The 144,179-nt window shown below is 46.1% G+C and overlaps 1 protein-coding gene across 2 annotated transcripts; it reads right to left on the reverse strand.

The window, feature by feature from the left end:
- Positions 1–40,955: 40,955 nt before the first annotated feature.
- On the reverse strand, positions 40,956–104,557 carry LOC138662870 (zinc finger protein 182-like). Of its 2 annotated transcripts, none has more exons than XM_069748857.1 (11): positions 104,520–104,557; positions 92,921–93,070; positions 92,612–92,791; positions 92,423–92,528; positions 90,696–90,808; positions 90,080–90,229; positions 89,771–89,950; positions 89,565–89,688; positions 89,384–89,481; positions 89,095–89,185; positions 40,956–42,645 (listed from the first exon to the last, which is right to left on the reverse strand). In XM_069748857.1, the coding sequence occupies exons 1-11, from the start codon at positions 104,544–104,546 to the stop codon at positions 41,201–41,203; spliced, it is 2,664 nt and encodes an 887-aa protein (XP_069604958.1). In that variant the 5' UTR covers positions 104,547–104,557; the 3' UTR covers positions 40,956–41,200. The 2 variants fall into 2 exon arrangements, with proteins under 2 accessions (XP_069604958.1, XP_069604959.1); XM_069748858.1 differs by having other exon boundaries at positions 40,957–42,642; positions 104,520–104,555.
- Between the last annotated feature and the right edge of the window lie 39,622 nt (positions 104,558–144,179).

Below are 144,179 nucleotides of genomic sequence, written 5' to 3' on the forward strand. Positions count from 1 at the left end.
TCAGATGATGTCAGAGCCAACCAGAAAGACTGAATACTAGATACATTGCTTAAACCCTGCCTATCCCGCCCTCTGCACACCTTCCCCCAATAGATCATATAATGTTGTGTATTAGAAAATAAAGTTAGTTGCTGTGACGTTGCTACACTATGTAGACACACGAGCATGCAATGAGTTTGAACCAGCATTTTGTCTGACTCATTCTTATCCGGTACCAATGCTTTTATTCTGATTTGGAATGACTGGTGAAGGAAGGATATTGTCGTGACGACCCCGACACTTCGACATTCATCTTAGACTGAACAATTGACTGCCTTCATCCTGAACAGAAAACCAAATCCCGGGTAAGTGAGTAGATTTATTACTCACACAGTTTTCTCTCCGAGAAAGGAGGCTTTCTAGAGTCAGTCTTTGGGGATTTCTAACGGGAAAGCCCTCAGGTAAAAGAAAGTATCTGTTATTTGTTTTTGTTGTCTCCTGCTTGTTTTTGTCTGTTTTGTTTGTTGTTTGTTTAAGTGCTGTTAACAATTGTTTTTGTTTCATTATGAAGTACAATGATTTTCCATCATTTGTTTTGTCTCTAGCTATAATAAGGGTTCCTGTCTGTCTGTTTGTAACGATGTTAATGTATGTTAATACTGTAAATATTGTAATAGAAGTGTCTTGATTCTGCTCTGCTATACTTGTACTATGATTGTTCTATATTTCTTTCCTTCTTTATCACTCTTATTCTGCTTTTGGTTAGTTAATTATATTAGTTGAGTTTAGTGGTGCCTTGTCAGTTGATAATTGATAAGTAGTACTGATAGCTGTGCTCAGGGCTGCCACTAGAAATTTTGGGGCCCCATACTGGCAAAATTTTCGGGGCCCCCTTGAGACTCCGCCCAGGCTCCACCCCAGCCCCGCCTCCAGGCTCCACCCCTCGAACTGTCCACAGTCCCACCGCTCTCTCTTGGAAAATCTCCACTTCTCACCTATCACACATTAACAGTTCCCATCACCAGATCACACATATAGCCGGCAGCTTTTGTTTTGGCCAAAAGATTTTTTAAGCCGCCACCAGAACACGGTTGACACTTTTGGCCGGGCCCTACTGTACTGTAACCTACTAAATATTTGTTAAAATATGCAATACAATTTAGGTATATATTTATTTATTTTTCAATTTTTAAAATGACCTATAATACTACATACAAGGAACAAATACCACCGCACTATGACCAGATGACATATTACCACCACAGTGATCGAATAATATAAAATACAAGGAACAAATACCACAACACCATGACCAGACCGCATATTACCACCACATAGTGACTGAATACTACAATACTGATCAGTAATAAAAAAAAAACAACCACAATACTATCACCATCAGTGCCATTATACACAGGAGATCTGTAATTAGTAAGCAGTGTCTGTGTACAGGTAATACAGTGATCACCGTTGACATTATACACAGGAGCTCTGTATATAGTATACAGTGTATAGTGTCAGTGTATAGTTAACACTGACTCACCAGTGACGTCTCTAGGTGAAGTCCTTCATCTTTCATCCAGCACAGACCGCCATCATTTCTTCAAGCCAGGACTCGTCTCTGCAGGAAATAACACAGTTATCTCGAGTTCCACTTGCAGAATACATTACTTAATTTTCACAGCCTCTACATTACACCACATAAAGAAGGTGACATAGTATCACTCTGCACAGTAACAGGACCTCCCCCCATTTAAAACAGTATACTCAAAAAATAAAATAAATACATCACTGCAATAATAATATCCCTTAATTAGCCCCTATGATAATATTCGCCATCCTAGCCCCCGTGTGTCTCATTGCAGGCTCCAGCCATATGTTCTCCCATCCTGCCCTCATGAGTATCCATTCTGCCCCATATGATCTCCCCATCCTGCCCCATCTGTCTCCATCGTATCCATCCTGCCCCATCTGTCTCCAATCCTGCCCCATCTGTCTCCATTCTGCCCCATCTGTTTCCAATCCTGCCCCATCTGTGTCCAGCACTCTGCCCCATCTGTTTCCAATCCTGCCCCATCTGTGTCCAGCACTCTGCCCCATCTGTGTTCAGCACTCTGCCCCATCTGTGTTCAGCACTCTGCCCCATCTGTGTCCAATCCTGCCCCATCTCTGTCCAGCGCTCTGCCCCATCTCTGTCCAGCGCTCTGCCCCATCTCTGTCCAGCGCTCTGCCCCATCTCTGTCCAGCGCTCTGCCCCATCTCTGTCCAGCGCTCTGCCCCATCTCTGTCCAGCGCTCTGCCCCATCTCTGTCCAGCGCTCTGCCCCATCTCTGTCCAGCGCTCTGCCCCATCTCTTCCCAGCACTCTGCCCAGCACTCTGCCCCATCTCTGCCCAGCACTCTGCCCCATCTCTGCCCAGCACTCTGCCCCATCTCTGCCCAGCACTCTGCCCCATCTCTGCCCAGCACTCTGCCCCATCTCTGTCCAGCACTCTGCCCCATCTCTGTCCAGCACTCTGCCCCATCTCTGTCCAGCACTCTGCCCCATCTCTGTCCAGCACTCTGCCCCATCTCTGTCCAGCACTCTGCCCAGCACTCTGCCCCATCTCTGCCCAGCACTCTGCCCCATCTCTTCCCAGCACTCTGCCCCATCTCTTCCCAGCACTCTGCCCCATCTCTGCCCAGCACTCTGCCCCATCTCTGCCCAGCACTCTGCCCCATCTCTGTGCAGCGCTCTGCCCCATCTCTGTGCAGCGCTCTGCCCCATCTCTGTCCAGCGCTCTGCCCCATCTCTGTCCAGCGCTCTGCCCCATCTCTGTCCAGCGCTCTGCCCCATCTCTGTCCAGCGCTCTGCCCCATCTCTGTCCAGCGCTCTGCCCCATCTCTGTCCAGCGCTCTGCCCCATCTCTGTCCAGCGCTCTGCCCCATCTCTGTCCAGCCCTCTGCCCCATCTCTGTCCAGCACTCTGCCCCATCTCTGTCCAGCACTCTGCCCCATCTCTTCCCAGCACTCTGCCCAGCACTCTGCCCCATCTCTGCCCAGCACTCTGCCCCATCTCTTCCCAGCACTCTGCCCAGCACTCTGCCCCATCTCTGTCCAGCACTCTGCCCCATCTCTGTCCAGCACTCTGCCCCATCTCTGTCCAGCACTCTGCCCCATCTCTGTCCAGCACTCTGCCCCATCTCTGTCCAGCACTCTGCCCCATCTCTGTCCAGCACTCTGCCCAGCACTCTGCCCCATCTCTTCCCAGCACTCTGCCCCATCTCTGTCTAGCACTCTGCCCCATCTCTGTCCAGCACTCTGCCCCATCTCTGTCCAGCACTCTGCCCAGCACTCTGCCCCATCTCTTCCCAGCACTCTGCCCCATCTCTTCCCAGCACTCTGCCCCATCTCTGTCCAGCACTCTGCCCCATCTCTGTCCAGCACTCTGCCCCATCTCTGTCCAGCACTCTGCCCAGCACTGTGCCCCATCTCTTCCCAGCACTCTGCCCCATCTCTTCCCTGCACTCTGCCCCATCTCTGTCTAGCACTCTGCCCCATCTCTGTCCAGCACTCTGCCCCATCTCTGCCCAGCACTCTGCCCCATCTCTGCCCAGCACTCTGCCCCATCTCTTCCCAGCACTCTGCCCCATCTCTGCCCAGCACTCTGCCCCATCTCTTCCCAGCACTCTGCCCCATCTCTTCCCAGCACTCTGCCCCATCTCTGTCCAGCGTTCTTCCTTGGGCCCCCGGATCGCCGCTCTAAAAAAAAAAAAAAGAAGTTCTTCTTACCTGCCGCGCTCCTGCGGCGGGCGAAGTCTCCACGCAGCTGCAGCGTGCATGTACTCGCCGGCGACTGACAATGATGTCAGACGCCGGCGACATGCACGCACGCTGCGGCTGACGTCAGCGCCTGCCAGCCTCAGATTGGCTGGCGGCGCCGCGGCTGTTAACTATTGACGTGCGGGCCCGCGCCCGCACGTCAATAGCTTTAAACAGCTGCAGCGTCGGCGCTAAGGGCCCGGTTAGCCTGCGGCTGCCGGTAGGGGCCCGGTGAGCAGATAAGAGGGGGCCCGATGCGGGCCCCCTCTGCTCACCGGGCCCCATACGCCAGTCACGGCCGTCATGCCCTGATGGCGGCCCTGGCTGTGCTGAACTGTTCTGATTATACTGTGTTTCTTTCTGATATATTGCTGAATCTATGTTGTGGGGTACGGAGCAGCGTTCATGATGTATGGAGACTAAATGATGTGTGCTTAGTGTATAAATAGCCTTCTTATTAAAAGCAGTGAGTAAGATAAAACTCTCCGGTTAGTTGTTACTTGAAAAAAAACTTACAGGAAGGTCCCAGGTGGGAGTTTGTAGTGAAGTGGGAAAGAGCACGTGAAGACAATCTATGTGAACATGAATGCTCATTTTTGTATGCAATCCCGTACTCAGATAGGAAATGAATTAGAGGATATAGTGAACCAAGTAAGAGATTCCATAAATAGATGTGATTTATGTTTTTGTGCATTGGCTCTAGATCATTTTGATAAAATGTGAGGAGCGAGAAAATACAGACGTAATGTGTGTATGGATGTAATAAAAAAATCAGACAAATGCTTCCCATGGGTGCAGCACATGCTGTGTGAAAAGTGTCAAATTGAGTTCACCAGAGTAGGCGCAGAGAATACTCTTGTCATAAAGTAACTGATCCTCATGGATTGATGAGAAGCTGGGTAGATATATTAGACTCTAGATGGTATATGCCAAGGTGGAAAGATAATGTCACGGACAAATATTATCTTATTGAACCCGGAGTGGATTCAGGAATAGACCTTGCATATTCAGAGTCTAGTGAGGACTCAGATCCAGATGTATGAGGAGTATACAGCGCTTGTGGTTGGAACTGTGTTGTGAATTCCGTGGCTGAATTCACTCCTGTGGTCACAAGTGGTACTGCAGCTTCTGAGCTTCCTCCCTCAGGTGTTCTGGTGAGCTCGTTAACTGCTTCATTACTTAACTCCACCTGATGCTGCTATCCTTGCTCCTTGTCAATGTTTCAGTGTTGGATCTGAGCTTCTCCTGATTGTTCCTGTGACCTGCTGCTCTGTATAGCTAAGTGCTTTTTGCTATTTTGTTGCTTTTTTTCTGTCCAGCTTGTCTTTTGTTTTGCTGGAAGCTCTGAGACGCAAAGGGTGTACCGCCGTGCCGTTAGTTCGGCACGGTGGTTTTTTTTTGCCCCCTTTGCGTGGTTTTTGCTTTAGGGTTTTTTGTAGACTGCAAAGTTCGCTTTACTGTCCTCGCTCTGTCCTAGAATATCGGGCCCCACTTTGCTGAATCTATTTCATCCCTACGTTTTGTCTTTTCATCTTACTCACAGTCATTATATGTGGGGGGCTGCCTTTTCCTTTGGGGAATTTCTCTGGGGCAAGTCAGGCCTATTTTTCTATCTTCAGGCTAGCTAGTTTCTTAGGCTGTGCCGAGTTGCCTAGGTAGTTGTTAGGTGCAATCCACAGCCGCTTTTAGTTGTGTTTAGGATAGGATCAGGTGTGCAGTCTACAGAGTTTCAACGTCTCAGAGCTCGTTCTTGTATTTTTGGGTATTTGTCAGATCACTGTGTGCGCTCTGATCGCTAAGCACACTGTGTCTCTGGATTGCCTTCATAACACCTGTCATTAGCAAACATAACAGTACAAGGAGCCCTAACTAATGATTCTCAATAGAGGGAAAGAAAAAGTTCTGACATCATTTTTTTTTTTCTCTGCTCTGTGTTCAATTTTTTTTCCCCTAGACATTTGGGTGATTCTGGACACAGGTGTGGACATGGATATTCAGGGTCTGTGCTCTTCAATGGATAATCTCATTATAAATGTACAAAAAATTCAAGATACTATTGATCAGAAATCTATGTTAGAACCAAGAATTCCTATTCCTGATTTGTTTTTTGGAGATAGAACTAAGTTTCTAAGTTTCAAAAATAATTGTAAGCTATTTCTGGCCTTGAAACCTCATTCTTCTGGTAATCCTATTCAACAGGTTTTGATTATTTCTTTTTTGCGCGGCGACCCTCAAGACTGGGCATTTTCTCTTGCGCCAGGAGACCCTGCATTGAGTAGTGTCGATGCGTTTTTCCTGGCGCTCGGATTGCTGTACGATGAGCCTAATTCAGTGGATCAGGCTGAGAAAAATTTGCTGGCTTTGTGCCAGGGTCAGGATGATATAGAAGTATATTGTCAGAAATTTAGGAAATGGTCAGTACTCACTCAGTGGAATGAATCTGCGCTGGCAGCTTTGTTCAGAAAGGGTCTCTCTGAGGCTCTTAAGGATGTCATGGTGGGATTTCCTATGCCTGCTGGTTTGAATGAGTCTTTGTCTTTGGCCATTCAGATCGGTCGACGCTTGCGCGAGCGTAAATCTGTGCACCATTTGGCGGTATTGCCTGAGGCTAAACCTGAGCCTATGCAGTGCGATAGGACTATGACTAGAGTTGAACGGCAGGAATACAGACGTCTGAATGGTCTGTGTTTCTACTGTGGTGATTCCACTCATGCTATTTCTGATTGTCCTAAGCGCACTAAGCGGTCCGCTAGGTCTGCCACCATTGGTACTGTACAGTCCAAATTCCTTCTGTCCATTACCTTGATATGCTCTTTGTCATCGTATTCTGTCATGGCGTTTGTGGATTCAGGCGCTGCCCTGAATCTGATGGATTTGGATTATGCTAAACGTTGTGGGTTTTTCTTGGAGCCTTTGCGGTGTCCTATTCCATTGAGAGGAATTGATGCTACACCTTTGGCCAAGAATAAACCTCAGTACTGGGCCCAGCTGACCATGTGCATGGCTCCTGCACATCAGGAAGTTATTCACTTTCTGGTGTTGCATAATCTGCATGATGTGGTCGTGTTGGGGTTGCCATGGCTACAAACCCATAATCCAGTATTGGATTGGAATTCCATGTCGGTATCCAGCTGGGGTTGTCAGGGGGTACATGGTGATGTTCCATTTTTGTCGATTTCGTCATCCACCCCTTCTGAGGTCCCAGAGTTCTTGTCTGATTATCAGGATGTATTTGAAGAGCCCAAGTCCGATGCCCTACCTCCGCATAGGGATTGTGATTGTGCTATCAATTTGATTCCTGGTAGTAAATTCCCTAAAGGTCGATTATTTAATTTATCCGTGCCCGAACACGCCGCTATGCGCAGTTATGTGAAGGAATCCCTGGAGAAGGGACATATTCGCCCATCGTCATCACCACTGGGAGCAGGGTTCTTCTTTGTAGCCAAGAAGGATGGTTTGCTGAGACCGTGTATTGATTACCGCCTTCTTAATAAGATCACTGTTAAATTTCAGTATCCCTTGCCATTGTTATCTGACTTGTTTGCTCGGATTAAGGGGGCTAGTTGGTTCACTAAGATAGATCTTCGTGGTGCGTATAATCTGGTGAGAATCAGGCAAGGAGATGAATGGAAAACTGCATTCAATACGCCCGAGGGTCATTTTGAGTATCTAGTGATGCCGTTCGGACTTGCCAATGCTCCATCTGTGTTTCAGTCTTTTATGCATGACATCTTCCGTGAGTATCTGGATAAATTCCTGATTGTTTACTTGGATGACATTTTGATCTTCTCAGATGATTGGGAGTCTCATGTGAAGCAGGTCAGAATGGTTTTTCAGGTCCTGCGTGCTAACTCTTTGTTTGTGAAGGGATCAAAGTGTCTCTTCGGTGTGCAGAAAGTTTCATTTTTGGGGTTCATCTTTACCCCTTCTACTATCGAGATGGATCCAGTTAAGGTCCAAGCCATCCAGGATTGGATTCAGCCAACATCTCTGAAAAGTCTGCAAAAGTTCCTGGGCTTTGCTAATTTTTATCGTCGCTTCATCTGTAATTTTTCTAGCATTGCCAAACCATTGACCGATTTGACCAAGAAGGGTGCTGATTTGGTTAATTGGTCTTCTGCTGCTGTGGAAGCTTTTCAGGAGTTGAAGCGTTGTTTTTGTTCTGCCCCTGTGTTGTGTCAGCCAGATGTTTCTCTTCCGTTCCAGGTCGAGGTTGATGCTTCTGAGATTGGAGCAGGGGCGGTTTTGTCACAGAGAGGTTCTGATTGCTCAGTGATGAAACCATGTGCTTTCTTTTCCAGGAAGTTTTCGCCCGCTGAGCGTAATTATGATGTGGGCAATCGAGAGTTGCTGGCCATGAAGTGGGCATTCGAGGAGTGGCGTCATTGGCTTGAAGGAGCTAAGCATCGCGTGGTGGTATTGACTGATCATAAGAACTTGACTTATCTCGAGTCTGCCAAGCGCTTGAATCCTAGACAGGCCCGTTGGTCGTTATTTTTTGCCCGCTTCGACTTTGTGATTTCGTACCTTCCGGGCTCTAAAAATGTGAAGGCGGATGCTCTGTCTAGGAGTTTTGTGCCCGACTCTCCGGGTTTATCTGAGCCAGCGGGTATCCTCAAGGAAGGAGTCATTGTGTCTGCCATCTCCCCTGATTTGCGGCGGGTGCTGCAAAAATTTCAGGCGAATAAACCTGATCGTTGTCCAGCGGAGAAACTGTTCGTCCCTGATAAGTGGACTAATAAACTTATCTCTGAACTTCATTGTTCGGTGTTGGCTGGTCATCCTGGAATCTTTGGTACCAGAGAGTTAGTGGCTAGATCCTTCTGGTGGCCATCTCTGTCACGGGATGTACGTACTTTTGTGCAGTCCTGTGGGATTTGTGCTAGGGCTAAGCCCTGCTGTTCTCGTGCCAGTGGGTTGCTTTTGCCCTTGCCGGTCCCAAAGAGGCCTTGGACACATATTTCGATTGATTTCATTTCTGACCTTCCCGTTTCTCAAAAGATGTCAGTCATTTGGGTGGTCTGTGATCGCTTTTCTAAAATGGTCCATCTGGTGCCCTTGGCTAAATTGCCTTCCTCCTCTGATTTGGTACCTTTGTTCTTTCAGCATGTGGTTCGGTTGCATGGCATTCCTGAGAATATTGTTTCTGACAGAGGTTCCCAGTTTGTTTCAAGGTTTTGGCGAGCCTTTTGTGGTAGGATGGGCATTGACCTATCCTTTTCCTCGGCTTTCCATCCTCAGACTAATGGCCAGACCGAACGAACCAATCAGACCTTGGAAACATATCTGAGATGTTTTGTTTCTGCAGACCAGGATGATTGGGTGTCCTTTTTGCCGTTGGCTGAGTTCGCCCTTAATAATCGGGCCAGCTCGGCTACCTTGGTTTCTCCTTTTTTTTGCAATTCTGGGTTCCATCCTCGTTTCTCTTCAGGACAGGTTGAGTCTTCGGACTGTCCTGGTGTGGATTCTGTGGTGGACAGGTTGCAGCAGATCTGGACTCAGGTAGTGGACAATTTGACCTTGTCCCAGGAGAAAGCTCAACTTTTCGCTAATCGCAGACGCCGTGTGGGTCCCCGACTTCGTGTTGGGGATCTGGTTTGGTTATCTTCTCGTCATATTCCTATGAAGGTTTCCTCTCCTAAATTTAAACCTCGTTTTATTGGTCCGTATAGGATTTCTGAGGTTCTCAATCCTGTGTCTTTTCGTTTGACCCTCCCAGACTCCTTTTCCATACATAATGTATTCCATAGGTCGTTGTTGCGGAGATACGTGGCACCTATGGTTCCATCTGTTGAGCCTCCTGCCCCGGTTTTGGTGGAGGGGGAATTGGAGTATATTGTGGAGAAGATTTTGGATTCTCGTGTTTCTAGACGGAAACTCCAGTATCTGGTTAAATGGAAGGGTTATGCTCAGGAAGATAATTCCTGGGTTTTTGCCTCTGATGTTCATGCTTCCGATCTTGTTCGTGCCTTTCATGCGGCTCATCCTGGTCGGCCTGGGGGCTCTGGTGAGGGTTCGGTGACCCCTCCTCAAGGGGGGGGGTACTGTTGTGAATTCCGTGGCTGAATTCACTCCTGTGGTCACAAGTGGTACTGCAGCTTCTGAGCTTCCTCCCTCAGGTGTTCTGGTGAGCTCGTTAACTGCTTCATTACTTAACTCCACCTGATGCTGCTATCCTTGCTCCTTGTCAATGTTTCAGTGTTGGATCTGAGCTTCTCCTGATTGTTCCTGTGACCTGCTGCTCTGTATAGCTAAGTGCTTTTTGCTATTTTGTTGCTTTTTTTCTGTCCAGCTTGTCTTTTGTTTTGCTGGAAGCTCTGAGACGCAAAGGGTGTACCGCCGTGCCGTTAGTTCGGCACGGTGGGGGTTTTTTTGCCACCTTTGCGTGGTTTTTGCTTTAGGGTTTTTTGTAGACTGCAAAGTTCGCTTTACTGTCCTCGCTCTGTCCTAGAATATCGGGCCCCACTTTGCTGAATCTATTTCATCCCTACGTTTTGTCTTTTCATCTTACTCACAGTCATTATATGTGGGGGGCTGCCTTTTCCTTTGGGGAATTTCTCTGGGGCAAGTCAGGCCTATTTTTCTATCTTCAGGCTAGCTAGTTTCTTAGGCTGTGCCGAGTTGCCTAGGTAGTTGTTAGGTGCAATCCACAGCCGCTTTTAGTTGTGTTTAGGATAGGATCAGGTGTGCAGTCTACAGAGTTTCCTCGTCTCAGAGCTCGTTCTTGTATTTTTGGGTATTTGTCAGATCACTGTGTGCGCTCTGATCGCTAAGCACACTGTGTCTCTGGATTGCCTTCATAACACCTGTCATTAGCAAACATAACAGAACTGCGTTGTTCATAGTGATCTACTTTTACAGGACAGTGTGCATCCGCATCAGGACAGAACAGTGAGTTGCGGTTCAGCTTATTGCTTTGGAAGAAGGATTGCTGGCTATCATAGTAGACCAGTGGGATCCAGCTTATACATAACAGGGCTGAAGATAGGGGTCGCTACCTTTGACAGCTGTTATGGGTGATACATTAACCAGGTCAGGATAGATTACGGATCCGAGATATAAGATAAAGGACCTGGTGGGAAATAAAGCAGATAAGGATACCGCTAATAGTTCTGGAAAAGGCAGGAATGCCAAAGGAATGGATGTTTGGATGCTGAGAGATGGAAGCATTTATGTAAGAAGCATGCCATATGGACTGATAAATATGACTATGGGATGCAAGTTGCAGTATGGATCAGAACCTCTGAACGACATGATCTGTATTTTAATACTGAGAAGGATGATGAGGATGATAGTGATGAAGCACACTTGAGAAGCAGGATGTATGTAAAGAAATCTGCAGCTTCGCCCTCCTCGGAACAGGCAGCCCCTCCTTCACAAATTCAGCAAGCGCAGACACAACCCGCCCCTGCAGCAGGAGGGAGGGAGAGCCCTGTCCCCTCTAACATCAGCCCAGGGAAGAATGAGTCTATGTGTGAAAAAGGAATGATCCCTAGCTTGGGCTTCTCTGAGTCCCCAGCCTCAACCTCTGTGGCTAGTACAATACCTTATTTACCTAGTTTCAGATCCACCCCTTCATTCCCATCTCTCATTGGGGTGCAAGCCCCAGTGATCTGCCAGCAGCCCCTTCTCCAGCAAGGGGCACCATGGATGTCTGTGATGGGAGGAGGGTGGATGCCAGTGCCAGGGCAGGTACAGTTAGCATATCCAGCTTGTGAGGCTTCCCCTCCGGGGTATTTAACTACAAACCAATACCCTAGGCTGCCAAAAGGATCCCCGGATAGTTTTTCCACTCCAGTAAATAGTCCCAGACAGCAGCAGGAAGCCCTTACCTAAGGAAGTGAGGACAGGTTTCACTTACAGATTACCCCTACACCTCCTCCGGGTGACAATAAAGCAGAGTAGGCAGAGAATGGAGGTGTATAGGAGATGACCAGTCCAGTGAAGGGTTGATGGGGGCTACAGAAAACCATTATGCTGCATCTCTGATGGGGTGTCGCTAGCTGAGAAAATAAAAGCAGTTCAGATGAATGCCATAAATGCCATAATACAGGAGATACCAGCAGACAAGAAAACTAGGGAGTCGGGACAGTAATTTCTAGCCAGGTTACTTGTGGCTGCCAGAAAGCGGACAGAGGACTTAGCTTCAGGATTACCAGAAGTATTTCAGGGTTCAGAGGAGCCTATTGACAGATTTTATGCTAGATGTACAGCAGCGTTCACAGTCTCACAGATCATGATTATGACCTGAAGAATCTAGGGAAGCTAGGTTTCTTAAAAATATGTTCCTGACAGAATTAAGAGAAGAGTGAGGCCAGAATGTATCTATGCTACACTCAATCAGTCCCTTCCTATGTTATGGTGAATATACCTCCGGATGTATTTAATAATGCTGTGAAAACTGCGGTGCAGGGGACAGGTATATATCACAGGGGAACAGGGGGAGAGAAGAAAAGGAAAGATGGTTGGAGTTCGCCAAGAGAAGAGCAAACAAAAATAGTGGTCCCCACAGGATGGCTATCACTTTCACACAATTATAATGCCTGATTGATACATGGGCGAGTCGTACTGATATAAGAAAATGGATATGCCACAACGATTCATGACAGGGAAAACAGTCAAGGGTGTAGGGACAGAATGTGTGAATAGCACGGACCACAGACTTGTGTGCCCAATTGCCAGTCTCAGATAAATGTCCTAAGCTTGATAGGTGCTGATATCCTGAGTGCAATGAATGCAGTTATTAATTGTTTGGAAGAAAAATATTACTGTTACATGGCCATTGTCTGGAGCATCCCTTTCCACTATGATGTTGCTAATTTAGCTCCATGATGAAAAACTGCAAATTGACAAAGATGAGGACATTCAGCAAATGATTGAGGAAATATCAGCTGCAGTATGGGTAAAGGATAAGAGAGATGCTGGTTTGTTAAGGATAACACAAGTATCCATCAAATTCAAGCCAGGTACTGTACCGGTGTGTATTAGACAATATCCCCTGAGCAGAGAGCAACCAGGTATGTTTAATTGAAACAGATTCTTTGCTAATCTTTTTGTACCACAAAGGATGTAAGGTTTCAAGGAAAAAAAAAAGAAGGAAAAAGTAGTTTTCTTAGGTCTCTGAATGGGTAAAAGTCCGTAAGCTAAGCAATTGTGCCCACTTCAGTAAGTACACTGGACCATCCCTAGGGCTGATCGGCTACTGTAGAGAATGGATTCCCTCTGCATCACAAATCATGCCCCCTCTATTTGATGTGTTGTCAATATGAAACAAGGGTCAGCCATACCAACTGACCACAGAAGCAAAAGAGGGGTTTGGGGACCAGAAGGAAGCCATTCTCTCAGCCCCAGCACTAGGAATCCCAAGCTTTGACCTCCCTTTCCGTTTGTACTGTCATAAATCCGGGGGACATGTTATGGGTGTACTGTTTTAACACAAATACTTGCCAATATGAAAGAGCCACCAATCCCTAATGTAAATCTAGAGCTTTATGTAAATGGGTCACAGGTTTTTGTTGTTTTTTTTTTTCAAAAAGACATAGTACCTCATGGAGGTTGTGCAATAGTTGATCAACATGAAGTGGTAAAAAGTGAAGCTATACGTTCTAGGATGTCTGCTCGGGAAGCTGAATCGAAAGCACTCGCTGAGGCATGTATAATGGCAGAGCATTTACTGATAGTGCCACGCATTCGGCATTTTCCATGATTGCGGTCCCATGTCGAAGAGCAGAAAGTTTATTGGTTCTTCTGGTAAACCCGTTAAAAAAAGCAGAGTTGGTAGCTCAGCTTCTGAGAGCACTGGAACTGCCCAAGAGAGTTGCAATAATTAAAGTGCTGGCGGCTCATACTAAGGAGCGCACTAGAGAAGCTGAAGGTAATAATAGAGCTGACATTGTCGCAAAGGCTACTGCACTGCTACCTCTCCCCACAGAAATATACACTGTGCAGGTGTCCGGGGGGATATGGACCTACAACTACTCCAGAGCCTGTAGATCAGGCCTCTGCAGCAGAAAAAGAAGGATGGCAAAGGCACTCAGGTGCGAAGGAAGAAGATGGACTGAGGAGAGCGGACAGTAAGTACTGCCTTCCTAGGGCACTGTTCCCCATGATGTGCGCTCTCTCTCATGGACTGGTGCATCAGTCTAAAGACGCAATGGTAAGTCAGGTAAAAGCTAATTGGGTGACCCCAGAATTCCATTGTGCTGCTGCTAGATTCGTATAGGGATGCGTAGTCTGTGTATGCCTAAATATGGGAAAAGTGCACCGCCTGACCATTGTACCTGCTCCAGCTACCTCAAATTAATTTCATACAGCTTCTAGAGGTAGGCATCTATGAATATGTGTTGGTATGTATCGACTGGGTGACATTTTTTTTATAGTATAACTGATTATTTATTTGATGCTCTAAATGTTGAATCAGCCTACATGAAACAGCTTCTAGTTATTATTAATCATCATTCTATAGTACATAATTATCTCACGGCCTCTCAAGGAGGATTCTGTCAGGTGGTAGGACCTGCCTGATGCCGCTATATAGATCCTTCTGGACAAATGAGAGTTACTCCGGATACAGAATAACTTGAAATGATAAAGGGAAGGGGTGAGAAAACCTAATTCACTGGATGATTTACCCCTCCCTGAATGGCTCTTATGGATAAACCCCGTGAACCTGTTCAAAGGAATAGGTGGATGGATATCCGATGTAATTCATGTCCTAATACAAGCAGTTTTAGTGATACTAATCATTGCAGTGATGATAAAGTTATTTGTTATGCAATAAAGAAAATTCTCAGTTCTAATTGCAAATGTTTTCCAGGTAAACATAAAGCTAAAATCGATACTGACTCTGAGATAAGGCAAACTCAAGCGATGACTACCATGATAATAAAGTAAACCCAAGTGATGACTACCTCAATAACTGCACTCCAACCTGAATGCATATTCTGCAACAAGCAAACTTCAGTAGACTTGGCGGATTGTATTTCAGAAGACCAAAGGTCTGATAAAAGACAAAGAGCCCACAGAGAACTTACAAAGACACATTGATAATATGGACTCTATGAATTATACTAACAACCAAAAAACTATATTCTATTTTCTAACACATATTTTAATATATTAATATAAATGTCTATATTTCTCTGTCATAAAAATTGATCTATATCATCCCCTTATAATAATCCCTCAATAGAAATAGGGTTAGAAGGAACAGAAGGTCTGACCCACAAGTATAATTTGAATGGATACACAGCATGTCAGTATCCCATGATATACGCTGGATAAGCCATGTATTTCGTGAAGTAGGGTTATCTTGCAGACCTGAGTAACAGGAAGGGATCAGCTAGGGTAAGGTAGATCAGATGATAAAAAGAGGGGAATTGTTAAAGAAATTATAGCAGTTTTGTTAAAGAAATGGTTAATTTCCATTTTCTTTATATCTAAAAAATAGCTAAAAAAAACAAACAAGTATTGCACAAGATTATCATCTGAGTCGAATTTAGTACCATTTCCCGGATATCTACATAACTCTGGTCAATATTTCCCAGAATATGTCAAAAACATCTGTATTTGTCCGAAAACACCCAGAAATGTGTAGTTCTAGCCAACATCCCATAAAACCGCAGTTATGAACAATAACTCCCCGCATTCTTTAACCACATCCATCTTGTATCCCAGGATGTTATTTTCTGACAATGTATTGTGTAAGACCTTTATTTGTGCCAATTTATTATGTAACTCTACATTTCCTTTTGATCTTGGGCCTTTATAAGCCCAGCCCTAAAAATAAAAGACCAGAGACTATTTGGACAGACAACGAGCGTGTGTCTCTCTGATTATTGCTTCATTGCGTAGGTACCTAAAAGACAGAACACCTGAGTAGGTTGGAAATCCCTTCTCTAACAACTTGGAACGTATTAAACTTATATGTCGGACTAAAAGATAATTCCTTTTGTAATAGACGTAACTGCGAAGTACCTAGTGATTTTGACGAGATATTCATTACCAAATTTGAGTTATTACCTGTGACCTGGTGTTCATTGTATCTCGATTGGCTTCTAAACCATTGGCCCTGCCCTTCTCATCCTTTTCTTTGGTTGTATCTCCTGCTGGAGCCTAAAAAAGAAGATCTACCTGGACCAGCGCGTTCATTGCCTGAACTAGAAGCTGATGAGCCATCAGTGGACCTATAATTTCGATAACTGGAGTTGGAAGAGAAAGTGGGGTTTTGCCATCTATAAACTCTTTTTTGCAAATAGCCTTGTGTGTCACAATTCTCTTCAGTGCGGGATTTCATGGAGTCAAATTCGTCCTTAAAGTGTCTTTCAATTGTGCTTCAATATTGGAGATCTTTTCTTGACCATTTTTTATTTCCTTATTGAGATATTCCAGAGTTAATGTCATTATGTCTAGTGAATATTTAACACCTAAATCAGTGTTATCCTGAAACAAGGTAGGACGTAGTGATACTCGGTGGCCTCTTGGAATCCGTTGTGTTCTAATATATTCAGCAATCTTTACACTGTGAAGCTCCAGGCCTATAAGATGACGAGATTCTCTTTCCAGATCACGTGATTTAAATTCACTGCTGGAAATTTGTAAAAATTAGCTAGATTCGGTAACTTCTGAGACAATATTGGCCACATCTGTCTCATTATAAGAAAAGCTGATTGCAGACATCTCTTGGTGCGTTAATCAGTGAAAAACTGGTGCTCGTGTATATGGTGAAAATATATTCAATCACAAAACATGTCACAACGTTCTAAAATTTGGGTTCACAGAAAAAGGAAAAAGGATACCAATCCTAGTAATAAATATGAAGAAAAATCTGCCACTCCTTAATGCATCAAAATGAAAGATATTTATTGAAAATATGATCGTCCCAATAATACAATAATGTACAACTTTGGCAATTTAGTTATTGTATAGCATTGTGAGCTGTCCAGTGTCATCAGGTCTTGATTCATCATGGTATACAATTAACATTGGCGCTCACCACTAGTACCCACTAGATGAGTGAGAATAAAAACAACCCCCAGCTGCTGGTATCCCCAGAAATTGTGCCACTTCTGTCAAAACCGAATGAGATTACTACTAAATGATACCGCGCTTGGGTGATTGGATAGCTACTACCTCTGGCTGCAGGGATACGACCTAAGAACCATGCATGAATACAGCACTAAAATGAAATACCGCACAAAAAGTGCGAATGAACATATGCTAGCTAATGTGCACACTGCTAAATACAAATTGCCACCTTGCGGTGTGTGTCGGCCTCCAAGTCCAGATATACACCAGCAACACTAGACACACAAGGTACAATGCCCACAATAATAAAGGTGCCGCGTTTACGTACTAGAATACGCTAGTCTGTAAGACTCCTTACCGTTATGGAGGTGTAGTGGGCAGGATGTCATGTGCCATGCTGGGTTTCTACAAGTCGGCTGGTGGAAGGTACCAGGATAATTTCGCCGTGAACCGCTATCGGTGGCAAGTATAGGGGCGAGGTGGTCCTCCAGATGGTGGCGGTCGGGTGAGCACACCTGCGTTAGTGCTGACCGCAACTTGCGGGAGGTACCGCCGCTCAAGTGTAGAGCCAGGGAACATCCCGGCCGGAGGCGTCCCTGGTTACACTAGAAAAAAATGGCCGCCGCTGACAAGCAGCGTGTGACGTCACCGGCCTACGGAGCCTTGCTTAGGGCAAAACAACTACCGACGCGTTTCGAAGGGATGCGCCCTTCTTCATCAGGGCCGACACACACCGCAAGGTGGCAATTTGTTTTTAGCAGTGTGCACATTAGCTAGCATATGTTCATTAGCACTTTTTGTGCGGAATTTCATTTTAGTGCTGTATTCATGCATGGTTCTTAGGTCGTGTCCCTGGGGCCAGAGGTAGTAGCTATCCAATCACCCAAGCGCGGTATCATTTGGTAGTAATCTTGATTCATCATATTTAGCCTCGATGTTCTATTTCCGTATTAACTGTTACCAAATATCAGTGACATGTTATAACTGCTTGTATGTGTGTGTGTATATATATATATATTTTTTCCATTATATGTATCCCAAAGTGAAGAAGGTCCAATTTTGGACCGAAACTTTACATAATTTTGGGACTCTCATATTTTCAATAAATATTTCCAGGACGTCCCTCCTGACAGCACCCTGGAGGACGTCCTCCTCCCCTTGCTGGGACAGGAAACACACGAGAGTTCAAAAGGTCATGTCCCACCCCCAATCCTCCGTGTTTTTCCTGTCCCTGCAAGGGACGCACGAGAGAAGCTGCGCAGCTTACCGGAGCTCAGGGGGATCGTGCGGCTTGCCAATACCCTTCCCCCTGTCAAGAGGTTCAGGGCAGAAACCCTCCAGAGGGGGGTCCCTCTGCTCCAAAGACCAGGAGTGGCGAAGCTCCTGGTGGCAGCCGCTCCTCCCGGTGGGAGGCTCTCGGCTGCGGACGCGGTTCCAGGCGGCAGGATTTTGCGGCGTCCAGTGCGGTACTGCATCCTGCACGGCATCTTCAGGCGGGAAGTCCCAGGGAACCGCGTCACTTCCGGTTTCACGGCATCCGCTACCGTCACTTCCAGTGATGCTGTAAGAGCGGGGGAAGTGTGTGCCCTCCAAGCGTGGAACGCACAGCAGCTGAAGCTCTCCTGTCCAGCGTGGAGAGCTGCGGGGACCTGCTACAAAGGACCATGGAAGGAAACATGCCATCCAAGGAAGGGGTGAGTGCGCATAGCGCAGACCTCCCTATCTGCACACAGGTGCATACCCCATTACTTACTCCCTACCTTATGTCATTTAAGGATAAGGGAACCCCCGCTGCCCCCTCTGGTCAAGCTAAGAAGTCCGGCAAGGCCTCTGGGAAATCCAGTAGATGCCCTATATGTATTGTGAAACTTCCGGACACTCATATCAAAACCTTGTGTGCAGATTGCACATCTAAGGTTATGAGGGACGAACAGCCGGCACTCTTGTCAGAAATGAGGTCCCTAATACGTGAAGAGGTTCAGGCTTCTTTGTCCAGTATTGTGGAGAAATCCAGCCCCGTTCCCAGCCGCAAGAGAGCCAAACGGGAGCGAGACCTAAGAGAGCCGGTGTATAGTTCTGAGGATAATTCTGACTCCGAGGACTTTGTCTCAGAAGAAGAGGGTGAACTCCCTTCAGGGAGTCAGGACCACCAGAGGAAATACCTCTTCCAGGCGGAGGAGATGAATGATCTTGTGCAGGCTGTGCGGAGCACAATGCAGATAGAAGAGACATCTAAACCTCAATCCAGGCAGGACCCGATGTTTGGAGGTCTCATGTCACGTAGGCAGATGGTATTCCCAGTTAGTGAGCATATCAAGGCCATGATACTGGAGGAGTGGAAGTAAGCAGAACGTCGGCTGGTATTGTCTAAAGACTTCAAAGCTCGTCTACCTTTCAAGCCGGAAGTAGTCAAACTATGGGAAGAGATACCCAAAATAGATGTTCCGGTGGCAAAGGTTGTCAAAAAGACAGCCATACCATTCGAGGACTCATCAAACCTGCGTGATCCCATGGATCGGAAAGCTGACATACTGCTAAAGAGGGCCTGGGAATCATCCGCAGCCCTAATTAAGACTAACATAGCAGCTACCTCGGTAGCTCGGTCCATGTATCTATGGATGGGTCAATTGGAAGAGCATCTATCCAATAAAACCCCAAGGTCTGATATTCTAAGCTCTCTCCCTATCATGAGATCTGCCACGGTCTTTCTGTCTGACATGACAGCTGAATCTGTCAGGTTTTCAGCTAGAAGTGGTTCATTATCCAACGCAGCTAGAAGGGTGGTCTGGCTAAGATCCTGGTCAGGTGATAATGCCTCTAAGACCAAGTTATGTTCAATTCCCTTCTCAGGAGCAAGGGTATTTGGTCCTTCCCTAGACACCATTCTAGAGTCGGCCTCTGATAAGAAGAAGGGTTTTCCTTAGGACAAGCCTAAGAGGTCTCAGACCTTTCGGAGAGGTTTTCCCTTCAGGAGACAGCCCGATTACAGAGGGGGTAGATCCAGTAGAGGATTCAATAGAGGTTCCCGTAGCCAGGGCTATAAGAACAGGAGTTTCTTCTTCAGCCCCTCCTCTAAATCTAAGACTCAATGACGCCACTCTTATCGGGGGAAGGCTTCGCCACTTTGCGGAAAATTGGGCACGGGTCACTCGGAATCAGTGGGTCCTTCGGACTGTGTCAGAAGGCTACAGGATCGAACTTTACTCCCCTCCACCAGACAGATTCATCGCGCCCACGATGGTTATGCGAGATTCTCCCATGATTATAGACTTACAGGATATGCTTTCCTCAGAAGTCATAATTCCAGTGCCACCACTAGAAGTAGGCCAGGGTCACTACTCCTCTCTTTTTTCCACAACAAAGCCATCCAGCGACTCTCGCACAATAATAAATCTGAAACCTCTAAATGCCTGGGTCAGGTACAAGAGGTTCCGTATGGAGTCCATACGTTCAGCAATTCTCCTTATAGATCGGGATGCTGTGATGTGCACTCTCGACCTGAAGAGTGCCTATTATCAGGTCCCTGTTCACCCCTCATCTCAGTGGTTTCTGAGGTTTGCGGTGGTGCTGCCGTCCGGGACCTGTTACTACCAATTCCAATGCCTTCTGTTCGGGCTTGCCTCAGCACTGTTGTGAATTCTGTGGCTGAATTCACTCCTGTGGTCACAAGTGGTACTGCAGCTTCTGAGCTTCCTTCCTCAGGTGTTCTGGTGAGCTCGTTAACTGCTTCGTTACTTAACTCCGCCTGATGCTGCTATCCCTGCTCCTTGTCAATGTTCCAGTGTTGGATCTGAGCTTCTCCTGATTGTTCCTGTGACCTGCTGCTCTGTATAGCTAAGTGCTTTTTTGCTATTTTGTTGCTTTTTTTCTGTCCAGCTTGTCTTTTGTTTTGCTGGTAGCTCTGAGAAGCAAAGGGTGTACCGCCGTGCCGTTAGTTCGGCACGGTGGGTCTTTTTTGCCCCCTTTGCGTGGTTTTTGCTTTAGGGTTTTTTGTAGACTGCAAAGTTCGCTTTACTATCCTCGCTCTGTCTAAGATTATCGGGCCCCACTTTGCTGAATCTATTTCATCCCTACGTTTTGTCTTTTCATCTTACTCACAGTCATTATATGTGGGGGGCTGCCTTTTCCTTTGGGGTATTTCTCTGGGGGCAAGTCAGGCCTATTTTTCTATCTTCAGGCTAGCTAGTTTCTTAGACTGTGCCGAGTTGCATAGGTAGTTGCTAGGCGCAATCCACAGCCGCTTTTAGTGTTGTTTAGGATAGGATCAGGTGTGCAGTCTACAGAGTTTCCACGTCTCAGAGCTCGTTCTTTTGTTTTTGGGTATTTGTCAGATCACTGTGTGCGCTCTGATCGCTAGGCACACTGTGTCTCTGGATTGCCTTTATTTCACCTTTCATTAGCAGACATAACACAGCACCTCGTGTATTTACAAAGCTGGTGTCAGAAATTGTCGCTTTCCTGAGAGATCATAATAGTCCCATATCTCGACGATTTTCTCCTGGTCGCAAGAACACCAGAGATTCTGTAAGACCACAGGAACCGAACTGTATCGCTGATGGAACAGTTAGGATGGGTCATAAACTGGCAGAAATCCGACCTGACTCCGGAACGCAAAACGATCTTCCTGGGAGTATGTCTGGATTCAAGAAACAGGATATCCCTGTTACCCGAGACCAAGCTGGAGGCAATCCAGATCCAGATCAGGCTCCTATTAGAACGCAAAGCATCAATAAGGACGGCCATAAGAGTACTAGGCCTGATGACGGCTTGCATACCGTGTGTAAGATGGGCACAGTTCCATTCGAGACCTCTGCAAAGATTAATCCTCTCCAAATGGGACTGTCGTCCGTCATCTCTGGACAGTACTTTAAGGCTGACGTATCCAGTACGAAGATCTCTCCTCTGGTGGAAACAACCAGAGAAGCTAAGAATTGGGGTGTTATGGTCTACCGATCCCTATGTAGTAGTAACTACAGACGCCAGCGCCTGGGGAGCCCATCTAAAAGGCAGGATCCTACAAGGGAGGTGGCTAGCAGATGTCGTTCACAGCTCCTCCAACTTCAAAAAGCTGTATGCTGTCTGGGAGGCGTTAGGAAGGAACCGACACACCCTCGGAAATTGCCATGTCAGGATACTGTTTGACAACGTTACAACTGTGTCTTTCCTGAAGCATCAGGGAGGCTCAAGACACCATCCGCTTCAGGAGCTGGCGGGAAGAATATTTCGTTGGGCAGAAAATTCGGTCCTATCCATTTCGGCAATTCACTTAGAAGGCTCCCAGAATGTCATAGCAGACTATCTGAGCAGGAGACGGGTGTTTGCAACAGAGTGGGAACTCAATCAGGAAATCTTCCAGGATCTATGTCTTCGCTGGGGAACTCCCAGTATAGACCTATTTGCAAACAGGAGAAATTCAAAGGTCTCAAGATTCTTCTCGCTGAACCCTAAAGATCTCCCGGAAGGGATAGATGGGCTGAGCCAGGAATGGACGGAACCCCTCTCGTATGCATTCCCGCCTCTAGCACTGATTCCAGCTGTTCTCAGGAAAATCAAAGAGGATCAAGCTCGAGTCATATTGATTGTCCCATTTTGGCCGAGAAGGAGCTGGTTCTCTCTCCTAGTAGACCTGGCAATCCCAGTAGAGCTTCCTCTCAGGGAAGATGTAATCCACCAGGGTCCGGTGTACCACCCGAACCCAGAGAATCTCCATCTCTCAGCATGGATCCTGAAGGGAACATCCTGAAGGCAAGAGGGCTATCAGATCAAGTGATAGCTACTATTAAAACCAGCAGAAAGCCAGTCACATCGGCAATTTATTTGAAAATCTGGAAACGTTTCTGTCTGGAGGGTGGCAGGTCTGAGGTTCCGGCAGGCACTCCCGACTTACCCAGAATTCTAGATTTCCTGCAGGCTAGGTTTGACAAAGGTCTCAAACCAAGCACCTTGAAAGTGCAGATCTCGGCACATAGCTCTTTTTTTCACTATCCCCTAGCATCCCACCCGTGGATAGTTAGATTTATCAGAGCCACCCAGAGGTTGCGCCCCACCATTAGACAATTGTCGCCGTCCTGGGACCTTAATCTGGTCCTCAAATTCCTTTGTAAAAAAGTCTACGCCTCGGCTGATAATATGCCCATTCCAGTCCTCACTCGTAAAACAGCATTCTTAGTGGCGATTACTACGGCTAAGAGGGTGGGGAAGTTCAAGCCCTGTGCACTAGGGACCCGTACCTTCAGATTAGAGAAGATAGTCTAATCCTTAGATTGGATCCCTCTGTTATTCCAAAGGTGGGAACGGTTAAAAATAGAAATCAGGAAGTCGTGTTACCGTCCTTTTGTAATAACCCGGCTAATGAAAAAGAAAAAGCTCTCCATTCTCTCGATGTCAGACAGGCAGTCTTAGACTACCTGGCAGCCACCAACTCGTGGCGCATTGATCCAAATTTGTTCATTTTGTTTGGAGGAAAGAATAAGGGAAAGAAGGCCTCTAAGGCCTCTATCGCTCGTTGGATCACTTCCGTGATCTCTGACCAGTCAGAAGGGCTCCCTCCTCCAAAGGGTCTCCTTGCACATTCTACTCGAGGGATAGCTACTTCCTGGGCTGAGAGGGCAGGCGCCTCTCTTGAGCAGATCTGTAAGGCGGCAACATGGGCTAGCGCCAACACCTACTGTAAACATTATAAGCTTGATGTTTTGTCTGGTCAACATACTGCATTTGGGAGAAAGGTTCTCCAAGCGGTAATCCCACCCTGTGGAGGTGCTTTGGTACTCTCCAGGGTGCTGACAGGAGGGACGTCCTGGAAAATAGGTATTAGGCTTACCATTAATTATGTTTCCAGGAGTCCATACTGACAGCACTGGTAGTTCCCTCCCTGGTAATATTTATATCATGTTGCAATGTAACCCTGGCATATGATGTATGATGTTTCTGGCATATGATGTAATATGTTTTTTGTCATATGATATAAGACATTCCTGACATATGATGTAATATGTTCTATTTATCATTAAAGAAATTTTTTTCTGCATTCCATGTGGCGGTTCTTGTTACAACACTGAGGATTGAGGGTGGGACATGACCTTTTGAACTCTCGTGTTTCCTGTCCCAGCAAGGGGAGGAGGACGTTCTCCAGGGTGCTGTCAGTATGGACTCCTGGAAACATAATTAACGGTAAGCTTAATACCTATTTTTTCATTTTGATGCATTAAGGAGTGCCAGATTTTTCTTCTAATTTAGAGCAGCATTAGTTGTAGCTGTATAAATAGGTAGACAGTGAACCCGGCATTGTCAGGGTGACGCTGTTACATAGTTATTAAGGTTGAAGGAAGACTTTAAGTCCATCTAGTTCAACCCATAGCCTAAACTAACATGCCCTTTACACCGAGTAAAATGATTCCTGGGTTGGAGAAATCCGTCTTGTGTTTCTTTCTTTAATCTGTGGTTGAAGTTAATGAGATGCTTCATGCCAGACAAAGAGAAGTTCCTGATTCTGGGCCCCCTGCAGTCTGTGGCAGAGGGTGGTCTGTGTCGGCACGGTAATAAATTGTGTTATTTCCAGCTTCACAGAAGGACGATAACACTATAGAAATGATAATAATAATAGGCCTCAGTTACCACAACGGTCTACAAGGAAAACTGTTGCTCACAGCAGCCAATCACAGCTCAGCTTTCATTTTCTAAACAGCTCTGGTGAAATGAAAGATGCTTAGTGATTGGTTGCTATGGGCAACACAGGCAGTGTAATCTGTTGTAGTCAAGATGTCCCTATGAATATATACATTAGATATTATATACACTGCTCAAAAAACAAATGGAACACTTAAACAACAGAATGTAACTCCAAGTAAATCAAACTTCTGTGAAATCAAACTGTCCACTTAAGAAGCAACACTGATTGACAATCAATTTCACATGCTGTTGTGCAAATGGAATAGACAATAGATGGAAATTATTGGCAATTATCAAGACACACTCAATAAAGGAGTGGTTCTGCAGGTGGGGACCACACATCTGGCTGATGTTTTGGTCACTTTTGAATGTTGGTTGTGCTTTCACACTCATGGTAGCATGAGACAGACTCTACAACCCACACAAGTGTCTCAGATAGTGCAGCTCATCCAGGATGGCACATCAATGCGAGCTGTGGAAAGAAGGTTTGCGGTGTCTGTCAGCGTAGTGCCCAGAGGCTGGAGGCACTACCAGGAGACATGCCAGTACACCAGGAGATGTGGAGGGGGCCCGTAGGAGGGCAACAACCCAGAAGCAGGACTGCTACCTCAGCCTTTGTGCAAGGAAGAACAGGAGGAGCACTGCCAAAGCCCTGCAAAATGACCTCCAGCAGGCCACAAATGTGCATGTGTCTGCACAAACGGTTAGAAACCGACTCCATGAGGATGGTATGAGTGCCCAACGTCCACAGATGGGCGTTGTGCTCACAGCCCAACACCGTGCAGGACGCTTGTCATTTGCCACAGAACACCAGGATTGGCAAATTTGCAACTTCACAGATGAAAGCAGGTTCACACAATGTGACAGACGTGACAGTCTGGAGACACCATGGACAGAGATCTGCCTGCAATATCTTTCAGCATGACCGGTTTGGCAGTGGGTCGGTAATAGTGTGGGGTGGCATTTCTTTGGAGGGCCACACAGCCCTCAATTTGCTCGCCAGAGGTAGCCTGACCGCCATTAGGTACCAAGATTAGATCCTCAGACCCCTTGTGAGACCATATGCTGGTGCGGTTGGCCTTGGGTTCCGCCTAATGCAGGACAATGCCAGACCTCTTGTGGCTGGAGTGTGTGAGCAGTTCTGCAAGATGAAGGCATTGAAGCTATGGACTGGCCTGCCCCTTCCCCAGACCTGAATCTGATTGAACACATCTGGGACATCATGTCTTGCTCCATCCACCAACGTCACGTTGCACCACAGGCTGGCCAGGAGTTGGCGATTGCTTTAGTCCAGGTCTGGGAGGAGATCCCTCAGGAGACCATTCTCCACCTCATCAGGAGCATGCCTAGGCATTGTAGGGAGGTCATACAGGCACGTGGAGGCAACACACACTACTGAGCATCATTTCCTTGTCTTGAGGCATTTCCACTGAAGTTGGATCAGCCTGCAATTTGATTTTCCATTTTGATTTTGAGCGTCATTCCAACTCCAGACCTCCATGGGATATTAGTTGTGATTTAAATTGATCATTTTTAGGTTTTACTGTTCTCAACGTATTTCACTATATAATGAATAAAGATTTACAACTGGAATATTTCATTCATTGATATCTATAATGTGGGATTTTAGTGTTCCCTTTATTTTTTTGAGCAGTGTATATCTATATATATAATTGTCTAAGGGTTTTTCCGTCTGTCTGTCTGTCCTGGAAATCCCGCGTCTCTGATTGGTCGAGGCCATCAGGCCTCGACCAATCAGCGACGGGCACAGTATCGACGTAGAAATCCCGCGTCTCTGATTGGTTGAGGCCGCCAGGCCTCGACCAATCAGCGACGGGCACAGCGACGATGATGTCATAAAGGACGTAGAAATCCCACGTTTCTGATTCAGCGACGGGCACAGTATCGACGTAGATGTCATAATGGTTGCCATGGCGACGATGATGTCATAAAGGTTGCCTCGACCAATCAGCGACGGGCACAGTCTGCCGCGAATTCTGGAATCATCATTGTCCATATACTACGGGGACATGCATATTCTAGAATACCCGATGCGTTAGAATCGGGCCACAATCTAGTGTATGTACAGTGGGGCAAAAAAGTATTTAGTCAGTCAGCAATAGTGCAAGTTCCACCACTTAAAAAGATGAGAGGCGTCTGTAATTTACATCATAGGTAGACCTCAACTATGGGAGACAAACTGAGAAAAAAAATTCCAGAAAATCACATTGTCTGTTTTTTTAACATTTTATTTGCATATTATGGTGGAAAATAAGTATTTGGTCAGAAACAAAATTTCATCTCAATACTTTGTAATATATCCTTTGTTGGCAATGACAGAGGTCAAACGTTTTCTGTAAGTCTTCACAAGGTTGCCACACACTGTTGTTGGTATGTTGGCCCATTCCTCCATGCAGATCTCCTCTAGAGCAGTGATGTTTTTGGCTTTTCGCTTGGCATCACGGACTTTCAACTCCCTCCAAAGGTTTTCTATAGGGTTGAGATCTGGAGACTGGCTAGGCCACTCCAGGACCTTGAAATGCTTCTTACGAAGCCACTCCTTCGTTGTCCTGGCGGTGTGCTTTGGATCATTGTCATGTTGAAAGACCCAGCCACGTTTCATCTTCAATGCCCTTGCTGATGGAAGGAGGTTTGCACTCAAAATCTCACGATACATGGCCCCATTCATTCTTTCATGTACCCGGATCAGTTGTCCTGGCCCCTTTGCAGAGAAACAACCCCAAAGCATGATGTTTCCACCACCATGCTTTACAGTAGGTATGGTGCTTGATGGATGCAACTCAGTATTCGTTTTCCTCCAAACACGAAAAGTTGTGTTTCTACCAAACAGTTCCAGTTTGGTTTCATCAGACCATAGGACATTCTCCAAAAACTCCTCTGGATCATCCAAATGCTCTCTAGCAAACTTCAGATGGGCCCGGACATGTACTGGCTTAAGCAGTAGGACACGTCTGGCACTGCAGGATCTGAGTCCATGGTGGCGTAGTGTGTTACTTATGGTAGGCCTTGTTACATTGGTCCCAGCTCTCTGCAGTTCATTCACTAGGTCCCCCCGCGTGGTTCTGGGATTTTTGCTCACCGTTCTTGTGATCATTCTGACCCCACGGGGTGGGATTTTGCGTGGAGCCCCAGATCGAGGGAGATTATCAGTGGCCTTGTATGTCTTCCATTTTCTAATTATTGCTCCCACTGTTGATTTCTTCACTCCAAGCTGGTTGGCTATTGCAGATTCAGTCTTCCCAGCCTGGTGCAGGGCAACAATTTTATTTCTGGTGTCCTCTGACAGCTCTTTGGTCTTCACCATAGTGGAGTTTGGAGTCAGACTGTTTGAGGGTGTGCACAGGTGTCTTTTTATACTGATAACAAGTTTAAACAGGTGCCATTACTACAGGTAATGAGTGGAGGAAAGAGGAGACTCTTAAAGAAGAAGTTACAGGTCTGTGAGAGCCAGAAATCTTGATTGTTTGTTTCTGACCAAATACTTATTTTCCACCATAATATGCAAATAAAATGTTAAAAAAAAAAAACAATGTGATTTTCTGGATTTTTTTTTCTCAGTTTGTCTCCCATAGTTGAGGTCTACCTATGATGTAAATTACAGACGCCTCTCATCTTTTTAAGTGGTGGAACTTGCACTATTGCTGACTGACTAAATACTTTTTTGCCCCACTGTATATATATATATATATATATTTATATATATATATACCGTGTATACTCGAGTATAAGCCGACCCGAGTATAAGCCGAACCCCCTAATTTTGCCACAAAAAACTGGGAAAACTTATTGACTCGAGTATAAGCCTAGGGTGGAAAATGCAGCAGCTACCGGTGAATTTCAAAAATTAAAATAGATGCTCCATACCATTCATTATTGCCCATAGATGCTCCGTATAAAGCTGTGCCATATAGAATGCTCTGCACCGTTCATTATGGCCCCATAGATGCTCCATATAAAGCTGTGCCCCATATACAATGCTCTGCACCGTTCATTATGGCCCTATAGATGCTCCTTATAAAGCTGTGCCATATAATACTCTGCACCGTTCAGTTTGGCCCCATAGATGCTCCACATAAATCTGTGCCCTATATGCTCTGCACCGTTCAGTTTGGCCCCATAGATGCTCCACATAAATCTGTGCCATATATGCTCTGCACCGTTCAGTTTGGCCCCATAGATGCTCATGAAGCTGTGCCCTATATGCTCTGCACCGTTCAGTATGGCCCCATAGATGCTCATTATAAATCTGTGCCATATATGCTCTGCACCGTTCAGTTTGGCCCCATAGATGCTCATAAAGCTGTGCCCTATATGCTCTGCACCGTTCAGTTTGGCCCCATAGATGCTCCACATAAATCTGTGCCATATATGCTCTGCACCGTTCAGTTTGGCCCCATAGATGCTCATTATAAAGCTGTGCCCTATATGCTCTGCATCGTTCAGTTTGGCCCCATAGATGCTCATAAAGCTGTGCCCTATATGCTCTGCACCGTTCATTATGGCCCCATAGATGCTCCTTATAAAGCTGTGCCCTATATGCTCTGCACCGTTCAGTTTGGCCCCATAGATGCTCCTTATAAAGCTGTGCCCTATATGCTCTGCACCGTTCAGTTTGGCCCCATAGATGCTCATTATAAAGCTGTGCCCTATATGCTCTGCACCATTCAGTTTGGCCCCGTAGATCCTCATTATAAAGCTGTGCCCTATATGCTATGCACCTTTCAGTTTGGCCCCATAGATGCTCATTATAAAGCTGTGCCCTATATGCTCTGCACCGTTCAGTTTGGCCCCATAGATGGTCCACATAAATCTGTGCCATATATAATGCTCTGCACCGTTCAGTTTGGCCCCATAGATGCTCATAAAGCTGTTCCATATATAATGCTCTGCACCGTTCAGTTTGGCCCCATAGATGCTCATTATAAAGCTGTGCCCTATATGCTCTGCACCGTTCAGTTTGGCCCCATAGATGCTCATAAAGCTGTGCCCTATATGCTCTGCACCGTTCAGTTTGGCCCCATAGATGCTCCACATAAATCTGTGCCCTATATGCTCTGCACCGTTCAGTTTGGCCCCATAGATGCTCATAAAGCCGTGCCCTATATGCTCTGCACCGTTCAGTTTGGCCCCATAGATGCTCCACATAAATCTGTGCCATATATAACCCTGCTGCTGCTGCAATAAAAAAAAAACCAACATACTCACCTTTCTTGCTTGCAGCTCCCCAGAGTCCGGTCCCGGCGTCTCTCCGCACTGACTGATCAGGCAGAGGGCGGCGCGTACACTATATGCGTCATCGCGCCCTCTGACCTGCACAGTCAGAGCGGAGAGACACCGGGAAGATGGAGCAGCGCCGGGAAGATGGAGCGACGCCCAGCGTGTGGATCGTGGACAGGTAAATATGACATACTTACCTAGTCCCCGCGGTCCTGAAGCTCTCCCTGCCTGTCACAATGTGTTCGGGTGCCGCAGCTTCTTCCTCTATCAGCGGCGACCGTTACCGCTAATTAGAGAAATGAATATGCGGCTCCACCCCTATGGGAGTGGAGTCCATATTCATAAGTTTAATGAGCGGTCCCACGTGACCGCTGTACAGGGGAAGAGCTGTGGCACCCGAAGACAGTGTGACAGGCAGGGGGAGCGTCAGGACCGCCGGGGCTAGGTAAGTGTCACGATATGGTATGAAATATCATATAAGTAGTTTCTCTTGCTAGCATGCTGCGGGCTATAAAGCCCCCCTTCCCTTTCACTCAGCCAAGAGCTGCCTTGCCAGTGTACTGGGGGGAGTTTTATTGAAGAAAGGAATTCACGATCGCTTTGGAAGGCTCCAACTCTTCTCCAGCCTAAACTGGATTAGAAATCTCTAAAATCCATGGAAGTTCTTTGTTCTGTTTTTGTGAGATATTAGGAAAACCATTTAAGATAGGAACAGGAAAATATATATTCTTAATCTCCCTCGGTGGATCTATCCACCACGGTAAACCTGAGCTTCTAACTCCATCTGGTAAAGAAGTAGAGATTTCTCTGTAAATATGTATCCCAGATAGGACATATTTGATCTCATTAGAATGCCCACGTTAATCCGAGATGAATGCTGGGTTTGTTATGACTATGACATGTTTTGTAGCGAAGTTATAGAAAGTAGATAAATTTAAGGTTGAAGTACTCAGAAGGTAGAGAGAGGAGGGTCTGGATAAGCCAGCCTTTCTGTGATGTCACTAGCTGCAGGTTTTAACCCCTTCATGACCCAGCCTATTTTGACCTTAAAGACCTTGCCGTTTTTTGCAATTCTGACCAGTGTCCCTTTATGAGGTAATAACTCAGGAACGCTTCAATGGATCCTAGCGGTTCTGAGATTGTTTTTTCGTGACATATTGGGCTTCATGTTAGTGGTAAATTTAGGTCAATATATTCTGTGTTTATTTGTGATAAAAACGGAAATTTGGCGAAAATTTTGAAAATTTCGCAATTTTCACATTTTGAATTTTTATTCTGTTAAACCAGAGAGGTATGTGACACAAAATAGTTAATAAATAACATTTCCCACACGTCTACTTTACATCAGCACAATTTTGGAAACAAAATTTTTTTTTGCTAGGAAGTTATAAGGGTTAAAATTTGACCAGCGATTTCTCATTTTTACAACGAAATTTACAAAACCATTTTTTTTAGGGACCACCTCACATTTGAAGTCAGTTTAAGGGGACTATATGGCTGAAAATACCCAAAAGTGACACCATTCTAAAAACTGCACTCCTCAAGGTGCACAAAACCACATTCCAGAAGTTTATTAACCCTTCAGGTGCTTCACAGCAGCAGAAGCAACATGGAAGGAAAAAATGAACATTTAACTTTTTAGTCACAAAAATGATTTTTCAGCAACAATTTTTGTATTTTCCCAATGGTAAAAGGAGAAACTGAACCACGAAAGTTGTTGTCCAATTTGTCCTGAGTACGCTGATACCTCATATGTGGGGGTAAACCACTGTTTGGGCGCACGGCAGGGCTTGGAAGGGAAGGAGCGCCATTTGACTTTTTGAATGAAAAATTGGCTGCACTCTTTAGCGGACACCATGTCAAGTTTGGAGAGCCCCCGTGTGCCTAAAAATTGGAGCTCCCCCACAAGTGACCCCATTTTGGAAACTAGACGCCCCAAGGAACTTATCTAGATGCATAGTGAGCCCTTTAAACCCCCAGCTGCTTCACAAATTGATCCGTAAAAATGAAAGAAGTACTATTTTTTCACAAAAAAAATTCTTTTAGCCTCAATTTTTTCATTTTCACATGGACAACAGGATAAAATGGATCCTAAAATTTGTTTGGCAATTTCTCCTGAGCACACCGATACCTCACATGTGGGGGTAAACCACCGTTTGGGCACATGGTAAGGCTCGGAAGGGAAGGAGCGCCATTTGACTTTTTGAATGAAAAATTATCTCCATCGTTAGCGGACACCATGTCGCGTTTGGAGAGACCCTGTGTGCTTAAACATTGGAGCTCCCCCACAAGTGACCCCATTTTGGAAACTGGACCCCCCAAGGAACTTATCTAGATGCCTAGTGAGCACTTTAAACCCTCAGGTGCTTCACAAATTGATCCGTAAAAATGAAAAAGTACTTTTTTTTCACAAAAAATTTATTTTCGCCTCAATTTTTTCATTTTCACATGGGCAATAGGATAAAATGGATCCTAAAATTTGTTGAGCAATTTCTCCTGAGTATGCCGATACCTCATATGTGGGGGTAAACCACTGTTTGGGCACACGGCAGGGCTCGGAAGGGAAGGCGCGCCTTTTGACTTTTTGAATGGAAAATTAGCTCCATTTGTTAGCAGACACCATGTCGCATTTGGAGAGCCCCTGTGTGCCTATGCAATGGAGCTCCCCCACAAGTGACCCCATTTTGGAAACTAGACCCCCCAAGGAACTTATCTAGATGCATACTGAGCACTTTAAACCCCCAGGTGCTTCACAGAAGTTTATAATGCAGGGCCATGAAAATAAAAAATAATTTTTCTTTTCTCAAAAATGATTTTTTAGCCTGGAATTTCCTATTTTGCCAATGGTAATAGGAGAAATTGGACCACAAATGTTGTTGTCCAGTATGTCCTGAGTACGCTGATACCCCGTATGTGGGGGTAAACCACTGTTTGGGCGCACAGCAGGGCTCAGAAGGGAAGGCATGCCATTTGGCTTTTTAAATGGAAAATTAGCTCCAATCATTAGCAGACACCATGTCGCGTTTGGAGAGCCCCTGTGTGCCTAAACATTAGAGATCCCCCACAAATGACCCCATTTTGGAAACTAGACCCCCAAAGGAACTAATCTAGATGTGTGGTGAGCACTTTGAACCCTCAAGTGCTTCACAGAAGTTTATAACGCAGAGCCATGAAAAAAAAAAAAAATTCTTTTCTCAAAAATGATTTTTTAGCCCGCAATTTTTTATTTTCCCAAGGGTAACAGGAGAAATTTGACCCCAAAAGTTGTTGTCCAGTTTCTCCTGAGTACGCTGATACCCAATATGTGGGGGTAAACCACTGTTTAGGCACATGCTGGGGCTCGGAAGTGAAGTAGTGACGTTTTGAAATGCAGACTTTGATAGAATGCTCTTCGGGCGTCACGTTGCGTTTGCAGAGCCCCTGATGTGGCTAAACAGTAGAAACCCCCCACAAGTGACCCCATTTTGGAAACTAGACCCCGAAAGGAACTAATCTAGATGTGAGGTGAGCACTTTGAACCCCCAAGTGCTTCACAGAAGTTCATAACACAGAGCAGTGAAAATAATAAATACGTTTTCTTTCCTCAAAAATAATTTTTTAGCCCAGAATTTTTTATTTTCCCAAGAGTTACAGGAGAAATTGGACCCCAAAAGTTGTTGTCCAGTTTCTCCTGAGTACGCAGATACCCCATGTGTGGGGGTAAACCACTGTTTGGGCACACGTCGGGGCTCAGAAGGGAAGTAGTGACTTTTGAAATGCAGACTTTGATGGAATGGTCTGCGGACGTCATGTTGCGTTTGCAGAGCCCCTGGTGTGCCTAAACAGTAGAAACCCCCCACAAGTGACCCCATTTTGGAAACTAGACCCCCCAAGGAACTTATCTAGATATGTGGTGAGCACTTTGAACCCCCAAGTGCTTCACAGACGTTTACAACGCAGAGCCGTGAAAATAAAAAATCATTTTTCTTTCCTCAAAAATGATGTTTTAGCAAGCAATTTTTTATTTTCTCAAGGGTAACAGGAGAAATTGGACCCCAGTAATTGTTGCGCAGTTTGTCCTGAGTATGCTGGTACCCCATATGTGGGGGTAAACCACTGTTTGGGCACACGTCGGGGCTCGGAAGTGAGGGAGCACCATTTGACTTTTTGAATACAAGATTGGCTGGAATCAATGGTGGCGCCATGTTGCGTTTGGAGACCCCCTGATGTGCCTAAACAGTGGAAACCCCTCAATTCTAACTCCAACACACCCCTAAACCTTATCCCAACTGTAGCCGTAACCCTAATCACAACCCTAACCCCAACACACCCATAACCCCAACACACCCCTAACCCTAACCACAACCCTAATTCCAACCCAACCCTAGCCCTAAGGCTATGTGCCAACATTGCGGATTCGTATGAGATTTTTCAGCACCATTTTTGAAAAATCCGCAGGTAAAAGGCACTGTGTTTTACCTGCGGATTTACCGCGGATTTCCAGTGTTTTTTTGTCCGGATTTCACCTGCGGATTCCTATTGAGGAACAGGTGTAAAACGCTGCGGAATCCGCACAAAGAATTGACATGCTGCGGAAAATACAACGCAGCGTTCCCGCGCGGTATTTTCCGCACCATGGGCACAGCGGATTTGGCTTTCCATATGTTTACATGGTACTGTAAACCTGATGGAACTCTGCTGCGGATCCGCAGCGGCCAATCCGCACCGTGTGCACATAGCCTAATTCTAAAGGTATGTGCACACGCTGCGGAAAACGCTGCGGATCCGCAGTTCAATGCAAACCTATGGGAAACAAAAATCGCTGTACACATGCTGCAGAAAAACTGCACGGAAACGCAGCGGTTTACATTCCGCAGCATGTCACTTCTTTCTGCGGATTCCGCAGCGGTTTTACAACTGCTCAAATAGAAAATCGCTGTTGTAAAACCGCATTGAAATGCGCAGAAAAAACATGGTAAATCCGCCATAAATCCGCAGCGGTTTAGCACTGCGGATTTATCAAATCCGCAGCGGAAAAATCCGCAGAGGACCAGAATACGTGTGCACATACCGAAACCCTAACCCTAACCCTACCCCTAACCCTACCCCTAACCCTAGTTCTTACCCCAACCTTGGTGGAAAAAAAATATATATATTTTTTTCATTGTCCCTACCTATGGGGGTGACAAAGGGGGGGGGGGTCATTTACTTTTTTTTTTATTTTGATCACTGAGATATAACCTATCTCAGTGAGCAAAATTCACTCTGGAACGAATCTGCTGGCCGGCAGATTCGGCGGGCGCACTGCACATGCGCCCGCCATTTTGGAAGATGGCGGCGCCCAGGAAAGAAGACGGACGGTCCCCGGGAGGCCAGATAAGTATAAGGGGGGGGTGGATCGGAACACGGGGGGGGTGGATTGGAGCACGGAGTGGGGGATCGCTGTGCGGGCTGGTGGATAAGAGCACGGGGGGGATCGCTGTGCGGGGGGGGGATCGGAGTGCGGGGGGGTTTGATTGGAGCATGGGGGGAGCGGGCAGGAGGACGGGGGAGCGGAGCACAGGACCAAGGGGAGCGGACCACAGATCGGGGGGCTGGGGGGGCGATCGGAAGGGTGGGGTGGGTGCACATTAGTGTGTCCAGCCATGGCCGATGATATTGCAGCATCGGCCATGGCTGGATTGTAATATTTCACCATTTTTTTAGGTGAAATATTACAAATCGCTCTGATTGTCAGTTTCACTTTCAACAGCCAATCAGAGCGATCGTAGCCACGAGGGGGTGAAGCCACCCCCCCTGGGCTAAACTACCACTCCCCCTGTCCCTGCAGATTGGGTGAAATGGGAGTTAACCCTTTCACCCGATCTGCAGGGACGCGATCATTCCATGACGCATATGCTGCGTCATGGGTCGGAATGGCACCGACTTTCATGACGCAGCGTATGCGTCAAAGGTCGGGAAGGGGTTACGTTTGTGGCAGGCTCCCCAGCAGCTTCTTCTTGTCTTTTTCCTGGAGAGCCCTGACCCAGTCCTCATGCACTGGGACAGATGGAAACCCCCCCACTAGCCTGGTTGCCTGCAATGCTCTGAGAACATGTGAGTGTTATCTTTAATCCTGTAATCCCTTTATGTTATAATTACCTTGTACATATTTGCAATTGTCTAATTTGTAACTCATTTGTAAAATATTTTGATAAAACACTGCCTGAAACTTTTGATGGGGTATATTAGTTAATACTAGTTTGTTCTCCTGTTCTAAGCCGTACCCTAAGTCTCCTGAAGGGAATTACGCTACTGTTGTGTTGGGTTAGCTCCGGACCCATTTAATCGAAGCTGGTAGCAGCGATACCGTGTGCAGACTTTTGGGTGATGTTGCAGCGACTGCGGCGTTGATAATTATTGTTCCTGCCTGAGTGGGAGTAGTTTATCGTGTCGCTGCAGCGTGCCCAATAGCCAGTACATAGCAGGCAGCCTGTCTGGCGACTAATTACCCCAGGTGCAGTAGCTAATCTGACCTGAGAGTAAGGGGGGCGCCAGAGAGCTGCAAGTTTTAAGTGGAACTGTAAGCGGGATATACATAAATCCCTGCAGTTCGTGGTATATTGAAGAGCAGTGGGATACCTAGAATAAGCCCCTGCTGTAAACTAAGAGGTCAATAGCCTTGTGTGTGTTTTTTCATCACATTGTGAAGTGGAGGGATGACTAAGATAAGCCCTCCTGCACATGTGATAGCCGTCTGTTGGCCTAAAGTCACCCCGACCCGTGACATAGGGGTGACGGTCACGGTGTGAATCGGGACAGTAAGTATGTCTCAGCTCTCTGTCCCCCTCACCCGCCGACCCTGCCACACACCGTGACTCAAGTATAAGCCGAGAGGGGCACTTTCAGCCCAAAAATTTGGGCTGAAAATCTCAGCTTATACTCGAGTATATACGGTATATAAAAATATATATATATTTACGTGTGGAGTGAGTGTGACTATGTGGAGTGGGTGGGGCTATGTGGAGTGGGCGTGGCTTCACACACACACACACATATATACATATATGTATGTATACATGATTGATTACCACTTCTGTCTCTGTTAAAACAATCCACTTTAACCCCTTTCCAACATCAGGCGTAAATGTACGCCGATGTCGGACTTCTTCCTTTTGATGTGGGCTCCAGCGCTGAGCCACATCTTTTCTGGCACATGTCAGCAAGCGCGTCAGAAATCCCGCCCATCAGTGACCCCGTTGGGTTGGCAGGACAACCAGAGGTCTCCAGCAGAAGTCTATGGTTGCCACTGCCGGATTGCTATGAGCGCCACCCACTAGCCAAAAACGCATGGACCAGGGATCGTCTCGCCGAACTCCCACTCTCCTTTTAACATGGGCAAAACACTAATCAGGCAACACAGGGTGAGGGTAAAACAGTGTGGCAAAGCTTTATTGAACCACAAAACAGGCAGATAACATATAGAACAGTTCCAGCACAGTACCCAAGATGGTGCACATTACAGAGTCTCACCCTTCCGCTGACTCGCCGGGATAGTAGCCGTGACTACAGATCTTCCAGGGTCATTACATCACCTGTGGCACACACACAGAGAGGAGGTAATGACAAGTGTAGGAAGATGCCAGTCCATAGAAGGCCAGTTGATCCGAGGATCACAACCTGGCTTCATATTCCAGGGTTGTTTACTCCACCTGTGGCATGCACACAGAGAGGAGGCAACAACAAGTGTAGGAAGATGACATCACCCTCTTTCACCCCATTTAAAATAAAACAATAAAAAAAAATCAAACATCCATATATTTGGTATCGCCACGTTCAGAATTGCTTGATGTATGAATATAAAAAAAGAATTAACTCAATCGCGTAGCGCGAAAAAAAAGTCAAAACGCCAATTACTTTTTTTGGTCACTGCAACATTGCATTAAAATGCAATAACGGGCGATCAAAAGAATATATCTGCACCAAAAGGTTAGCATTAAAAAGTCAGCTCGGCACGGAAAAAATAAGCCCTCACCCAAACCCAAGATCGTGAAAAATGGAGATGCGACAGGTATCGGAAAATGGCGCAATTCTTTTATGCTTTACCTATTAAAGAGGAGTTATTTTTACTGATGTTTGTTTTGGGTCATTTATTTTTTGGTGGTATTTGGTTTATCGTATAAAACTCCCATATAATATTCTCACCTTGAACACACGCCGCGTGCATCATGTTTTTGTACAATTTGTCAATAATATATATAGGTTCTCCCCGTCTGAGTTATTTTTGAAGGTTAACAAAATACGATTTTCCTGTAATTAATTTCTCACACTCTAGGTATAGTACTGACTTTTTCCTGTGTGGGATTTTTCATATTTAAAAAGGTTGTCCTCTAGTTGGACAAGCTCTTCTCATTCCTCATGTTTGGTCCTGTTAAAATAAAAATCCTCCGTCAAACCTCCCATGGTGGCATCGTTTTAGTGGTGCTGGCGTTCTTGGGGCTCTTTTGAGGTTGTTACGTCATGTGATCCCTGTGCCCAATCAGTGCTGGCGTCACTGTCCCCACCTTCGGACAAATCAAGCATCATGAGGCAGAGAGCAGCCGCGGCCCTGGCTTCCTGTTCATGTTCAATACGTCCGAAGGAGGGATCAGTGAAGCTGCCGCTGATAGGGTGCAGGGCTCGTGTGATGTAACAACCTCACATAAGCCCCGGGACAGGGAGTCTCGTCACCGCTGGAGTGGAGCCGGCATGCCAGCGGTGTATGAATGTTTTTATTTTAATGAAGCCAAACAGGAGAAATGAGTTCACTGAGAAAAAAAAAAAAAAGATATATATATATACCATATTTTTTGGACTATAAGATGCACCTAGGTTTTAGAGGAGGAAATTAGGCAAAAAAATAGAAGCAAAAAATGTGGTCAATTCTGTACTTAATATCACCTATCCTAGTAAAGATGGCCCCCTCATCCGAACCCTGATACACATGGCCCCCTAATCCCTATCCTGGTATGCACGGCCCCCTCATCCCTAGCCTGGTATGCATGGATCCCTCATCCATATCCTAGTATGCAGGGCCCCATCTCTATTCTGGTGTGATGGCCCCCCATCCCAATCCTGGTATGCAGGGCCCAATCATTATAATTGGTCCCCACCACCATTCTGGTATACATGGCCCCATTAGAAAACAAAAAAAAACACAAAAAACCAACCATTACACTTACCTACCCTGAGCGGGGTCTAGGACAATTTGTCTGCACTACTAATTAACAGCTGTTACAATACCACACTAGGGCAGTCCCTATAGGAGAAAAAGCACAAGAATTATACTGTATTTTCACATACTATCTATTCCTGACACTGGAGTGGCTTATAAACTTACAAAGTATATAGTTTAAGGTCTGGGTCTGCCAATATGTGGCTGTTTTTCTGACTTTTGGATAACATGACACATGATTTTAGTTTTTTTTTTTTGTCTAGTCTCGCTTGAATATAGTTCAATATTAAATAGTCTCCTGATGAGTCGCCTTTGGTGAGGGCGATGAAACCCGAAGAAATGAGAGGCTTGGAGAGTGAGTGTGTATACGTCACCTCACCCTATATACTGAGATGTGGGGTACATGTTTTTTCTATTAGTCACCTACTGACTAACCTTCAGGGGGTAAATGATAGGTATAGTTTTACACTTGGAATTAATTAAGTTTAGTTTTATCCTTTTGTCAGCAAACATGAGGAATGACAAGAGACAACCCATTTAAGATTCAATTTTGGTTAAAACTATTCCAACATTCCCTTCAAGATCTGAATTAGTAGCAGAGTTGAACCATCTCCTTCGTATGGAACAATTGGTTGGCCAGGATACGGGAACTTCAGATAAAGTCTTAAACACATGGACTCCTTGGATCGTGTTTAGAGAGACTGAGGAACTGGTTGCTTGGCTGGGTTAACTTACTGAATATACTATTGATACCCTCATGCATTTATATTCAAGGAGGTGGAACAATTATACTCTAATAATAATTAACAGCTGAGTTGGACGAGATACCGGAAACCATACCCTTCTTCCCCATCCTATCTCATTTCCCCTTTCTCTTTTCTTTCTATTTTTCTTTGTTAAGGTACCGTTACATTAAACGACTTACCAACGATCACGACCAGCGATACGACCTGGCCGTGATCGTTGGTAAGTCGTTGTGTGGTTGCTGGGGAGCTGTCACACAGACAGCTCTCTCCAGCGACCAACGATCAGGGGAACGACTTCGGCATTGTTGAAACTGTCTTCAACGATGCCGAAGTCCCCCTGCAGCTCCCGGGTAACCAGGGTAAACATCGGGTTACTAAGTGCAGGGCAGCGCTTAGTAACCCGATATTTACCCTGGTTACCATCGTAAAAGTAGAAAAAAAAAAACCACTACATACTCACATTCTGATGTCTGTCACGTCCCCCGCCGGCGTCCACAGGGTTAAAACTGCTTTCAGCAGGAGCGCTTGCTAATGCACGCGCTGCTGCTGAGAGCTTCCCTGCACTGAATGTGTCTCAGCGCCGGCAGTAACAGCGGAGACGTCACCGCTGTGCTCTGCTTTATGACCGGCGCTGACACAGTCAGTGCAGAGAAGCTCTCGGCAGCAGCCAGCGCGTGCATTAGCAAGCGCTCCTGTCGAAAGCAGTTTTAACCCTGTGGACACCGGCGGGGGACCTGACAGACATCAGAATGTATGTACTGTTTTTTTTTTACTTTTACACGGCCTTGCGCTTAGTAACCCGATATTTACCCTGGTTACAAGTGTAAAACATTGCTGACATCGTTGCTTTTGCTGTCAAACACGACGATACACGCCGATCTGACGACCAAATGACGTTCTGGACTTCTAGCTCCGACCAGCGATATCACAGCAGGATCCAGATCGCTGCTGCGTGTCAAACACAACAAGATCGCTATCCAGGATGCTGCAACGTCACGGATCGTTGTCGTTCTCGTTGTAAAGTTGCTGAGTGTGAAGGTACCTTTAATCATAAAGCTGGTTTAAATCACATTAAAGTTTTGCATAATGAAACAATCTAGATACTCTTACTCCAGTATTGTTTATCTTTAGTTAACAGAATGGGTCTTGGAGAATCGGACTTGCAATAACCATGAATCCCACTGCTAATAGTAATAATCTGTTTTATAGTCAACGGGAGAGTGTCCATAGGTCCGATCTCTGGAACTTAGTTAATGTTTCCAGACTCTTTTGAAAAGTTACTAGAATAGCATTCCTCATATTTAAAGGAGACAAAGAAATCATTTTACAGGTTGATACTGAAAACTTTATTTTATTTTTCTTGAATAACAGTGCTTGAAAGTGTCAAAAGGTACTTGATTTATTTCTGTTCGTTATTATACTAATTTGCAATGTACTTTTATATGCAACTTTTTTTAATAAACTTGATTTACACAAAAACTATTCCAACATTATGAACATAAAGACTTCTCCCCTATGTGACGTCTCTGATGTCTATTAACAGTTGATTTCCAAGTAAAATATTTCCCAAATTAAGAAAATGTAAAAGGCTTCTCCTCTGTGTGGCTGCTCTGATGTCTAACAAGAAGCGTTTTCCGGTTAAAACATTTCCCACATTCTGAACATGAAAAAGGCTTCTCCCCTGTGTGAGTTCTCATGTGACTAACAAGATTCCAATTTCGGTTAAAACATTTCCCACATTCTGAACATGAAAAAGGTTTCTCTTCTGTGTGAGTTCTTTGGTGTCTAATACATCGTGATTTGTAAGTAAAACATTTCCCACATTCTGAACATGAAAAAGGCTTCTCTTCTGTGTGAGTTCTTTGGTGTCTAATACATTGTGATTTGTCGTTAAAACATTTCCCACATTCTGAACATGAAAAAGGCTTCTCTTCTGTGTGAGTTCTTTGGTGTCGAATACATTGTGATTTGTTGGTAAAACATTTCCCACATTCTGAACATGAAAAAGGCTTCTCTCCTGTGTGAGTTCTTTGGTGTTCAACAAGATTCCCTTTGTAGGTAAAACATTTCCCACATTCTGAACATGAAAAAGGCTTCTCTCCTGTGTGAGTTCTTTGGTGTTCACCAAGATTCCCTTTCTGGTTAAAACATTTCCCACATTCTGAACAGGAAAAAGGCTTCTTCCCTGTGTGAGTTCTATGGTGATCAACCAAATCTGATTTCCATGTAAAACATTTCCCACATTCTGAACATAAAAAAGGCTTCTCCCCTGTGTGAGTTCTATGGTGATCAACCAAATCTGATTTATGGTTAAAACATTTCCCACATTCTGAACATGAAAAAGGCTTCTCTCCTGTGTGAGTTATTTGGTGTCTAACAAGACTCTCTCTGTTGGTATAACATTTCCCACATTCTGAACAGGAAAAAGGCTTCTCCCCTGTGTGAGTTCTATGGTGCTTAACCAAAACTGATTTCCATTTAAAACATTTCCCACATTCTGAACATGAAAAAGGCTTCTCTCCTGTGTGAGTTCTTTGGTGTTCACCAAGATTCCCTTTCTGTTTAAAACATTTCCCACATTCTGAACAGGAAAACGGCTTCTCTCCTGTGTGAGTTCTATGGTGTTCATCAAGATTCCTTTTGTAAGTAAAACATTTCCCACATTCTGAACATGAAAAAGGCTTCTCCCCTGTGTGAGTTTTTTGATGTGTAACAAGACGCCATTTCTTGTTAAAGCATTTCCCACATTCTGAACATGAAAATGACTTATTTGCTTTAGCAGCAGTTTGTTTTTTAACGCCTCTTTTGTGACTTTGATTTTCCTTAGTAGTCAGTAATGAATCAGAAAATGGGACCTGTTTCATAGGATCAGATGACAGATCTTTGCTGTGAATGGATGATGATATATCTGGAGTAACAGCAATCACTTCAGTTGTATCTTGTAGGATCTCAAGATCATCAGATTTAAAAATTGAAGATGTCAGCTGTCCCTCTGATCTCCTGGTACAGTCATCTGCTAAGATAAAAAAAATGTAATAAAATATCCTTGAGCTTTATATTTTTGAACATTTCTACTTAAACTGTCCATAAAAATGGAAAGCTATGTAAAAAAGCTTTATTTACCAAGACAATGACAGTTCAAAGTCTAATAGAAGACCTTGTTGGATGAGCCAGTAGTGCGTGGTGTTCAACTGTTTGTTCATTCTGCCTCCCAAATATCGAATAAAAAGACACCAATCAATGTTATGTAGGCGAAAATAATACTAATTATCTCACAAAAAACAAGTCCTCACTTAGGTCCATCATCTGTGAATGGAAAAACAGAGGTTCCCACACTATTAGTGGCTCAAAGGCTGTTGAAAAGCAACAGTTTATATAAACCAATCCAGCAAAATCTGCTCTCACTTCTCAGTCTTGCAGTGTGCTCAAACATATAGGATCCCTTTTTGGAAGTGCATTTGAATAGCAAGGTGGATTGCTGTTAAGGAAACTAGAGAAAGAAAAAAAATCTATAAATCTTCAGCATAGCGAGTGTGAGCGAGCTGAGTGTGGCCTGAGCGTAAGTGTGGACGGCGGTAAGTGTGACTTGTGATTCAGTGACTTTGGATTCAGGGAGTTTCCAGGGGAGGAATTACTGAATTGCTGTCTGTTTCTTATTAATACTTTGTATTTATTTTTTATTTTTTTTTATTTAACTTTTCTGTCTGGTGCAATCCCCATTAGGAAATGTGCTCCACTCTTGTTAATGCCATCCAGTGCACATCTTGCCACATGTATGCAGTCCTTGAGCAGCCGATCGAGGGTGCATACTGCTGTGCGAGATGTGAGCACGTTGTGCATTTGGAAACCCAGATTCTGAATCTAAATGTGCAGCTGGCAACACTGAGATCCATAGACAATATGGAGAGGAGTCTTCTGCTCACAGAGCAGACGCTCAATGGGACAGATGAGGGGGGGGGATGGTGGGATGGAGCTGCAGGACGGTGAAGTAGCAAGCTGGGTGACAGTTAGGAAGCCGGGTAGAGGGAAGAGTGCTATGGAGGCTAGTCCTGATCTGGAACACCCTAATAGGTTTCCTAAGTTGGCAGATGAGGGGGGTGACAGTACAGGGGTAGCACTGCTGCAGCCAGGCATGTCCTCTGAAAGCCGGAGGAGTGACTGCTCCAGTAAGGAGGGAAATAGGAGAGCAGGGCAGGTCAGACAGGTGCTGGTAGTGGGAGACTCAATTATTAGGGGAACAGATAGGGCAATCTGTCACAAAGACAGGGATCGTCGAATGGTGTGCTGCCTTCCTGGCGCTCGAGTCCGACACATCGCTGATCGGGTGGACAGATTATTGGGAGGGGCTGGTGAGGACCCAGCAGTCATGGTGCACATTGGCACAAATGACAAAGTTAGAGGTAGGTTGAAGGTCCTTAAAGATGATTTCAGGGATTTAGGCCGCAAGCTGAAAGCAAGGACCTCCAACGTGGTATTTTCCGAAATACTGCCTGTACCACGTGCCACGCCCGAGAGGCAACGGGAGATTAGGGAGGTTAATAAGTGGCTCAAGAATTGGTGTAGGAAGGAGGGGTTTGGGTTCCTGCAGAACTGGGACAACTTCTCAGTTGGCTACAGGCTCTACGCTAGGGACGGGCTGCACCTCAATGGGGAGGGTGCAGCTGTGCTGGGGGAGAAAATGGCTAGAAGGTTGGAGGAGTGTTTAAACTAGGAATTGGGGGGGAGGGTATTCAATTTATAGGAGGGGAAGATAGTGCAGACAGAGACCTGGGCACAAATAAGGAAGTTGGGGGTGGCGGTGGCATGGGGGGTGGGGTTTGAACAGTTAATAATTTAAGAAAGAATAGAGGTACAGAGAGGAACATCAAGTGCACGTATACTAATGCCAGAAGCCTCGCCAACAAAATGGACGAATTAGAACTAATGTTGTTGGAGCATAATTATGACATGGAGGGGATATCTGAAACGTGGCTGGATGAGAGCCATGACTGGGCTGTTAACTTGCAGAGCTATAGCCTGTTCAGAAATGACTGTACAGATAAGCGAGGGGGAGGGGTGTGTCTGTATGTAAAATCATCCTTAAAACCCATCCTGCGTGTTAATATAGGTGAATTTAATGAAAATGTAGAATCCCTGTGGGTGGAGGAGGAAAAAATAATAAATTACTGATAGGGGTTTGTTATAAATCTCCAAAAATAATGGAAGCAATGGAGAATATCCTCGTAAAGCAAATAGATGAAGCTGCGACTCAAGGAGAAGTCATTATTATGGGGGACTTCAACTACCCTGAAATAGATTGGGGAACAGAAACCTGCAGTTCCAGCAAAGCTAATCTGTTTTTGACAACTATGAGAGACAATTACCTCTGACAACTGGTTCAGGACCCAACAAGAAGGGGGGCACTGCTAGACCTAATATTAACCAACAGGCCAGACCGCATATCAAACATAAGGGTTGGGGGTCACTTGGGAAATAGCGATCACAAAATAATAAGTTTTCATGTATCCTTTAATAAGATTTGTAGTAGAGGGCTTACAAGGACACTAAATTTCAGGAGGGCAAATTTCCAAGGGATGAGAGAGGATCTTGGTGCAATTAACTGGGACGATATACTGAGACATAAAAATACACAAAGAAAATGGGAGACGTTTATTAGCATTCTGGATAGGACTTGTGCACAGTATATACCGTATGGGAATAAACATACTAGAAATAGGAGGAAACCAATATGGCTAAATAGAGCTGTAAGGAGCGCAATAAGTGACAAAAAGAAAGCATTTAGAGAATTAAAGGAAGTAGGTAGTGATGAGGCATTAAATAAATACAAAAAATTAAATAAATTCTGTAAAAAGTAAATCAAGGCAGCAAAGATTGAGACAGAGAGACTCATTGCCAGAGAGAGTAAAAATAATCCTAAAATATTCTTTAACTACATAAATAGTAAGAAACTAAAAAATGATAGTGTTGGCCCCCTTAAAAATAGTCTGGGTGAGATGGTGGATGAGGATGAGGAAAAAGCCAATATGCTAAATGACTTTTTTTCATCAGTATTTACACAAGAAAATCCCATGGCCGACAAAATGACTAGTGATAAAAATTCCCAATTAAATGTCACCTGTCTAACCCAGCAGGAAGTGCGGCGGCGTCTAAAAATCACTAAAATTGACAAATCTCCGGGCCCGGATGGGATACACCCCCGAGTACTGCAGGAATTAAGTACAGTCATTCATAGACCATTATTTTTAATCTTTAGAGACTCCATAATAACAGGGTCTGTACCACAGGACTGGCGTATAGCAAATGTGGTGCCAATATTCAAAAAGGGGACAAAAACTGAACTCGGAAATTATCGGCCAGTAAGCTTAACCTCTACTGTGGGTAAAATCCTGGAGGGAATTCTAAGGGATGCTATACTGGAGTATCTGAAGAGGAATAACCTCATGACCCAGTATCAGCACGGGTTTACTAGGGACCGTTCATGTCAGACTAATTTGATCAGTTTCTATGAAGAGGTAAGTTCCGGATTGGACCAAGGGAACGCAGTGGATGTAGTGTATATGGACTTTTCAAAAGCTTTTGATATGGTGCCACACAAAAGGTTGATACATAAAATGAGAATAATGGGGATAGGGGAAAATATGTGCAAGTGGGTTGAGATCTGGCTCAGGGATAGGAAACAAAGGGTGGTTATTAATGGAGCACACTCGGACTGGGTAGCGGTTAGCAGTGGGGTACCACAGGGGTCAGTATTGGGACCTCTTCTTTTTAACATTTATTAATGACCTTGTAGGGGGCATTCAGAGTAGAATTTCAATATTTGCAGATGACACTAAATTCTGCAGGGTAATTAATACAGAGGAGGACAATTTTATATTACAGGATGATTTATGTAAACTAGAAGCTTGGGCTGATAAATGGCAAATGAGCTTTAATGGGGATAAATGTAAGGTCATGCACTTGGGTAGAAGTAATAAGATGTATAATTATGTGCTTAATTCTAAAACTCTGGGCAAAACCGTCAATGAAAAAGACCTGGGTGTATGGGTGGATGACAAACTCATATTCAGTGGCCAATGTCAGGCAGCTGCTACAAAGGCAAATAAAATAATGGGATGCATTAAAAGAGGCATAGATGCTCATGAGGAGAACATAATTTTACCTCTATACAAGTCACTAGTTCGATCTCACTTAGAATACTGTGCACAGTTCTGGTCTCCGGTGTATAAGAAAGATATAGCTGAACTAGAGTGGGTGCAGAGAAGAGCGACCAAGGTTATTAGAGGACTGGGGGGTCTGCAATACCAAGATAGGTTATTACACTTGGGGCTATTTAGTTTGGAAAAACGAAGACTAAGGGGTGATCTTATTTTAATGTATAAATATATGAGGGGACAGTACAAAGACCTTTCTGATGATCTTTTTAATCAGACCTAAGACAGGGACAAGGGGGCATCCTCTACGTCTGGAGGAAAGAAGGTTTAAGCACAATAACAGACGCGGATTCTTTACTATAAGGGCAGTGAGACTATGGAACTCTCTGCCGTATGATGTAATGAGTGATTCATTACTGAAATTTAAGAGGGGACTGGATACCTTTCTGGAAAAGTATAATGTTACAGGGTATATACACTAGATTCCTTGATAGGGCGTTGATCCAGGGAACTAGTCTGATTGCCGTATGTGGAGTCGGGAAGGAATTTTTTTCCCCAATGTGGAGCTTACTCTTTGCCACATGGGTTTTTTTTGCCTTCCTCTGTATCAACATGTTAGGGAATGTTAGGTTAGGCTATGGGTTGAACTAGATGGACTTATAGTCTTCCTTCAACCTTAATAACTATGTATAGTGAGAAGAATCCACTTAATCTGCGGTGTGTGTCTCCTGGAGAACAATCTGGGCATTATGTGCTGGGTAATAAAATGGCAAATATGTAATTACTAGCTGAAGAGCCCGGCGTTGCCTGGGCATAGTAAATATCTGTGGTTAGTTATAGCACCTCACTTCTCTTATTTTCCCATCACGCCTCTCATTTTCCCCCTCACATCTCTCATTTTCTCCCTCACTCCTCTCATTCCCCCCTAACACTTGTCATTTCAACCTCACATCTGTCATTTTCTGATCACTCCACTATTTTTCCTCACTCCTCTCATTTTGCACTCACACCTTTTCATTTTCACCTCACACCTCTCATTTTCACCTCATTACCTCAGTATATACATGTTTGTTATCTCCCTTATATATAGTATACATCTGTATGTCATCTCCTGTATATAGATATACCTGTATGTCATCTCCCCTGTATATAGTATATACCTGCTGTGTGTCATCTCCCCTATATATAGTATATACCTGAATGTCATCTCCTTCTATATATAGTATATACCTGTGTGTCATCTCTCCTGTTTATAGTATATACCTGTTTGTCATCTCCTCCTGTATATATATGTACCTGTATGTCATCTCCTCCTCTATATAGTATATACCTGTGTGTCATCTCTCCTGTATATAGTATATATCTGTGTGTCATCTCCCCTGTATATAGTATATACCGGTGTGTCATCTCCTCCTGTATTAGACCTCGTTCACAAGTTATTTGCTCAGTATTTTTACCTCAGTATTTGTAAGCTAAATTGGCAGCCTGATAAATCCCCAGCCAACAGGAAGCCCTCCCCCTGGCAGTATATATTAGCTCACACATACACATAATAGACAGGTCATGTGACTGACAGCTGCCGTATTTCCTATATGGTACATTTGTTGTAGTTTGTCTGCTTATTAATCAGATTTTTATTTTTGAAGGATAATACCAGACTTGTGTGTGTTGAGTTGCGTGTGGCGACATGCATGTGGCGACTTTTGTGAGATGAGTTTTGAGTGGCAACATGCGTGTAGCAACTTTTTGTATGTCGAGTTGCATGTGAGAGGTTAGTGTAGCAAGTTGTGTGCAGCAAGTTTTGCGCATGGCGAGTTTTGCGCATGGCGAGTTTTATGTGTGGTGCCTTTTGAGTATGTGCAAGTTTTGTGTGAGGCAACTTTTGCATGTGTTGCAACTTTTGTGCATGTGGCAATTTTTCCACGTGTGCAAGTTTTGCGTGTGGCGAGTTTTCCATGAGGTGAGTTTTGCACTTGTGGCGAGTTTTGCAAGAGCCTAGTTTTTGCATGTGGCGAGTTCTGCGCATGGCGAGTTTTGAATGGCGACTTTTGTGTTTCAACTTTTATTTGGCGAGGTTGGTGTATTTGTGGTGAAATGTGTGCTGAGGGTAATATGTGTTCAAGCACATGGTAGTGTGTGGCGCATTTTGTGTGTGTTCATATCCCCGTGTTTGGTGAGTATCCCATGTCGGGGCCCCACCTTAGCAACTGTACGGTATATACTCTTTGGCGCCATCGCTCTCATTCTTTAAGTCCCCCTTGTTCACATCTGGCAGCTGTCAATTTGCCTCCTACACTTTTCCTTTCATTTTTTCCCATTATGTAGATAGGGGCAAAATTGTATGGTGAATTGGAAAGCGCGGGGTTAAAATTTCACCTCACATCGTAGCCTATGAAGCTCTCAGGGTCCAGACGTGTGACTGTGCAAAATTTTGTTTCTGTAGCTGCGACGCCTCCAACACTTTTCCTTTCACTTTTTTCCCCATTATGTAGATAGGGGCAAAATTGTTTGGTGAATTGGAACGCGCGGGGTTAAAATTTCACCTCACAATATAGCCTATGACGCTCTCGGGGTCCAGACGTGTGACAGTGCAAAATTTTGTGGCTGTAGCTGCGACGGTGCAGATGCCAATCCCGGACATACATACACACATACACACACACACACACACACACATACAGCTTTATATAGTAGATCACTCTACAACATCCACTTCCAGAAAGTGGCTGTGGAGTCAAAATAATAATTCCACCTACATCCGTGGTCAAAATTGTTGTTACCCCTCGTTTAATGACAGAAAAACCCACAATGGTCACAGAAATAACTTAAATCTGACAAAAGTAATAATAAATCAAAAATTTATGAAAATGAACAAATGAAAGTCAGACATTGCTTTTCAACCATGCTTCCACAGAATTAAAAAAAAAATAAAACTTATAAAATAGGCCTGGACAGAAATGATGATACCCTTAACTTGCCTGCTTCGTGACCGCCAATGGTAGATGAACATCGGCGCTAGCAGGGCTTTGTACAGCGCCGACATTTGTCTACAGTCAGCAGTTTTGTGCTCATCAGGACCACCACGTACCTTATAATGAGGGGATTCCAGCGCACAACACTTCCTGTGACCCCAACCTCATCGAGACCAGATTGGTTCAGGTCCTGATGACATTAGCATCACACCAGCCAATGAGACAAATCACTAGGAAAGTTTGTTGTAGCAACGAACTTTCCAGGGCGATCTGCTTCATAAAAACGTTGTTTCTCCTCAGATCTCCTGTCAGCGAGACATTAGAGGAGAAACCGTGTTACAAGTGCTGCTAGCAACAGCTGTGTCAGTCAGCGATTTTGCTATAAAAAAACAGATAAGGCAGGTTAGGGTTAGTGCCATAGTTAGGGTTAGTGTTGGGGCTAAAGTTAGGGTTACTGTTAGGGATACTATTAGGCTAAAGTTAGGGTTACTATTAGGGTTAGGGATACTGTTAGGCTAAAGTTAGGGTTAGGGTTGCTGTTAGGGATACTTTTAGGCTAAAGTTAGGGTTACTGTTAGGGTTAGGGATACTGTTAGGCTAAAGTTAGGGTTATTGTTAGGGTTAGGAATACTTTTAGGCTAAAGTTAGGGTTACTGTTAGGGTTAGGGATACTGTTAGGCTAAAGTTAGGGTTATTGTTAGGGTTAGGGATACTTTTAGGCTAAAGTTAGGGTTACTGTTAGGCTAAAGTTAGAGTTTATTCTAAAGTTAGGCTTAAGCTAAAGAATTAGGCTTTTCTCAATTGTCTCCCCAATAATTTGGTCACCTCAGTCACGTCAGAATTTTCTATTTCCGAAAAAAAAAAAAACCAAGTAAAATGGCCAATCAGTATTATAGTACAGAGGAGACTTATGCACTTTTATGTTCTGACAGCAAAGAAAGTGCAGTGCCAGATGGCGATGTGGATTTCGAGGGCTTTAATAGCAGCGACAGTGATAGCTCAGAAATGAGCAGTGATTCTGGTCCATCCTCACACACAAGGACCAGTACAAAAAGAAGGACAAATTGCGCTTCGGGAGAAATGTCTTCAACTCAGGGAACAATGCCCAGTACTAGCGCTGTCCCTAATGCTCATGAGTTGGTGCACATCAATTTGCAAGGGGCTTTGCCTCTTGATGTAGCATTTTCCAGATGGGAAGCTTCGGATTTGGCTACTCCATTCATCCCTAATTTTAATGCCATTCCTGGTACAAATGTGGAGGTGGAAAATTTTGGACCAGTTCATTTTTTAAAAATTTCCTTCTGACAGTTAGTGTGCTAGAGCATATTATCCTACAAATTTATATGTGTCCCAATTCATCAGCCAGAATCCACAATCCTATTATACCAAGTCAAATTTATGGACCCCAACTAATGTCCTAGAAATAAAAAAATTTAAGACTTACATTCGCTATGGGGCTTGTTAAAGAAGTTATCCACTACTATAAAGTTTTTTTTTTTTTTTTCATAAATCTTGCTATTATGTGCCACTGAAAACATCTACTGTGTTTATTTTAGCAATATTAGCTGTTATCATGCTGTAGCAGCACATCTTCAGTGCTGGATTCAGCTCTCATGGAGTTAATCGACTACTTCCTTATTGTGACCTAATACTACAAGTTCCATGATGCTTTGCAATGCCACTAAGCCTGAATCTAGCACACCCACTCCAAAAACACACCCAAACCCCTCCCTCCTCTCTTCAAAAAGATTTGTGGTGTCATTTCTGTCCAACTCGTCTTTTACATTTGTCCAACCCACACTCCATTACACACAGAGATAGATAGAGAGATAGATAGATAGATAGATAGATAGATAGATATTAGATAGAGAGAGAGATAGATATGGGATAGATAGATAATAGACAGACAGATAATACATAGATAGATAGATGATAGATAAATAGATAGATAGATAGACAAAGACAGACAGATAGAATTAGATAGATATGGGATAGGTACATACAGATAGACCTATATATCTATTTCCATAGATATGTCCATATCCATGTTTCTAAACCCCTTCACCCCTGGAGCTTTTTTCGTTTATCGCTCCCCTTCTTTCCAGAGCCATAATGTTTCCGTCAATATGGCCATGTGAGGACTTATCTTTTGCGGGACAAGTTCTACTCTTGAACGACACCATTGGTTTTACCATGTCGTGTAACAGAAAATGTGAAAAAAATTCAAAGTGCGATGAAATTGCAAAAAAAGTGCAATCCCACACTTGTTTTTTGCTTGCCTTTTTGCTAGGTTCACTAAATGCTAAGGCTGTGTGCACACGTTGTAGATTTGATTGCAGATCCGCAGCGTTTTTTGCTGCACAGAATTGCAGCAAATCCACAGTGTAGTGCACAACCAATGTAAGTCTATGGGAGCCGCAGACTTGTTGTGCACATGCTGCGGAAAAGACCGCACCGAAACGCAGATTTTTTTTTTCTCCGCAGCATGTCACTTCTTTTGTGCCGAACTGCAGCGTTTCTGCACCCTTAGGCCGGGATCACACACAGCGAGATACGGCCGAGTCTCGCAGGTTAAAACCAAACTCTGGCACCGGCACTCTGGAGGGGAGCGTGCAGCTGCACAGCAATACATGGAGCCGCACGCTCCGCTCCGGAGTGCCGGTGCCAGAGCTTGTATGTAACCTGCGAGACTCGGCCGTATCTCGCTGTACTGTGACTCCGGCCTTAGACTTTCATTGAGATGTAACAAATATCTGCAGTTTTGCTGCGGATGTGGGTCCGAGAAACGCTGCAGTTCAGGAGGAGGGAAGTATGTGGGTGGTGACCAGGGCCGGACTGGCCATCGGGCACTTCTGGCAAATGCCAGAAGGGCCGGTGCCAGTAGTGGGCCGCTGCACTCTTTCCCCCCTACTCCCGCCAGTGCCGCCGCATTCAACTATACCGGCGTCTATGATGTCGGTATAGTTCAATGCAATGATGGAGGAGAGAGCGTCTGCTGACGTTCCCTCTCCCATCATTCCCCGCTCTGCCTCTGACACTGCGGGTGCGCGCATCGCACACCTGCTGTGTCCCGGGCAGACTGCAGCCGCCGAGACAGGAGCAGCGCGGGCAAGAGGAAAGGTGAGGAGAGTGTGGAGCCATTATCGGGGGGATGAGATGTGGGTTGTGCTGTATATACCACTGTGTGCTGTGCTGTGTATATACCACTGTGTGGGCTGTGTATATACCACTGTGTGGGCTGTGCTGTGTATATACCACTGTGTGGGCTGTGCTGTGTATATACCACTGTGTGGGCTGTGCTGTGTATATACCACTGTGTGGGCTGTGCTGTGTATATACCACTGTGTGGGCTGTGCTGTGTATATACCACTGTGTGGGCTGTGTTGTGTATACTACTACGCGGGCTGTGCTGTATATACTACTACGCGGGCTGGGCTGTAAACTACTATTCGGGCTGTGCTGTATATACTACGACCCGCGCTGTGCTGTATACTACTACATGGGCTGTGCTGTATACTACTATGCGGGCTGTGCTATATACTATGCAAGTTGTGCTATATTATATGCAGGCTTTGATATATACTATGGGAGGTATATTATATTCTATGGGGGAGGCCGTGTTATATACTACTAGCTATTGAACCCGTTCTACGCCCAGGTGGCGAGCATTTATATTGGTATATGGTCTCCATCCTGTCATGTGCTGCTCCATCCTGCGCCCCCATCCTGTCATGTGCTGCTCCCATCCTGCACCCCTGTTCTGTCATGCGCTGCTCCCATCCTGCGCCCCGTTCTGTCATGTGCTCCCATCCTGCGCCACCGTTCTGTAATTTGCTGCTCCCATGCATATGGCCGGTACACTGCTCCATTATGGTTCATGGCCCCCATAACATGCTCCATAGTATATGCCCCGTACACTGCTCCATAAATGTTGATGGCCCCCATAAGATGCTCCATAGTATTATATGCCCCGTATGCTGCTGCGATATATATATTAAAAAAAAAATAACATACTCACCTATCGTCGCTGGGCGCCGAGTGCTGGGGGGCCTTAGCAGGCGCGGACACCGGCGCGCTGTGGGGGTCAGGTGCCGGTATCGCCGCTAGCTCAGGCCCCCGACACTTGCTATATTCACCTGTCCCCTGTTCCAGCGCTGCACGCCACTTTTTCCGGGTCCTCTGGCTGTGACTGTTCAGTCAGAGGGCAGCGCGCATTAAGCGCGTCATCGCGCCCTCTGAACTGTGAAAATCACAGGCAGAGGACCCGGGAGACGGAGCCGCACGCAGCGGTGGAACGGGGCCAGGTGAATATAGCTCATACTTACCCTCCTGGCGCGTCCCTGCCTCTCCGTTGGAGATCGCGGTGTGCGTTCAGTGTTTACGCATACCTCGATCTCCTGGGAGCGTCACTCTGTGGGGTCCAGACTGCGCCGGCGCTTGCACAGTCTATAAAGGCTTCGGACAGAGTGACGCTCCCAGTGTTATATTATAGATGTGGCTGTGTTATATACTACTGCGGGGGTATATTCTATTCTATGGGGGAGGCTGTCTTATATACTATGTGGGGTATATTATATTCTATGGGGGAGGCTGTCTTATATACTATATGCGAGCACATTTGCAGGATCCGTTTTTTTTCACCGGATCTTTTTTTTTCTGCCGTATCCGTTTTTTTCTCAGAGTTGTATTAGCGCCGGAGTGCGCCTGATGGCCACACGTTTCATCCGTTTTTTGCTAGATCCGTCGCTGTGCATTTTTTCGACGTACCGAAAAACCGTTTCTCTGTATGTGTTTTCCGTCCGGCGGAAACAGCTTTTTTGACGTATCCTGCCAAAAACGGATGAAACGTGTGGCCATCAGGTGTAATCCGGCGCTAATACAACTCTATGAGAAAAAACGGATCTGGCGTAAAAAAAAGGATTCGGCGAAAATAAACGGATCCGGTGGAAAAAACAGATCTGGTGGAAAAAAAAAACAGATCCGGCGGAAAAAAACAGATCCGGCGGAAAAAAAACATCCCGGTGGAAAAAAACGGATCCTGCAAATGTCCTCGCAGGATGCGTTTCACCCATAGACTTGTATTAGCGACAGATGGCCACAAGTCGCGTCCGTCGTGCTATTGATCAGTCGTGTTTTGGAATACCGTCGGCACGAAAAAACGTTCAAGTGAACGTTTTTTTGGCCGTTGCGCCAGCTATTTTCTACCACGCATGTGCGGCAGAAACTCCGCCCCCTCCTCCCCGCACTTCAGAATGGGCAGCGGATGCGTTGAAAAACTGCATCCGCTGCCCACTTCATACACAAATTTCACAACGTGCGTCGGTACGTCGGCCCGACGCATAGCGACGGACCTGTACCGACACAAGAGTGAAAGAGGCCTTAATGAGCGTTGAATTTTTTAAAAATAAAGAAAAAAACGGCGTGGGCTCCCGCGCAATTCTCTGCGCCAGAGGGGGAAAGCCGACGGCCGGGGGCCAATATTTGTAGCCTGCTATGAATATCAGCCCGCAGCTGTCTGCGTAGCCTTTACTGGCTATTAAAATAGGGGGACCCCCCCAAAAAATGATGTGGGGTCCCCCTATATTTTATAGCCAGAAAGGCTACGCAGACAGCTGCGGGCTTATATTCATAGCCTAGAGAGGGGCCATGGATATTGCCCCCCCCCAGGCTACAAATACCAGTCCGCAGCCATCCCAGAAATGGCGCATCTCTAAGATGCGCCAATTCCGGCACTTAGCCCCTCTCTTCCCACTCCCGAGTAGCGGTGGGATATGGGGTAATAAGGGGTTAATGTCACCTTGCTATTGTAAGGTGACATTAAGCCGGGTTAATAACGGAGAGGCGTCAATAAGACGCCTATCCATTACTAATCCAATAGTAAGAAAGGTTTAATAAAACACACACACATTTGGAAAAAAGTATTTTATTATTCTTCATTTAACCATACTTACCATACTTCAGCGCCTGCAAAAAAAAAGTAAAATAATAAACCGTATACTCCCTGTCCGACGCAGTCCAATTAATAACGAGTGTCCCACGACGATCTCCCCTATAGAACAGTGACATCGGGTGATGTCACTGCTCTATAGGACCCTCAGTGACACAATGACAGGAGACAATGGCTCCTGCAGTGCATCACTGAGGTTACTCTAGTTCACTGGTCTCACTTTATGGCAATTGCTGCGTGGGAAAATGTCTCACCCAGCAATGCCAATAGTGAGACTAGGGACTATTTTCTCACAGGGGCGTAGGAATACCTTGTGAGGAATACATGATGGAAGGATACCTTCCATCATTGTGTTCCTGGAGCCCCTGGAGAGTGGTCGCATCAACTGATGCTCCTGCTCTCCACGGGAGATCGTCGTGGGACACTCGTTTTAATTGGATTTCTGCGGACAGGGAGTATATTGTTTGTTTATTATTTTAATATTTTTTACAGGTGACAATGGCTTCGGGGAACAAAGTGACAAGTGATGGTGAGTATGTACTCTATGTTATATGTACTGTATGTCTGTAGTATGTATGTATGTACTGTATGTCGCATGTCGCCGCATGGTGCATGTCGTCGCATGTCGCATGTTGTCGCATGGTGCATGTCACATGGTGCATGTCGCCGCATGGTGCAGGTCGTCGCATGCAGCATGTCGTCGCATGGTGCATGTCGTCGCATGCAGCATGTCGTCGCATGGTGCATGTCGTCGCATGCAGCATGTTGTCGCATGGTGCATGTCGCATGTTGTCTCATGGCGCATGCAGCATGTTGTCGCATGGCGCATGTCGCCGCATGGTGCATGGTGCATGTCGTCGCATGGTGCATGTCGTCGCATGCAGCATGTCGTCGCATGCAGCATGGCGTCGCATGGCGCATGTTGTCACATGGTGCATGTCATCGCATGGTGCATGTTGTCGCATGGTGCATGCAGCATGTCGTCGCATGGCACATGTCATCGCATGGCGCATGTCGCATGTCGCCGCATGTTGCATGTTGCATGTCGTCGCATGTTGCATGTCGTCGCATGTTGCATGTCGTCGCATGGTGCATGTTGTCGCATGCAGCATGTCATCGCATTGTGCATGTCGTCGCATGCAGCATGTCGTCGCATGGTGCATGTCGCATGGTGCATGCAGCATGTCGTCGCATGACGCATGCAGCATGTCGTCGCATGGCGCATGTCGTCGCATGGTGCATGTCGCATGTCGTCGCATGGTGCATGCAGCATGTCGTCGCATGGCGCATGTCGCCGCATGCAGCATGTCGTCGCATGGTGCATGTCGCATGTTGTCGCATGGTGCATGCAGCATGTCGGCGCATGGCGCATGTCGTCGAATGGTGCATGTTGCCGCATGGTGCATGTTGCCGCATGGTGCATGTTGCCGCATGGTGCATGTCGTCGCATGGTGCATGTCGTCGCATGGTGCATGTCGTATGGTGCATGTCGTCGCATGGTGCATGTCGTCGCATGGTGCATGTCGTCGCATGGTGCATGTCGTCGCATGGTGCATGTCGCCGCATGGTGCATGTCGTCGCATGGTGCATGTCGTCGCATGGTGCATGTCGCCGCATGGTGCATGTCGCAGCATGGTGCATGTCGTCGCATGGTGCATGTTGTCGCATGGTGCATGTTGTCGCATGGTGCATGTCGTCGCATGGTGCATGTCGCAACATGGTGCATGTCGTCGCATGGTGCATGTCGTCGCATGGTGCATGTAGTATGGTGCATGTAGTATGGTGCATGTCGTTGCATGTCATCGCATGTCGCATGTCGTCGCATGGTGCATGTCGTCGCATGGTGTGTTGTATGTATGTATGTATGTATGTATGTACTGTGTTTTTTTTTTTTTTACATTCAACACATTAGCCGGATGATGGGACTACTACTGTCCCATCATTGGCTAATGTGTCACTCACTGTCAGTGTAGCAGGCAGAGCCCGATGGGACTTGTAGTCCCATCAGACGATGCCTGCACACACACACACGGCGCCGGCACACACACACGCACAGCGTCGGCACACGCATAGCATCGGCACACGCACACACAGCGCCGGCACACACAGCGCCGGCACACACGCACACACACGCACAGCGTCGGCACACGCATAGCATCGGCACACGCACACACAGCGCCGGCACACACGCACACACACGCACAGCGTCGGCACACGCATAGCATCGGCACACGCACACACAGCGCCGGCACACACGCACACACAGCGCCGGCGGGCACAGGCACCGGCGGGCACAGGCACCGGCGCCAGCGGGCAGAAACATCGGCGCCGGCGGGCACAAGCACCGGCGCCAGCGGGCAGAAACACCGGCGCCGGCAGGCACAAGCACCGGCGCCTGCGGGCAGAAACACCGGCGCCGGCGGGCACAAGCACCGGCGCCGGCGGGCACAAGCACCGGCGCCGGCGGGCAGAAACACCGGCGCCGGCGGGCACAAGCACCGGCGCCAGCGGGCAGAAACACCGGCGCCGGCAGGCACAAGCACCGGCGCCAGCGGGCAGAAACACCGGCGCCGGCGGGCACAAGCACCGGCAGACCCCCGGCGCGCACAAGCACCGGCAGACCCCCGGCGGGCACAAGCACCGGCAGACCCCCGGCGACCGAAGCACAGCCCAGCCACACATCATGATCCCAGCACTGAGCAGTGAGCACACACAGCCCCGCCCGCCCCCAGCACAGCCCTGCAGGCAGCCCCCAGCACCGCCCACAGCCCAGTCACTCTTGCTGAGTGACTGCTGACTGTGGGGGCTGGTCACGCCTGCTGCTGACGTCACGTCAATTTTCAGAGCCTGGAAATTGACGTGACGTCGGCGGAAATGAGCGGCGGCTGCAGTCTGGGGGTCATGTGACCCGGACTCAGCAGGAGGAATAGCGCCGCTCACAGGCGAAAACGTCAACAGAAGGTAATGGCACAATTCATTAGGGGCCCCGGGGGGGTACATTGGGGGGTTAATTGAAAGTAGTGGACAACCCCTTTAAAAAAACGAGCATTCGGTCCTATTGGTCCAACCGCCCTGTTCAAGCCAGCCCAATTTTTTCTGCCATTCTTCCTAGGAACTGTTATGAAATGCTCATGAGGTTTTTTGCCATTTTAACGACAATAGTTGATGCCTGACCAGAAATGCCCCAGAACATGACAGACTATTCAAAAATCAGACCCATCATCGAAGATTTGACAGAAAAGTTCTTAAAGCTTTACACCCCAACAGAAAACATTTCCATTGATGAGTCCCTTGTAAAATTCAAAGGCGGACAGCACCTCAAGCAATTTATTCCTTCTAAGAGGGGAAGGTTCGGAATAAAGCTCTATAAAATGTGCGAGAGTTCAACTGGATACACATCAGCTTTTCACATTTATGAGGGGAAAGATAGCCAACTGAGCCCACCAGGATGCCCTACTTATCTGGGAACATCTGGAAAAACCGTTTGGGAGCTGATAAAAGGCTACAATCTGTATGTTGACAACTACTACACCAGCATACCCCTATTTAAAAGTCTGGTTGAACATAACATGGGGGTTTGTGGGATCATTCACAAAAATCATCAGGGGTTTCCACAATAATTGGTCAACGAAAAGTTCCGAAAGGGGCAGTCAGGGGTTTACGCAATGGAGAGCTGCTTGCCCTTAAGTATAAGGATAAAAAAGATATTTTTATCCTGAGCTCGATCCACACAGATGCCACAAGGGTCACTGCAGAGCAACAGGGATCCACTACTCCAAAACCTGTGTCTGTCATTGACTACAACAAATATATGTCTTGCAGATCAGGATCTACAACCATATCAAGAATCAAGAAAACCATATACCTGGTATAAAAAGTTAGTCTTTTACTTGTTTCAGGTGGCCACATATAATTATTTTGCGTTATACAAAAAAGCCGTAAATGCAGATAATTTCCTTGATTATCAGGAAAAGGTTATTGAAATTCTTGTTTTTTTAAAATTTTGTCCACGCCAATCCTTTAGAATCTGAAGATGTCAGAAGACTCACTGAGGGACATTTTATTGCACTCATTCCAGCAATTGAAACAAGAAAGAGCCCCCAGAGAAGATATCGTGTATGTTCCAAGAGAGGAATCAGGCATGATACCCGCTATTATTGCCCACAATGCCCATCATTGCCAGCCTTATGCCTCCATGACTGCTTTAAAATCTTCCACACAGAACCACATTTTTAAACTGTTTTGACATTCAAGCATTTGGTTTATTTAGTGACAGACACATTTGAGTAGAGCTGGCTTAACAATTTCTGGGGGTAGGTGGGGGGATGTCTCCAGAGACACAAGCTGGTCACAATATATTGGGCACTACAATGATATTTTTGCTCTAAAACTTCCACTACGTGTTTCTGGAAATCATCCATGTAGTGGAAATGGTCACTATATCCATAGATGAATTCCCAGAGCGGTGTAATTTCCCAAATGGGATCACTTCAGGGGGGAATTCTGTTGTTCTGCCATGTAGCGGCTCTCCAAAGTGCCATCCCCCCTGAAGTGACCCCATTTTGGAAATGACACCCCTCTGGGAATTGGAAATGACACCCTTCTGCAAATTCATGTATGGGTGTAGTGACCATTTACCCATCTACCTATTTTCCAATGTAAAATCTGGGGTTAAACAACATTTTAGTGGTAAAAATTTTATTAATTTTTCTTCACTGCCCAATGGTATAATTTTCTATGGAACAGCCGTGGTGTCAGTATGCTCACTGCACCACTAGAAGATTTCATTCAGGGAAGTATTTTGTAAAATGCAGTCCCTTTTGGGGGCTTATGCTGTTCTGGCACCCCAGGAGCTCTGGCAATGTGACATGTCGCCCACAAACAATTCAAGCAAAATCTGCTCTCCAATATGGCGCGCCTTCCCTTCTGAGCTCTGCCATGCGCCCAAACAGTGATTTACCCCCACATATGGGATGTCAGCATACTCAGGACAAATTGCACAACTACTTTTGGGGACTCCTGTTACCCTTTTGAAAATAAAAAATTGAGGGCAAAAAGCTAATTTCTTCTGGAAAAAAATATTATTTTTTATTTACAGGGCTCTATGTAATTAACTTCTGTGTAGCACTTGGGGGTTGAAAGTGCCCACCACACATCTAGATAAGTTCCTTGGGGGGTCTAGTTTCCAAAATGGTGTCACTTGTGGGGGGTTTCCACTGTTTAGGCACATCAGGGGCTCTCCAAACGCGACATGGCAACCGCTAATTATTCCAGCATATTTTACATTCAAAAAATCAAATGGCGCTCTTTACCTTCCGAGCCCTGCCATGCCCCACAACAGTAGATTTCCCCCACATATGGGGTATCGGCATGCTCAGGAGAAATTGCACAAGAAAATGTATAGTCCATTTTCTCCTGTTACCCTTGCGAAAGTAAAAAAAATAAGGTCTAAAGGAAAATTTTTGAGAAAAAAAAATGCTTATTTTTTCCTACCGCATTCCATTCATTCCTGTGAAGCATGTGAAGAGTTAATAAACTTCTTTAATGTGGTTATAAGCACCTTGAGGGGTGCAGTTTTTAGAATGGTGTCACTTTTGGGTATTTTCTGTCATATTGACCCCCCAAACTCACTTCAAATGTGATGTGGTCTCTAAAAAAATGATTTTGTAACTTTTGTTGTAAAATGAGAAATCGCTGGTCAACTTTTAACCCTTATAACTTCCTAACAAAAAAAAAAATTGTTTCCAAAATTGTGCTGATGTAAAGTAAACATGTGGGAAATGTTATTAATTAACTATTTTGTGCGATATGACTGATTTAAGAGCATAAAAAGTTAAATTTAGAAAATTGTAAGATTTTCACCAAATTTCCATTGTTTTAACAAATAAATGCAAGTTATATCTAAGAAATTCTACCACCATCATAAAGCATCATTGAAGCATTAGAGTTATGACCTCAAAGTGACACTGGTCAGAATTGAAAAAATTGGCCCGGTCACGAAGGCAAAAACAGGCTCTGGCGCGAAAGGGTTAATATTTTGTTGCACAACCTTTTGAGATAATCACTGCAATGAAACGATTCCTGTAACTGTCAATGAGACTTCTGCACCTCTCAACAGGTATTTTGGCCGCTCCTCAAGAGCAAACTGCTCCAGTTGTCTCGTGTTTGAAGGTTGCCTTTTCCAGACGGCATGTTTCAGCTCTTTCCAAAGATGCTCAATAGGATTTATGTCAGGGCTCATAGAAGGCCCACTTCAGAATAGTCCAATGTTTTCCTCTTAGCCATTCTTGGGTGATTTTAACTGTGTGTTTTGGGTCACTAACCTGCTGCAAGACTTATGACCTGCGACTGAGACCAAGCTTTCGGACACTGGGCAGCACATTTCCGTCTAGAATCCCTTGATAGTCTTGAGATTTCATTGTACACTGCACAGATTCTAGACACCCTGTGCCAGATGCAGCAAAGCAGCCCCAGAATATAACAGAGCCTCCCTCAATGTTTCACACTAGGGACAGTGTTCTTTTTTGGGCAGCACGGTGGCGCAGTGGATAGCACAACAGCCTTGCAGTGCTGGAGTCCTGGGTTCAAGCCCCACTAAGGACATCATCTGCAAAGAGTTTGTATGTTTCCTCCGGGTACTCCGGTTTCTTCCACATTCCAAAGACATACTGATAGGGAATTTAGATTGTGAGCCCCAACGGGGACAGCGACGATAATGTGTGCAACCTGTAAAGCGCTGCGGAATATGTTAGCGCTATATAAAAAATTAAGATTATTATTATTTTTTGCCTCATCTGTCCATAGGACATTCTCCCAGAAACTTTGTGGCTTGTCAACATGTAGTTTGGCAAATTCCAGTCTGGCTTTTTTTATGATTTTTTTCAACAATGTCGTCCTCCTTGGTCTTCTCCCATGAAGTCCACTTTGGCTCATACGACAGATGGTGTGATCTGACACTGATGTTCCTGGAGTTTGAAGTTCACCTTTAATCTGTTTAGAAAGTTTTTCTGGGCTCTTGTTACCATTCTTATTATAAGTCTCTTTGATTTCTCATCAATTTTCCTCCTGCGGCCACATCCAGGGTGGTTGGCTACAGCCCCATGGATCTTAAATTTTTGAATATATGCAACTGTAGTCACAGGAACATCAAGCTGCTTGGAGATGGTCTTATACAGGGCCGTATTTGCCACTAGGCACGTGAGAACACGTGCCTCGGGCGCCAGGATGCGGGGGGGGGGGCGGCACCTGAGCAAGGCTTTTTATTCTTGAAGTCTGGGGTCAAACGCCCGCCCCCCCCTCCCTGAAGACGACATACTCCCCCTCCTCCAGCGGTGCCTGCAGCTCCGTTGGTTTCAGCACCAGCAGCTCATCCTGTGCTCACAGTGGTCACGTGGTACCACTCATTAAGGTGGACGACGGGGAGCCACGCATACAAGATGGGAGGGGGAAAGCCGAGCCATGCATACAAGGATGTGAGGGGAGGAGCCATGCATACAAGGATGTGAGGGGGGAGCAATGCATACAAGGATGTGAGGGGGGAGCCATGCATACAAGAATGTGAGGGGGGGAGCCGAGCCATGCATACAAGATGGGACTGGGGGATCCATGCATACAAGATGGGACGGGGGAGCAATGCAGACAACATGGGGAGACACAGATAGGACGGGGGAACCACACATACCGGGATAGTCAATAAGCCTATCCAGTTTTCCATAGCAAAATTAGATGCCTCGGCTTATACTCGGGTCGGCCTATACTCTAGTATATATGGTATGTAATATATACACATGTATGTGTGTCTGGAAATATATATACAGTGGGGCAAAAAAGTATTTAGTCAGTCAGCAATAGTGCAAGTTCCACCACTTAAAAAGATGAGAGGCGTCTGTAATTTACATCATAGGTAGACCTCAACTATGGGAGAAAAACTGAGAAAAAAAAATCCCGAAAATCACATTGTCTGTTTTTTTAACATTTTATTTGCATATTATGGTGGAAAATAAGTATTTGGTCAGAAACAAAATTTCATCTCAATACTTTGTAATATATCCTTTGTTGGCAATGACAGAGGTCAAACGTTTTCTGTAAGTCTTCACAAGGTTGCCACACTGTTGTTGGTATGTTGGCCCATTCCTCCATGCAGATCTCCTCTAGAGCAGTGATGTTTTTGGCTTTTCGCTTGGCAACACGGACTTTCAACTCCCTCCAAAGGTTTTCTATAGGGCTGAGATCTGGAGACTGGCTAGGCCACTCCAGGACCTTGAAATGCTTCTTCGTTGCCCTGGCGGTGTGCTTTGGATCATTGTCATGTTGAAAGACCCAGCCACGTTTCATCTTCAATGCCCTTGCTGATGGAAGGAGATTTGCACTCAAAATCTCACGATACATGGCCCCATTCATTCTTTCATGTACCCGGATCAGTCGTCCTGGCCCCTTTGCAGAGAAACAGCCCAAAAGCATGATGTTTCCACCACCATGCTTTACAGTAGGTATGGTGTTTGATGGATGCAACTCAGTATTCTTTTTCCTCCAAACACGACAAGTTGTGTTTCTACCAAACAGTTCCAGTTTGGTTTCATCAGACCATAGGACATTCTCCCAAAACTCCTCTGGATCATCCAAATGCTCTCTAGCAAACTTCAGACGGGCCCGGACATGTACTGGCTTAAGCAGTGGGACACGTCTGGCACTGCAGGATCTGAGTCCATGGTGGCGTAGTGTGTTACTTATGGTATGCCTTGTTACATTGGTCCCAGCTCTCTGCAGTTCATTCACTAGGTCCCCCCGCGTGGTTCTGGGATTTTTGCTCACCGTTCTTGTGATCATTCTGACCCCACGGGGTGGGATTTTGCGTGGAGCCCCAAATCGAGGGAGATTATCAGTGGTCTTGTATGTCTTCCATTTTCTAATTATTGCTCCCACTGTTGATTTCTTCACTCCAAGCTGGTTGGCTATTGCAGATTCAGTCTTCCCAGCCTGGTGCAGGGCTACAATTTTGTTTCTGGTGTCCTTTGACAGCTCTTTGGTCTTCACCATAGTGGAGTTTGGAGTCAGACTGTTTGAGGGTGTGCACATGTGTCTTTTTATACTGATAACAAGTTTAAACAGGTGTCATTACTACAGGTAATGAGTGGAGGAAAGAGGAGACTCTTAAAGAAGAAGTTACAGGTCTGTGAGAGCCAGAAATCTTGATTGTTTGTTTCTGACCAAATACTTATTTTCCACCATAAAATGCAAAAAAATGATTAAAAAAAACAGACAATGTGATTTTCTGGATTTTTTTTTCTCAGTTTGTCTCCCATAGTTGAGGTCTACCTATGATGTAAATTACAGACGCCTCTCATCTTTTTAAGTGGTGGAACTTGCACTATTGCTGACTGACTAAATACTTTTTTGCCCCACTGTGTGTGTGTGTATATATATATATATATATATATATATATATATATATATATATTTTACGGACCAAAAGTTTGGACACCTTCTCATTCAAAGATTTTTCTGTATTTTCATGACTAAGAAAATCATACATTCACACTGAGGGCATAAAATAGCCGGATTACTTACCGGTAATGCTCTTTTAATGGAGTCCATGACAGCACCCACTGAAGAGATAGGGATGTGCCCCAAGAAACAGGAAACCTACAGAAGAATAAAAGGGGCGGTCCGCCTCTCCTCCTCAGTTTAATTTTCAGAGTACCCGGAGGACCGCCAGTATTAGGCAAATATTTACACTTATATTTAAACTTACTTACTCTTACAAAGGAAGTAATTCAATTAGTATTTATTAATTATTAGGGAGGGATGTGACTGGGTGCTGTCGTGGACTCATTAAAAGAGCATTACCGGTAAGTAATCCGGTATTTACCCTTCGCCACGACAGCACCCACTGGAGAGATTTCCAGAGACCAACACCTAGGGGGGTACCACCGTGCTGAGGACAGTCCTACCAAAGTGTAGGTCAAAAGTTGATGAAAGATCAAGCCTATAGTGGTTATAGAAGGTAGAAGGAGCCAACCACGTTGCCGCCTTACATGTGTCCTCAATTGGAACATTTACCCTTTCGGCCCAGGAAGATGCCATAGCTCTGTTGGAATGTGCTTTAATGCCATCCGGAGGTTGCTTATTTTTCATGGAGTAGGCCAGCCGAATGTTAGGAGTCGAGTTTCCTCTGCTGCACAGGGGGAATCTCGATCTGTGTCTGCTGAGGTCTCCCATTCTGCATCGGCCGCAGTGGGGTCTGCTCAGTGGAGATGTCGCTCCCAGCGTCTCGCTGAGGCCGATTCTGTGCATAGGGTTACTACTGTCTTTTCTGGCTCTCCTATTGTACCCTGCACTGATCTGCGGCGAGCAGGCTTCTCTGGGACTAAGTCCTTATTTACACACACTGAGCATGCCCAGGGCAAGATCTCTCAGTGGAGGTCTAGGGTCACATGCTCAGGTACTGCAGCAACTCCCATTGGTCTTTCTCATGAAAGGTCCTGCAGGTACTAGGACTAGTTCTGCTTTGCACACTGAGCATGCCCAGGGCAGGATCTCTCAGTGGAGGTCTGGGGTCATGTGCTCAGGTGCTGCAGCAATTCCATTGGTCCTTCTTTCACAGGTTCCTATATGTGCTGCAGCTATTTAAGGCTCGCATGGCCGCACGGCCTCTGTGAAAGTCTAACAGGGCACAGAGCTTTCCTCTCGTGGTTACTCTGTGAAGCTAACAGAGTTGGTATATACCGCCATATAGAGCCGCCATTATTTAGCAGCAGGTACTTTCCTGCACGGTGGATCCCGGGTTGCGAACGCACCAATTCCATTTAATAAATAATATATTTGGTGCGTTCCGCCAACCCTAACAGTATACTAGCGCCAGGATCTGGCTAAGTAATGGCGGATCAACAGCGATTGCAGGGGTACATCCAGCTGCTGGAGGGCCGGTTGGCGTCTCTTGAGCGTGCAACCTCGGCGGTGGATGTTACCGCAATAGCTGTTCAGGCTGCTAGCGTGGCTGCAGCAGCTTTACCCACTGCCACCTCTGTTCCGACCCTATCTCACCTTCCTTTGCCTGAGAGATACTCTGGGGACAGTAAGTCCTGTAGGGGTTTCGTGAGCCAATGTGGTATACACCTCGAGCTCCTGCCTGCACGTTTCCCTACTGAGCGGGCAAAGGTGGGATTCATAATCTCTCTCTTGTCGGACAGAGCGTGGGAGTGGGCTACGCCGCTGTGGGAGCGCAACGATCATGTGGTGCGGAGTGTTCCTCGGTTTCTGGACACTCTGAAACAGGTCTTTTTAGGACCTCAGGTCACCCATGATACAGCGCTCCAACTGCTGGCTTTGACTCAGGGTTCAACCATGGTCAGCCACTTTGCTGTTCACTTCCGGACATTAGCGTCTGAGTTGGAATGGCCAGATAAAACCCTCATTCCCGTATTTTGGAGGGGGCTGGCTGACCATGTGAAGGACGCTTTGGCCACTAGGGAGATTCCCGCCACACTGGAGGAGCTCATAGCCGTATCTACTCGCATAGACCTTCGTTTTCATGAGCGAAGGTTGGAGCGAGCCCAGTGTAGGCAGAGGTTTCGGCTGGCTCCCACCTTCGCCAAACCTTTGGAATCTCCAGTCCAGGCGTCCGAGTCACATGAGGCCTTAGAGGTGACACGAGCGGGATCCAAGTCTCAGTCCGCCCGTGCACATAAGGTCCGTCATGTTTGCCGGCAGTCAGGACATCTTGCCTCCAAGGGTCCTCAGCGGTCGGGGAAACGTCAGCGTCTAGTGGCAGTTGGAGGAGGTACACTAGACACGGCGACGTTTGCCTCAAAGTTGTCCTTCAAGGGGACAATTACCATAGGCCCATCCACTCTTATGGTCGAGCTATGCGTGGATTCTGGGGCAGAGGGTAACTTTGTCTTCCGCTTTTGCCCAGCGTCACGCAATACCCTTGGTGATGCTCACCAAGCCAGTAACCGTTCGAGTGGTAAATGGGTCGACACTACCCTCACAGATTACCCACCAAACCATTCCTTTCACGCTTTCTGTGTCTCCATCACATCAGGAGATAATCTCCCTATTAGTCATTCCTGAGGGAATTGATGAGGTCCTGTTGGGGATACCATTCTCCTCATATTGAGTGGTCCTCAGGGAGAATTTTGGGATGGAGTAAATCCTGCGAGGGTAGATGTCAGAGGGAGTGCGTTCAGGTTGCTACTACACAGGTACCCGCAGATCTTTCCTCTCTCCCCAAGCACTATTGGCCCTATGCAGACGTGTTCTCCAAAAGGGCTGCGGAGACCCTTCCTCCTCACCGCCCCTATGACTGTCCTATTGACCTCTTGCCTGGTGCTGAGCCTCCCCGGGGTCGAGTCTATCCGTTATCTCTCCCGGAGACGGAGGCAATGTCTCAGTACATCCAGGAGAATCTGGCAAGAGGATTCATTAGGAAGTCAGTGTCACCGGCAGGGGCTGGGTTCTTCTTCGTACAGAAGAAGACTGGAGACTTACGTCCATGCATAGACTACAGGGGTCTTAACGCCATCACCGTTAAGAACAAGTACCCATTACCCCTGATATCTGAGCTTTTTGATAGGCTACGGGGAGCAAGGGTATTTACAAAGTTAGATCTGCGGGGTGCTTACAACCTGATTCGCATCCGTGAGGGGGATGAATGGAAGACGGCTTTTAACACCAGGGATGGGCACTATGAATATCTGGTGATGCCCTTCGGGCTCTGTAATGCCCCAGCCGTTTTCCAAGACTTTGTGAACGACATCTTCCGAGATATGCTCACCACCTCGGTCGTAGTCTATCTGGATGATATCCTCATCTACTCTCCAGATATTGACTCCCATCGGAGAGATGTTCGCAAAGTCTTCGACCTCTTATGGGCAAACTCCCTCTACGCCAAGTTGGAGAAGTGTGTGTTTGAGCAGGAGTCCTTGCCTTTCCTTGGTTATATCATCTCTGCCCAGGGTTTGGCTATGGATCCTGCCAAGCTACAGGCTGTAACGGACTGGCAGGAACCCCATTCTCTTAAAGCGGTGCAGCGCTTTATGGGGTTCATTAATTACTATCGCCAGTTCATTCCACACTTCTCAACTTTGGTAGCTCCCTTGGTTGCCCTCACCAAGAAGGGAGCAAATCCCAAGTTGTGGTCAGAGGAGGTCTCCAAAGCCTTTCTCCCGATTAAGTCACACTTCGCTAGCGCTCCCATCCTACATCGCCCCGATGTAGATAAACCATTTATCTTGGAGGTGGATGCCTCATCTGTTGGTGCTGGAGCAGTCCTTTTCCAAAAGGATGCTCAAGGTCGGAAGCATCCTTGCTTCTTCTTCTCCAAGACCTTCACACCAGCGGAGAGGAATTATTCCATCGGGGACAGGGAGTTGCTAGCCATGAAGTTGGCTTTTTCAGAGTGGAGACACCTCTTGGAGGGAGCTCGCTTTCCCTTCCAAGTCTTCACTGACCACAAGAACTTGGTGTATATACAGACGGCCCAGCGGCTGAATTCTCGCCAGGCTAGATGGTCCCTGTTCTTCTCCCGGTTCCATTTTACTCTCCATTTTCTCTCCGGGGAGAAGAAAGTTCGTGCCGATGCTCTCTCCCGCTCCGTAGTGTCATCTGAGGAGGAGGAGGAGCCTCGGCTTATTGTCCCTTCTGAGAGCCTGAGAACTGTAGCTCCGGTTTCGCTAGAGTCTGTGCCCCCAAGCAAGACTTTCGTGCCAGCAAATTTGCGACCGGAGGTTCTCTCCTGGGCTCACTCCTCCAGAGTGGGTGGGCATTTTGGGACCAAGAGGACATCTGAGCTTCTGGCGAGAACATACTGGTGGCCGCATATGGCCCGAGATGTCAGGGACTATATTCAGGCATGCGTTTCTTGCGCCCAGAATCGGTCTCCTCGGCAACGGCCTGCTGGGTTGCTTTACCCTCTACCGGTGGCAGACAGGCCCTGGGAGATGGTCGGGATGGACTTTGTGGTGGGCTTACCCAAGTCGCGTGGCTGCTCCGTTATTTGGGTTGTCACTGACCATTTCTCTAAGATGGTGCATTTGGTGCCGCTTCCACGATTACCTTCTGCACGGGCCTTGGCGGTGTTGTTCATTAAGCACATTTTCCGATTACATGGTATGCCTGATAAAATTGTCAGCGATCGGGGTCCCCAGTTCGCGTCTCGGTTTTGGAGAGAGCTCTGCCGTTTACTCAGCATAGAGTTGAACCTCTTCTCTGCATACCATCCCGAGATGAATGGGTTGGTGGAGAGAACCAACCAGACTCTGGTGACATATTTGCGACATTTCGTCTCTGCTAGGCAGGATGACTGGGCATCTTTGCTACCTTGGGCGGAATTTGCCTTGAATAATGCCGTAGCCGATTCCACTGGTCAGACTCCTTTTCTCCTTAATTACGGCCAGCATCCGCGTGTCCCTGTACCCATGCCCGTGTCATCCACCGATTCTAAGGTGGCAGACTGGGCGGTGGAGGCACGTGACACCTGGGACCGCACACAGGATGCCATCCGGGCCTCCAAGGAGAGAATGAGAGTTTCGGCTGATACACACCGGCGCCCCGCTCCGATCTTTGCTCCTGGCGACTTAGTGTGGCTCTCCGCCCGTAACATCAGGCTGCGAGTTGAGTCCACTAAGTTTGCTCCTCGCTACATTTAAGGTTTAAGGTTCTGGAACAGGTCAACCCTGTGGTCTACCGTTTGGCTATTCCTCCACGCCTTGGTATCACCGATACTTTTCACGTTTCCCTCTTAAAGCCCGTTCATTTGTCCCGGTTTTCTGAGTCATCTGCTGGGACATCGGGTTCATCCACGGATGAGTTTGAGGTGAATGCTATTGTGGGGTGCAAGGTGGTACGTGGCAAGAAATTTTATCTGGTGGACTGGAAGGGTCACGGCCCAGAGGATAGAACCTGGGAGCCTGTGGAGCACATTCGGGCTCCGCTGCTTATTGCAGCTTTTGAGCGTAGTGAGGCTAAAGGAGGGGGGCCCTAGGAGGGGGGGTAATGTTAGGAGTCGAGTTTCCTCTGCTGCACAGGGGGAATCTCGATCCCTGTCTGTTGTGGTCTCCCATTCTGCATCGGCCGCCGTGGGGTCTGCTCAGCGGAGACGTCGCTCCCAGCGTCTCGCTGAGGCTGATTCTGTGCATAGGGTTACTACTGCCTTTTCTGGCTCTCCTATTGTACCCTGCACTGATCTGCGGCGAGCAGGCTTCTCTGGGACTAAGTCCTTATTTACACACACTGAGCATGCCCAGGGCAAGATCTCTCAGTGGAGGTCTAGGGTCACATGCTCAGGTACTGCAGCGACTCCCATTGGTCCTTCTCATGGAAGGTCCTGCAGGTACTAGGACTAGTTCTGCTTTGCACACTGAGCATGCCCAGGGCAGGATCTCTCAGTGGAGGTCTGGGGTCACGTGCTCAGGTGCTGCAGCAATTCCATTGGTCCTTCTTTCACAGGTCCTATATGTGCTGCAGCTATTTAAGGCTAGCATGGCCGCACGGCCATGCGCTAGTATCGTCTTATGTTATATGCTTTGCGCCAATGTGGTCATGTGTTTGAATGTGTTCAGGGACCCGGCTGAAATAAGCCCCTAGAATGCTGGCATCTCCAGCGAGGAATTTTGTATGCATGCATAACCACTCACTGCTCAAATCTGGGTAGTTGGCCTGTGCCTCTGTGAAAGTCTAACAGGGCACAGAGCTTTCCTCTCGCGGTTACTCTGTGAAGCTAACAGAGTTGGTATATACCGCCATATAGAGCCGCCATTATTTAGCAGCAGGTACTTTCCTGCACGGTGGATCCCGGGTTGCGAACGCACCAATTCCATTTAATAAATAATATATTTGGTGCGTTCCGCCAACCCTAACACCGGATAGCGTCTCTAACCCACCGGGATAATGTGGCTCGTGTGACTCCATACTTCTTCTTTTTGCCCTTGAAGGATATGAAAAGAGCCCTACACTGCCTTCAACTACTAGTTCTTTCAATATATTGTAAAACTACTCTCCTGACATCTAGAGTGTGAAACTTTTGTTTTTCAGGAGTGGAGGGGTCTTTAAAGAAAGTGGGAAGATGTATCTCTTGTGATCTATGAAATTTTCCCGCTACCTTAGGGAGGTATAAGGGGTCTGGTTTTAAAATTAGTTTGTCCTGAAATGTTAGAAGGAAAGGTGGATCTATTGATAGGGCCTGAATGTCGCTGAGTCTTCTAGCCGATGTTAATGCTACTAAGAAGGCCGTTTTTAATGATAAGTGTTTTAGAGACGCTGTATCTATAGGCTCAAACAGAGGTTCTGTTAGAGAGTCTAGAACTAGGTTTAAATCCCAAGGAGATACTCTAGGGATGTGGACAGGAGTAACTCGTTCACAGGCCGTGATGAAACGGGATACCCATTTATTCCCTGCAACATTATGGCCATAGAGGGCGCCTAGAGCGGATACTTGGGATTTTTAGTGTATTAAGAGAAAGACCTAACTCTTTCCCTTTTTGTAAGAATTCTAAGATAGGTCTTATTGGAATTTCTGAGGGGTCGGAACCTGTATGGAACTGAAGAAATTTTTTCCATATTTTGGTATAGATTTTTGTAGTAGATGGTTTCCTGCTAAGCAATTAGACCTTTTGAAAAACCTCTAGAAATTAGTATCTGCCTTTCAAATTCCAGGCCGTCAAGTGGAGGCTGTCCACTTGGGGTGGAAGAAAGGTCCCTGAGAGAGTAGGTCTGGGATTGAGGGAAGGACCCATGGGTCTGTCACCGACATTGATTGTAGGCACGAGAACCATGTTCTCTTGGGCCAAAATGGTGCTATTAATATTATCCTGGCCCGCTCCGTTCTGATTTTCTGTATGATTTGAGGAAGTAGATTGAATTGCCAGGGTATTTGAAGAGCATCTAGAATGTCCGGGTGATCTGCACGGGACCGAGATGCAAATTTGCCTACTTGTCTGTTTTGTCTCATAGCAAACAGGTCTATCCGAGGATGGCCCCATAATAATGTTGTCTTGTAGAAAATGCGAGGATTTAGGCACCATTCTCCCTGATGTAGAGTGTGTCGACTTAGGAAGTCCGCCTGTTGATTGTTCTCTCCCCTGATGTGGAAGGCAGAGAGAGACAACATATGTTTTCCGGCCAGGTTCAAGATGTTCTCTGCGGAAGACAGAGCGTCTGACCGAGTACCCCCTTGTTTGTTTAAGTAAGCCACTGTCGTGTTTACCTGCAGAAGCCTCCAACCAAATGCACCAGCAGGGCGCAGCGGACCAGATAAATGATGGCAAACACACAGGTGCAAAAAATACCGATGAAACAACCACTTTCAATCCAGTGTTGGCTGTTTGGCATTAGTGCACAAAAAGATAAAAGATACTAGTCTGTATATGGCATAATTCACACAAGCAATGCAGAGCATCTGGTTTACAGCCTATTAGTAACGCACTTACAGGCGGGCTGCCCAGTGCTACAAAATGCATGGTGTGCGAACAGAGGCCAATGGTTTACAGAGCCATCTTGGTCCGACTGCGCCCTGCAAGATAAAGTGCAAAAAGAAAACCACATATCAATGTATGTAAGGTATTAGTTTATATTGGGGCCTCAATACGTAAGCTGGCAACCCACGTCAAGGGTCCTTACAATTTGCCAGTCCTAACGCTAAACATTGAGTAAAAGCTCACCGACACAAAAAGAGGATTTAAAAATCCTCTAAAAAAATTCACCCTTGACGTGGGTTGCCAGCTTACGTATTGAGGCCCCAATATAAACTAAATACCTTACATACATTGATATGTGGTTTTCTTTTTGCACTTTATCTTGCAGGGCGCAGTCGGACCAAGATGGCTCTGTAAACCATTGGCCTCTGTTCGCACACCATGCATTCTGTAGCACTGGGCAGCCCGCCTGTAAGTGCGTTACTAATAGGCTGTAAACCAGATGCTCTGCATTGCTTGTGTGAATTATGCCATATACAGACTAGTATCTCTTATCTCTTTGTGCACTAATGCCAAACAGCCAACACTGGATTGAAAGTGGTTGTTTCATCGGTATTTTTTTCACCTTTGTGTTTGCCATCATTTATCGGGTCCGCTGCGCCCTGCTGGTGCATTTGGTTGGAGGCTTCGGCAGGTAAAAATCTCTGTTTTTTTCTCTGTGACTTTTTTGAATTTTTTGGAGGATTTTTAAATCCTCTTTTTGTGTTGGTGAGCTTTTAAGCCACTGTCATAGTGTTGTCTGAACAGACTGACGTGATTTCCTCGGAGCTGTGGAAGAAATTGACGTAATGCATAGTTTACTGCATTTAGTTCCTTTAAAGTAGATGAATATTGGATTTCTTCTTCATTCCACATTCCCTGGCAGAAACTAACCCCTATATGTGCGCCCCACCCGTGGGGACTAGCATCAGTAGTTAAAGTGTGGGATGGTGTTATCACCCAAGGGACCCCCCCCCCCCGCTAAATTTCTACTATCTAACGACCATATCAGGGAGGCTAGAACATCTTGCGATAAGGTTATCTTAGATTCAAGGTGGCCAAGGAGTTTTTTCTGTTCCCGAAGAATTTGGTGTTGCAATGTTCGGGTATGGAATTTTGCCCACTGGACAGCTGGAGTACAGGAAGAAAGGGATCCCAATAAGGACATTCCTTCCCTCAGTGACATTCGGGGTTTATGAATTGCAGCAGTTACTTTTTTCTCTATTAGTGATATTTTTACTTGAGGGAGTAGACATGTTTGTTTTGTAGAATCTAGATGAAACCCTAAAAATGTCTGGAAGGAAAGTGGGATAAGTCTGGATTTTTTGGAGTTGATCCAGCCCAGGTCCTGTAAAGATGAGACAGTGTAAGCTAAAAGTTTAGCACACTGAAGAGACGAATTTCCGACAACTTAAAAATCATCCAAATAGGGGATGATTAAAGTGTCCTTTTGACAAAGGTAGGCCATCACCTCTAGCATCACTTTGGTGAAAATTCTTGGTGCAGTGGAGAGATTAAAGGGCATGGCCGTGTACTGGAAATGATGAATCTCCCCTTCGAGTATTACTGCGACTCTGAAGTATCTTTGATATCTGTTATGGATAGGGAGATGGTAATAAGCATTTTTTCAATCAATGCCCCCCATTTTAGAGTTTGGAAAAAGGAGCTTAATGGTGGATCTAATAGATTCCATTTTGAATTTATAATTTTTTATAAATGTATTGAGTTTAAGATTTATAATTGTTCTGAACGAACCATCGGGCTTAGGGATTAGAAATAATGGAGAGTAGAACCCACTACCCTCTAGTCCCTTTGGTACTTTTACTAAAACATTTTTATCCATCAGGCTTTGAATCTCAAGTTCAAGGGCTATTTGTTGTATCAGTGAGCTAAGGGCTGTTATAATGAATGAATCGTGGGGAATTTGGAGGAATTCTATCTTAATTCCTTCTTTAATGATATTTAGAATCCACGGATTTTATGTTATTTTTTCCCATTGAGGGAGGAATAATTTTAGCCTACCACCTACTGGGGTGACCTGTGTTTTATTAATTTTTGTCTCTGCGGAAGGGGCGTCCTTTAAACATAGTACCCCTTTGTTTTTCTTCCTTTGTGGCCCACCGCGTTGGTCTTTCATTTTGTCTCCTTTTACCGAATGGTCTTCTCCTGAAAGTCTTCCTGTAGAAAGGAATTGAGGGGTCAGGGAAGGCTTTTTTCCTTTCTTTCGCTTTTTTAAGGATATCATCCAGAGCTTTTCCAAAGAGAAACTCACCCTCACATGTGATCGCACAGATTTTGGTCTTCGATTGCGTATCCCCCTTCCAACTCTTCATCCACAAGGCTTGTCTGGCATTATTAACTAAGCCTGCTGATCTTGCTGCAAGGCGTAGAGAGTCAGCTGATGCGTCAGCCATGAAGGCTGCCGCCCCTCTATTCAAAGGTATAGCATCCCGCAATTTCTGCCTAGAGACCCTTTGTTCAATCTGTTGATCCAATTGATCAATCCAGACCAGCATGGATCTAGAGGTACATGTACTGGCAATTGCCGGCTTAAATATGCCTGTGGAAGCTTCCCATGATCTTTTTAGTGACGATTCCGCTTTCCGGTCTAGAGGATCTGAAAGTAGGCCTGCATCCTCAAATGCTAAGGTGGATTGTTTTGAAGTGGAGGCGACCGCTGGGGATCTTTAGGGATCTTAGTCCATGATATAAGTTCATCATCACTAAAGGGGTACTTCCTTCTGGAGGCTGACGGGAGAAAACCTCTCTGGTCCTGTTTTCCCATTCCCTCCTTATCAATGCTTTAACTGCAGGGATTACTGAGAAAGCTCTCTTTTTTCCTCTCCGCTAACCCTGCAAACATGATACCTTGCGTCGTCTGGTCATCCTTTGTATCTTCACAACCTATTGTGTTTCTGATTGATTTTACTAGGTTGTCCACCTACAAACAAGACCGACCTTCAATATCTGATGGTAATGAAGAGGAGGATGATGCACGTGAGGAGTCTGAGTTGATTACGTGATCCTCATCGGACTCAGAGCTGGACGCAATTTTTCCTTTACTAGTTTTCTTAAGGGGTGCGTCTCAGGTGATGGCTTGTAACTCTTCCCTGATTATGGCCCGTATATCCGTAACGGACATAGATGGACCCTGCATGGTTTCACTAATACATTGCTTGCAGCGTTTTTTAGGGTAGGAATCTGGGAGAGGTTGATCACATAATGCACATTGTTTATGTTTGGATTTTTGTTTCCTTTTGGCCTGGGGGGGGAGAATATTGTAGAAAAAGTGTCAGCTTAATAGGTAGAGGTTTTTAACACTCACCCAGTGAAGCTCTTTGGTACTGGATCAGGTGGCCGAAGCGCCGTTCTGGACCTTGAATTAGCGGCATCACTCTTACGGCTGACGTCTGAGGACCTCCTGCTGGCTGAATCCCCTGCTGGGTCCACCTTCTTGCCTGAGGAAGACATGTTGCATCGCCTGTGTGCCCGCAACCATCCCCCTTTTTAAACATAAGATCCGGTCTCCATTTTTTTTTTTTTGCGGTGTACTGCACATGCGCGAACCTCTCTTTCCCCCCACCGCTGTGCTGAATGCCCCGAAAGTGCTATGATCACTTCCGGGCAGGTAATGGAGACTCACGCCGATCTGCGCATGCGGTTCTTACCTTGGCCCGCGCTATGGAGTGGCATCTCGGCTGCTGCTGGAGACTGTGCGGTGGACCCCCGGACCCCCATATGCCGGCCGATGTCCCAGAGCTATCTTCCAGCCCACACATCTCGCCGCAGAGCTCCTCAGTGAGACCGGGCGCCCTCTCCCGGATCCAGTCATCATTGTGCCGGACAGACGAGGGGGGAGCCATCTAATGGAAACTCCCCCGACGCTGCATCTGGACCGCATCCCCTGCAGTTCCTGCAGAGACCGCACAGGCGGATGCCCTGGCCCAGGTTTGGTCTTCTGAGAATCCAGAGAACCTGTCCTTTGGGAACAGGGAACCTAAACTGAGGAGGAGAGGCGCACCGCCCCTTTTATCCTTCTGTAGGTTTCCTGTTCCTTGGGACAGATTCCTATCTCTCCAGTGGGTGCTGTTGTGGCGAAGGGTAAAACTATGAATTAACACATGTGGAGTTATATACTTAAAAAAGTGTGAAACAACTGAAAATATGTCTTATATTCTAGGTTCTTCAAAGTAGCCACCTTTTGCTTTGATTACTGCTTTGCACACTCTTGGCATTCTCTTGATGAGCTTCAAGAGGTAGTCATCGGAAATGGTTTTCACTTCACAGGTGTGCCCTGTCAGATTTAATGAGTGTGATTTCTTGCCTTATAAATGGGGTTGGGACTATCAGTTGTGTTGTTCAGAAGACTGGTGGATACACAGCCGATAGTCCTACTGAATAGACTGTTAGAATTTGTATAATAATAATAATAATAATAATCTTTATTTATATAGCGCCAACATATTCCGCAGCGCTTTACAATTAAGCGGGGACATATACAGACAAATTCAATACAAGTTAAGACAATTTAAACAGTGACATTAGGGGTGAGGTTCCTGCTCACAAGCTTACAATCTACAAGGAAATGGGGGGACACAATAGGTGAAAAGTGCTTGTTAGTTCAGGTATGGCAATTATAATAAATAGGGATTTTCATATAAAGCTGCATGATCCGGTCATCAGCCCGTATGTTTAAGTGCAATAGTCAAGTATCAATGGCAAGTAAAAAGCAGCTAAGAAAAACGAGTGGCCATCATTACTTTAAGAAATGAAGGTCAGTCTGTCCAAAAAATTGGGAAAACTTTGAAAGTGTCCCCAAGTGCAGTTGCAAAAACCATCAAGCGCTACAAAGAAACTGGCTCACATGAGAGTGTTGCCGTAAGTGATCTGTTACGCAGCAGATGCGGAAAAACTGCCGGATCTGCTGCAAAAGGCGACTTTCACATCAGTGATTTTTGCCAAAGTCACTGCCGATAGTGTCATACTCACCAATGGGGGAGGCAGCACTAAAAGTGCCTAGGGCAGCAGAAACTCTAAATACGGCCCTGAACTTATAGCTTTTACCTTTAACATGTTTGTCTATAATTTTCATTCTAATCTCTGTTGTGAATTCCGTTCTTGGGCTCCCTCCGGTGGTTTTAAATGGCACTTTTGTGAATTCTGCCCTTGGGCTCCCTCTGGTGGTTTTGAGTGGAACTGCTGCTCCTTGGGTTTAGCTTTAGCAGCTGCTTTCACTAATCGTCTCTCCTGGCTCTGCTATTTAACCTGGCTCTAGTCTTCAGCCTGTGCCACTTGTCAATGTTTCCTGGCTGGATTCACATCTCTGCTTGGATTCTCCTGGTTTCCTGACCAGTTCTGCAAAGATAAGTTCTGGCTTTGCTCATTTCAGTCCACATGTTGTGGACTTATTATTCTGTGCATTCTATATTTGTCCAGCTTGTCATTATGGATTTTTTCTGTTAGCTGGAAGCTCTGGGAAGCTGATTTACCCTCCACACCTTTAGTCAGGTGTGGAGATTTTGTAAACTCTGTGTGGATTGTTTTGTAGTTTTTATACTGACCGCACAGTATCCTTTCCTGTCCTATCTATCAAGCTAGACTGGCCTCCTATGCTAAAATCTGATTTCATTTCTGCGCATGTTATTTTCCCCTCCTCTCACCGTCAATATTTGTGGGGGGCTATCTTTCCTTTGGGGATTTTCTCTGAGGCAAGATAGGTTTCCGGTTTCCATCTTTAGGGGAAGTTAGATCTTAGGCTGTGCCGAGGGGTCTAGGGAGCGTCAGGTACCCCCCACGGCTATTTCTAGTTGCGCTGCTAGGTTCAGGGTCTGCGGTCAGTACAGATACCACCTCCTTCAGAGCTTGTCTCATGTTGTTCCTAAACCACCAGATCATAACAAATCTCCTGAGACAACTCCTTCCTTCGCTTCCTCTGGTCCATGTTGAGTGTGATACACACCATGTCACTACACAGCACAGTGAGTGATGCTAGTTAGTGGACACACCGAGATTTAACATGTCCCTTTGTCACATTATTTTCAGGGGTACCATCATTTTTGTCCAGGCCTATTTTATGAGTTTAATTTTATTTATTTTTTTAAATGCTGTGGAAGCATGGTTAAAAAGCAATGTCTGACTTTCATTTGTTTACTTTCATACAGCTTTCATTTCTTATTACTTTTGTCAGTCTCAAGTTATTTCTGTGACCATCGTGGGTTTTCTGTCATTAAACGAGGTGTACCAATAATTCTGACCACATATGTATAGATTATAGCCCTCAGTGAATTAATTTATAAAATGGAATCACTTTATGAGGATTTCGACTATTCTGGTTTTCTGTCATTTATTCATATTAGGGCTTCTGCATATGGTGTGTCCAATCTCATCTGGGATCTGTTCCTGCTGTCCAGCTGGAGTAATCTGCTCCCTACTTCAGCCAATTGGAAAGTACCACACCCTACTAAAGCTCAAAGCACACGGCCGGAATCTGCCAGAAACAGCGTTGTTCTCCGCTGGTTCAGTCCTCTGTGCTCAGCTTGCGGCTTGTGTATTTGTTTCCTGTGTGACCGTGGCCCGTTTACTGACTACTCGTGTCTTCTGATTTTGTCCTTCCGGTACTAACCCAGCTACCTATTGTTCTTGCCATCTAATACCACAGAATAGCAGGTAACACCATGGTCCAAGCCTAGGGGTCCCAGTGTAAGTCCAGATCCATGTAATGGTGTTAAAGGGCGATGAGCAAGGCAATCCTTGGGATATGGTGTTAAGGAATGTATGGCATATGAAGATATACTGAAATCAAACTATATGGACGCTTTGCTTAATATTAGATTCGTGTAACTGTTATGGTTTTCTGATTCACTGTTCTAAGACTTAATTCTGTTTATTAATCTATACCAGGATGTGCCAATGTCTAGATGGACTTTTGTAATTCCCCTAGTCTTATCAAGAGTAAACGCACCTGCACGTAGGGAGATCAATTCCCAATAAACCAAAGATCAGTAGAATACGTGCATAGACAGATGTCCGCCTGACCTAGAGCAGGCCATTATGGTGATAACGGTACAGAATAATCAACAAGCAATAATCAATCAAAAGTGACTTGTGATAATTGTTATGTTGGAAAAATCCATGATGTAACGTGTTGACACTGCCTGATTTCTCCTATAAAAGGAGGTATTCTGCGAAGCATTAAAGCAGGGAAGAATAATTTGATACATGATCCACTGTGTCTTGTGTGTTCTTTCCTCCGTGCACGTATCATCTCTTTCAGAGACCCAATTTGGCCACAGACAATTAAGAGGGGTCACACCCTTGTGTGACAGAATTCACAGTTGGGGCTACCAACGAGGGTCTCAGGACGATACCCAGATGACTACAGCCGCACCAAGTCTCCCCCCGTCATCGGTGGGAAGAATCTGCAGCTCTGAACAAGGTAAGAAAATATATCATCTTACCTGACCTCTGTATTAACGTCCGGGCCTGAGTCGAGATATTTGGCTGTCGCCTCTATGACAATAGACCACATTTGAAAGTCCTGAGTCTACGCACCCGGTCTGATATATACTTCCTTAATTGTCTGTATTGTCCAGTCCAATTAAGGGTGTGTCTGGTGTCTAGGCATAAGCCATCCCACACTGTACAAGGGCTGCTAGAATAGTACAGTGCGGAGGGGGTGTTATATTACCACCATGCAATTGCCCTGATTTCGACCTTAGATGGTCAATGAGTTAAACTTATACAGGTCCTCACGTCCGGCCATTCGCCCCATAGTACGAATCTGGGGTCTGGTGACGTGACTGACGCGGCATACACACGTGACACTAGAACAAAGGATTGTGGCATTGCTATACCCCTCCACTGTAATATCAAACTGCATTAACCAAAGTTGATTATTAACCATATTACTGCTCATCGCAGCTGAAGTGACAAAGTTCAGCCCTAGTTGTCTTGACGACAAGACCAGTGAAGGCAAGGGGAAAGCCTTAACTATTGCATTACTACCCACAGTAGTCTCAGGTCTTGCTCTCACTGTGTACAAACCCTAATACTCAGTATCTCACAAGAGGGTTGGCGCATTATTAAAGTACTAGAAACACCCGTCCGCAGATTCAACACTGGTTATAATGCCTTTTCAGCTGAATTTCCTGAACCATATCGAGTCTAATAGGTTGTATCATCCTACACACACCACACCCTTCAGGTGTGTCCACAATTACGGCAGTCCAGAGGTATATGAAGTTTTGGCAAAACAGGAAGTACGGTGGTTGGAACTTAAACTGTAACATGGGTATCAGCAAGTCTAAAACCAGTCAGTTCTCTGCACGAGGGATAGTGGCAGAAAGAGAAGGCAAACAGTATGTTAAAAATGCAAAGCTCCTCCTGAAACTTACGGGATCTACAACCCCAGGGGGAAGGCTTGATGAGACAGAATGAAAACGTATGTTGTCTAGCAAGAAAGGACTCTTACGAGACAATAATGTTTTAAGGGATGCTGAAGCATGGTAAAGAACAGCAAAATAGATTAAGAGACAAATGTGCGTTGGAGAATGTAATTCTGCCACTGGTGAATATATGTACCGACCACTTCCTGATAAAATGGCTCTGGCTCTAGCAGCTGCACCCGCACCACACAGATCACCCCCATACTTTACAGAGGGATGGACATATGCAGTCTGCCAAAATCAGAATCCAGACTGGAGGGACACGTGTGCCGTGTGTGGGGCACCACGCCCATGCAATCCTACTTCCTTGTACCCAGTCCTCAATACAAACGGCACGCCCCACGTACCGGCGGCCATCTTGTGTCAGGCCACACCTACACCAGCCATTTTAAGTAAGGGCACAAGTCACCGAGCGGCCATTTTAGCTCCGGTAGCATCTGGCATATACACAAATGGGGATGAGGATAAAGATGAGGAAGAAAGGATTAAGGAGGAAAAGGTAGAAACCGTCCACCCTCCAACCATATCCTCACAGCAAGAAACAGACACCAGCAGTCCCACAGTAGGGAGGAAAGCGAACCCAAAAGACATTACAGCAGCATTGGACCCCTACACACCAAAAATATCCATACCCTACTACGTAGATGAGAGCCCAGACAGAACAGGATCCATAAGTGGTTCGGATCACCTCCGTATTAGGCGTACAGCTCCCATCCGTGACAGCTTAATCCCTGCCAGACGTAGCACCCGCTACGTGAGTTGGAAGCGTCAGGAAGCTGCTACTCTAGTAAACAGTTTACCAGACCCGGAAGGGCACCCTATGCCTTTCTACAGGAAGATTAGTCAGATACACAAGACACATGCTGCCTCATGGATACACTTAAGGTACCTTCACACTGAACAACATTACAACGATAACGATAGCGATCTGTGACGTTGCAGCGTCCTGGATAGCGATATCGTTGTGTTTGACACGCAGCAGCAATCTGGATCCTGCTGTGACATCGCTGGTCAGAGCTAGAAGGCCAGCACCTTATTTCATCGCTGGATCACCCGCTGACATAGCTGAATCGGCGTGTGTGACGCCGATCCAGCGATGTCTTCACTGGTAACCAGGGTAAACATCGGGTTACTAAGCGCAGGGCCCTGGTTACCATTGTAAATGTAAAAAAAAAAAAAAAAAAAAACACACACTCACATTCCGGTGCCTGTTACGTCCCCGGCGTCCACTTCCCTGCACTCCTCCTGCATCCTGTGTCAGCGCCGGCCGGCCATAAAGCAGAGCACAGCGGTGACGTCACCGCTCTGCTTTACGGCCGGCGCTTACACAGGATGCAGGAGGAGTGCAGGGAAGCGGACGCCGGGGACGTGACAGGCACCGGAATGTGAGTATGTTTTTTTTTTTTTTTTAACATTTACAATGGTAACCAGGGTAAATATCGGGTTACTAAGCGCGGCCCTGTCATGGCCCCTCCATGTTCACTCAAGCCATGACAATGATCCTGGAACCCTGGAAGATGACACATCCCGCTACAACCCTTCTACAGTATGTGGATGACCTTCTCCTCTGTGCTGACACCCTACCAGAAGCACAGACAGAGTCCATTTCTTTACTACAGTTCCTGGCCAACAATGGATGCAAGGCATCCAAAGACAAGCTACAGTTCTGCAAGGAAAAAGTTGTGTTTCTGGGACACTGCATCTCCCACCAAACACCTAACTGAAGACAGGAAAACAGCTGTCCAGAACATACTGTATTTTTCGGACTATAAGACGCACCGGACCATAAGACGCACCCCAAATTTGGGGTGAAAATTGCAGAAAAAAAGATTTTTTATAAGATGGGGGTCCGTCTTATTGTCCGAATTTACAGTATCTTACCTGATGGCTGGCGGTGGCAGAGCAGGGTCACAGGAGGCAAGGTGTCGGCAGAGGTGGGGTGATGCTGGGATGAGGTGCTGGGATCAGGAGGTGCTGGGATCAGGAAGTGCTGGGATCAGGAGGTGCAGTGAGAGGTATGGCGTGCCAATGCAGGCTTACCGTGGCGGCAGAGGTGCGGTGGCAGAGGTGCGGTGGCAGAGGTGCGGCGGCAGAGGAGGCGCAGTAAGCGGGGTCCCTTTCCCCGGTATGGTGATTCAGCAGCCCGGTAAGCAGCAGAGCCGGGTGAATCCTGTTGTTATCGGTGGGCACGGCCATCTTCCTGAGGCCGCGCGTGTGCAGATGAAGTCCTCTGCTTCCCGGGGCTTCAGGAAAATGGCCGCGGGAGATGGAGATCGCGGCGGCCATTTTCCTGAAGCCCCGGGAAGCAGAGCGCTCCATCTGCGCACGCGTGGCCTCGGGAAAATGGCCGCCACCACCAATAACAACAGGATTCACCCGGCTCTGCTGCATCACCTCACCGGAGAAAGGGACCCCGCTTACTGCGCCTCCTCTGCCGCCGCACCTCTGCCGCCGCACCTCAGCCGCCACGGTAAGCCTGCATTGCGACTATTAGACGCACCCCCCATTTCCCCTTTTTTGGGGGGGAAAAAGTGCGTCTTGTAGTCCGAAAAATACGGTACATCTGCCAACCAAGCCCCCACAGCTGCAGTCCTTCCTTGGACTTGTATCCTACTGCTGTCCCTGGATACTAGATGCCTCTCTCCACATGCAACCCCTGCATGACTGCCTCAAGGACACTTTGTTCAGTCTGACCAAGGAAGCCATTGATGGGTTCTACATGCTAAAGGCTGCTATCACATCCTCTCCTGCCCTGGGACTCCCAGACTACAGCAAACTATTCTGCATATTCGTCATGGAGAAGCAAGGCCATGCAACTGGAGTCCTCACTCAGCTCCACGGAGGCAGACATCGGCCTCTTGGGTACTACTCGGATAGACTTGACCCAGTGGCCCTTGGAGCCCCAACCTGCATGAGAGCTGTGTTTGCAACCCACCTGTTGCTGGATAAGACTTCTCACATAATTCTAGGCCACGAACTGAAGCTAATGGCACTTCATGACATTACATCTATTCTGGTCCGCACACAGCCAAAGCATGTTTCTGTCGCCCGCCATTTACGCCTACAATGCTCTCTCCTGCTTCCAGACAACGTCACCATCTCCAGATGTGCCGTTCTTAACCCAGCTACTCTCCTACCTCTGACAAGGGGGGGAGGAGGATGAAGCCCACATCTCTGACATAATGATGGAAGAGGTATTCGACTCTGAAATGGCTCAGCATGATAGTCTCGCTCTGATGAGACAGGAAACCTCCGGATTTGACTCAGTCACTGATGTACCTTTGGAAGATCCTGACCTGACAACTCTTCGTGGATGGATCAAGGTACGCAGACCAAGAAGGCCGCTTTCACACTGGTATAGCGGTGGTCACAGAAGATACTGTGCTGCTGGCACAACCACTGCCTCCATCCATCTCTGCACAGGAGGCAGAACTGAAAGCCTTAACAGAAGCATGCAAAATATCCGCCCAACTCAAAGCTACAATATACTCTGACTCACGCTACGCTCACTGCGTATGTCACGACTATGGACCAATCTGGAGGGCAAGAGACTTCATCACGGCAAATGGAAAGCCTGTCAGACACCACAAAGCCATAAAGGAACTGATGGAGTCCTTATTGATGCCAGAAAGAGTTACGGTGGTAAAAATTAAGGCGCACACTGGAGGCACTTCAAAGGAAGAGGTGGGCAACAGACGGACTGATGTCACAGCAAAAGAAGCGGCCTTACTACCACTTGACACATAAACATCTCATCTGTACTCTCTTGTGGACTCTGGAGTAGAAGAAAAGAAGCAATCCTGGGAAAAGATGCTCGCCACACTCCAGAAGCATGCATACAAGGAAGAAAAGGACCAATGGACCCAAGATGGAGCCACACAGTATGAAAGACACCTGATGATGAACAAGGGAAAACCCTGTCTACCCAGAGTCCTCTACCCTATGGTGGCCAAATGGGCCCATGGCACCACTCCCCAGTCCAAGATTAAGATGCACAATCTTGTCTGCCAGTACTACCATGCCCCAGGCTTCTCAACAACAGCCGCCAACATCACAAAGGGATGTCTTGTCTGTGCCCGATGCAATCCAGGAAAAACAGGAACAATACCTCAGAAATGCATACATATACCCTTTCCATCGCATACAGATAGATTATATACAAATGCCACACTCAGTGGGGTTTGAGTATGTCTTATTGGTGATAGACATTCTCAGGGTGGCCAGAAGCCTTTCCAGTCAACAATAAGTCAGCAAAGACCACTGCAAAGAAGCTCCTCTCTGAGATAGTGTGCAGATATGGTCTCCCAGAAACCATAGAGAGTGAACAAGGGCCTGCATTCACTGCCACCTCACAAAAGAGATATTGGACGCACTCGGGACCGAGTTGGCCCTTCATACTCCATATCACCCACAGAGAAGTTGCAAGGTTGTGAGGTTAAATGGGACGCTGAAATGTAAAATGCTGAAAGCAGCACAGGAAACAGGGAAACCATGGCATGAGAGTCTCCCTCTTGCACTATTCAGTGTCAGGCACACACCATCTGGTTCTACCAAACTTAGCCCATATGAGATCCTGTTTGGAAGTACTCCCAGGCTAGGATTGTACTTCCCACAGCAGTTGTCCATGCAGTATGACACTTTGACTAAGTTTGTGATTGAATTAACAAAGCACCCAACTAAAATACATTCTCGAGTGTTTTCATCCATCCCAGCTCCTGAGGACCTAGAGGGAACCCACCAGATCCAGCCCAGTGATTGGGTCCTAACCAAGAGGTTCAACAGACGTACCCTCGAGCCCAGATACGACGGCCCGTACTAAGTCCTGTTGACCACTGCCACAGCAGTCAAGCTTGAAGGAAAGCCCACATGGATCCACGCTTCCCACTGCAAGAAGTTGCCGGATCCAGAAGCCAGTGGCGACTGCCACTCTTCATCCATCTGATACTTATTAGGGTTGAGCGAAACGGATCGTTCATTTTCAAAAGTCGCCGACTTTTGGCAAATCCTCGACTTTTGGCCATAATCGGCCGATTTCACTCGACTCGACTATTGAGATAGTCGGGTTTCGCGAAACCCGGCTCGACCCTAAAAAAGTCAAGGTCGCTCAACCCTAATACTTATCATTTATCTATCTCCAGCAGTAGCCAAGGGGCTATCACTCATGAGGAGGGTATAGTAACTTTCCGGTATAATGTCTCCACCCCCAGGGTCACATATCAATTTGATTATTGTTTCATAGTTGAATGCCCAGGCCCCATTACACAGTTTGATATCTGGCTAGGCACTCAATTCATCTGTGTCTCCACCGCTGAAAGGGGGGGGAAGGGTCAAACTGAGGATTGGACACTTGTTGGGAGGCACGCCAGTGCAAGTAGTTGGGGATATCAGCCAGTCCCAGTCCTGCAACAAAGGGACAAATGGGGAGCCAGCCTAATCACCCGTATGACCCTGACCAACGCCCCTTTCAAAGGCCAGAGAGCCTTTCGGGGTTCAGTGCTCCCCATCCCTGCCACCCACTGTCCCAAAGAGGGATGCATAGTTCTCTACCTTACTATTGACAAGCCTTCAGAAGATGACCAAGGGTTATATGTACTAGGCTCAAGTACAAAACTTGGTAGAGGGGGAAGAAGGTGACAAAATGGGGAAATTGCGATTGAGAAATCTTGATTCCGGGCGTATCTCTGAAACTGAAGAGATAGATGAAACAATACCAGGAGTCAAATTCCTATCAGAATTGACCTATGAGGAGAAACTTGCCTTAGAAACGGGATTTTCTGACTCCAATGTCTGGCTCGAGTGGGTAAGATACACTGTTACTAATGCGAATCGCTCCTCATGTATAGCCTGTACCGCTGCCAGACCTCGATTAGGCACAGTACCTTTCCCAATAGACCCACGGGTAAATGAAAAGGGATTCTTAGGTGTCCTGTCCCTGTACATGGATAACCAACTAGGTAACTCACATAAATGCCAAACTGTATTTCACTTACACCCACCTCACCAAAGTAACGAACCAACTGGCCATGGGATCACCCCCTATCCAGGGAACTACACCTGTTTTGAAAGGAAAGGTCCCGGACGTAATGACCAGATATCCCGGTCCGGGACGGCAGTCTATACAATGACTCTTTGTTGGTAGGTCAAATCTCCCAATTGCCTGATGTATATTGGCTATGTGGGGACATGAAAATAAGGCCTAGACTTAATATCCCTTGGAAAGGACAGTGTGCTATGATATAAGCCCTTTTATATCTTTGATGTACCTTTTTTTTTTTTAAGCCTCCCAATAGCCACAATATTATAGGAGTTATCAACAATAATATCAATGCTATTACAGTATATGCATTATGTAAAAATGGGGGGCAGGTCAGTGAGGGATCAGCGACCTGTCAAAAGCCAATAAGATGAATATGTAATCAGAAAAGCACATAAAGCCACAGCCCCGCCCTCAGAGCACCAATAAAGCACCGCCCACAGCCCTGCCCCAGAGCACCACAAAGCCCCGCCCCAGAGCACAACATAAAACCCCGCCCCAGAGCACCACATTGCCCTGCCCCAGAGTACAAGAATCTCATTCACTGAAAACTACAAATACAGATTAAAGAACAGTAAACCAGAGTTGCATTCATTTATGGTGGACCATTGGAGCTACTATGAATCCTGACCAGAAGATTAGAGAAAATAATATTGCTCCCCATTCCAGGAGAGATTGTGCAGTAATCTGAATTTCTTAGGTTCAAAAACAATGTAATTTATGAGGTGGAGTGAATCCATAAAACCAGGGCTGGATCCAACACATCTCCTGCAGGCGGGAATAAATGTATATTACAGCCATCAGCCACGCACAGCTCAGAGATATATCATGGCACCGGTGTGATGGGTTTATGTAGATTATCACAATCCTCCTGGAAGTTAGTCGGTTTTAATACAAATTGAAAAGTCAGGATAAAGGGAAACTCTGTTATTATACAGAAATTCACACTTGGCCTCACTGCACATTTAATGTTGTCGATCATAAAAGTGAAGTTTGGCCAGAAAGACTGGACTTGGTCTTGTAGGAACCATATGATCATATTCAGCAGCACAGAAGGGAGAGAAGGGAGATTCATCCGATAAGATCTCAGGGTTCTAGGAAGCCAACACCATCATTACCCTCCGCTTTCTCTTACAGGACCATCATAATATTTTTCTTCTAGTGATTTTCTATCTTGTCAGCACATTCTACGTGCGCTGTCATTTGGCTTTATAGTTTACAGATCTGGGCAGGTAACAGCGTCTCCTAAACCCAGGGGGAGGTGGATCTACCAGATTGTGAGATCTATAGAAAAGGGCTTTCAATGACCAAAGTCATTAGAACAGTTTTGGGTGGAGGAGAATGTTGTGGTCTAGAGGCAAAATGGTGATCATGGTAATACGGCCGGACGATACCACCGATAAAGCAGCCACAGCCGGTGACTGAGAAGAATCTGTGACCTCTCTGCATTTAGTGGTTACTACTCACCTGGGTAGCCATATGTAGGAATCTCCTCTTTACACCGCTTATCCCCCCTCACATATGTCTCTGTAGTATTAATATGGGTCAGATCTTCACCCTGAAACAAATATTATAAAAGTCACCGACAGATGGAGAAGTTACATCTTTGATCAGCTCTAATCCTGCCATCTCCACCGTTCTCATTACACGAGTATAAAACATATAATACTGGTGGATAAAACAAGACTGAGCACAAGACCTTCACCGGCGTCTACACATCATAGGGGAGATCTCCTGACATCACCTCTCCATCTACCTGATGATCCTGAGGAGCATTGGGATCTTCTTGGTTACAGTCTTGTGGAAGAAGAGGACGGGGACATCTCTCTGGTGTTGTCCTCTTACTGGATAGATCTGGAGGAAACACATACAGGGAGTGAATTCATTCTTTACATACAGATAATTATAGGCCGTGTGTATTTAGTCCTGTCTATTACCTGGAGATGTGAGGGGCTGGGGAACCTCCATTATGACGTTCTTGTACAGATCTCTGTGTCCTTCTAAATACTCCCACTCCTCCATGGAGAAATAGACAGCGACATCCTGACACCTTATAGGAACCTGACACATACAATGATACCGTCATCCCCCGATCCCTTCATAGTGTTACTGTATAATGTCCCAGCATTCCCAGCAGTGTCACCTCTCCAGTCAGCAGCTCAATCATCTTGAAGGCGAGTTCTAGGATCTTCTGGTCATTGATGTCCTCATGGATCAGGGGGTGAGGTGGAGGCCCCGTAATTGGGCTCAGGGGTCTTCCCCATCCCTCAGACACAGGGTCCTGACAGCGATCACTAGAGGTCTTCTTCACCACTGTGTAATCCTGGTAATGGAGAGACACATTAATAAATCTCACTACAGACATTTCCAGAGTCCTCACCTCTCCAGTTCTGTCCATCTGTTATTCCCATAGATAAGAATGATGTAATGTGACGTCATCAGAATCTCTCACCTCTCCAGTAAGCCGGAAGAGGATCTCTAGGGTGAGGTGTAATATCATCTCCGCCATCTTGTCTCTGTCCATATCCATCTTTGATGGGTAAATCAGGAAAATTCTCTTTTGTGGAAGATCTTCACTGAGAGGATCCGATATTGTAAAGACCTGAATGAGAAGATGAGCCGATGTAACATCATAAAAATCATGGGTAATATATGGGGTACACAGGTGACATTACTAATATATGGGGCACATAGGGGACAGTACTAACACATGGGGGCACATATGGGACATTACTAATATGAGGACACATAGGGGAGAGTACTAATATATGGGGGCACACAGGGGCCAGTAGTAATATATGGGGCCACACAGGGGCCAGTAGTAATATATGGGGGGCACACGGGGGCTAGTAGTAATATATGGGGGCACATAGGGGCCAGTAGTAATATATGGGGCCACACAGGGGCCAGTAGTAATATATGGGGGGCACACAGGGGCCAGTAGTAATATATGGGGGCACATAGGGGCCAGTAGTAATATATGGGGGCACACAGGGGGCATTATTAATATATGGGGGCACACAGGGGACATTATTAATATATTGGGGCACACAGGGGACATCTGACACCTTCTCTCCATCTAACTGATGATCCTGAGGAGAATTGGGATCTTCTTGCTTGCAGTCTTGTGGAAGAAGAGGACGGGGACATCTCTCAGGTGTTGTCCTCTTACTAGATAGATCTGGAGGAAACACATACAGGGAGTGAATTCATTCTTTACATACAGATAATTATAGGCTGCATGTACAGTGCTCAAAAAAATAAAGGGAACACTCAAATAACACATCCTAGATCTGAATGAATGATATATTCTCATTGAATACTTTGTTTTGTACAAAGTTGAATGTGATGACAACAAAATCACATAAAAATCATGAATGTAATTCAATTTATTAACCAATGGAGGCCTGGATTTGGAATGATACTCAAAATCAAAGTGGAAAATCAAATTACAGGTTGATCCATCTTCAGTGTAAATGTCTCAAAACAAGGAAATAATGCTCAGTAGTGTGTGGCCTCCACGTGCCTGTATGACCTCCCTACAATGCCTGGGCATGCTCCTAATGAGGCGGCGGATGGTCTCCTGAGGGATCTCCTCCCAGACCTGGACTAAAGCATCCGCCAACTCTTGGACAGTCTTTGGTTCAACGTGACATTGGTGCGAGACATGATGTCCCAGATGTGTTCAATCGGATTCAGGTCTAAGGAACCGGCGGGCCAGTCCATAGCTTCAATACCTTCATCTTGCAGGAACTGCTGACACACTCCGGCCACATGAGGTCTTGCATTGTCCTGTATTAGGAGGAACCCAGGGCCAACTGCACCATCATATGGTCTCACAAAGGGTCTGAGCATCTCATCTCGGTACCTAATGGCAGTCAGGCTACCTCTGGCGAGAACATGGAGGGCTGTGTGGCCCTCCAAAGAAATGCCATCCCACACCATTACTGACCCACTGCCAAACCGGTCATGCTGAAGGATGTTCCAGGCAGCAGATCTCCAGACTCAGTCACGTCTGTCACGTGCTCAGTGTGAAGCTGCTTTCATCTGTGAAGAGCACAGGGTGCCAGTGGCGAATTTGCCAATCCTGGTGTTCTGTGGCAAATGCCAAGCATCCTGCATGGTGTTGGGCTGTCAGCACAACCTCCATCTGTGGACATCGGGCACACAGACCATCCTCATGGAGTCGGTTTCTAACCGTTTGTGCAGATACATGCACATTTGTGGCCTCCTGAAGGTAATTTTGCAGGGCTCTGGCAGTGCTCCTCCTGTTCCTCCTTGCACAAAGCCTGAGGCTGTGGTCCTGCTGCTGGGTTGTTGCCCTCCTACAGCCCCCTCCACATCTTCTGGTAGCGCCTCCAGCCTCTGGACACTACACTTACAGACAAAGCAAACCTTCTTGCCACAACTCGCATTGATGTGCCATCCTGGATGAGCTGCACTTCCTGAGACACTTGTGTGGATTGTAGAGTCCCTCTCATGCTACCACGAGTGTGAAAGCACAACCAACATTCAAAAGTGACCAAAACATCAACCAGAAAGCATTGGTACTGAGATGTGGTCTGTGGTCCCCACCTGCAGAACCACTCCTTTAGAGGGGGTGTCTTGCCAATTGCCAATAACTTCCATCTGATGTCTATTCCATTTGCACAACAGCATGTGAAATTGATTGTCAAACAGTGTTGCTTCCTAAGTGGATAGTTTGATTTCACAGAAGTTTGATTTACTTGAAGTTATATTCTGTTAAATGTTCCCTTTATTTTTTTGAGCAGTGTATTTAGCCCTGTCCTATTACCTGGAGATGTGAGGGGCTGGGGAACCTCCATTATGACGTTCTTGTATAGATACTCCCACTCGTCCATGGAGAAATAGACCGCGACATCCTGACACCTTACAAGAACCTGACACATACAATGATACCGTCATCCCCCCGAGCCCTTCATAGTGTTACTGTATAATGTCCCAGCATTCCCAGCAATGTCACCTCTCCAGTCAGCAGCTCAATCATCTTGTAGATGAGTTCTAGGATCTTCTGGTCATTGATGTCCTCATGGATCAGGGGGTGAGGTGGAGGCCCCGTGATTGGGCTCAGGGGTCTTCCCCATCCCTCAGACACAGGGTCCTGACAGCGATCACTAGAGGTCTTCTTCACCACTGTGTAATCCTGGTAATGGAGAGACACATTAATAAATCTCACTACAGACATTTCCAGAGTCCTCACCTCTCCAGTTCTATCCATCTGTTATTTCCATAGATAAGAATGATGTGATGTGATGTCATCAGAATCTCTCACCTCTCCAGTAAGCCGGAAGAGGATCTCTAGGGTGAGGTGTAATATCCTCTCCGCCATCTTGGCTCTTTCTATATGCATCTTCTTTGGGTAAATCAGGAAAATTTTCTTTTGTAGAAGATCTTCACTGAGAGGATCCAATATTGTAGAGACCTGAATGAGAAGATGAGCCGATGTAACATCATAAGAATCCTGTGTAATAATACAATTACTGGAGATAATATGGGAAACATATGAGGAGATTTGTTATTTTACAGTATTTAGTTTCCTTCTTTACATCTACTAATAAATCCTATATATTTAGGCCACAGACAACAAGCAGTTTCTTCCTCGGAGTCGGCAGCTGAATACGTTTCTCATAGACTCATCGTCCATAACGCTAATTCTCGTTATAGGGTCATTATATAGGGTCCCCCTATATTTAATAACGAGCAAAGGCTATGCAGACAGCTGTGGGTCGCTATTAATAGCCTCGGAAGGGGCCATGGTTATTGGCCCCCCAGGCTAAAAACATCAGCTCTTAGCCACCCCGGAAAAGGCACATCTCTAAGATGCACCAATTCTGGCACTTAGCCTCTCTCTTCACACTTACCCTTTAGCGGTGGCAAGTGGGGCAAAGGTTGGGGAGGTTGGTGTCACCGTTTTATTGTCCGATGACATCAAGCCCTGAGGTTAGTAATGGAGAGGCATAAATAAGACGCCCCCATTACTAACCCCATAGTCACATTGTAAGAAAACACAAGACCCCCAGAAAAAAGTCCTTTAATTGAAAGAATGACACAGACTCCTTTAATAATCTCAGTTAAACCATACTTACGACCTCGCCTAATTCCACCGAAGCCCGCAATCTCCTGTAATAAACCAAAAACAATAAAAACAGCAATATCCCTCACCTCTCCATCATTCTGTCCCATGCTGTAATCCATGTCTGGGGGAGAAATAGTTTCCAACCTGGACGGTGCCAAGATGTGACCGTACAGGCTGAGAACCACTGGTGAATGAGCTGCTGCCTCACTGTCTGGCGGTGACATCACTGATGCTCCGTTCCCAGCCGGGCTGAACTGCGGTGACCTCGGTGAGAAACCCCACTAGCACCATGAGAAAGTCGCACTGTACAGAGTTGAGTTCACTGGGAGAATTATTAAAAAATACAGTGTGGGGACCGTTCTATTATTGATAACTAGCCTTGCTGAAGCTGACAGTTGAGGATTGCAGCCCCCAGCTGTGAGTTTTGCTTGGCTTGTTATCAAAAATAGGGGGAACCCACACAGTTTTTTTTAAATTATGTATTTACCGCACAGAAGCAGCTGATGAATACTCCTATCATCCACTCCTGCTCTCACTGTTAATAGCAGCAGCAGGTGTCGGATGATGGGAGCAGTTGTCCCATCAGCTGACACCAGTGACCTGGGGTAACCTGTATACCTCCCATCACAGCTGAGCGCTGCCGCTGTCTTTTCACAGTGGGGGAACTGCGGCTCTCTGACCGGCGGGGATGGTTTCACCGCCGTTACGAAGCGGTGTTTGCCGTGCTGTCATGCATATGACAGCGTGTCAAACACAGTATTGTCGAGGCCCCATTCAAATGAATGGGGTTTGGGTCCACTCTGCTCAATGACAGGCTGTATGGACGCATCATGCAGCCTGCCATCTAGAGGTAGCAGAGCCGAGTGTGAGGTGACATCCGGCTATCCTTGACTTTTCTGCAGCAAATACGCTACAAAAAAAAGGTCAACCTGCATATTTGCAGCGTATTTTTTACCATCCATTCAAGTCAATGGGTGAAAAATGCTGCAAAAACTCTGAAAGAAATGACATGCTCTATGTCAAAAGGACACTGCAAAGCACAAAATCCTGATGACAAAAAACCAATGTGTGTGTATGAGATTTCTGAAATCTCATAGACTTTGCTGGTAATGGAAAAGGCAGATGAAAATTACATATAAAAATGCAGCAAAAACGCCCAGTGTGAACATACCCATGAGAGCAGGAGCAGATGATGGGGAGTATTCATAAGCTGCTCTTGTGCTGTAAATAAATAATAAAAAAAAGGTATGGGTTCCCACTATTTTTGATAATCAGCCAGGCAAAACTCACAGCTGGAGGCTGCAACCCTCAGCTGTCAGCTTCAGGAAGGTTGGTTATCAAGAATAAAGGGTCCCCACGTTCTTTTTTAAATTATTTAAATAATTTTAAAAAATGGCAGAGGGTCCACCCATTTTGTGACCACCTGCCTTTCTAAAGCTGACAGCTGGGGCTGGTATTCTCAGGCTGCTAAGGGGCCATGGATATTGACCCCCAAGCCTAACAATAGCAGACCGCAGCTGCCCAGAAAATGAGCCAAATCTGGTGCTTTGCCCAGCTCTTCCCACTTGCCCTGTAGCGGTGGCAAGTGGGGTTCAAATTTGTGTAGTTGATGTCACCTTTGTATTGTCAGGTGACATCAAGCCCACGGCTTAGTAATAGAGAGTAAGACACCGATCCATTACTAATCCTATAGTTATATGGTAAATAAAGACACAGCAAGAATAAAGTGAATTAAAAAAATGACAGACTCCTTCAATAATCTCAATTAAACCATACTTACGACCTCGCCTAATTCCACCAAAGCCCTCGATCTCCTGTACTAAAACTAAAATAAAAAAACAACAATCTACATGACTGTCGTTCTGTCCCACGCCGTAATCCATGTCTAGGGGAGAAACAGTTTTCAACCTGGACGGTGCCAAGATGTGACCCTCCAGGCTGAGAACCACTGGTGAACGAGCTGCTGGGAACGCAACGTCAGTGACATCACTGAGGCTGCGTTCCCAGACGGGCTGAACTGCGGTGACCTCAGTGAGATCCCCGCTAGCACCATGTGAAAGTTGCACAGTGCAGAGGCGAATTGAAATTCACCGTAGTGAAATTCTCCCGTGAACTCACCTCTGCACCGTGCGACTTCCTCACGGTGATAGCGGGGATCTCACACAGCCCACGCTATTTTTTCAGAAAAATTATTGTTTATTAATTAAATACATGTACAGTAAGCTGCACACACTGTACTAATTGTATTTGTCACTGACATCTATAGATCTACCTATTCTATTTGTATTTACTGTATGTAATCCATGTCATCTATCCTGTCGGCTCCTATATTGTAGCGTTTCACCCACTACGTGTCTTGGGGGACACTCACTTGGCAGCATAGTAATCATAGACAGGCACGGGTTTTCACATAAACAGTCCATGTGGTTTATTATACTCTCAGCATAAACCACTGTAGGCCATGTTACGTATCACAGACTTCACATAGTCCTTTACTTCATCATACATGACTTTACAAATCCTTCATTATTCAAGCCTGTATCTCTCCAGTCACCGCGTGACTGCACAGTTCAGCAACTGTCCTATGTTAGCGCACACAGTTCATTTTCCCCACACCAGGGGTTACCTCTCAGGAGCTCCTGCTCCACAGGTTGACTCCACGTCAGTCCCAGAAGCCTCCAACACTGACCGTCCAGGACCTGCAGCACACAGGCTACTCAGTGCCAAAGCCCAACCATGTGCTATTCGGGAATTCCCAGGATTTCCAACACAGGCTTCCAGGGCCTTGCACTTGGACCACTCAGATCCAAACACAGGAACCATGTGACCCACACCCTGGTCACATTATATACCTTTTAACCACTCCCCTGGGTGGGAGTGTAGATGTGTGGCAAGTTTGTCCCGCCCATCTCACATAACTAGCCTAGTAAGTCTCCCTTCATAACTATACAAACTCTTGAGGGACTACAGGTCCCAGAACAACATTGCATCAGACTTACCACGCAGACTCTCTCTGCGACACATGTCGGCCATTCACAACTCTGCCAGTCATTGTTTCATCACATTTAAGCCTCCAAGTGCATCTTCTCACCCCCAATGGGATGGCCTTTTTTGTCTTTTCTCATTCTCGGGTCCTCTACCAGAGGCCTTGGAGTACGAGGGTTGTTGCACAGGATCTTAGCTGTTCCCAGCATTGCGCTTTTCTGGACAGAGACCTCAGATGTTGCTCCTGGGATCTGCTGTAGCCATTATTCCCACTTAGGGGTCACTGCTCCAAGTGCTCCTACCACCCCTGGAATCACTGTTGCCTTTACGTTCCACATCTTCTCCAGTTCTCCTTTGAGGCCCTGGTATTTCTCCATCTTCTCATATTCCTTCTTTCTGATGTTGCTGTCACTTGCCACTGCCATGTCTATTATCACTGCTGTCTTCTGATCCTTGTCTACTATCACAATGTCTGGTTGGTTAGCCAACACCTGCTTATCCGTCTGGATCTTGAAGTCCCACAGGATTTTAGCCCTTTCATTCTCCACCACTTTTTCTGGGGTCTCCCACCTGGACTTAGCCCATATGCTGTGCAGATGTTCCTGTATACAATTCCTGCTACTTGGTTGTGGCCTTCAGTATATGCTGTTCCTGCTTGCATTTTGCATCCTGCCACTATGCGTTAGATGGTTTCTGAGGTTTCTTTGCATAGTTTGCACCTTGGGTCTTGTCTTGTGTGGTAGATTCCTGCTTCTATGGATCTGGTACTTAGTATTTGCTCTTGTGCCGCTATGATTAGTGCCTCTGTGCTGTCTCGTAGTCCACCTTTCTCCAGCCATTGGTAGGATTTCTCCATGTCAGACACCTCCATTATCTGTCGATGGTATAGCCCATGCAGTGGCTTGTCTTGCCATGGCGCTTCATGTTCCTGTTCTTCCTTCCAGATCTGTTGTTGTTGCTGCCTTAGGCTTTCTCTCAGCATCTCATCTTTTGGTGCCATTTTTCTGATGTTTTCCTGGATACTCCTCGTTTCATCCGTGATGGTGGCCTGGATGTTTATCAAGCCTCGACCACCCTCCTTTCTGTAGGTATATGTACAATCTTTGGGTGTTAGACTTAGGGTGGAGACCTCCATGCATTGTGAGGAGCTTTAGTGTTTTCACATCTGCAGCTTCCATCTCTTCTTTTTGCCAGCACACTATGCCAGCAGGGTATTTGATAACTGGCAGGGCATTTGTATTGATGGATTTTATTCTTCCCATTGAGCTGGCTCTTTAGGACCTGCCCTACCCTTTGATGGTATTTGGATGTTGCTGCTCTCCTTGCGTCCTCATCATGGTTACCATATCCCTGTGGGATGGCGAGGTTCCTGTAGCTTGTCTGTACATCTGCTCTGTGCCCTACTGGTAATTCCACTCCATCAGTCTTGACTACCTCGCCTCTCCATTACAAACCAGCCGCACTTCTCCAGTATGAAGGACATCCCGATGTCTTCACTGTAGATCCTTGTCATGTGGATCAGTAATTGAGGTCTCGTTCGTTTTTCGCATATAGCTTGATGTCTTCCATATAGAGGAGGTGGCTGATGGGGCTTCCACTCTTGAACTTGTATTCATAGCCAGACTCTGTAATTATCTGACTGAGGGGTTCAAGACTATGCAGAACAGCAATGGGGACAGTGCATCACCTTGTTATATGCCGCATTTGATGGTCTCTTGTTGTGAATTCTGTGGCAGAGTTCACTCCTGTGGTCACAAGTGGTACTTTGGCTGATTCTCTCTGGGAGCTTCCGTTTGTGGAGGAAAGTGGTACTGCAGCTTCTGAGTTTCCTCCCTCAGGTGATCTGGTGAGCTCGTTAGCTGCTTCTCTACTTAACTCCACCTAATGCTTTGATCCATGCTTCCTGTCAATGTTCCAGTGTTGGACTTGTGTATCTCTGGATCATTCCTGTGGCCTGCTGCTCTGCATAGCTAAGTGCTTCTTTGCCATTTGTTGCTATTTTTTCTGTCCAGCTTGTCTATTTGTTTTGCTGGAAGCTCTGGGACGCAAGGGGTGTACCTCCGTGCCGTTAGTTCGGTTCGGAGGGTCTTTTTGCCCCCTTTGCGTGGTTTTCTTTAGGGTTTTGTGTAGACCGCAAAGTTATCTTTCCTATCCTCGTTCTGTCTAGAATATCGGGCCTCACTTTGCTGAATCTATTTCATCCCTACGTTAGTCTTTTCATCTTACTCACAGTCATTATATGTGGGGGGCTGCCTTTTCCTTTGGGGTATTTCTCTGAGGCAAGGTAGGCTTATTTTTCTATCTTCAGGCTAGTTAGTTTCACAGGCTGTGCCGAGTTGCATAGGTAGCGTTAGGCGCAATCCACAGCTGCCTCTAGTTGTGTTTGGAGAGGATCAGGGATTGCGGTCTGCAGAGTTCCCACGTCTCAGAGCTCGTTCTATTATTTTGGGTTATTGTCAGATCACTGTATGTGCTCTGATCGCTATGCACATTGTGTTCATGAATTGCCTATCACAACAGTCTCTTGTGCTAGTTGTCTTGAGTTGACTTCCAATGTTATTCTCCATGGCCCCAGTGAGTTTCTGAAGAAGGTTCATAATTTCCTGTTGACATTGTACAGACCCAAGCATTCACAGTTCCATGTGTGTGGCATTGAGTCATAGGCTTTCCTGTAGTCAATCCAGGCTGTGCTGATATTGGTCTGTCTGGATCTCGAGTCTTGAGCGACTGCTCTATCTACTAGAAGCTGGTGCTTAGAGCCTCTGGTGTCAGTCCCAATGCCTTTCTGAGCTGCATTCATGTACTGGTTCATATGGTTCTGTAGCTTGGTGGCTATGACGCCTGACAGAAGTTTTCATGTTGTTGTAAGGCAGGTTATTGGGCGGTAGTTGGATGGAACGGTTTCTGTGTGAGGATCCTTCATGATCAGCGCTGTTCCTCCTTGTGTTAGCCAAGCTGGGTGGTGGCCTGCTTTTAGCAGTTGGTTCATCTGCTTTGCCATGTGTTCATGTACCGCTGTGAATTTCTCTAGCCAGTAGGTGAGGATCATGTCTGGGCCAGGTGCTGTCCAGCTCTTCACGTTCTTGATCCACTGTTGGATGTCTGCTTCTGTAATGGTGACTGGTTCTTGCTCTAGGTGGTTGCTGTGTTTCATTCTCAGATATTGCAGCCATATTGCACTGGTGTTGTGTTTTTCCTTCTCCCATATGTTCCTCCAGTATTGTTCAGTCTCTGCTATTGGTGGAGTTTCTGCCTTTGTGCTGTTCCTCTGTAGTTGGGAGTACACTTTGGATGGCTCTTTGGAGAACAGGGCATTTATCTGCTTGGCCTCAGCCTCTCTAATGTATCTCCCTAGTCTTGCAGTGAGTGCTGTGAGCCTTTGTTTAGCAGTCTCTTCAGTTGGGGTCAGGCCTTTCCGTGATTGCTGAGGCCGTAGCATAGATCAGGTTATTAGTTTGAGTTATGGTGGTGGTAGGTATTGATGCAAGTGCTGCTCTATTGGCATCCTCTAGCATAGTGTTTGTTGGGCTTTCTTTGCTGAGCCTTGGCAGTCGATCTCTGGTATTGATGGTATTTAGCTTATCTAAGATCTTCTGTTTCAGACCAGCTGCAGTGCTCTCTAGTTGCAGGGTTGGATCAGGATCTTCAGGGGGTTGCACATGTTGTTCTTCCAAGTCTTCATGTGGGGTGGATCTACAGTGAAGTTGATCCATCTCAAGTTGTGATAATAGCTTTCTCTTTATGATATTGAAACGTTGGGTGACTACTTGTTTCTCAGTTCGTGGACATGCAGGTCTTGTATCCTCTGGAGTTTCCTCATACGCTTCATATATCCTCTCTCATTTGGTCGGCTGTTATAATAGCATTTCATCAGATCCAGGTTCTCTTGCCTTGTCCATGTATGGTTTGGTCCAGTAGCCCATGTATCACCAGATTGTCCTGATTCCTCAACATCTGATGTGGACCTTGTTAATCCAGGCGACGTCTGAGCCGGCATGACTCTCTTTGCTCGTGACACTCATGTTTATTGAGGTAGGCACCATAGTGTTATGGACCACTACTGGTATATTATGTCCAACAGGGCAGAGCCAGGATTTGAACCCCAGTCTCCCACATTGGTGGCTGTGATTTTACTAAACGCGGCACATGTATTGCCGGCTTTTATTATATCCTTTACCGAATGTTACTGACTTTTTCCAATCTTAAGAAAAATGTCCGCGTTACCGATCATGAATCCGAATGTACCATATTTGTACCGAATATATGTTTGGCGATCGTTTTCCGAACATATTCGCTCATCTCTAATTATGACCAAGACAACCTGCTACACAAAATAAAAAACCCCACTCAGTACGGAGGCATTTACAGTCCACCACAACCCCAGTATAATGGCCCCTACCAGCCACACATTCAGTATGAGAGTCCCAACAGCTCTTCTCTTAATATGATGCCCCCACAATTCCTGATATTTGAAAAAAAAAACCACACACTACTCAGCCAACCCGGTTCCTGAGGAGCGCTTCTCTGGTCTGTGTGGTGTGAGTACTGAGGCTCCGCACTACAGGTGTGATGTAGTGACGTCATTGTGCCTGCAGTGCACGGAGTCTCAGACTCAGAAGTGAAGGCTGAATGGTGGATCAGGAGCTTTCCACTCCCTGATTCACTAATCTATTCAGCGGTATCACCGTCATGGGAATGTGGATATCACTGACATTGTGATGATGGGAAGGAGAGGGTGACCAGTACCGCACCCACCGAGCCCTGTCAATTCATAGGCATCATAGCAACCGAGTGGGCTACCTTTATGGATGATACACTCCTGCCTATCCAACTATCGTATGGAAATATCTCATAGATCCTGGGTTCATTAGTATTTGCACCAAGAATGAGGCTAAGTGTGTACTTATTAATTGTCGGTGGTCGGAGGCAGTCATTGAGGTGGATGGTACCATATTGTACATGTAGGGGGCAGTACTGTGGGAACATTAGAAAGTGGGGGGATGGCAGTACTGTGGGGACATTATACTGTGTGTGAAGGGGATGCCAGTCCTGTTGAAATATTATCCTGTGTCTGTGGGAAACCACTATTGTGAGAACAAAATACTGTAAGTGTGGGATGAAGGTACTGTAGGAACTTTATACTGTGTGTGGGGGTATAGCGGTACTATGAGAAGATTATACTGTGTGTGGGGGTATAGCGGTACTATGAGAACATTATACTGTGTGGGGGTATGGCGGAACTGTGAGAACATTATACTGTGTGTGGGGGTATGGCGGTACTATGAGAACATTATACTGTGTGTGGGGGTATAGCGGTACTATGAGAACATTATACTGTGTGGGGGTATGGCGGAACTGTGAGAACATTATACTGTGTGCGGGGGTATGGCGGTATTATGAGAACATTATACTGTGTGGGGGTATGGCGGTACTATGAGAACATTATACTGTGTGGGGGTATGGCGGTACTATGAGAACATTATACTGTGTGCGGGGGTATGGCGGTACTATGAGAACATTATACTGTGTGGGGGTACGGCGGTACTATGAGAACATTATACTGTGTGTGGGGTATGGCGGTACTATGAGAACATTATACTGTGTGTGGGGATATGGCGGTACTGTAGGAACATTATACTGTGTGGGGGGGTATGGCGGTACTATGAGAACATTATACTGTGTGGGGGTACGGCGGTACTATGAGAACATTATACTGTGTGTGGGGTATGGCGGTACTATGAGAACATTATACTGTGTGTGGGGATATGGCGGTACTGTAGGAACATTATACTGTGTGGGGGGGTATGGCGGTACTATGAGAACATTATACTGTGTGGGGGTATGGCGGTACTGTAGGAACATTATACTGGTTGTGTGGGGGTATGGCGGTACTGTAGGAACATTATACTGTGTGTGGGGGTATAGCGGTACTATGAGAAGATTATACTGTGTGTGGGGGTATAGCGGTACTATGAGAACATTATACTGTGTGGGGGTATGGCGGAACTGTGAGAACATTATACTGTGTGTGGGGGTATGGCGGTACTGTAGGAACATTATACTGTGTGTGGGGGTATGGCGGTACTATGAGAACATTATACTGTGTGTGGTGGTATGGCGGTACTATGAGAACATTATACTGTATGTGGGGGTATAGCGGTACTATAAGAACATTATACTGTGTGTGGGGGTATGGCGGTACTATGAGAACATTATACTGTGTGTGGTGGTATGGCGGTACTGTAGGAACATTATACTGTGTGTGGGGGTATGGCGGTACTGTAGGAACAGTATACTGTGTGTGGGGGTATGGCGGTACTATAAGAATATTATACTGTGTGGGGGTTTGGCGGTACTGAGAACATTATACTGTGTGTGGGAGTATGGCGGTACTATGAGAACATTATACTGTGTGTGGGGGTATGGCGGTACTATGAGAACATTATACTGTGTGTGGGGGTATGGCGGTACTGTAGGAACATTATACTGGGTGGGGGTATGGTGGTACTATGAGAACATTATACTGTGTAGTGGGATGGCGGTATTATGAGAACATTATACTGTGTGGGGGTATGGCGGTACTATGAGAACATTATACTGTGTGCGGGGGTATGGCGGTACTATGAGAACATTATACTGTGTGGGGGTATGGCGGTACTATGAGAACATTATACTGGTTGTGTGGGGGTATGGCGGTACTGTAGGAACATTATACTGTGTGTGGGGGTATAGCGGTACTATGAGAAGATTATACTGTGTGTGGGGATATGGCGGTACTGTAGGAACATTATACTGTGTGGGGGGGTATGGCGGTACTATGAGAACATTATACTGTGTGGGGGTATGGCGGTACTGTAGGAACATTATACTGGTTGTGTGGGGGTATGGCGGTACTGTAGGAACATTATACTGTGTGTGGGGGTATGGCGGTACTATGAGAACATTATACTGTGTGGGGGGTATGGCGGTACTGTAGGAACATTATACAGTGTGTGGGGGTATGGCGGTACTGTAGGAACATTATACTGTGTGTGGGGGTATGGCGGTACTATGAGAACATTATACTGTGTGTGGGGGTATGGCGGTACTGTAGGAACATTATACTGTGTGTGGGGGTATGGCGGTACTGTAGGAACATTATACTGTGTGTGGGGGTATGGCGGTACTATGAGAACATTATACTGTGTGTGGGGGTATGGCAGTAGTGTGAAAATACTTTTTTTTACGAGAGATGCCAGTACTGTGGAAACATTATACTGTGTGAGCGCCATCATATATATTAGATAAGGGGTGTAAAAAGGAGAGTAATAAAAAAGACTCCTCAGGGCTGTGCTGCATTTGTAGAAAAAGACTGCTATCTGCCGTCCAGACGGGACCATGTGACATCAATGGGAAGAGGGAGGTTTTCCGGAGGGAAGAGTCTAGAGGGTGCACCTGGTCAGGAGACCTTGATGACGCAGTTACTGATATTATAAAGGCCGGAGCCCCAAAGGCAGAACAGATTTGGCGCCAACAAAGGAAAGGGGTGCGGGGAAGAATCTGAGGTACCAGCTCATGGTAAAGTGCCCGAGGCAGCTGGGTGTGGGGCAGAACCCTGCTTACAGGGCATAATGGGGGCATTACACTGTGTGGGCCAAGAAAGGGGCCCTGTACTAGGAGAACAATCCGCTCCCTCACTTTCGGTCCTCCATAGTTGGCTCGTATGTATCTATTACAGGAAACAGAACAACGACGTTATGATTCTTATAAAGAGTCTCCGTGCAGAAGGGGTTAATGTCCCCGCGCTCAGTAATGGGGAATCTCCACATACCTCCACCTGCAGAGCCGCACTCCACATATATGGCTGCTCTGTGCGCACAGGACCTCTGATGAGGTCACAGGGGGAGGAGTCAGGGGTCACGTGATCCGCAGTGAAGAAAAACTAAGAGGGGTCACCATGGTAAGTGGGATCACACTGAGACCAAAGTATGAACCAGATAATAGAACAAAAGAGACAAAGTTGGTCTCATATAAGGGGATCACCACAAATAAAGATATAATACTGGCAAAGACACAACTATATTAGGACAACAAGTATAAGTAGCAAAACACGAGTAGTTTAAAAACATTTAGAAACATACTGATACAAACAACCCATAATAGGGCTACAACCCACACAGGACAGAGCGATATAAGCCACATATAGTGGTAGAAAGGGGTGGCTAATACCACCGTGCCTACATAGACAGCTCTGCTACACCCCAAAAGATATCATGATAATGACTAAATGTTGTATAATGAGCTTAAAGGGGTCAGAGCACAATTGGTACTCAAAACATCCGTATGTACACACCCTAATAAATGTATAACAAAGTGCTCCTGAACCTATAAGGGCACATATGTTTGCACACAAAACAGTGAGTCAGACCTGGAATGCATGGCCTAAAAGGCTGTATAAAGTGTAAAATAAGCACAAACCCAAAGCCATGCCAACAATAAACACAGGTAGCAGATAATAAACCTCACAACATGAGCATACCAAAAGGCAAAATAACCAGAGGAGCCCAAAAATAATGTGCAAACCGGGTGTGCATACAGAGTCCAAATGTGGGCAGCAGAAAGACCCAACGCGTGTCGCCACCTACAGGTGGCTTCGTCAGGGGCGATATCCGGAAGCAGGGCCTGATACTTAAATAGAGATAACCTTTACCTAAATCAGCTGTGTCCCTGTAGATCCACCGCATGGAATTAAGCATAACAGTATGAGTCACCCACGTCTCTGCTGAGAGCGCATGCTCCGGCGTCTCCGGAGTGGGAGTGCCCATAGCTAGGATTGCCAGGGCAACAGAGACGCTCCAAAGGCGGCGCCCGCACATTACAGCACACTGACTAACGAATACTGGCAGCCCAGGCCGGGTTGCCTGAGCTACAGTGACGCCGCACATACTGCATCTGCGCACTTGTCAGTGAGGCCGGGGTACATAGTTCAGTGACCTGCAGACTGCACAGCCGTTCCAGATACAGTGCTGGCGCACCATAGTTGAATAATAGTCAGGCTGTGGCTAACCCAATCAGGGTTAGCAAGGCTACCAAGCCAACACAGAGCCACCGCCTAAATAGTGGAGCATATACCTGGGGTGCCCAGCACAATACCCTGCAGATCGCAGGGACACAGTAAGTATAGCGCCCGCGCATCGTAGCCCGACAACGATCTCAGAGTAACGCACCCAAGCATGGTTGCCAAGGCTGCACAGGCAACACACGTCCAGCGCCTGCATATCTCAGCTAGCAGCAAGGGACGTACTACCAAAAGCGCCCGCACACCAAAGCACTGCAGCAATAAGGGTATGACTAACCAAGCCAGGGTTGCCGCGGCTGCAGGAACGCCACTTAAAAAGCACAAGCGCACCAGAGTATATGGATATAAAGGTGCGCAACCCCTAGTTCCATTAAGGCGCCTGGACATCTAAAGCAGACAGCACGGGACGCACTGCATATAGCGCCCGCACACCATGGTACAGCAGCAATCAAAGTCTGACTAACCCGGGCAGGGTTGTCATGGCTACAGGAACACCACTAAACCAGCGCCTGAGGGTCAAATTATGTGGCCGGAGCGCACAATACAGTACCCTCCGTACTAGCACACACAAATGAAGGACTGTGTGTAAGTGCGCAACATAACCAAGGTCTCCAGCGCTCTATAGATCAGACAAAGCACTGATGCCGAGCAACCGGTAGCGCGAAAAAAACAATAGCAAGGAAGGTTCCCAAAGAGCAGTATAAATAGCCAGTTTAGAATAGACACTTGTTCAAAAGTCCCTAATAACGGGAGATGCTTCATTAGAATAACCCAGATAGCCTGGACACTGCCAATCCAAGGCTTGCATCCTAGCCATAAGCTCAACCCATCCCAGAGTGCTACGGCTACCATTGTGCAGACATAGGGTTCTAGTGGACCGCATAGAATAACCAGAAACATAGTTCAAAGCAAAACCTTCTCATTGTGACAGGCAAAGGGGCCATTAATATATTCGCAGATTACTCATAAACCAGTGCTCAAGTGTCACTGAGAACCATAACAGGCCCATACATTATTCATGCAAAAATGGAGGAGATCTGAACGACCCCATAGTAGTGATGCTAGTTGATAATGAACAAGCACTAAACAATACTGAACAACAGTGCACCACGAAAGCAAGAACTGGGAAGATGGCAGATGACAAGTGGACATCAGAATCCCACGTATCTCCACACATCACCCCAATATACGCTCTACCCCAAAGTAACGTGGCAAAAAGAGTATGACTTGAGGCAAATACGGCGGGTTCACGAAGGATATGTGTATCATACACTAGCCAGATAAAAGTAGCAATACGGTGATTTAATATGACACACTCTATAGCCCTGTATACAGAAAAGTATTCAAATATAAACCTACTAAATCTCCCAAAAATTACAGAGCTAATATTTGTATTTTGAGTAAGTGAAGCTAGCGTATAAATGGATTATAAATGAACAACTGTTTGATACTCGGTGAACAACCCACCCAGCACTTTGAAAGCCAAAATGACACAACACAACTGGCAGGCTGTCTATGTAGGCAATGTGCCAAAATGATTAACACAGGTAGATATGAAAAATGCCCAAGATATAGAGCATCCATCACAACAGACAAAAGCTAAAAGGTAAAGCATATAGAATAGGCCCTGAGATGGTATTAAGATGGGCCATACAACAATGCAAAAATCAAGTCTGTTTGTAAAAATCAAGTCTGTTTGTAAAACCCAGTGAAAAGCAAGTCCTCGGTAAGGCCATGAGGGCTACGACAGTTAAGTTAAAATATCCATCTGGACTCTCGTCTCAAAAGTTCCAGAGAGATGTCACCACCTCTGATATTGGTTAGTACTCCCTCCAGACCCAATATCTTCGTGTCTTTCCACTGTGACTTGTGTTCGGCCAGGTAGTGTGAGGCCACAGACGTGAGTACTTTTCCTTTTGCTTTGTCTTTACTGGCAGTCGTAATGTTCGAAAAGTGCTGCTGAATACGTCTTCTCAATTCCTGTGTAGTCTGGCCAACGTATATTTTAGGGCACGGACATACCAGAGCGTATACAAGGTTGCGCGATTTGCAATTGAAGAAGGCCTTGATAACAACCTGTGGAGGCAAGAAGGGTAAAGAGGTTAAATTACCAACCACAAATGGGCAGATGTTACAATTCCCACATGGGAATGTACCGGTAAGCCTAACTCCCCTATTGAGTCTCCTAGCAGGGCGCTGGAAGTGGCTATGACTCAAGCGATCTCTCAAATTCCTGGCCCTCCTAGCGACCAGGCTCGGCTGGGTAGCAATGTGGGGGTGAAGTCTAGACTCGCTACGCAGAATGCCCCAATATCTTGACAGGATGTTCCTCACTTCCTGCCACTGGTTGTTATATGTCCTAATTATCCCAAGTGGTTTCTCGGATGTCTTTTTTTGGGGTTGTAAGAGGCTCGCTTGTTATGATCTGGTGGCCTAGGAGCAGCATGAGACGTACTCTGGAGAAGGTGGTACCTGTACTGAACGCAGACCCTGAACTTAACAACACAACTAGATGTAGCCGTGGGATGTACCTAACGCTCCCTAGACACCTCGACACAGCCTGAGGACTAAATACCCCTAAAGATAGAAACGGAAAACTATCTTGTCTCAGAGAAAATCCCCAAAGGAAAAACAGCCCCCCACAAATATTGACTGTGAGAGGAGAGGGAAAAGACATACGCAGACTGAAATCAGAATTTAGCAGAGGAGGCCATTCTAGCTAAATAGGAAGTATAGGACAGAGTACTATACGTTCAGTATAAAAACACTAGAAAATATCCACCACAGAAAATACAAAAACTCCACATCCAACTAAAGACATGGAGGGTATATCTGCATCTCCAGAGATACCGCTTGGCTGCAAAAAATCCTTTCACAGACAAGCTGGACAAGACAATACATGAAAATGCACAGAACTATAAGGCCCACAGCATGTGGACAGCAGAAACAAAGCCAGGACTTATCTTTGAAGAAAAGCACAGCAAACAGGAGAGACCAGAAAGGGATGTGAATCCTCCAAAAACAATGGACAACTGGCACTGACTAAAGGATCAAGCAGGACTAAATAGCTGAGTCCAAATTGCAAAAAGTGAACACACCTGATAGATGCTGCGATCCACAGACAGCAGCACTACCACTCATAACCACCGGAGGGAGCCCAAGAGCAGAATTCACAACACCTGCTCTGCTAGTTTCTCTGGCCGCAACAAAAGAGCCTGCAAAATTACCTTGCGTGGGTATCCCCACTCGTGAAAACGCCTGGTCAGTTCCCGGGATCGCTCCACAAAGTCCTCGGTTCGGCTACAGTTCCTCTTCACTCTATAGAACTGTCCTTTCGGAATTCCTCTCTTTAGATGGTAGGGATGAAAACTGGTAAAGTGAAGGAGGCTATTTGTAGCCGTACGCTTCCGGTACAGTGAGGTCATGATTTTAGTCCCACTCACACTCAGTCTCAAATCCAAACATTCGATGTCCGTTTGCGAATATTGTGATGTGAGGCGGAAGTTCCATGGATTATCATAGAGCGTCTTGACAAATTCCTGACACTCTTCCAGGGTGCCTGTCCAGAGGAATACAACATCATCAATATAGCGTAACCACTTGATAACATGCCTCGAGTATCCCTCTAGACAGTACACCCTGGTAACTTCCTACCAACCAAAGAAAAGATTGGCGTACGCAGGGGCACACCGAGCCCCCATAGCTGTACCCCTCACTGCCTGATGAAGGCACGGTCGAAGACAAAGAAATTTTTGTCAAGAATGAACAGTAGAAGATCCAATAAGAAAGAGTCGTGTCCTCTATCACCCGACGTATTCTGGTCCAAGAAAAATGCAACAGCTTGGATCCCCAGTTCGTGGTTTATACACGTGTACAGTGATTCTACGTCGAGGATCACAAGCCAGACATTGGGGGGAACCTCCAGATCTTGAAGCTGTGAAATAAGACAAAAATTTCTTTGTCTTCGACCGTGCCTTCTTCAGGCAAGTGAGGGGTACAGCTATGGGGGCTCGGTGTGCTATGAGACTCAATAGGGGAGTTAGGCTTACCGGTACATTCCCATGTGGGAATTGTAACATCTGCCCATTTGTGGTTGGTAATTTAACCTCTTTACTCTTCTTGCCTCCACAGGTTGTTATCAAGGCCTTCTTCAATTGCAAATCGCGCAACCTTGTATACGCTCTGGTATGTCTGTGCCCTAAAATATACGTTGGCCAGACTACACAGGAATTGAGAAGACGTATTCAGCAGCACTTTTCGAACATTACGACTGCCAGTAAAGACAAAGCAAAAGTACTCACGTCTGTGGCCTCACACTACCTGGCCGAACACAAGTCACAGTGGAAAGACACGAAGATATTGGGTCTGGAGGGAGTACTAACCAATATCAGAGGTGGTGACATCTCTCTGGAACTTTTGAGACGAGAGTCCAGATGGATATTTGAACTTAACTGTCGTAGCCCTCATGGCCTTAACGAGGACTTGCTTTTCACTGGGTTTTACAAACAGACTTGATTTTTACAAACAGACTTGATTTTTGCATTGTTGTATGGCCCATCTTAACCCCTTTCTGACATGGGACGTACTATCCCGTCGAGGTGGGGTGGGCCCCCATGACCACGGATGGGATAGTACGTCCAGCGCGATCGGCGGCGCTCACGGGGGGAGCGCCGCCGATCGCGGCCGGGTGTCAGCTGTTTATCGCAGCTGACATCCGGCACTATGTGCCAGGAGCGGTCACGGACCGCCCCCGGCACATTAACCCCTGGCACACCGCGATCAAAGATGATCGCGATGTGCCGGCGGTATAGGGAAGCTTCCCGCAGGGAGGAGGCTCCCTGCGGGCTTCCCTGAGCCCCCCGCAGCAACGCGATGTGATCGCGTTGCTGCGAGGGTCTTACCTCCCTCCCTGCTTCCTCCAGCCTCGGATCCAAGATGGCCGCGGATCCGGGTCCTGCAGGGAGGGAGGTGGCTTCACAGAGCCTGCTCAGAGCAGGCACTGTGAAGGCTGCAGCGCTGCATGTCAGATCTGTGATCTGACAGTGCTGTGCACACTGTCAGATCACTGATCTGTGATGTCCCCCCCTGGGACAATGTAAAAAAGGAAAAAAAAAAATTTCAAAATGTGTAAAAAAAAAAAAAAAAAAAAAAAATATTCCTAAATAATGAAAAAAAATATATATACTATTCCCCTAAATACATTTCTTTATCTAAATAAAAAAAAAAACAATAAAAGTACACATATTTAGTATCGCCGCGTCCGTAACGGCCCGACCTATAAAACTGGCCCACTAGTTAACCCCTTCAGTAAACACCGTAAGAAAAAAAAAAAAACGAGGCAAAAAACAACGCTTTATTATCTTACCGCCGAACAAAAAGTGGAATAACACGTGACCAAAAAGAAAGATATAAATAACCATGATACTGCTGAAAGCGTCATCTTGTCCCGCAAAAAACGAGCCGCCATACAGCATCATCAGCAAAAAAAAAAAAAAGTTATAGTCCTGAGAATAAAGCGATGCAAAAATAATTATTTTTCTATAAAATAGTTTTTATCGTATAAAAGCGCCAAAACATAAAAAAATGATATAAATGAGGTGTCGCTGTAATCGTACTGACCCGAAGAATAAAACTGATTTATCAATTTTACCAAACGCGGAACGGTATAAACGCCTCCCCCAAAAGAAATTCATGAATAGCTGGTTTTTGGTCATTCTGCCTCGCAAAAATCGGAATAAAAAGCGATCAAAAAATGTAACGTGCCCGAAAATGTTACCAATAAAAACATCAACTTGTCCCGCAAAAAACAAGACCTCACATGACTCTGTGAACCAAAATATGGAAAAATTATAGCTCTCAAAATGTGGTAACGCAAAAAATATTTTTTGCAATAAAAAGCGTCTTTCAGTGTGTGACGGCTGCAAATCATAAAAATCCGCTAAAAAACCCGCTATAAAAGTAAATCAAACCCCCCTTCATTACCCCCTTAGTTAGGGAAAGATTAAAAAATGTATTTATTTCCATTTTTCCATTAGGGCTAGGGTTAGGGCTAGGGTTAGGGTTAGGGCTAGGGTTAGGGCTAGGGTTAGGGCTAGGGTTAAGGCTACAGTTAGGGTTGGGGCTAAAGTTAGGGTTAGGGCTATGGTTAGGGCTAGGGTTAGGGCTGCAGTTTGGGTTGGGGCTAAAGTTAGGGTTGGGGCTAGGGTTAAGGCTACAGTTAGGGTTGGGGCTAAAGTTACGGTTAGGGTTTAGATTACATTTACAGTTGGGAATAGGGTTGGGATTAGGGTTAGGTGTGTGTCAGGGTTAGAGGTGTGGTTAGGGTTACTGTTGGGATTAGGGTTAGGGGTGTGTTTGGATTACGGTTTCAGTAATATTTGGGGGTTTTCCACTGTTTAGGCACATCAGGGGCTCTCCAAACGCGACATGGCGTCCGATCTCAATTCCAGCCAATTCTGCGTTGAAAAAGTAAAACAGTGCTTCTTCCCTTCCGAGCTCTCCCGTGTGCCCAAACAGGGGTTTACCCCAACGTATGGGGTATCAGCGTACTCAGGACAAATTGGACAACAACTTTTGGGGTCCAATTTCTCCTGTTACCCTTGGGAAAATACAAAACTGGGGGCTAAAAAATAATTTTTGTGGGAAAAAAAAGATTTTTTATTTTCACGGCTCTGCGTTATAAACTGTAGTGAAACACTTGGGGGTTCAAAGTTCTCACAACACATCTAGATAAGTTCCATGGGGGTCTAGTTTCCAATATGGCGTCACTTGTGGGGGATTTCTACTGTTTAGGTACATTAGGGGTTCTGCAAATGCAATGTGACGCCTGCAGACCATTCCATCTAAGTCTGCATTCCAAATGGCACTCCTTCCCTTCCGAGCCCTCCCATGCGCCCAAACGGTGGTTCCCCCCCAACATATGGGGTATCAGCGTATTCAGGACAAATTGGACAACAACTTTTGGGGTCAAATTTCTCCTCTTACCCTCGGGAAAATACAAAACTGGGGGCTAAAAAATAATTTTTGGGGGAAAGATTTTTTTTTCAATTTTCACGGCTCTGCGTTACAAACTGTAGTGAAACACTTGGGGGTTCAAAGCTCTCACAACACATCTAGATGAGTTCCTTAGGGGGTCTAGTTTCCAAAATGGTGTCACTTGTGGGGGGTTTCTACTGTTTCGGTACATTAGGGGCTCTGCAAATGCAATGTGACACCTGCAGACCATTCCATCTAAGCCTGCATTCCAAATGGAGCTCCTTCCCTTCCGAGCCCTCCCATGCGCCCAAACAGTGGTTCCCCCCCACATATGGGGTATCAGCGCACTCAGGACAAATTGGACAACAAATTTTGGGGTCCAATTTCTCCTGTTACCCTCGGGAAAATACAAAACTGGGGGCTAAAAAATAATTTTTGTGGGAAAAAATTTTTGTTTTATTTTTACGGCTCTCCATTATAAACTTCTGTGAAGCCCTTGGTGGATCAAAGTGCTCACCACACATGTAGATAAGTTCCTTAGGGGGTCTACTTTCCAAAATGGTGTCACTTGTGGGGGGTTTCTACTGTTTAGGTACATTAGGGGCTCTGCAAACGCAATGTGACACCTGCAGACCATTCCATCTAAGCCTGCATTCCAAATGGAGCTCCTTCCCTTCCGAGCCCTCCCATGCGCCCAAACAGTGGTTCCCCCCCACATATGGTGTATCATCGCACTCAGGACAAATTGGGCAACAAATTTTGGGGTCCACTTTCTCCTGTTACCCTCGGGAAAATACAAAACCGGGGGCTAAAAAAATAATTTTTGTGGGAAAGATTTTTTGTTTTATTTTTACGGCTCTGCATTATAAACTTCTGTGAAGCACTTGGTGGGTCAAAGTGCTCACCACACCTCTAGATAAGTTCCTTAGGGGGTCTACTTTCCAAAATGGTGTCACTTGTGGGGGGTTTCAATGTTTAGGCACATCAGTGGCTCTCCAAACGCAACATGGCGTCCCATCTCAATTCCTGTCAATTTTGCATTGAAAAGTCAAACGGCGCTCCTTCCCTTCCGAGCTCTCCAATCCGCCCAAACAGTGGTTTACTTCCACATATGGGGTATCAGCGTACTCAGGACAAATTATACAACAACTTTTGGGGTCCAATTTCTTCTCTTACCCTTGGGAAAATAAAAAATTGGGGGCGGAAAGTTAATTTTTGTGAAAAAATATGATTTTTTATTTTTACGGTTCTACATTATAAACTTCTGTGAAGCACTTGGTGGGTCAAAGTGCTCACCACACATCTAGATAAGTTCCTTAAGGGGTCTACTTTCCAAAATGGTGTCACTTGTGGGGGGTTTCAATGTTTAGGCACATCAGGGGCTCTCCAAACGAAACATGGCGTCCCATCTCAATTCCAGTCAATTTTGCATTGAAAAGTCAAATGGCGCTCCTTCGCTTCCGAGCTCTGCCATGCGCCCAAACAGTGGTTTACCCCCACATGTGGGGTATTGTCGTGCTCAGGACAAATTGTACAACAATGTTTGGGGTCTATCATATTTCTCCTGTTACCCTTGGTAAAATAAAACAAATTGGAGCTGAATTAAATTTTTTGTGAAAAAAAGTTAAATGTTCATTTTTATTTAAACATTCAAAAAATTCCTGTGAAGCACCAGAAGGGTTAATAAACTTCTTGAATATGGTTTTGAGCACCTTGAGGGGTGTAGTTTTTAGAATGGTGTCACACTTGGGCATTTTCTATCATATAGACCCCTCAAAATGACTTCAAATGAGATGTGGTCCCTAAAAAAAAATGGTGTTGTAGAAATGAGAAATTGCTGGTCAACTTTTAACCCTTATAACTCCCTAACAAAAAAAAATTTTGGTTCCAAAATTGTGCTGATGTAAAGTAGACATGTGGGAAATGTTACTTATTAAGTATTTTGTGTGACATATTCCTGTGATTTAATTGCATAAAAATTCAAAGTTGGAAAATTGCGAAATTTTCATAATTTTTGCCAAATTTCCGTTTTTTTCACAAATAAACGCAGGTACTATCAAAGAATGTTTACCATTGTCATGAAGTACAATATGTCACGAGAAAACAGTGTCAGAATCACTGGGATCCGTTGAAGCGTTCCAGAGTTATAACCTCACAAAGGGACAGTGGTCAGAATTGTAAAAATTGGCCCGGTCATTAACGTGCAAACCACCCTTGGGGGTAAAGGGGTTAATACCATCTCAGGGCCTATTCTATATGCTTTACCGTTTAGATTTTGTCTGTTGTGATGGATGCTCTATATCTTGGGCATTTTTCATATCTACCTGTGTTAATCATTTTGGCACATTGCCTACGTAGACAGCCTGCCAGTTGTGTTGTGTCATTTTGGCTTTCAAAGTGCTGGGTGGGTTGTTCACCGAGTATCAAACAGTTGTTCATTTATAATCCATTTATACGCTAGCTTCACTTACTCAAAATACAAATATTTGCTCTGTAATTTTTGGGAGATTTAGTAGGTTTATATTTGAATACTTTTCTGTATACAGGGCTATAGAGTGTGTCATATTAAATCACCGTATTGCTATTTTTATCTGGCTAGTGTATGATACACATATCCTTCGTGAACCCGCCGTATTTGCCTCAAGTCATACTCTTTTTGCCACGTTACTTTGGGGTAGAGCGTATATTGGGGTGATGTGTGGAGATACGTGGGATTCTGATGTCCACTTGTCATCTGCCATCTTCCCAGTTCTTGCTTTCGTGGTGCACTGTTGTTCAGTATTGTTTAGTGCTTGTTCATTATCAACTAGCATCACTACTATGGGGTCGTTCAGATCTCCTCCATTTTTGCATGAATAATGTATGGGCCTGTTATGGTTCTCAGTGACACTTGAGCACTGGTTTATGAGTAATCTGCGAATATATTAATGGCCCCTTTGCCTGTCACAATGAGAAGGTTTTGCTTTGAACTATGTTTCTGGTTATTCTATGCGGTCCACTAGAACCCTATGTCTGCACAATGGTAGCCGTAGCACTCTGGGATGGGTTGAGCTTATGGCTAGGATGCAAGCCTTGGATTGGCAGTGTCCAGGCTATCTGGGTTATTCTAATGAAGCATCTCCCGGTATTAGGGACTTTTGAATAAGTGTCTATTCTAAACTGGCTATTTATACTGCTCTTTGGGAACCTTCCTTGCTATTGTTTTTTTCGCGCTACCGGTTGCTCGGCATCAGTGCTTTGTCTGATCTATAGAGCGCCGGAGACCTGGGTCATGTTGCGCACTTACACACAGTCCTTCATTTGTGTGTGCTAGTATGGAGGGTACTGTATTGTGCGCTCCGGCCACATAATTTGACGCACAGGCGCTGGTTTAGTGGCGTTCCTGTAGCCATGACAACCCTGCCCGGGTTAGTCAGACTTTGATTGCTGCTGTACCATGGTGTGCAGGCGCTATATGCAGTGCGTCCCGTGCTGTCTGCTTTAGATGTTCAGGCGCCTTAATGGAACTAGGGGTTGCGCACCTTTATATCCATATACTCTGGTGCGCTTGTTAAGTGCCGTTCCTGCAGCCGCTGCAACCCTGCCTGGGTGAGTTACACCCTGATTGCTGCTGTGCTTTGGTGTGCGGGCGCTATATTCGGTGCGTCCCCTATATTCGGTGCGTCCCGTGTTGGTAGTTTATACATGTGGGCGCATAAATTTAAGTTAATGTTGCGCACCTATATCCTGTCCACCATACGAGTGCGCATGCACGGAGGGTATTGTGGGCTTCGGCCACATACTCTGGTGCGCAGGCGCTGGATGGGTGGCGTTCCTGTAGCCGTGGCAACCCTGCCTGGGTTAGTCATACCCTTATTGCTGCAGTGCTTTGGTGTGCGGGCGCTTTTGGTAGTACGTCCCTTGCTGCCAGCTGAGATATGCAGGCGCTGGACGTGTGTTGCCTGTGCAGCCTTGGCAACCATGCTTGGGTGCGTTACTCTGAGATCGTTGTCGGGCTACGATGCGCGGGCGCTATACTTACTGTGTCCCTGCGATCTGCAGGGTATTGTGCTGGGCACCCCAGGTATATGCTCCACTATTTAGGCGGTGGCTCTGTGTTGGCTTGGTAGCCTTGGTAACCCTGATTGGGTTAGCCACAGCCTGACTATTATTCAACTATGGTGCGCCAGCACTGTATCTGGAACGGCTGTGCAGTCTGCAGGTCACTGAACTATGTACCCCGGCCTCACTGACAAGTGCGCAGATGCAGTATGTGCGGCGTCACTGTAGCTCAGGCAACCCGGCCTGGGCTGCCAGTATTCGTTAGTCAGTGTGCTGTAATGTGCGGGCGCCGCCTTTGGAGCGTCTCTGTTGCCCTGGCAATCCTAGCTATGGGCACTCCCACTCCGGAGACGCCGGAGCATGCGCTCTCAGCAGAGACGTGGGTGACTCATACTGTTATGCTTAATTCCATGCGGTGGATCTACAGGGACACAGCTGATTTAGGTAAAGGTTATCTCTATTTAAGTATCAGGCCCTGCTTCCGGATATCGCCCCTGACGAAGCCACCTGTAGGTGGCGACACGCGTTGGGTCTTTCTGCTGCCCACATTTGGACTCTGTATGCACACCCGGTTTGCACATTATTTTTGGGCTCCTCTGGTTATTTTGCCTTTTGGTATGCTCATGTTGTGAGGTTTATTATCTGCTACCTGTGTTTATTGTTGGCATGGCTTTGGGTTTGTGCTTATTTTACACTTTATACAGCCTTTTAGGCCATGCATTCCAGGTCTGACTCACTGTTTTGTGTGCAAACATATGTGCCCTTATAGGTTCAGGAGCACTTTGTTATACATTTATTAGGGTGTGTACATACGGATGTTTTGAGTACCAATTGTGCTCTGACCCCTTTAAGCTCATTATACAACATTTAGTCATTATGATATCTTTTGGGGTGTAGCAGAGCTGTCTATGTAGGCACGGTGGTATTAGCCACCCCTTTCTACCACTATATGTGGCTTATATCGCTCTGTCCTGTGTGGGTTGTAGCCCTATTATGGGTTGTTTGTATCAGTATGTTTCTAAATGTTTTTAAACTACTCGTGTTTTGCTACTTATACTTGTTGTCTTAACCCCTTAATGACCGCCAATACGTCTTTTAACTGACCTGAGATATAAGAGAATAGCCTCCCCATGCAGGTGACAATCCAGCAGCGTCGGCTGACACTATAGCTGACAACTTGCTGTATCACCCACGATCAGTGTTTGCACCGTCCAAATTTGTTTAACCCCTTAGATGCTGCTGCAAATAGTGACTACATCATTATAAATGGTTAACAGAGTGTGGGGGCTTCTTCTTTATCCCAATTGGTGCCCTCAGATCACGATTTTGTGGTCCTAATGTTTGCCATGGCAATTCACGACCAAATAGCGGCATTAGAGTCTGATGGCTGTAGTAATCTCTTTAGAAGTTAGCGGCATTTAGGTGGTAAAAATACACTTTTTCATTTCTGTCATGCCACTTTGCATTAATTCTTGAAAAGCTCCTGAAGGGTTAATAAACTACCTGACTGCAGTTTTAAGTAAGTCAGGAGGTGCTGTTTTTAAAATGATATAACTTTTGGGGGTTTCCCAATATATGGAACCCCTAAAGGCACTTCAAATATGGATAAGTCCTAAAAAAAATAAATTTTGTACATTTTCTTGAAAAAATGAAAAATTACTGCTACATTTTTAAACCTCCTAAAATGCTAAGAAAATAAAATAACATTTTACAAATGATGCTGATGTAAAGCAGACACGTGGGAAATGTTATTTATTAATATTTTGCCGTGGTATGACTATCTAGATTAAAGGGATAATCATCCAAAGTTTAAAAATTGCTATTTTTTAACAATTTTCTCAAATTTCTGATATTTTTTTATACATAAACACAAAACATATCGACCTAAATTTACCATTATCATAAAGTATAATGTGTCCTGAAAAAACATTCTCAAAATCACTGGGATTTGTTGAAGCGTTGCAGAGTTATTACCACATAAAGTGACACTGGTCAGATTTAAAAAATTTGGCTCCGTCACTAAGGGGTTAATATAGTTGTGTCTTTGCCAGTATTATATCTTTATTTGTGGTGATCCCCTTATATGAGACCAACTTTGTCTCTTTTGTTCTATTATGTGATCCGCAGTGAAAACGCTACATGGAAACTTCTCCTCAATCAGTGACATTTCCGCCATTATTCGCCCTCACTACTGGCACAATTACCTCGCGCCGCCTTTTCTACACAATGTTCTGTGTGGAATGTAACGTGTGATTTCTCTGGAGACAAATAGACCCCACACATGAGGGGATTATTACCGGTTACCGGACGTCTAGTATATGGCGGCATATGATTGTGCTATCGCCTCCACACCAGGAGCTAAAATACCAAAATCTCGCTTATTTACCCCCTTCCAGTGTCCGGCTAAGGCCGGCCTCACACTGGCGTGTTTTACGGACGTAAGAGAAGTGCTGAAAATACGGATTGCATACGGTACAATGCTTCTCTATGCCCCAGCTCCTATCAGCCGTATTTTACGGATCCGTATTATACGGTCTTCTATGGCCGTAGAAAAATGCAGCATGCTGCGTTTGTCACCATATTGCGCAAAAAATACGCCAATGAAAGTCTATGGGGGCGAGAAAAATACGGATTACACACGGACCAGCAGTGGGACCAGCGGGATCCTAATTATTCCAAGCGGGACAGAAAAGAGGCAGCTTGGAGGGCCATCTGCGGGCTCCTATTCCCAGATTATGCCCAACGGCCACGTGAGGAGCAGACACAACTTTGTAAGTACACTCATGTATTCACAATAATTTACTTTGAAAGATGCTTTCCATACATGATTACTGGAAGAATCATTTTTATCTTTCTATGTATTTTTTGGCATTTTTGTCCAAAAACAAAAGCTGATTAACATGATAAAGTGTTTAGGTAGATAGCTAATATTGATGTTGCATTGGTTACTCTTTTTTTGGCCTCATACCTCGTCCAGAGGGGTGTTGACCCTGTTATTTGTTTTTCCCTAAATTTAAACTTTATTATAATTATTTAAGAAGGCATTTTGTTATCCTTGGTCAAATATTAGATAATGTATGTTTGCAAGGACAGGGTCCTCTCCCCTCTGTACCAGTCTGTGACTGTAAAGTTATTTACTGTGAACGATATCTATAACTCTGTATGTAACCCCTTTCTCATCTACAGCACCATGGAAATAATGGTGCTAGATAAATAAAGAATAATAAGAATAATAATATATCACTGACAACTGGATTAAGCAATGTGCATAATGAGCTTCAACAATATTTGTTAACATGGTGCAGCATCCAGGACCAGTACTGGCGGGAAAGGCAGCAGCGATCAAGAATTGGGTCAGCAGCCCCACCGAAGAAGAAAAAATATATTTATTACGACCGTCTTTTTCTTTTTGGATAGCAGTATGGATCTAAGACAGTAAGTAATAACCACAGAACACATTTTTTCTTAAAAAAAATCTTATTAAGATTATTTGTTATGGTTAGTCCATGGCGAATTACATGTAAGGATAGGTAAAGCTAGTCACAAAAATAATGTTTACACCCAAAAATGTAAAAATGGTCCTGGAGGAGAGAGGACCCTGCCCGCAAAGCCTCACAAGCTACAACAAGGGATGGGTGAGAATATAGTAGGCGAGGTTAGAGATGTTCATGCAGTGGTTTGGTCGATGGGTGGTTACTGCAGGTTATCTGATTGTTTGAAGAGGTGGGTCTTCATGCTGTTTGTGTAGCTTTCAATGGTAGGCGACAGTATGATGTGTTGTGGTTGTGGTTTCCACAGTAGGGGTGATACCCAAGAAAAATGTTTCCTACCATTGTGGGAATAGGAGATAAGAGGGGAGTATAGAAGGAGATCTTGTGCTGATCTGAGGTTGTGTGTAGGTAATTATTGTGAGACGAGCTCACAGATGTGTAATAAAATAATGCACACAAAGAAATAACCTTTAAATTTATTTTTATTTGCTTTATTGTTTAATAACAGAACACAGTCTAACCTCACAGAGAGGTAGACCGGGTCTGAATCGGAGGCTGTGATAGATCCTGTAAGAGTGGATGAAGAGGTGGCAGGCCCATCTTTGGCCTCTTCTACATCCATCCTTGAAGGGCCATCAGCTTCGGCATCACTACAGCCAGCAGCAAGTGAGGAAGATGCAGCACCACCACCCTCAGCAGCACATGATCGGGGAAGCCAGGAGGAACATGGCCAGAGCAGCAGCCCTACAGGCCCACTGGTGTCATCCCCACAGAAAGCTGGGGCTTTACGTAAAGGCCGCCGAAGGAGAGAGATGCAAGCCACAAGGAGTGATGTGGACGCTGGGGTCCTCAATTATTTGGCCAGGGCAGCCACGGATGATGGAGAGGAGGCCTTTGCCCGCAGCCTTGCCAGTTACCTTAGACCCCTTCTCCGTGAGGTGAGGCTACGTGTGAGAGGGTGTATGCAAATCCTGCTTGATTTAAGCACCCCTCCAAATAACCCCGATGAGGTGTTTGAATTTCTGGAGCGAAGGCAGCTTTCCCAAACTAACCTCTTGTGCCTTCAATTCACTCAACAGGAGCAGGATCAATCAGGATTTGCAGCACCTACTCCACGTATGCCTACACCTCAACCCCTCCCACCTCAAAATCTACAAAGGCCAGCACTGTTCCAAATGGCAGCCTACAACCCCCATTCCCAATATGGCCACTTTTCCAGACCCAGTGATGTAGGCTGGTCCCAACCTGGGTTTGGACAACATGGCCATTTTGGGATTGGTTATGATGCCAGCCAATATGTCCGTCAGCATGAGGGCCAGAGACAATTAGCTTATGGACAACACACAACTGGCCAATATGGACAAGGCCAGTATTCTGCGCCACAAGCCACAGCATCCTCACAGGGTGAAGGACAATTGGCCCAACAAAGGCCCCCTGACCAGGACCCTGAGCTGCCGCCATCTCCCCCGCCAACTTACAGGGATCTGTAATGTTTTTGTTTTGTTTGTTTATCTTCTTTTTTTTTAGTTGCAAACCATGTTTGTGTCTTTTTTGTGCAGTATTTGCACTTTGTTGTGGTTATTTGTTTTCAAAAAAAAAAAAAAAAAAACCAAAAAAAAACCATATGACTAAAATATGGTTGCAAGTTTAACCAAAAAGGCTTTTGACGGTAGTAAACAATTTTGACAAAAGCCAATTGATGTTTGTGGACCAATCATTATTATATCACACACATATGCTCTAAACAAAAACATCTGGTCATTAAGGAAAGACAACACACACAGTACTGTTTCAGTGGCTTAACCCCTTAGTGACAGAGCCAATTTGGTACTTAATGACCGAGCCAATTTTTGCAATTCTGACCACTGTCACTTTATGAGGTTATAACTCTGGAACGCTTCAACGGATCCCGCTGATTCTGAGATTGTTTTTTCGTGACATATTGTACTTCATGTTAGTGGTAACATTTCTTCGATATTATTTGCGATTATTTATGAAAAAAACGGAAATATGACGAAAATTTTTAAAATTTTGCAATTTTCAAACTTTTTATTTTTATGCCCTTAAATCAGGGAGATATATCACGAAAAATAGTTAATAAATAACATTTCCCACATGTCTACTTTACATCAGCACAATTTTGGAAACAAATTTTTTTTGTTAGGGAGTTATAAGGGTTAAAATTTGACCAGCAATTTCTCATTTTTACAACACCATTTTTTTTTAGGGACCACATCACATTTGAAGTCATTTTGAGGGGTCTATATGATAGAAAATAATGAAGTTTGACACCATTCTAAAAACTACATCCCTCAAGGTTCTCAAAACCACATTCAAGAAGTTTATTAACCCTTTATGTGCTTCACAGAAACTGAAACAATGTGAAAGGAAAAAAATGAACATTTAACTTTTTTTGCAAACATCTTAATTCAGAACAATTTTTTTTATTTTCACAAGTGTAAAAACAGAAATGTAACCATAAATTTTGTTATGCAATTTCTCCTAAATACGCCAATACCCCATATGTGGGGGTAAACCACTTTTTGGGCGCACCGCAGAACTTAGAAATGAAGGAGCGCCGTTTGACTTTTTCAATGCAGAATTGGGTGGAATTGAGATCGGACGCCATGTCACGTTTAGAGAGCCCCTGATGTGCCTAAACAGTGGAAACTCCCCACAAGTGACACCATTTTGGAAACTAGACCCCTTACGGAACTTATCTAGATGTGTGGTGAGCACTTTGAACCCCCAAGTGCTTCACAGAAGTTTATAACGTAGAGCCGTGAAAATAAAAAATCGCTTTTGTTTACACAAAAATGATCTTTTCGCCCACAAATTCTTATTTTCACAAGGGTAACAGGAGAAATTAGACCACAAAAGCTGTTGTGCGATTTCTCCTGAATACGTCAATACCCCATATGTGAGGGTAAACCACTGTTTGGGCGCACCGCAGAGCTTGGAAGTGAAGGAGCACAGTTTTACTTTTTCAATGTAGAATTGGCTGGAATTGAGATTGGACGCCATGTCGCGTTTGGGGAGCCCCTGATGTGCCTAAACACTGGAAACCCCCCACAAGTGACCCCATTTTGGAAACTAGACCCCTTAAGGAACTTATCTAGATATGTGGTGAGCACTTTGAACCCCCATGTGCTTCACAGAAGTTTATAATGTAGAGCCGTGAAAATAAAAAAAAAATTTCTTTTCCACAAAAAATATATTTTAGCCCCCAAGTTTTTATTTTCACAAGGGTAACAGGAGAAATTGGACTGTAATAGTTGTTGTCCAATTTATCCTGAGTATGCTGATGTGCCATATGTGGGGGTAAACCACTGTTTGGGCGCACGGCAGAGCTCGGAAGGGAAGGAGCGATGTTTTGGAATGCAGACTTAGATAGAATGGTCTGTGGGCGTTATGTTGCGTTTGCAGAGCCCCTGATGTACCTAAACAGTAGTAACCCCCCACAAGTGACCCCGTTTTGGAAACTAGACCCCCCAAGGAACTTATATAGATGTGTGTTGAGAACTTTGAATGCCCAAGTGCTTCACAGAAGTTTAGAATGCAGAGTCATAAATATATATATATATTTCCACAAAAAAGATTTTGTAGCCCCCAAGTTTTTATTTTCACAAGGGTAACAAGAGAAATTGGACCCCAGAAGTTGTTGTCCAATTTATCCCGAGTACGCTGATGCCCCATATGTGGGGGTAACCCACTGTTTGGGCGCACGGCAGAGCTCAGAAGGGAGGGAGCACCATTTGACTTTTTGAGCGCAAAATTGGCTGTCGTGTTTGGAGACCCCCTGATGTACCTAAACAGTGGAAACCCCCCAATTCTAGCTCCAACCCTAACCCCAACACACCCCTAACCCTAATCCCAACCTGATCCATAATCCTAATCACTAACCCTAATCACAACCCTTACCCCAAAACAACCCTAATGTCAACCCTAACCATAACCCTAATCAAAACCCTAAATCCAACACACCCCTAATCCTAATCTCAACCCTAACCTCAAACCTAACCCTAATCCCAATACACCCCTAATCACAACCCTAACCTTAACCCTAATCCCAAACCTAACCCTAATCCCAAGCGTAACCCTAATGCCAACCCTAACCCTAATACCAACCCTAATCCAAACCCTAACCCTAATCCCAGCTCTAACCCTAACTTTAGCCCCAAACCTAGCCCTAACTTTAGCCCCAACCCTAGCCCTAACTTTAGCCCCAACCCTAACCCTAGCCCTAAGGCTACTTTCACACTTGCGTCGTTTGGCATCCGTCGCAATCCGTCGTTTTGGACAAGAAACGGATCCTGCAAATGTGCCCGCAGGATGCGTTTTTTGCCCATAGACTTGTATTGCCGACGGATCGTGACGGATGGCCACATGTCGCGTCTGTCGTGCACTGGATCAGTTGTGTTTTGGCGGACCGTCGGCACAAAAAAACATTCAATGAAACGTTTTTTTTGTACGTCGCATCCGCCATTTCTGACCGTGCATGTGTGGCCGTAACTCCGCCCCCTCCTCCCCAGGACATAGATTGGGCAGCGGATGCGTTGAAAAACTACAGCCGCTGCCCACGTTGTGCACAATTTTCACAACGTGCGTCGGTATGTCGGGCCGACGCATTGCGACGGCCCCGTACCGACGTAAGTGTGAAAGAAGCCTAACCCTAAATTTAGCCCTAACCCTAGCCCTAATTTTAGCCCAACTGCTGTTCTCCTGCCGGCCAGCAGATGGAGACAGATGGTGGGCGCACTGCGCATGCGCCCGCCATTTTCTTATGCCGGCGGCCAGGAGGAGCAGCAGGAGGATCCAGGGACACAGGTGAGTATGATAGGGTCCCCGAATCCCCCTATTTCTCTGTCCTCTGATGTGCGATCACCTCAGAGGACAGAGAATTACACTTTACTTTTTTTTTTTTGCGGTCGCCGGTAAACAGTTAATTACCGGCGATCGCAAAACATCTACCCCCGGCAGCCGAGACCCCAAAGATTCTTGCGGGGCCGGCCGGCGGGCGCACTGCGCATGCGCCCGCCATTTTGAAGATGGCGGCGCCCACCGGGAGCCACGAGGAGCACCGGGGGAGATAGGTGAGTATGGGGGGCTACCTGGGACCTCTTTTCTCTGTCCTCCGATGTGCGATCACATCGGAGGACAGAGAAATTAAAAAGAGATCGCGTTTTTTTTGTTTTTTTTTTTGCGATCGCCGGTAAACGGTTAATTACCGGCAATCGCAAATGCGGGGTGGGTAAAAAAAAAACCCGAATCATGTTCTCTGGGGTCTCGGCTACCCCCGGCAGCCGAGACCCCGGAGAAAATCTGACTCTGGGGGGCGCTATTTACTTTTTCCACAGCGCCGTTAATTAACGGCGCTGTGGTTTAAGTACCCTTAGCGGCCGCCGTTAAAAGGCGTATCGGCGGTCGCTAAGGGGTTAAAAAATTATATTTGACAAATATATGTAGAAAATAAGTAAATCACAACTGAGATGCAGCATAATCTTGCCAGGGAGTAGAACCCTGAGGAGAAACAAAAAATAGAATTATTCTTACCGTTAATTCGGTTTCTAGGAACCTTCCACGACGGCATATGGAGGTTGTCTCTTTGCCCTAATGGGGAACAGGAAACACGAGAGGTTAAAAGCACCTCCCACCTCCCATTCACCAGTGACTTATAACTGAAACCATAGCACCGGTTTACCTTCTGAGTCCCAGAATTAATCCAGGAAATATAGAGGGTGGGAAATTAGTGCCGTCGTGGAAGGTTCCTAGAATTATTCTTACCGTTAATTCGGTTTCTATTTTCTCTAGTCACCTTCCACGACGGCATATGGAGGAATACCAACTAATTGGCACTAGGGAGGGACAACGGCCTGAAGAACCTTGCGGCCGAAGACTAAATCTCTGTTGGATAATACATCCAACCTATAATGTTTGGAGAAGGTATGGAGTGACGACCATGTAGCTGCCCTGCAGATCTGCTCTGGAGATGCACCTGCTCTCTCTGCCCAGGAGACCGACGTAGATCTAGTTGAATGGGCCTTGATTCCTACTGGAGGTAGTTTATTTTGAGCAAGGTAAGCTTCTGTTATGGCTTTTTTAATCCATGTAGCGATGGTACTCTTGGCTACCTTCTTCCCCTTATTTTGTCCTGAAGAGTGGACAAAAAGGTTGTGATGAACTCTAAGAGCACTGGTTTGATCCAAATAATGTAGCAGGATTCGTCGAACATCGAGAGTATTAAATTTTCTTTCCTCAGAGTTTGCAGGATTATTGCAAAAAGTTGGTAACACTATCTCTGGAGAACGATGAAATTCAGAGACCACTTTTGGGAGGAAAGAAGGATCAAGACGGAGTACTATTGAGTCCTCTCTAACCAGTAGATAAGGTTCTCTTATTGATAAGGCCTGTAATCCACCCACTCTTCTAGCTGAAGTTATAGCTACCAAGAAAACAGTCTTGTAGGCGAGATTTTGTGGGGAACAGGTAGACAAAGGTTCGAACGGTGGACCTGTAAGGCCTTGAAGCACAATATTGAGATCCCATGGAGGAACTATAACTTGCTTCCTAGGGTTCATTCTGTTTGCTGAGGTCATGAACTTTTTAATCCAGCGATGTCCTGCTAGATCTTGATCAAAGATGGGACTGAGCGTAGAGACCTGGACCTTCAGAGTACTGGGTCTCAGACCAATTTCTAGGCCTCTTTGTAAAAAGTCCAATATCTTAGGTATATCTGGCCTGAGAGGGTCTGGAGGGTTAGGCAGACAAAAAGATGAAAATTTTTTCCAGATTTTATTATAAATAGCATTTGTTACCGGTTTTCTGGATTTTTGTAGAGTAGCTATAACAGGGTTTGATAACCCTTTCGCTCTCAGCACATTGGCTTCAGAAACCACGCTGCTAAATTCCACCTCTGAGGATCCGAGTGAAGAACTGGGCCCTGGGAAAGGAGATTGGCCTTCATCGGTAAAATTATCGGTCCGTCCACCTGAAGTTGAATAATCAGGTTGAACCAACTTCTCTTGGGCCAAAATGGAGCAACCAAAATAGTTGGAGTCTTTTCTATCCGAATCTTCCGTAGCACTTTTGCAAGAATCGGAATGGGCGGAAAAGCGTACGCCAGATGAAATTGCCAATCTTGAACCAAGGCATCTATTGCTCTGGGATTTCCTCTTGGATCCAGGGAAAAAAATATTTCTACTTTCGCGTTCTGGTGAGAAGCAAAGAGGTCGACCTCCGGGAGACCCCATCTGTTTACCAGTAAGTTGAAAGTTTGCCGATCCAGACTCCATTCGCCTGGGTGAATATCCTGTCGGCTCAAATAATCTGCCTGAAAATTGGCAGTACCTTTTAGGTGAGTTGCCGTCAGGGACAGTAGGTGTTTCTCGGCCCAGGCAAAGATTCGGGCAGAGATATTTTTTAGACTGGTGAATCTTGTACTGCCCTGATGCCTGATGTGAGCCACCGTGGTCATGTTGTCCGAGTATATCTGGACATGTTGTCCAGAGAGTTGATGATTTGTTGCAAGGAGAGCTTCTTCCACAGCCTTGAGTTCTCGGAAGTTTGACGATCTCTCTCTGATTGACGGGTCCCAAAGACCCTGATAAGGAACATGATTTATCATGGCTCCCCAGCCTCTCTTGCTGGCATCTGATTTGATCGTGGTTAACGGGAATTGAATCCAACTCACACCCCTGCGAAGGTTTTCAGACTTCATCCACCACGTTAAGGATGCTTTCACTCGACCTGGAGTGTGAATCCTCTTGTTTAAAGAGCCAGGACGACCGTCCCAATTGTCTAGCAAATGGGTCTGGAGAATTCTTGAGTGGGCTTGAGCCCAAGCCACCGACTGAATGCAGGCTGTCATGGAGCCTAATAGTGACATTCCTTCCCGGAGTGTGGGAGACCTCATCTCCTTGTATTTCTTGACCTTTACTACTAATGGTAGTCTGTGATCTTCTGGAAGGAAGGACATCTGTTTTTCCGAGTCCAGAATTACCCCCAAAAACTTTCTGGTTTTTGAGGGTTAAAGCTGGGATTTCTTTATGTTCGGTATCCAACCCAGAGACTTCAATATCTCTAATGTGGTTGATACATGAGATACCAGGGTCATTTTGGTGGGAGCCACTATCAGCAGATCGTCCAGATAAGGCACTATACAAACCCCTTGTCTCCGAATGAATGACACGGCTTCCGCCATTACTTTGGAGAACACTCTCGGAGCTGATGAGATGCCGAAGGGAAGGACTCCAAACTGATAGTGCTCCACCTGATGATTCCCCTGAATCGCAAACCTGAGATATTTTGTGTGTCTCGGGTGAATAGGGATATGAAAATACGCATCTTTCAGGTCGATTGTCGCCATAAAGGCGTGCTGATGTATTAAAGGAATGGCTGATTTTACAGACTCCATCTTGAATCTTCGATATTTTACATGTTGATTCAGACCTTTTAGATTTATGATGATACGTACTTCCCCTGATGGTTTTGGTACCATGAATAAACGGGAATAATGTCCCTGACCCCATTCTGATTGTGGAACTGGGGAGATCACATTTGATCTTAAAAGGTCTCTGAGACCCAGTGTTAGCAGTTTGTGATCCCTCATTGAGGGGGTGGTAATCTTTAGACCCTGAGGGGGGGGGGGGAAGTTAACTCGATCAATAGGCCCTCCTTGATAACATTGAGGACCCAGTGGGAGCTGGTGATGTTTTCCCACTGATCCACATAATTTGAGAGTCTTCCCCCCACCGGGTCTGAGTCATTGTTTATCTTGCTGAAATGACTGTTGCTGCTGCTGCTGTTGTTGAGGGACGAAGATATTTTTCCCTCTGCCTTTAACATAGCTCCACCTGCTGGTCTTGCCTTTACCCCTCGGCTGAGAGGGCTGAGACAATGGGGCATGAAAAAAACGTTTTCTTGGTTGTTTTTGCTCCGGGAGCACCTTTTTCTTGTCGGTCGCTTTATCCAAAATGTCGTCTAAAGCTGGACCAAACACATAGTCTCCCTTAAAGGGGATGGCACATAACTTGGCCTTAGACGTGATGTCACCACTCCATAATTTAAGCCAGAGGGCTCTTCTGGCAGAGTTAGAGAGCACTAAAGATCTGGCAGCAATTCTAACGGATTCCAGAGAAGCATCCGCCAGAAACCCAGTAGCCTTATGTAAGATAGGGAGGGAATCCAACATCTCACTTCTGGAGGTACCCTGAGAAATGTGCGATTCTAATTTCTCCAGCCAGCAGGAAAGGGTCCTCGCTACACAGGTAGAGGCAATATTAGCCTTGAGAACAGAAGAAGAAGACTCCCAGGATTTCTTCAGGAGACTCTCAATCTTCCTGTCCATAGGGTCTTTTAACTGCGACGCATCCTCAAAGGGGAGTGCTGTTCTTTTGGCGACTCTGGCCACCTGCAGATCCACCTTGGGAATGTCAAGTTTGACAAGGTCGCCTTCTAGAGGAAATCTATGTTTCATCTCGGAAGACATACTAAGGCGCTTCTCAGGGAGTTCCCACTCTTGCTCAATCATATTAAGCACATTTGCATGAACGGGGAATCCTGCCTTTTTCTCCGATCTGAGCCCACCAAACATATGATCCTGTATGGACTGTGGTACAGGTTCCTCTTCAAGCCCCATGGTGTTACGAACAGCAGACACCAGGTCCTCAATATAATCCGAGGAGAAGAGGTATTTCCTGATCTCAGCCTTAGGGGATGCTGGATCTTCCCAGCCAGCAGATGAAGAAAAAGAGTGGTCTGAATCCGAATCCGATTCTACGACCTGAATCTTCCTCTTCTTAGCTGGGGAATGTGGTGGCGGAGGTGGGGGTGGAGGAGTGAAGGCTGCTAAGGAAGATTGCACCTCCTGTTTAACAAGAGAGCGTATCTCATCTAGAAGAGATGGTTGACCTGCTTTAACTATCCTGTCCAGGGCCGTATTTAGAGTTTCTGCTGCCCTAGGCACTCTTAGTGCTGCCTCCCCCACTGGTGAGTATGACACTATCCGCAGTGACTTTGGCAAGAATCGCTGTTGTGAAAGTCGCCTTTTGCAGCAGATCGGGCAGTTTTTCTGCATCTGCCACGCAACGGATCACTTATGGCAACATTGCATTTGGTTTCATTCATTCCCTATGGGATTTGCGGTACTTGCTGTGATCTGGGAAATGCGGTACCATACCTCCCAACCTTTGAAGAAGGGAAAAAGGTGAAAGTTTGTGGCGCACGTAGTGCGCCGCGGCAAATTTTAGGCCACGCCTCTGACCACACCCATTTCACAACCAATCACACCCATATCCACGTCCCAACCACACCCATTTAGCACTGCTGATCACACTGTTTCATATACAATATTTAAAACCAAAAAAAATATGGCCACGGGGGGCGTGGCCAGCAGCCTAAGGAGCAGGACGTGTTCTCCATGAGCTCCCCTGCTGGTTTTCCCAATCCAACCTAATCCCTGCCTTAGACGACCCATCTACTATCCCGAGGGTCGTGGAATATCAGCACATCATCCAGGGAGTGCTCCTTGTCCGTTTGGAGTGTGGAATACAGTGCTGAGCCGCAGTAACCAACGGAGCCACACAGGCGGTCTGGGGACCTGCTGGGAGATCGCTCCCCCCCGACGGCTGGCTGAAGACCGGATCGAGGAGGACAAGAGCGGCGAACTTCCCCCATACCGCGGAACACAGGGGACCGGCTGAAGCGTGCACCAGTGCCTGAGGAGCGGATCTCTCCTGTGCCCCGGCGGCTGTGAGAGGCGAGAGGAGTGAGGAGGCACCATCTTGGATTCGCCGCGTGGTGAGGGGAGGCGCCGCCATAGAGAGACATCCCTGCTCCCACCGCACGGAGGTTAGTGGTGCCGGCGCCCTAAGCCTGAGGTGTGCGCCCTGGTGCCCGACCTCTGCAGCTATACCCACCGCTGTTCCCTGTGGCCTCCCCCATCACTCACCTGGGTGCTCCTGCATCGGTGGACCCGGAGTCCTGGTCGGCCCTCGGTCACCTGAGGAGAAGGTTGGTGATCTGCCTGCTGGGGTGCGTGCTGCCTTCTTGGTCCCAGCTTTGGGCTCTGGTGAGAGTGATCTGCAGAGACGCAGGGGTGTCTTCTTCTCCCTCCCAGCCCTCCTTTCCCGCCATACGCCGCCATCTTGGGCCCTCTCTCTGACGGCCTGTGACCCCTTGGTGGAAGAGACTGTTCGGCCTGGTCGGGGTGCTTATCGCCTGCTGCTCAGGTCAGGCTGGCCTCCTCTCTGTGGCTTGCTCCTGGGTCTCATTCCCTGCTGTCCCATACCCTCAGGATCAGTTTAACCCTCACATAATATCAATCTAGCTGGGAGCAGTATTGAGGGGACATTGCGCTCTGGATCTGGCTATACTGACACAAGCCACACTCCTGCAACATAATTAAGAGACCTGGCTGGCTCCTTTAGTTCCACAGGCATCACCTTTTATGTAATATCTTGGAATTTTAGTGACTGTTGAAACGCTGAATCTAAGACACTGAAATAAATCACTAAAGGTCTCTGCTGCCATCTTGTGGCAAAATCTGGAATAACACCAGACTCCTATTACTTCCATTACCCTTGGATTCTGAGATCCAACTCACGGGGCTTGGCCTACGGCCCCCTTGAAAATTGGGAACTCGGCCCGGGGCGGGCTTGCTGATGGGGTGCTAGGTTCTATGGAGTGACCGCCCCACCCCCCATATCCCACCACTACCTTGGACACACTGTGCTTACCATAGACATCTATGGGAAAAACCAGAAAGAACCCTGAACAGAAAACAAAATTGATCGGGGAAATTACTTCTGAAGACATGAAACGTTATCTAAATTCAACTCCCCAGACTAGAAATACAAGGTCTGCAATGACTTCCACTACAAACCGTGATAACTCCCCGTCCAGGGACTCAGTGGGCGCACGTAGCTCGTCTGCTGACGGCTTCGAGGAGGACACCGCGGATTCAGAGGAAATGAACATCGCAGAATTGAGCAAGTACATCAAAGCCCTACCTACTAAAAAAGACCTTGAAGGTTTCGCATGCAGGCTTGAAAATACATATAAGCAAGAAATCCACAACTTGCAGAAAGAATTTACCACACGAATAGAGGACGTTGAAAAAACACACGAGAATATTTTTCGAGAACTGCAGGCCCATAGGGACCTCTTAATAGATCATACTCTCAAACTAGAAGATATCTCATCTGGAATGGAGGACCTCGAAAACCGCAATAGACGGAATAACATTCGCATACGAGGCCTCCCAGAATCGGTCGGTTTTTCTGATCTGGACCGTACAGTACAAAATATCTTCTTAGACCTGCTGGATGACAAAGATGGTGGCTCTATCGAGTTCGATAGGATTCATCGCGCTTTGGGTCCCAAACCTACTTCCGATTCCCGACCACGTGATGTTATATGCAGAATCCACTACTACAGAATCAAAGAAGCCATTATGGCGGCTGCCAGGAGGAAAGAAGTCATCAGATTTGAGGATCATCCAATCTTAATTCTTTCTGATCTATCTAGACGTACTTTATTACTGCGCAGAGCTCTAAAACCATTACTGGCCGAACTCAAGAGAAGAGACATTCCATATAGATGGGGGTTCCCATTCCAATTAACGGCCTCTAAGGGAGGCAAGTCGGCTTCTTTTCGAAGGCTTTGTGACTTAACTACTTTCCTGAGCACCTTCGAACTTCCTATGGTAAATCTTCCTGAGTGGCCCGTGAGCCCAACACTCCCTGAAGCTCCACCAAAATGGCTCAAGGTTAAACAAACCAAGAAACGAGACAACAAGCGGGTTTCATCTGACCCGCCTTGAGAACTTAGCATCCTGGTTTGGTGGTACAGAAAGGCGAGCTCGGCCTACTGATGGAGTGGGTTTCGTTTGAAGGCTTTTATAGTCTGGTTTTTCTCTCTTTTTTGTATTTTTGTTATGTCGGTTATGATAGTCTGGCATTTACTGCTTAGTTTTATTATGTTTGCACTTTATTCTCATGTTCTCAGTGTTTTAGGTGCAAGTGTTGAAGATTGCGAGAAGTCATAGGCCCGTTGCAGGAGCTCTCCCTCCAGACCCTCCCCTTCCTCCTCTCCTAGACATCCCTTTCCCTCCCCTTCTTCCACCTCTCCTCCCTCCCTCTCCCACCCTCTCTTCCTATCCCTCCCCTCTTTCTCCTTCCTACTGAGAGGACTCGCCTGCACAAATGGGCCTGCGCTTACATTTTTCACGATTTATATTTAGACTTGACTTCACACTTGGGTTCATGTACTGACAATCAATTGTCTTGTTACTTATATGACATATTTAACTTGATGTTTTGACATGTGTCCTACAGATATTTCTTATATTTTCTTGGGTGGGGGGTCATGGTTCCTCCTTGGGCTTCCGTCCCTTTGGTTAGGTTCTCAGGTAGTATACTACCAAAACTTGCCTTACTGTAGTTAGAGCTACAAAGCTCTGGCTTTAGAGCAATTATAGATATGTTTTCTTTTTTCTTTGCTTCTTTTCTCCTTTTTTTCTCCACTCCCGTTCCTTTTCTTCCCCTTTCTAAGTACTTCCTCTCCATGCGGGTACTCCTTCCGGGCAGATCAATAAAAATTTGCCGCACAGCGACGCATTCAGATAATGGGTAAATTAAAGTTTTGCTCCTTTAACCCCTTCACCCCAAAGCCTGTTTTCACCTAAGTGACAGGGCCAATTTTTACAATTCTGACCACTGTCACTTTATGAGGTTATAACTCTGAAACGCTTCAACGGATCCTGGTGATTCTGACATTGTTTTCTCGTGACATATTGTACTTCATGATAGTGGTAAAACTTCTTCGATATGACTTGCATTTATTTGTGAAAAAAACAAAAATTTGTCGGAAATTATGAAAATTTAGCAATTTTCAAACTCTTAGTTTTTATGCCCATAAATTAGAGAGTTATATCACATAATATAGTTAATAAACAACATTTCCCACATGTCTGCTTTACATCAGCACAATTTTGGAAACAATTTTTTTTTGTTAGGACGTTATAAGGGTTAAAAGTTGACCAGCGATTTCTCATTTTTGCAACAAAATTTGCAAAACCATTTTTTTACGGACCACCTCACACTTGAAGTGACTTTGAGGGGTCTATATGACAGAAAATGCCCAAAAGTGACACCATTCTAAAAACTGCACCCCTCAAGGTACTCAAAACCACATTCAAAAAGTTTATTAACCCTTCAGGTGCTTCACAGGAATTTTTTGAATGTTTAAAAAAATTGAACATTTAACTTTTTTTTTCACAAAATTTTTAATTCAGGTCCAATTTGTTTCATTTTACCAAGGGTAACAGGAGAAATTGGACCACAAAAGTCGTTGTACAATTTGTCCTGAGTACGCCGATACCCCATATGTGGGGGTAAACCACTGTTTGGGCACATGGCAGAGCTCGGAAGGGAAGGAGCGCTATTTGACTTTTCAATGCAAGATTTGCTGGAATTGAGATCGGAGCCCATGTCACGATTGGAGAGCCCCTGATGTGCCTAAACAGTGGAAACCCCCACAGGTGACACCATTTTGGAAAGTAGACCCCCTAATGAACTTATCTAGATGTGTGGTGAGCACTTTTAACCCCCAATTGTTTCACTAAAGTTTAGAATGTAGCATTGTGAAAATTAAAAAATCATTTTTTCTTTCCACAAAATGATGTTTTAGCCCGCAATTTTTTTTTTCCCAAGGGTAACAGGAGAAATTGGACCACAAATGTTATTGTCCAATTTGTCCTGAGTACGATGATACCCCACATGTGGGGGGGAACCACCGTTTGAGTGCATGGCAGAGCTCGGAAGGGAAGGAGCACCGTTTGAAATGCAGACTTAGATGGAATGGACTGCAGGTGTCATGTTGCATTTGCAGAGCCCCTGATGTACCTAAACAGTAGAAACCCACCACAAGTAACCCCATATTGGAAACTAGACCCCCCAAGGAACTTATCTAGATGTGTTGTGAGAGCTTTGAACCAACAAGTGCTTCACTACAGTTTATAACGCAGAGCCGTGAAAATAAAAAATATTTTTTTTTCCACGAAAATGATATTTTATCCCCTATGTTTTTATTTTCCCAAGGGTAACAGGACAAATTGGACCCCAAAAGTTGTTGTCCAACTTGTCCTGAGAACGCTGATACCCCATATGTTGGGGGGAACCACTGTTTGGGCACACAGGAGAACTCGGAAGGGAAGGAGCCCTGTTTTACTTTTTCAAAGCAGAATTGGCTGGAATTGAGATCGGACGCCATGTCGCGTTTGGAGAGCCCCTGATGTGCCTAAACAGTGGAAACCCCCAATTATAACTGAAACCCTAACCCCAACCCTAACCCTAGCCCTAACCCTAGCCCTAACCCTAGCCCTAACCCTAACCCTAGCCCTAACCCTAGCACTAATGGGAAAATGGAAATAAATACATTTTTTTACATTTTATTATTTTTCCCTAACTAAGGGGGTGATGAAGGGGGGTTTGATTTACTTTTATAGCGTTTTTTTGGCGGATTTTTATGATTGGCAGCCGTCACACACTAAAAGACGCTTTTTATTGCAAAAAATAGTTTTTGCATCACCACATTTTGAGAGCTATAATTTATCCATATTTTGGCCCACAGAGTCATGTGAGATCTTGTTTTTTGCGGGATGAGTTGACGTTTTTATTGGTAACATTTTCAGGCAGATGACATTTTTTGATCGCTTTTTATTCCGATTTTTGGGAGGCGGAATGAACAAAAACCAGCAATTCCTGAATTTCTTTTAGGGGGGGCGTTTATACCGTTCCACGTGTGGTAAAATGGATAAAGCAGTTTTATTCTTCGGGTCAGTACGATTACAGCGATACCTCATTTATGTAATTTTTTTTATGTTTTGGCGCTTTTACACAATAAAAACTATTTTATATAAAAAAATAATTGTTTTTTGCATCGCATTATTCTGAGAGCTATAACTTTTTTATTTTTCTGCTGATGATGCTGTATGGCGGCTTTTTTTTTGCGGGACAAGATGACGTTTTCAGCGGTACCATGGTTATTTATATCCGTCGTTTTGATCGCGTGTTATTCCACTTTTTGTTCGCCTGTATGATAATAAAGCGTTGTTTTTTGCCCTTTTTTTTTTTTTTTTTTGCGGTGTTCACTGAAGGGGTTAACTAGTGGGATAGTTTTACAGAGCGAGTCGTTACGGACGCGGCGATACCAAATATGTGTACATTTATTGTTTTTTTTTTTTTTACATAAATAAATGGATTTATTGGGAAATGTTTTTTTTTTTTTATTTGGGGATTTTTTTTTATTTTTTTTTTTACACATTCTATTTTTTTTTTTTTTTACTTTCTAACATTGTCCCAGAGTGGGACATCTCTGTATTAGATCAGATCGTTGATCTGACAGTGTGCATAGCACACTGTCAGATCAACGATCTGACAGGCAGCTTAGCTGGCTTCCAGCGCCTGCTCTCAGCAGGCGCCGGCTAGCCAGGTCACTTCATGACCCGGAAGGAGTCCGGCGGCCATCTTGGATCCGGGGACTCCTTCCGGGTCACCGGAGCAACGCGATCTCATTGCGTTGCTCCGGTGGGAGAGCGCAGGGAGCCCCCGTCCCTGCGCGATCCCCCTCTATGCCGCTGTCACTGACAGCGGCATCAGAGGGGTTAAATGCCCGCGATCGGCGATAGCGCCGATCGTGGGCATTGCTGCGGGGTGTCAGCTGTCATATACAGCTGACACCCGCACCCGATCACCGCGGCGCTCAGCGCGAGACCGCGGTGATCGATGCGCCGTACTAGTACTGCTGCTGGCACTAATGCAGTGCCGTCAGCGCAGTACTAGTACGGCGCATGGCGCGAAGGGGTTAATGTAAAGGGGCTAAATATCCCTGAAAAAAGGGGACAGGTCCTATACACAAGTAATAAACAGCAGGTTTCGGTCCTGATGCTCCAGGAGACGCATTTTAAAACTGGGGCTATCCCCCCCTGCGTTTCAAAATATTACCCCAAATGGTACCACAGTTCCAATCCGCATGCCAAATCTAAGGGGGGCTCGATAGCTTTTCATAAAAACTTTGTGCCTGAAGTGCTGAGTTCCTCTATAGACCCAGATGGTAGATACGTGTTTTTAAAAATTTCCTGTGATACACGTCAACTGGTCTTAGCTAATGTCTATTTTCCAAATCAAGGTCAGCAGAGCTTCAGTGCGGAGTGTGGGAGGCGGCTCGGGGAATTTGCTGGCTCCTCTCCTGTGATACTGGGGGGCGATTTCAACATTCCCATGAATCCGGTGGTAGACGTCTCTTCGGGTAAGACTTCATACTCGCTTTCTTCAATTGCTCGAATTAGGAAACAAATGCGCGACATGAGATTAGTTGACATATGGAGGGTACTTCACCCGGGTACAAAGGATTACAGTTTTTTCTCACAAGTGCATAACCCCTACAGCAGAATTGACTACTTTTTTATCTCACACAAACTGCTGGATCTCCCAGTGGAAGCAGAGATGGGTTCGATTTTGTGGTCGGACCATGCCCCGATATTCTTATCAATTCTGTTCCATTCTAATACAAAATCGGGCTTTTCGTGGCGCCTGAATGAGAACTTACTCCAGGACGCACAATGCAAAGCCGATGTAGAAAGGACGATATCCAATTTCGTAGCAGACCATGGGGGGGGACACCACATCTTCTCCCATGAAGTGGGAGGCCCTGAAAAGCGTGATACGGGGAGTTCTTATTTCACACGGTGCACGTTTGAAGAGGGAGAGGATCGCAGAAATAATTAAACTCTCAGACCAAATTCATAAATTAGAAACACAACACAAAAAAGATCTTAACGAGGATACATTCGCACACTTGTCCACAACCAGACAAAAGTTGCTCGCCTTACTGGACCAAAAATAACGCTACCTCAGAGAAAGGCTCCGAAATCGCCTTTACCAATTTGGAAACAAAAGTGGCAAGATCTTGGCTAGATACATAAACCCACGGGGCCCAAATACATTTATCCCCTTCATTAAAAATGGGAAAGGGGAAAAGTTACATAGTACCAGAGACATCATCTCAAGCTTCAGTGACTACTACAAAGACTTATACAACATAGATGGCCACTACAAAGATCTGTCCATATCCGCTCTCCACAACAAAATCAATACATATTTACATCAAAACAATATACCCCTTCTACCGGAGGACAGGATTCAGGGCCTAGAGGGGGAGTTCACACTGGAGGAGGTCTTGGAAACTATTAAAGGTCTGAAACAAGGGAAAAGTCCGGGTCCAGACGGGTACTCAGCTGGTTTTTATAATAATAATAATAATTTTTATTTATATAGCGCCAACATGTTCCGCAGCGCTTTACAAATTATAGAGGGGACTTGTACAGACAATAGACATTACAGCATAACAGAAATACAGTTCAAAACAGATACCAGGAGGAGTGAGGGCCCTGCTCGCAAGCTTACAAACTATGGGAAATCATTCTCCTCATTATTGAGCCCGATTTTTCTTGAAGTGTGTAATTCAGTCTCCTCGGGTGGTTCCTTTCCCCCTCAGGCTTTGGCCGCTCATATCACGGTCATATCAAAACCAGATAAAGACCCCTCGTTATGTAATAATTACCGTCCGATATCTCTTATAAATTTAGACATTAAAATCTATGCGAAGATGATTGCAAATAGATTGAGCCCTCTCCTTCCACACGTGATAAACCAAGACCAGGTGGGTTTTGTCCCGGGTAGAGAGGCACGCGACAATACCATTAGGACCATCTCTTTAATAGACAGGGCGGGACGGGAGGGGGGCGACCCCATGTGTATCCTGTCGATCGATGCTGAGAAGGCCTTCAACAGGGTGCACTGGGAGTTTTTGTTCTGGGCCCTGGCGGGGATTGGTCTGGGAGAAAATATGATGCACAGAATAAAGGCCTTGTATACCTCCCCCAGCGCCCAGGTGAAGGTGAATGGCTCCCTTTCGGACGCGTTCGAGATACGAAATGGTACGAGGCAGGGGTGCCCGCTTTCCCCTCTCCTGTATATCCTGTCAATGGAATATCTGGCCACCGCCATACGCAATAACCCCTCCATAAGAGGAATTAAATTAAGTTCGGAGGAGCACAAGTTGGCGCTTTTTGCCGATGATATCCTCTTATATGTTACCTTCCCCATAACTAGCTTACCCAATATTATACTAGAATTATCGCAATTTTAAAATTAATTCCCATAAATCCATGGCATTAAATATATCCCTACCACCATCTGAGGTGAGTAGGCTGCGAGCCTCTTTCCCGTTTGGTTGGCGCTTTGATTCACTTCCATATCTGGGGATCAGAATAACAGCCAAAACATCTGGTTTGTACGATGCAAATTTTAAAAAGGCGTTGCAAAAAGCGGAGCTGGACTTAGAGAAGTGGCATAAATTACAATTGTCCTGGTTTGGTAGAGTTAATGTAATTAAAATGGACTTGTTGCCTCGCCTTTTATATTATTTCCAGACAATCCCATTATATCTTCCCGCGTCCTTTTTCTCACGACTCAAGAAAGCGGTCATCCGACTGGTCTGGTCCCATGCTAGATCAAGAATATCTTACTTTGTATTAAGCAGGTCCAAGAGGAGGGGGGGGGAATTGGCCTACCAGACTTCCTAGTATATAGTCGTGCCTCATTAGGTTCTTGCATATTAGACCTATATCATAGCAGCAACAACAAGAAATGGGTGGGCTTGGAGGGCGATCTCGTTGACGGGGATCCTCAGACGATATTGTGGAACACGGGAGGGGGGGGGCGAGGTCGAACCTTCCAATCATGACTAGAAACATGCTTCTACTTATTCGACAGAGTGGCAGAAATACTATAACCTCTACAGCCCCGGGTCCACTAACCCCAATCTACGACAATCCTCACTTCCCTGCAGGTCTCCGTAGGGAAAATTTCCTGAGTAAAAACAGAGCTTCAAAACCCATTATATTTGACTTCATAAACCAGACAGGTATTAAGTCCCTGCGGGAGATATACCAGGGGGGGGAACCTCCTGAGGGCTCTTGGTTCTTTTACGAACAACTAAAGAGCTTCATAGGCACATTATTTAAACTCAACAAGTCCATGGGGGTGTTGACCCCTTTCGAGAAAATTTGTCTCGCGGAGGAGCCCCCGTCTCATAAGGTGTCCCTCTTATATAATCTTTTCCAGGAGAGTCAGACTCCAACACATGACTTCCCAACATTTTTCTCAAAATGGGAGAGTGACTTGGGGATTTCATTATCCCAGGAGGAAAGGGATAAGATTTCACTGTTCACCTTTAGGACTTCGCTGTCGGCCGTATCACAGGAGAGGAGTTACAAGGTTCTGTCGAGGTGGTATAGATGCCCCTGCCAGGTTCACACCATGTTCCCGGTGATACCGGATATCTGTTGGAGATGCTCATCAGAAAAAGGGACTTATGTCCATATCTGGTGGGAATGCCCACCCATAAAGAAATTCTGGATGCTGGTTTTCGATCTTCATAACAAATTAGCCTTTCGCAAAATACAACCCACAGTGGAACTAGCTCTCTTGTCTCTGTGTGACATATCGATATCTGGTTTTAAGAGGAGTCTTCTCAGACATTTTCTGACGGCTGCCAGGAATTTGATTCCTAGATACTGGAAGCAAGATAGTTACCCCTCAGGCTCCGACTTTGTTGCGGAGCTTAACAACATTTACAGAATGGAACGGTTGATGAGTGAATCCATGGGGGACTCGATGACATTTTTTAACACTTGGGCTTCATGGTTTGTATTCAGGGAGACCCCGGAACTGGATGCATGGTTGTCCAGGTCCTAATTCATATCTGGAGCCGATCTGGGAGCGCTCGTGTAACGGCAGTGACCCATATCCTCTGACTTGCTGTTGTGGCCTGGAGCCAATGTTGATGACTCAATGTTCTTCTCTCCTCTACGTGGGGCATGGGATCGGCCCGGGAGGGGTGTTGCACTCCTCACGCATAGTGTACCCTCTTACCTTCACCCGCTTTCCTTTCCCCTCCTCTCCCCCTCCCCCCTTTTTTTTTTTTTTTTTTTCTCTTTTTTTCCTCTTTCTTTCCTCCTCTTTCCGTTTCTTTAATTCTTTCTACTTTTGCTTACTTTCTATATCTAGTGACATTATACACTAATACAAAGGATTAATACAGCTAGTAATGCTTGATTGCCTTTGATGCTGCTTATTAGTTTCAACTGTAAGAATATCATTACTAATTTGAAAGTGTTATCGGTGGCAGTGGCCAACTACATTTAATACCTGCTGAGACTCTCTCTTTTTATATGATCTACGGACTGTAACCCGCTGAGTTTAACAATTGTTTCAGCATTGTACTATTGTTTGTATTGTTTATTTGCTTCAATAAACCTGATTTATACAAAATGTAAAGAAAAAAAAAAAATATGGCCACGCAGTGCTCCATACTGTATAATGGCTACGCAGTGCTCCACATACTGTATAATGGCCCTACATGATGCTCCATACTGTATAACGGCCACACATGATGCTCCATACTGTATAATGGCCACACATGATGCTCAATACTGTATAATGGCCACATATGATTCTCCATGCATACTGTATAATGACCAACCCCCCCTCCCATCATGTATGCATGGCTCATCTCCCCCTCCCTGTATGCATAGGTGGCTCATCTTCCCCTCCCCTGTATGCGTGGCTCATCTCCCCCTCCCTGTATGCATGGGTGGCTCAGGCACTGGCTCATCTCCCATCCCCCCCCCCTGTATGCGTGGCTAATCTCCCCCTCCCTGTATGCATGGGTGGTTCAGGCACTGGCTCATCCCCCCCCCCGTATGCGTGGCTCATCTCCCCCTCCCTGTATGCATAGGTGGCTGAGGCTCAGGCTTATCCCCCCCCCCCTGTATGCGTGGCTCATCTCCCCCTCCCTGTATGCATGGGTGGCTCAGGCACTGGCTCATCTCCCATCCCCCCCTGTATTCGTGGCTCATCTCCCCCTCCCTGTATGTATGCATGGGTGGCTCAGCACTGGCTCATCCCCCCCCATGCGTGGCTCATCTCCCCCTCCCTGTATGTATGCATGGGTGGCTCAGCACTGGCTCATCCCCCCTCCCCTATGCGTGGCTCATCTCCCCCTCCCTGTATGTATGCATGGGTGGCTCAGCACTGGCTCATCCCCCCTCCCCTATGCGTGGCTCATCTCCCCCTCCCTGCAGTATGTATGCATGGGTGGCTCAGCACTGGCTCATCCCCCCCTATGCGTGGCTCATCTCCCCCTCCCTGCTGTATGTATGCAGCATGGGTGGCTCTGCACTGGCTCATCCCCCCCCCCTATGTGTGGCTCATCTCCCCCTCCCTGCAGTATGTATGCATGGGTGGCTCAGCACTGGCTCATCCCCCTCCCCATGCGTGGCTCATCTCCCCCTCCCTGCTGTATGCATGCAGCATGGGTGGCTCTGCACTGGCTCATCCCCTCCCCCCTATGCGTGGCTCATCTCCCCCTCCCTGCTGTATGTATGCAGCATGGGTGGCTCTGCAATGGCTCATCCCCCCCCCATGCGTGGCTCATTTCCCCCTTCCTGCTGTATGTATCCAGCATGGGTGGCTCTGCACTGGCTCATCACCCCCCCCCCCCCCCCCCTATGCGTGCACTGGCTCTGGCTCATCTCCCATCCCATCCCCCCCCCCCGGGCCCCGCCGTATGCTTGGCTGGCTCGTCATCTCCCCCCTGCCCTGGCTGTATGCGTGGGTGGCTCCTTCACCGGCTCCTCGACGTGACGCTCCCATCTTGTATGGCTCGTCGCCGTCGTCGGCTCCCCATCCACCACGGTCCTCCTTCATCCTCCCCGGCTCCCCCCGCGCTCCCTGGCTGGCTGTCATCAGTAAAGTTACCTCACACACGCACCGCGGACCGCGCAGAGGAACGGAATCCTCCACCTCTGTGCTCTGTCCCACTCCCTGCGCAGCACTGTCCCTCGTCCTGTGTGAGCGCCGCGGTCAGGTGGTACCGCCTGATTAAGGTGATGAATATGCATGCATATTCATCACCTTAATCAGGCGGTACCACCTGACCGCTGCTCACTCAGGGCGAGTTGCAGTCGCTGAGAGCAGACCAGCCGGCACCGCTGTCTGCATGTCTTCAAGGGGGGGGGCTGACTGAGCCAGCAAGGAGGCGCCGGGGGGGGGGGGTGTTGATGGGGGCGGGGTCTTCTTAAGGTAACCACGGCCAAAGCCCAAACCGGACTTTATAATAATTAAAAAGAAAAAAAAAAAAAAACCCTGCTCAGGTGCCGCCCCCCCTGCATTGCCCCGCCCTAGGCACGTGCCCTCGAGTGCCTAGTGGCAAATACGGCCCTGATACTGTCAGTGCATGGCTGGCAGAGTTTTTTATCCCAGGTAGGAGGGAGCTTTGCAGAACAGACCGGACACTTCTTCCTAATAGTAGCTCTAGGGGCAGACTTTTCTCCCTGAAACAGAGAGGGAGAGAAGAATGAGGAGCTACCCCTAAGAAAAAACTACCTCCCGGATCCAGACCCTGCATACTCACAGTAGCAGGGGCAGCGCTGGGCTTTGCAGATGCAGGGCACAAAGAACCATCCATACTGAAGAGATTATAGTCTTACCTTCAGTGGTGGTTCAGCAGGCTTTTATGGAGTAACTCTCCTAGCACCTGCCTCCAGCGGTAGAATTTCCCCTCCTCCTCCAGGATCCACGTGTGGGACGCCATTGCACCGACACCGCCGCCGGCGAAACCCGGAAGAGCCGGCTTCAGGGTGATACGAAAACCGGAAGTGACGCGCGCGCGACCGCTGACGTCACTTCCGGAATGCCGACCAAGCAGCATGGAGGGAGGAAGCCGGGAAGCTTCGGAGAGGATCCCGGCCTGCTTTACCCTCACGGGGGCGCAGGAAGGC

Source organism: Ranitomeya imitator, chromosome 2, assembly GCF_032444005.1.
Source record: "Ranitomeya imitator isolate aRanImi1 chromosome 2, aRanImi1.pri, whole genome shotgun sequence".
NCBI lineage: Eukaryota > Metazoa > Chordata > Amphibia > Anura > Dendrobatidae > Ranitomeya > Ranitomeya imitator.

Bases quoted from the DNA above. Each gene is read 5' to 3' on its own strand.
- LOC138662870 (XM_069748857.1), bottom strand. From the start codon at position 104,546: ATGTGGAGTGCGGCTCTGCAGGTGGAG. The intron at 92,529-92,611 runs GTGACATTGCTG...TGTATGTGTCAG, and splicing joins TTGAGCTGCTGACTGGAGAG to GTTCTTGTAAGGTGTCAGGA. The intron at 90,809-92,422 runs GTAATAGGACAG...TGTTTCCTCCAG, and splicing joins CCAGCCCCTCACATCTCCAG to ATCTATCTAGTAAGAGGACA.